The sequence below is a fragment of the Nicotiana tabacum genome, chromosome 21, assembly GCF_000715075.1.
Source record: "Nicotiana tabacum cultivar K326 chromosome 21, ASM71507v2, whole genome shotgun sequence".
In the NCBI taxonomy this organism is placed as follows: domain Eukaryota; kingdom Viridiplantae; phylum Streptophyta; class Magnoliopsida; order Solanales; family Solanaceae; genus Nicotiana; species Nicotiana tabacum.
Window position 1 is genome coordinate 40156592 of NC_134100.1, and position 144179 is coordinate 40300770.

Genomic DNA, 144179 nt, shown 5'->3' on the forward strand with positions numbered 1-144179 from the left:
GATTTGGAAAGAAAGGAAAGCTTAGCCCACGGTATTTTGGGCCTTATAGGATCATTCAGAAAGTGGGCCAAGTAGCTTATGAGTTAGAATTGCCCTCAGAATTGGAGTCTATCCATCCGGTTTTTCACATATCTATGTTACGGAAGTGCATTGGCGATCCTACCCGAGTGGTGCCCACGGATAATGTACAAATTACGGAGGACTTGTCATACGAGGAAATTCTGATTGCCATCCTAGACCGACAAATCTGCAAGCTACGAAATAAGGAGGTAGCCTCCGTGAAGGTCTTATGGAGAAGCAAGAATGTGGAAGAGATGACGTGGGAAGCAGAGGAAGAAATGAAGTCTAAATAGCCCCACCTATTTCAAACTGAAGATATGGCTCGAGGTGGGATACCTCAGCACAACTCTATTCAGGCCAGTAGGTCATTAGGTAAGCTCTTATTTTTGACTTTCAAAATTTATAATGGACAGCTGTGTGAGGCCAAGTGTTGCTATTTGTAGACACTGGCCATGTGTGGCATGTATAGTATGTTTTCTGGCTGCGTACGGAGGAGACTCTGGCAAAATTTTCCCAAAGTCTCTAAGAATAAACATTCGAGGACGAATGTTTCTAAGGGGGGAATGATGTTACATCTCGCGTTTTCATACGTTAAAGTTTTGTCGTAAGTTAATCGACGTAAGTATGGGAATGAGGTTATTTTGGGATTATAAGCATTATGTTATTCCAAACACGTGATGAGTAAATTCTTGAAGGAGAAAGGGTGAGCAAATAGAGGAAAATGAGTTTCGTCAAAGTTTGGAAATTTGGAATAAAATATGGTCCAAGCTATAATACTCCGTATTTATGGACTAGTGCCATACAAGGTACCATATGACCATGTTAGTATGATGTATAAGGTGTATTAAAATTTAGTAGTATTTGAAGTAGTTTGCGATAATTCTTAATTACATGGGTAATTGGTTAATTATTGGTTTAATGAGAAATTAACCATGTAATTAAGGATTTGTGGATAATTGTAGGTGGGGACAAAGCCCCCCTCCCCCCACGTGGCAGCAAGTGGAGGAAGTTAATAATGACTCTTTACTTAGGCAATTAAATTAGGAGGACACATGGATAATGTCCTTAGCCATTCCTTGCAAACAGAATATTCAAAACTCATAGATCTCCATAGTTGGACTTTGTCATTTATTTGCCTTTGTTTCTCATCAACTTCTTCATAATTTTCATTCATTTTCTTGTGTAAAATGTCTCGACAATCCAAAGAAGAAGGATTCATAAGTTCATTACAAATTAGTGGCATACTTCTCATAGAACTATGAATAAATTAGACTAGAAAGGGAATCTATATTAGTTATCCCTACACTTATCTTGAATTAATATCAAAATTCATTTGGTAAGGGAGTTATACAGAAAGGCAAAGCCAAGAACGAAGGTGAGAGAATTTGGAAATTCATACGTGACTCCATATTATAATAGCAACGGGATTTTGCGATTCTAAGGGAGTACAATGCAATCCTTCTCAAGAATATCATACGGATTTTTTCCTACTCTAGGTATGTTAAGGATAAGCCCTTCCTTTATTTTGGCATGATCTTGTAACTACATGAGTTTGATAACGAGGCATTAGAGGGATTGTCAAGAGAATCAACTCAGGTATGTTAAGGCTAAGCCCTTTCTTCATTTTGGCATGATCTCGTAACTATATGCATTTGATAACAAGGCATAAAGAGAAGTTCATACTCATGAATTTATATATATTATCCTAGTCTCATAAGTTACAGTATTTTCCCTTATCGGGACTTTATATTCAATTGAGTATTGTCTTCTTCAAGTCAAGAGAGTAGAGGGTATATATATATATATATATATATATATATATATATATATATATATATATATATATATATATATATATATATATATATATATATATATATATATATATATATATATATATATATATATATATATATATATATATATATATATATATATATATATATATATATATATATATGATCAGATGGTAAGTTATATATACCAAGCCTACTGTGGTCGAGCGCCTATGAGCGAGCCCAAAATGGCTGAGATACAGATCCTAGTATGGCCGAGCGCCTATAAGCGAGCCTACTACGGCGTAACAGTTACATGTTCCGAGCCTTATAGGGCTTGACATTTATTTTACTTACTATATTGAGAGAGTTGAGTCAGTATCAGCAGGTAAGTATATCTCCAGATCATCTCTGACTCCTAGTTATTTTATTGCCTTGCATACTCGATGCATTATTTCGTACTGACGTCCCTTTTTTTGGGGACGTTGCATTTCATACGTGCAGGTTCAGACAGACAGGCAAGTAGACCTCCTCAGTAGGTGTTGCCCGAGTTTAGCTTTATCGGTAAGCTCCACGTCCTTCGGAGTTGCCGGGTCTAAACATTTTGTGTACATCTTGTGTATATATGTATATAGGTTATGGGTAAGTCGGGGCTCTGTTCTGATCAAGGTACATCCATAAGTAGAGGCTTGTAGACATGACCTGTTAGTTAGTGCAGTATGTTGGGCTTGTAGTCCTTGTATGTATATTTTGTTGGTTTGTCAGCTGTAGTAGTTATGATGGCCTTGCCAGCCCAGCTTTATATTGATGTTTAGTCAGCGTTGGTTTCCATTCAGTTTTATATTTTGCTTCACAAATTGCCTTGCAATGTGGCCCATGGCCAAATTATTATATTATATGTCCAGATTCCCTTAGTCGCAAGTTGGTACGGAAGGATAGGTGAGGCACCGGGTTCCGGTCTCGCCCCCCAGGTTCGGGGCGTTACACACAGTTGGGAAGATCATGAGCAGCATTTGAGGATCGTGCTCCAGACCTTGAGAGAGAAGAAGTTGTATGAAAAATTCTCAAAGTGTGGATTCTGGCTTGATTTGGTGGCATTTTTGGGCCATGTGGTGTCGAGTGAGGGGATCAAGGTAGATCCGAAGAAGATTGAAGCAGTTCAGAGTTGGCCAGACCATCTTCAGCTACTAAGATTCAGAGTTTCCTTGGTTTGTCCGGGTATTCACATCCATTACTGCACCTATGACCAGATTTACCTAGAAAGGTGCTCCTCTCAGATGGTTCGAGGAGTGTGAGATGAGCTTTCAAAAGCTCAAGACTGCTTTGACTACATCCCTAGTGTTGGTCGACTTGCCAGAGTGTGGGCAGGGGTATGACACAACCAGCCAGTTCTGCAGCTACTACATCCGCATCACCTCCTCTAGCTTGAGGCACTCCAGCACCCGCAGTGCGTGGTGCAGTTAGAGGTGGTACACAAAGTTCGGGAGGATCCAGCCATTTCTATGCTATGAGGGGTCGCCAGAGTTCGGAGGCTTCTCCAGATGTCGTCACATGTATATTGGCTGTCTAATCCCATAATGTATATGCTCTTATTGATCCTGGTTCCACTTTGTCCTATGTCACTCCTTATGTTGCTATGGAATTTGGGATAGAACCGGAACAACTTCATGAGCCGTTCTCCGTATCTACTCCAGTTGGTGTGTCTATTGTGGCCGCGTGGGCTTATAGAGATTGTGTTATCACGGTGCGTGGTCGGGACACCATGGCCAATCTCATTGAATTGGGGATGGTTGATTTTGATGTAATAATGGGGACGAGCTGACTTTATTCATGTTTTAGCTAAGCTTGATTGCCGAACCAGAACCGTTAGATTTGAATTTCCAAATGAGCCAGTTATTGAATGGAAGGGGGATGATGTGGTGCCTAAGGGTAGGTTTATTTCTTACCTTAAGGCCACGAAGATGATCAACAAGGGGTGAATTTGCCATTTGGTACGGGTTAAGGACACCGATGCTGAGGCACCTACACTTAAGTCTGTACCAGTTGTGAATGAATTTTTGGAGGTCTTTCCCGATGAGCTCCCTATGATCCCACCAGACAGGGAGATTGATTTTGATATTGATGTGATGCCAGGTACGTAGCCTATATCTATTCCACCCTACAGAATGGCACCGATAGAATTGAAGGAACTAAAGGAACAATTGAAGGATTTGTTAGAGAAGGGTTTCATCCGGCCCAGTGTGTCGCCTTTGGGCGCACCAGTCCTATTTGTAAGGAAGAAAGAAGGGTCATTGAGAATGTGTATTGACTATCGGCAGCTCAACAAGGTCGCGGTCAAGAATAAGTACCCACTGCCAAGGATATATGACTCGTTTGACTAGTTGCAGGGTGCTAGGTACCTATTCAAAATTGATTTAAGATCCGGGTATTACCAATTGAAGATCAGGGAGCAGGATATTCTGAAAACAACTCTCAGGACTCGGTATGGGCACTTTGAATTTCTTGTGATGTCTTTTGGGCTAACAAATGCCCCAAAAGCTTTCATAGATCTTATGAATCGAGTCTTCAATACATTCCTCGACTCCTTTGTGATAGTGTTCATTGACGATATTCTTGTATTTTCACGAAGTCGAAAGGACCATGTTAATCATCTCAGGGCAGTTCTGCAGAAGTTGTATCAGCATAAGTTGTATGCAAAGTTTTCGAAGTGTGAATTTTGGCTTGAATCTCTTACCTTCTTGGGTCATGTCATCTCCAGAGAAGGAATTAAGGTTGATCCTCAGAATATTGCAGCTGTGAAGAATTGGCCTAGACCTACAACTCCAACAGAGATTCGCAGTTTCTTGGGCTTAGCCGGGTATTACCAGAAATTTGTAGAGGGGTTCTCTACTCTTGCCTCTCTGTTGACTAAATTGTCGCAGAAGGCAGTTAAGTTCCAATGATAATATACTTGTGTAAAGAGCTTTCAAGAGTTGAAATCAAGATTGACTATGACACCGATGTTGACCCTACCAGAGGGTACATATGGGTTTGTGGTATATCGTGATGCTTCAAGGATCGGACTTGGGTGTGTATTAATGCAACATGGCAAGGTGATAGCTTATGCTTTTAGTCAACTCAAGAATCATGAAAAGAACTATCCAACACATGACTTAGAGCTTGCAGCGGCGGTATTTGCATTGATGATTTGGCGTCATTATTTGTATGGGGTCCATGTGGATATATTCACAGACCATAAGAGCCTCCAATATATTTTCAAGCAGAAGGAATTGAATCTGAGGCAGAGAAGATGGCTTGAGTTACTCTAGGACTACGACATCAATATCCTATCCCATCCGAGGAAGGCTAATGTTGTGGCGAATGCTCTTAGCCAGAAATCTATGGGCAGTTTGGCTCACTTGAAGGCATATCAATGGCCGTTGGTCAAGAAGTTTCATCGGTTGGATAGTTTGGGAGTTCAGGACTCTAAAGAAGGAGGGGTAATTGTGCAAAATAGGGCTGAATCATCGCTTGTTTTGGAAATCAATGAGATGCAATATGACAATCCGTTATTGGCGAGGTTGAAGGAGGGGATTCATAAACATAAGACCACGACTTTTTCTCTTGGCATGGATGAACACTAAGGTACCAAGGGCGATTATGTGTTCCAAATGTAGATGATATCCGTGAAAGAATCATGATAGAGGCTCACACTTCTAGGTATTCCGTGCACCCAGACTCTGCAAAGATGTATCATGATCTTAAGGAAGTATACTAGTGGAATGATATGAAGAGGAATGTGGCGGACTTTGTGAAAGATGTCCAAATTATCAGCAAGTGAAGGCCGAACAAAAAAGGTCCGGTGGGTTGGCACAAAACATCGAGATTCCAATGTGGAAGTGGGAGATGATCAACATGGACTTTGTGGTTGGACTACACCACATGCCACGCAAATTTGACTCGATTTGGGTGATTGCGGATCGACTCACGAAATTAGCACACTTCTTACCTGTTAAGGCTACCGACATAGCGGAACAATATGCTAAATTGTATATCAAGGATATAGTCAGGTTGCATGGCACTTCGGTTTCTATAATCTCAGATCGAGGGGCACAATTCACTGCTAACTTTTGGAAGACATTTCAATAAGGTTTGGATACTCAGGTGAATCTTAGTATAGCCTTTCATCCACAGACCGACAGGCAGACAGAGCGAACCATTCCGACGCTCAAGGATATGTTGCAATCTTGTGTTCTTGACTTCAAGGGTAGCTGGGATGATCATTTGCCACTCATAGAATTTGCCTACAACAACAATTACCATGCTGGCATTCAGATGGTACCGTTTGAGACTTTATATGATAGGAGATATAGATCTCCCATTGGATGGTTCGAGATTGAGGAAGAAGATTTGTTAGGGCCAGACCTCATGTATCATGCTATGGAGAAGGTTAAGATCATTAAGGAATAGTTGAAAACTACTCAGAGTCGGCAGAAGTCCTATTCAGATGTGCGTCGCAGGGATTTGGATTTCAAAGAGAAGGATTGGGTATTCTTGAAGGTTGGTTTGGTAAGAAAGGGAAATTGAGTTCGAGTTATGTCAGACCTTATAGAATCATTCAGAGGATTGGTCAGGTGGCTTACAAGCTTGAGCTACCTCCAGAGATGTCCCTAGTGCACCCGGTGTTTTAAGTGTCTATGTTAAAGAAGGTAGTTGAAGACCCGACACTCATTGTTCTGGTTAAGACTATTGAGGTTAATGAGGAATTGACTTATGAAGAAATTCCAATTAACATTCTCGATAAGCAAGTCCGAAAGCTTAGCAATAACGAGATTGCCTCCGTGAAAGTGCTATGGCGAAACCAACAGGTTGAAGAGGCCACCTGGGAGGCCGAGGAAGAGATGAAGAAGAAGTACCCTCATTTGTTTTTGTTTGAATAACTATGCATTTAGGTAGTTAAGTTCTATGAAAATGTTAAAAGCTTACCTTCTATGGATTATGTATCACTTGTACAGTTGATGTTAAGGGGCCACCTGGTAATATATTGCTTATGAGGCCACGATTTGTGTTGTTATCATGTTATGCTGCATCGTTGGATTATGTATATGCAGTTAGGATTGGTTTCTGGGATCCTTTGACAGGTGGATAGGCCTAGTTATATGGTAAACTCTCGCAAAGGTTTTGGAAATTTAGGGAGTTAGTAAAAATTTGGAGCTGCTGGTGTTTGAAGTAATAGTTGAGTCGCATTGGATGATAATGGTGAACTTTGACCCTCATTCGAGGACGAATGATCTTAAGAAGGGGGGGATGTAAGGCCCCGTAAAATTTTAGTTAAACCCGGGGTTTCGTGGTGCCGAGGTAGGCTAATGTATTGATGATTGTAGAAAGTTAGTCGCGGTATGGACTTTTTGGGTTATACAGTGCGTCGGGAGTTGATGGAAAACATCGGAGGAAGATTTTGCGGCGCACTATGCGACCACATAACTGATCTGCGGATCGCAGATCTGTCGCAGACAGGACCAGACCAGCCCAGTTTTGGAGGACCATTTCGCAGTCCACTTTGCGGACCACAGACCTAATCTGCGATACACTCTATGACCGCTGAGTTGAATTCATAGGGTCCATTTTCTGATTTTATAACCCGATCCCAATTTTATAAAACAACCTTAGGGGTTATTTTAGAAGATTCAAACTGCTATTTTAGAGAGAGGAAAGTACTCTAGAGTGCGAGAAGGAATCCCTAAGAAATTTGTTCATCAATCCTTGCTCAAGTCTTGGAGAAATCACAAGGAAACCATGGTAGTTGTCTTCTAAAGAGGTAAGGTTCTAGCCCTAGCTTTCCATTTCGAATTTGGGGTAGAAGATGGGTAATGGGGAGTGTGATTCTTGCCAATGAGAGTGTTATTTATGCATGCATGTATCATCAAGGTTTGTGGGAAGGTTATTGAGCTCAAATGGGTAAATATTGGGTTGTGGGATGAAGGAATCCACCATAGGAGAACCTTGAAATCATAATGCACTCCTAGTGCTTGATAAAATGCTTAAGCGAGCTGAACCTATGAATATCTTCCTAATTATGGTTCAATTTTATTATGTCTCTAAATAGATCCAAGTTGCTAGGATTTACGAAACATTATAGTAATTTAAGGAAAGCTCAAAGCGAGGTATGTTGGCAAAACTCCTCTCGCAGAATTGAAGTCCATGATGTCCTCGTAAGTTGTAATTACGATTGGCTCAAGCTCTGATGTCTCATGTTCCGAATTCATCCTTATAAATTTGACTATTCCGAATAAATTTAGTGTCAAACATTATATGTTCAAAATGTGTTCCGAATGCTCATATAATACTGCATTATCCTTCGGGAGCGTATTCAAATGTGACCAATGTGTCAAAATCTTATGAATTCAATCATGTTTCAATTGCAAGTTATTATGCCAAATTGTGGAAGAAAACTCAACGTGCCTAAGACACTTATTTGCTCATATGTGTACTAAAAGTCGTGATTAGAAATGACTTGTTGTTGATAATCCATGATGATGTTAGAAAGTGAAAGGGGTGAGCATGAAATATGAAATACGGCAAACGTGCCAAGAATGATATTACATTTGTGGCCACTAGTGCCAATGCAATGAATAGATGTGTAAAAGATTGGTAAATGAGCTGAAAATCCTTCATATAATAAACATTTTTGGGAGTATCATTAGTCACCGAGGAAGTGTAGGTTGAAATAACCTAACCCCGAAACTACATGTGCCGGTGTAGGAGTGATTGAGGGGATCCCCGTACTAATTTGTTGAGGATATTCCCCTTAAATATGATGAGATTGATGCGTTGAGATTATTCCCCTTAGTTAGGATGAGATGATTGCTAGCGGAGGGTGATGTCGATTCACACGTCATTGTGGTGAGACGGCCTAGCCGATCGTGTCGAGCTCAGACGCTATGCCGCATACACAGTGGTGATTATGATTGTGATTGGATGTATTTAGATGAGACGGCCTAGCCGATCAGGCTGTGATCACACTCCGTGCTAAAGTCACGGTGGTATATCGGTACTAAAGATCTCCCAACTTAAAATACTGAAATTTACTTGAAAACTTATCATGCTCCTAACTTGATATTTTGGTATTGTTTGAGGATTCTATTGCTCCTATGATTGTTTCTCGTTGTATTGTTACTCGTTCTATTGATAGGGTTTTTAGTCTTGCATTCTAGTACTATTCCATATGTACTAACGTCCCTTTTTCTGGGGGCGCTGTATCTTTAATGGATGCAGGTGGTTCCACAACGGGCGACATTGATCAGTGATAGCAGTACATCCTCTTCCCAGCTAACTTGGTGAGCCCCACTTCATTTCGGGGTCGTGTATCCTTTGTTCCTTGTCTATTATGTTTTGAGGTATAACCGAGGCCTTGTTGCCGGCACTATCATAGTACTCTTTTGTATCCGTTAGAGGTTCCGTAGACATGGTGTGGGTTGTATATATAGGTGTTGGGAAAGTCAAACTAGATTGATGTATCTGTATCACATGTTCCACTTCTAAACTATGAATGTGTAATGTAATATTTTAGAGACTTATAAATGACGTAACTAATGGTATTGAATTGGTGTGCTCGCATGATATTCTCATGGTCTAATTGATAAATTATACCTTCTCTTTATTCATGGGTAAGTTCAGATAGAATGTATCTAACATGCTTACTTGACCGGGTTATCTAGGTTGAGCGCCGATCGCGCTCCCCGAGGTTGGGGCATGTCAAACTTGGTATCAGAGCCTAAGGTTTTAAAGTGTCCTAGGATGTCTCGGAGCCATGTCGAGTAGAGTCCTTCTTCTCGGTGTGTTGTCGGCCACATCTATAATTAGGAAGCTACTTCGGCATTTAGGAATAACACCCTTCTTTAATGTTTTAGGCTGTGCGATAGAGCTGATTGTAAGATTATTCCTCCCTTAACTCGTGCATTGCTCTAATTTTTAGTACATGGTGCCTAGGAGGAAAGCAAGAACTAGCCAATTCCACCCCAGGAGTGGTAGTTGATTCTATACCTGATGATGTGGGTGAGCACTCGAGGGGTGAGGATATTCCCCCAACTACTACACCTCCTGAGTCTGCTACTCCTGCTCAAACTGTACCAATCCCTACTCCTACCTAGGGTGCAACGATTCCTCCAGCTGATATTCCAGTTCCACCACCACCCTCAGCTTCTGGTCCCAGTGTTTCTGATGCGGACCTTGGCCTAGATAGTGGCTTTCCAGGCCCAGAGATTGAGTGTTGCACCTACTTCTTCCAGTCATCCAGGGGATTCCGCTAGTTCCAGGGTGAACAGGTTTATTCAGTTAGATCCTCCAGTGTTCACGAATACTAATCTCGAGGAGGACCCCCAAGACTTCATTGATGAGATGCACAAGACTCTCTGAGTTATGCGTGTTACCGAGATGAAAGTAGTGGATTTGGCTTCCTACTGCCTGAAAGAGGTGGCATATTCTTAGTTTGAGGTGTGAGAGGAGTCCCGTGAGGAGGGGAGCCCTCAGGCAAGGTAAAGTGATTTTGTTGATGTCTTCATTGATCATTTCTTGCCTGCCAAGACTAAGTCGTCCCGTGCTGTTGAATTTGAAAGCCTGAGGCAAGGTCACCTAAGTGTGTGGGAGTACCATATGAGATTCGTGCGCCTGTCCGATTCCGCCGCAGAGTGGAACAGAAAAATGGGCCAATTTTGGAGGTCATTTTGCGGTCAACTATGCGACCCCATAATCGTGTCGCGGGCCGCACATCCATCACAGAACCAGTATTAGAAAACTTCGGAGGAAGATTTTACTATATGATCGCATAACTGATAAGCGGACCGCAGATCTATCGTAGACTGGACCAAACTAGCCCAGTTTTGGAGGACCATTTCGCGGTCCACTTTGCGGACCGCAGTCCTGATCTGCGGTGCACTCTGCGACTGCAGAGTTGAGTTTAGAGGGTCCATTTTCTAATTTTATAAGCCGATCCCATTTTTATAAAACAACCTTAGGGGTTATTTTAGAAGGTTCAAACTGCTATTTTAGAGAGAAGAAAGTGCTCTAGAGTGAGAGAAGGAATCCCTAAGCTATTTGTTCATCAATCCTCGCTCAAGTCTTGGAGAATTCACAAGGTTGTTGAGTTCAAATGGGTAAATATTGGGTTGTGGGTTGAAAGAATACACCATATGAGAACCTTAAAATCATAATGCACACCTAGTGCTTGATAAAATGCTTAATGTCACACCCCAAAACCGAGGAGCGCGACCGGCACTCAATAGTTTAAATCCGGCCGAGGAAGCCTATTAGATTTTCTTCTACCCAAAATCATTCATGAATAGAGAGAATATATATGTTTTCGTTAATCAACAAATAATGTGATGATGTCTGCAATACCAATTTCTTACCATCAGTTACTTTATTTTAAAGTCTCAATTCCAAACACATTTTTCATAATCTGAAGTGGAAATAGTTATTCAAGCACAACACACGAGTTTGACTTCCCCAACACCATTATACAACCCACACTATGTATACGGAGCCTGTATAGATAAAGATGAGTACAATGATAATGCCGGCAAGAAGGCCCCGGCTATACCTCAAACAAAATACAGAAAGAACAAAAGATACATGACCCCGGAATGAAGTGGTTCTCACCAAGTCAGTTGGGAAGAAGGTGTGCTGCTATCACTGATCAATATCTCCTGCTGTGGAACCACCTGCATCCATTTAAAAGATGCAGCACCCCCGGCAAAGGGGACGTTAGTACCGTCGAATAGTACTAGTATGAAAACTAAACACTAATTTAAGAATTCAGAAATATAAGATGAATATGATGAACCAGTGCAGCAACATAATAATATAGATAACCGTTTAAACCATAGCAAGCTTATTAAAAGCTATCAATAACTTTTATAGGATTTAAGATGAGATCCTCTGTAACCATCTTCACACAAAGCGGCCCCACCGCCTCACCCGATGTATGCAGGTGGAAGTGTACGTACAATACCACAACTCTAATCAAGCAGCCCTGCCGCCTCACCCCAAAGTATGCAGGTAGATGTATAACCACAGTACGAAGAACATACACAAAGCTGCTATGCCGCCTCACCCTAATGTATGCGGGTGGAGGTGAATAAACAATACCAACACCAACACAAAGCGTCTATGCCGCTTCACCCCAATGTAAGCAGGTGGGGGTGAATCAACGATGCCAACACCAACACAAAGCAGCTATGCCGCCTCACCCCAATGTATGCGGGTGGTGGTGCCACAACAATACCAAAACTATACACAAAGCGGTTGTACCTCCTCACCCCAATGTAAGCGGGTAGAGGTGCAGTCCCATAATACCATAATCCCTACACAAAGCGGTCATGCCACCTCACCCCAATACATATGCGTGTGGAGGTGTATCACAATCACAATCTCTACATAACTTGGCATAATAACTTTCACATAAATCACGACTAAAATTATAACATGTGGATACATAATCCATAGTTTGGAACACATCCTCAATTTATAATGCAATATGATAAGAGCATTTGAAACACGAATTGAACATATATCTTCATCACAAAACTTATCGGAATACTCCATTTATAATCAACATCTAGGAACTTACAAGGATATTGGGAATTCCAATTCTTAAAGAAGAGTTTAGCCAACATAACTCACTTGAGCTTCCTTACACTTCAAATGTTCAGGAATTCTTAGCAACTTCAATCTATTTTAGAAATATAACAAATTAAACCAAAATTAGGAAGATGATCACGGTTCTAGCTCATTTGGGCATTTTATCAAACACAAGGTATGCATAAGGTTTCAAGGCCTTTTTATGGTGAATTTCATCATCCCACATACCAATATTTACCATACCTAGTTCAACAATCTTCCTACACCCCCTGATATCACATGCATGTAAATAAACAGCCCTCCTACCCCGAAATTATCTTGCTAATTATCCAACTCTACACAAAATTTGAAAGTGAGGGTTAGGGTGTAGAATCTTACCTCTAGGATGAAGACCTAGTGAGTTTCCCTTCTTAATCTTCCAAAACATGGGCAAGAATTGAAGAACAATTATTGAAGAACACCTTCTTACTCTAGGGCACTCTCTCTCACTCTAAAATATCAGATTATAGTTCAAAAATGGCCCAAAGAGTGTATTTAACGAAATAGGGTCGGGTTTTAAAAACCTAAAAATAGAGCTCCGGAACGGTTCTGCGGTCGCATATGCGACCGCATAATGGATATGCGGACCGCATATCGGCCGCATAATTGCTGACAAAAATGATCAAAAATTTGTCTGTGTATGCGGTCCACATAACTGTTATGCGGTCGCATAATGCACCGCATAACAGTTATGCAGTCGCATAGTCGACCGCATAGCTGCTTCCAGAATGGCCCTCTCCTGCTCACTTCTGCGGCCATTATGAGGCCCGTAGAGTGATTATGTGGTTGCATAATGGACCGCATAAACGCGCTTTTCCGCCAAAAAGTTTCCTTTAATTTTCGGGCTTTACACTTAAGTACTTCGAAATTATTTTCTTTGCGAATTTTACCGTCACTTAAGTACTTCAAAATTTTTCCGGGGTGTTACATTCTCCCCCGCTTAGGATCATTCGTCCTAGAATGAGGGTAAAAATCTGTCATTAGCATCTTATGCAACTTAGTTTGTTTTATACCACAAACTAGCAACCCCAAATTTGACTAACTCCCTAAATTTCCAAAACTTTCGCCAGAGTTTCCTTTGTAATTAGGCCTATCCACCTGTCAGAGAGCCCCAGAAACACATCCTAACAACATATACATATTCCAACGACATAACATAATACAAAACAACACCAACTATGGCCTCATAAGCAATATATTTCCAGTTTTGACTATGCGAGTCCCGGGTTGACTTTTGAGCAATTATGTAAAGATCGTAACTTTAATTATAGGGATTGATTTTTCTTACATTATTTGATGTTATTAAGTCAATTTTGGTTAGATTTGTGCCGAGCGGAGGTGAATTGTAAAGGAAAAGCTATTTTTGAGAATTGATTGAGGGATTTTGAGGTAAGCATCTTTCCTAACGTTGTGTGGGGGAACTACCCCGTAGGGGTTTGTTGGTTGTACTATTTGAACTATGTGAAAGATGTGTACATAAGGTGACGAGTGTGTACATGTCTTGTATGTGGAAATTTGACCGTTTTAGACCCTTAGGTTTCTCAAACACATTAAATTGAAGTTGTCTTATCATGTTGTATCCTCCATTGCTAAATTTACCCTTACGTATTTTATTTGAAATTGATTGATTCATGTTCTACCCTTGTTGCCAAACACACTTTTATATGCCTTAAATGAAGTTGTTGCCTCTTTTGTTGCCATGTCATCTCTCCCGTAATTGCTTAACCTTAATTGAAGTTATTATTATCCCTTCCATTGTTTACTTATACTTATTTGTAATCATTGTTACATGTTATCCCTTACACTGTGAACTTGTTCTCCCGTTTCTTCGTGTTTTGTAATTCTTGTGTTGATTTACTTGCTGTACTCTCGTGTTATTGTTGTTGTTATTGTTGTACTTATTGTTGTTTAGACGAGGGCTATGTTTGGTTGTTGTATTGGAATTTCTTTTAGGAAATGTGGTGGCATATGAGCACATGTGATGCAAGTCATTATATTGTGTTGTTATGTTTTTGGCACACGTGATATTGTTGAGAGGATTGTCGGGGTGTTCGTACATGAGTTGTCTGTGCTATTGTTATCATTGATATTTGCACATACGGCGTGACAAGGCGGGATATATATATATATATATATATATATATGGGTTTGCGCATGTGGAGAGACAAGGCAGGAATAATATTATGCGCGTGCGGCGAGACAAGGCGGGCATTTACTTTATTGTTTTGCACGTGGTGAGACAATGTGGGCTATGTCAGGGATGATTTGTGTAGTGGTGTGCCTACCTTGTGTGAGTTATGTATTTTAAGCTTTGTTGTGTTGTTTCCTATGTACCATTCGTTGTCTCTGCTCTTACCTGTTGACTTGAGTTGTGATAGAATACTTGCACAAGCATACATATAATTAATCACTCATATCTATTTAAGAATATGAATCCTGACGTTTATTGTCCCTTTATATGTATTCTCGTTTACCTGCCTTCCGTGTGAGAGTTGTACTATTGGCATGTTAGTCGTTCGTGCGGTCATGAGTAATTGTTATTGTTGGCACGTGAGTTGTCCGTGCAGTTATGATCCATTGTTATTGTTGGCACATGAGTCGTCCGTGCAGAGATGAGGTAGTAATGGTATGGGAACGTGAGTTGTCCGTACGGCTATGAGTCCGTACTATTGTGAATTGTAGTGTGGGCATAAGATGCCAAGTGATTAGGGTTTGTGAATTGGGACCCATGAATTGTGATTATAAGGTGTGGTACCTCGGGAAAACTCTTGAATAGTTATTGTGTGAAAGCAGTGGTTCTTATTGAGTTGTTACCTGATTTTCCTTACTTGGTCTCACCGGACCTTGACTGTATTCAGCTTGCTAATAGTGTTATTACCTGTTGTTCCTTGTCGTTAACTGTTGCTCCTAGTTTTCTATTGCAAGTGTTGTTGTCATTTTACCATGCTTACCTTTATATTAATGTTGTTCCCTATTAGTTTCACATTTATACTTGTGCATGTTATTATGTCTAGTAGGTGTCTTGACTGTTCCTCGTCAATACTCCACTGAGGTTAGTCTTGATACTTATTGGGTACCGTTGTGGTGTACTCATGCTACACTTTCTGCACATTTTTGTACAGATACAGGTACTTCGGAGTTTGGTGATCATTAGATAGCTTATCAGACATTGCTGCGGAGACTTCGAGGTATACCTGTATACCTATCGCGTTCGCAAGCCTCGGAGTCACTTTCTGTTGCTTATTTAGTATAATTTATTTCTATTCTAGAACAGTTGTTCTTAGAAATTCACTAGCAAACTCAATTGAACTTATGACTTGTACTACCAGTTTTGAGATATTGTATTGCACTGGGGATTAGTGGTTTATTATAGAAATTTCATTTACATGCTTAATAGTTATTTTTGGTTAAATTATGTCATTTAATTTAATAAGTGTTAGGCTTACCTAGTCTTAGTGACTAGGTGCCATCGCGATATCCTACGGAGAGAAATTGGGATCGTGACATAGTGGTAACAACAAACCATCAAAGAAGATTTGGAGCATTATCCATGCATGTATATGCTTGAATAGAAGGAATGAAATGCGAGACGCTTTAAAGGGAAGCACCTTAAATACAAATGTATATGGCTTTCGGCTTTTTGGCGTAATCTACAGGATGAAGATAGTACGTAGATTTCATAGAATCTTTACAAGAAGAAGACCTTTTTGCATGCATCCTTTTTTTCTTGTTTTTGTACAGAAGGATTACTGAGGATAAAATTTTAAGAGTAGCCTAAAAAAAGTCCATTTTTGCAAACGCCCAAATACTAGCTCTCACCAGCACGTATCTACCAAAACTTAGACTGATCGGAATAAATAAGTATACCATGTTATTTACTACTTGCTAAGAGTACATAGTTTCACTTAGTAGGACGTGATTTCTCTGTTAACCAATATCCCAAACAACACGAGTCTTACCAACTGCATCATGCAGCTATGCAGAATGAAGGACAAGAATCAAGAGCATGTTCTGCTAACTGATCAGAGGAGTCTAGAACAGAAGCTGATTCTCAGGAAAGAATGTGACTTTGAAGCTGGCAACGAATCCACAATCTCATTCAAAGAATATTAAACTCTAATATGAAGGGCTGATCATTCAAGTTCCTACCCTGCTTTAAGTTCAACAATGTATCATATCATTACAAGAAATATGCTTGAAATAAAGGTTCAAGTCAATTCTCTACCATATCAGTCATATTTGCATCTTAATCAATAAAGAGACCTATCATTACTCATTACAATACTTTTTAAACTAATTCAGTAGTTTAGACTAACTCAAAAAAGGAAAGAAAAAAGCTGCCCATATTGTAAGTCAATAATGAAATTAAAGGTCCAAGTCAATTCTCTGCCATTTCTGTCATTTTTGCATCTTGATCAATTAAGAGACCTATTACTTACTCATTAGTCTTTTCACATCAGCATTCACCTATTCAAGAAGCTACCAATTTTGCTACTCATCCTACGGAGTAGGAGTATCACGACCTAAAATCCAACTAGTCGTGATGTCACCTAACCCAACCCGCTAGGTAAGCCAATTTATCAATAAGCCAACTCAAGGTGATCTACTGAAAAAATAAATGATGAAATAACGGAACTTTTATACAAAAATCTCAAGGATTGGTAGTACAAATCATTAGCTTCTAAGATTTAGATTTTACAAAGTTGATATGAAATAATTACATCATCTTCTCGAAATATATATAAACAGATTTTTATAAATCTACAGCTACTATGAACAAGAGGCAGCTACAACTGGAACGTAGGTACATCTTCAATGCCAGCTTCTGCCATACACAATAATATCAACTCCAAAATCTTCACGCGAGGTACAAAAGTGTAATATGAGTACAGCCGACCACATGTAATCAATAAGTAACAAACCTAACCTTAGGTTGAAAGCGGTGATGAGCTTGGCTAACGGTCAGAGTCCAACACCAATAACCAAGAACAACTCGTACCAATATAATGAAATAGCACAAGTAATATTCAAAGATATGATGCTCAACTCACTCATAGTTATGGACAATATGCATTCTTTTCAGGTATAACAGTAAAACCCAAATCTTTAATCGAAATCACAAAAATGTGAGAATATTAGAAAACAGTGATTTTCCCCAAAACATTCAACAACGGATAGGATGTTTCATTATCAGATGGCATGAGGAAAGTGCATCTCTATGCCTACATGTCAATGTGCATGTGAAGTCATGAATGTCACAATACCGGACAACATGAGGAAATACATCTCTATGCATACGTGCCAAGTATGCATGTCAAGTGCAATGCACCACATTGATAAACTCATATGCTCATGCTCTCGAAGCAGTCAACCTCACTCAGCACGCTCAATCACTCAGTCCTCCTAGTCACTCAGTCCTCCCAGTCACTCAGTCCTCTCAGCTACTCAGTCCTCCCAATCACTCGGCACTTGCACTCAGTAGCTACCTGTGCTCACTGCTGGTATGTCAGACTCCGGAGGGACGGATCCTGCCCAAGAGCTAATATAAGCCAATCATGGCATGAATCAATAAATCTTGTTATGGCATGCATACCGATCCAAAAAATAACACTCACAATCAGGCCCTCGGCCTCACTCAGTCATCAACCTCTCCAGTCTCTCGGCCTCACGAATCGCATGCCAATCAGCCCAAACAATGATAATATTATGTGAGACAAATGATAACAGAGACTGAGATATGATATGCAATGAATGAGTATGACTGAGTATGTAGTTGAAATCTGATAGCATCCTAGGAAGCTCAAATCTATTCAAGGACAAAGATGATGCTTTGTAATCTCAAAGAGGGCCTTTAACAAGATGTCAAGCTAAAGAGTTGCAAAATAAGGTCATTAGACTTCAAGTGCAAATAAAGAAGTTGTTAACTAGGAGAAAGAGCTCAAGGATAAAGGATATGAATTGGCGAGGTATTACAATTGTTTTATGGACCAAATTTATGTCCAAGAAGAGGAGGATTGGATCCCAAGAGACATCCTTTGAAGAAGGTCCTAATTAGTCCACTTTTGGACCAATTTAGCACCTAAAATGTGTCCAAACTTGCAGTCCATGATGTCCTACATAAAGCTACATTTTTATAACATAAAAAGGATATACTTGATATCCAAGAAGGGTATATAGGCGTGCTAGATGTTGAGTGCAAGTTGGCGCCAAGTTGTTTGCAAATTGCCTTCAAGATTTTCAAGATTCTATCCAAGATTGGTTTGGGACTTATTTTCATATATTTTGGGACTATATTTATTGCATTCCTATTTAGTTAAGGTTATGTTTTCCTTTTCCTAAGATTGTTGGAATTACTTTCCAAGAATGACTTGGTTTTTGCTTCCTAGTATTTTTCTTTTCCTAAGGTAGTTGGACTTGTTGTCCAAAGTAGTTTAAGACTTTATTTCTTTGTTACTTTAGCCTTAATTTCGTGACCCCTACTACCTATATAAGGGATGTCTTCTTTGTTTTAGACATAGATTATTATAGACAATATCAATAAAAATTGAGATTTTTCTTGCACTCTTGTGTGTGGCTACTCTTGAATTTATTTTTCAACCTTCAAGACTCAACTTAAGGCTATAAGATTAAAACCTATTCGAAATGTTAGATAACTTCTACGTATTCAAGAAAGGTGAAAAGTTTAGACGCTTATTGTTGTTCTTGTTATTCTAAAAGGTCGGGTTTCACAATCTATCTCTTATTTTTAATTCTCCATCAAAGGCGATTAGTTCTTCGTTAGCTAATTATTGTTGTTAGGATTCAACTTCACGAATAGACTTCTTGAATTCAAAACACTCTTTCTTGAATTCAATCTATCTTTAATTTCTATCTTCTTTTTCATTTCTCTACTTTCTTTTAGATTTCTCACGTTTCTTGATTTTCTTATTTTTTTCTTTAGTAATTCTTGAACCTCTATCAAGTTGTTATCAAGTGGTATCAGAGCATAGGCTAATCAAGATTTCAATCTTGATAATCTTGAAAGGTTCTTGAGCAAAACAAAAAACCAAAAAAAAAAAAAATCAGCCCAAAAAGAAAAGTGTTATTCGTTATTATTATATCAAAATTCAAGTTTTAGTTTCCAAGTCAAGAAAGGACACAAGAAGAGGGGCTCCTAGTTCTTGAAGATTAAGGTAACTTCTTTCCTTATTCTTGTGGGTTTTGAGTTTTCTAAATTCTTTCCTTTTTTTTCCTACTAACCAATTCCTATTCTTCCTAGGTTTGGTCCTTCACTATCCTTTTCTTCTTTTAACTCCATATTTTTATCACTACGGTTATGACTAGTAAGGTTTATTAATAAATCTAAAAATTAATGACCAAGAGTTGCTTTAAGTGGAAAAGGGCAAGATAGGTGAGAACATTAGAGGAAAAAAGCCAATTATAAAAGATACACATTTCTTCAAATCTATGTCAAGATGTCTCAAACAGGTAGTTATAGTGAAAGGAGGCAAGTTATGACTCAAGAACTTGAAAAGTCGAACTTACAGTATACCGAATGGAAGGAAGACAATCGTAAAGTTATTTTTTAAACAAGTGCTAAAGTGATGTCTGCGATTTGTGCCCTTAGAATTGACAAAGAGTTGGCTATAACTCAATTAGCACTTATATGGTTGAGAAATTGAACTTACCTTCTGTTGAGCTTATTGAACCCTACATGTTTAGAGGAGTAAAGGTAGATAAAAAAGTATTATTACTATTCCTTATTGGAAGGTATGTGGATGCGATATGGTGTGATATGATTCTCACGAATAATTATCATATCTTGTTAGGAAAGCCATGGTATATCTATAGAAGAGCTTCATATAATATGGAAAAAAAATAGATACTCTTTTGAGGTTAACGGGAAAAAACTCATTCTTGAACCTTTGACTCCCTCACAAATTTATGAAGATGAAAAGTCTATTAAAAAGAATATGGAAAAATATGAGAGAAAAGAATGAGCGGAGTAAGGGAGTGCATGTCGACATACCAAGAAAGAAAAAATGAGAGGTTGTGTTGAGTGAATAGAATGGGATATCAAGTGAAAAAAAGAGTGAGCTTGAGGGAAAAAAAAAGAGAGAAGGCAATGATATAACAAAAGTCTGTGAGGTAGAGAGAGAAAATCAAGAGAGTTTGAGTGAAGAAAAAGAAAAAAACTTTAGGGAGAGAAAATAGGCTAAGGGTGAGGAGAAAGTTAGTCTTGTGATAAAAGCCAAAGAGAGAGTAAGCAAGAAAAAGTTTTCTTTACTTCCCAACCCATTAACTCTTTCTTGGATTAGTTCTTGTGATTTTGTGCAGCCAAGTATGGAAAGACCTTCTTAAAGGGGAGGTGAGACGCAAGAGATGGTGGAAAAGAATCCAATTGTATTCCAAGATGAATTTGGACAAATCAATTCTTATTAGATGGTGAAAGATAAAAGCTTGGTTAAATTCTTTGTTATTGAACCTTTTGACTATTTTGATCCTTATTTACAAGTTTATAACATGGAGTTGCCTAAAGGCATTACTAAGTTGGAGCCATTGCATAAAAGAATACAAGGTGATGATGTTTCATTGGTAAATAAGAACAAGTATGGTATCTATAATTGGTTTATTCGATTTCTTGGCCTTTCTAGAACACCTAAGGTATTTTTGGAGGTAATGAACTATACTCTTATTTCTTATGTTGTTGACTTTATAATTTTTTTTGGATGATGATATTTTGTTGTATATTAAGTCATTAACTGTAATATCTAAGTTCAAGTACAAGAGTAATTTGCTTCTTATTGAAATTGAGTATGACATAGATGATTATGAATTCCAACTTGGTAGAAAGAGGCATGCAATTTATGAGAAGAGGCTTGCGAATGATTTAAATATTTCTTCTTCTCTTATTCAAGTGTCTAGTGAGCTTTCATGTGATAAATTGCTAGAACATAATTTTTGTTGTGTGATGGGGAGTCATTCTTTAAGTCATGTTGATTGTGAGCTTGTAAAAGTGTTTGCCACTAGTAAAGAGGATATGTATGGTTATTGTGACGCTTGTGATCAAGTACGCTTTCATGAACCTATCTACGATTCCTTCTGTGACAGTTTGAGAAATTGTTTATAATCTATTAATGTTGCGAATATTATTGGGGAAAGTTATAATCATGAGCTTGAATGTATTAAAATTTTTATTTTGGAATTTATGGGTTCTTCTGACCTTTCTGAGAATTTATGTGCTTCTTTGAATAACTTACATGTAGAAAAATCAATGAGATTTATAATTGATACTTGGTTATATCATAAAAGTGTCTTATTTGATACATGTGAAAGAGATACTTGTGTTAAATGGATGTCTGGCGAATATTTTGTAATTTTTTTGGCATGCACATGTTTGGATTACCTTATTGACAACATCGCATTGCAAATTTCATTACATAGTGCATCTAAGAGAGATTTTTATTGGACAAATCTACGTAGGTATAAATTTTATTGGGATGATTATGTCCATATGCTTTATAAAAAAGTATTTACACCTATTATGCTTAATTGGGTTAAGTGGACACATGGTCACCATATTGTTTTATTCCTATCATTTTTTCAGGTTAGTGGATGCCATTTACTAGTGCATGTTTTATTTTTCTTGCAAGGTCAAAATTCGAGGACGAATTTCTTCAAGAAGAGGGTAATGATAGCATCCTAGGAAGCTCAAATCTATTCAAGGACAAGGATGAAGCTTTGGAATCTCAAAAAGTGCCTTTAACAAGATGTCAAACTAAAGAGTTGCAAAACAAGGTCATTAGACTTCAAGTGCAAATAAAGAAGATGTTAATTGGGAGGAAGAGCTCAAGGATAAAGGATATGAATTGGCGAGGTATTACAATTATTTATGGCCCAAATTTATAGCCAAGAAGAGGAGGATTGGATCCCAAGATACATTCTTTGAAGAAGTGTTAAACCCCATATTTTCGTACGTGAAAGTACGCCATAAATAAATTAATAAAATTTCGGAAATGAGATGTTACATCCCGCATTTTCGTACGTTGAAGTTTCATCGTAAGTTAATCGACGTAAGTTCGGGAATGAGATTTATTTTGGGACTATAAGTACTACGCTATTTCAAACAAGTGAAAAGTTAATTCGTGAAGGTGAGAGGGTAAGCGAATCGAAGAAAATGAATTTCGTCGAAGTTTGTCATTTTGAGGTAAAATACGGCCCGAGCTAAAATACCCGGTATTTATGGACTAGTACCATACAAGGTACCACATGGCCGTGATAGTAAGGTGTATAAAGTGCATTAAAAGTAAGTAGTATTTTAAGTAATTTGAGATAATTGGTTAATTATTAATTTAAATGGGTAAGTGTACGAATTGTCTTGTCCACGTGGGACCATGACAACTAAAGTAATCTATGACTAATATGTATGCTACGTTGGTGTCACAATTTGGGGACAAGAAGTCTTTGCTAAGCATTAAAGTATAAATGGACCTACCAACCAAGACTTTTAAAGAATGCATTTGAAACTCAAAGAATCATTTGGAAACTCAAGTCTTTGGACGTAAGCTTGCTAAGATAAGAGCGGATGAAGCTCACCATTTTGTAAAGACTTCTTTATCTTGGAATCTCTTTATCCTTACTTCATTAAGGAATTCACATGAGATTATCAAAGAGCTCATTATCTGCAAAGGAACGTATGGATTAATCAAAGAAACAATTCATGTGAGTTCTTGAATTCATGTGAATTCTTTACAAGGAGTAGATGGAAACGTGAATTCTTCAGAAAACATATGCAGAAGTATGTCCAAGACAAGCAACAAGAAGCCACGAAATTCATACAAGAGTAGACGATAGCAACTTGATTTGCTAGAACAAAATTTCATAAAATTTTTTTCCTACTCTGATCTTGCTGTCACGTGTTTTGTCGCAGTTAACGTGTGTTAGAGGGATTGTTAAGAGAATCGACTCAGGTATGTTAAGGCTATCCCTTCTTTCTTTTTGGCATGATCAATACGATACAAACAAAACAAGCAAATGCACAACTTTCATAAATGACTCTATTCATAAAAATACTAAGGGTGTCTATATTCTTGATTCCCCATGTGAATTATTATTATATCTTCTATTCACGGGTCTCAGAAAAATACGTATTTGATAAAGTTTATCCGGCAGGCATATTATTTTTATGACATTCCGAGAAATCTTATTAATGTATTTCTTATGCATTTCATGCATTTATACATATACATTGACCCATGACCATATGGTGTTATATACACATATATTATATGTATATGAGATATGAGAAAAGGTTATGGCATTATATACGCACCATCACCTGATCAGCTGGTATACATTGATGATTTTGCACACAGTGGCCGAGATGATATGATGGGATGCCCTCAGAGGCTTGATAATGTTATGAACACATATACCTATGCATGGTATGACATTTATATGCATATGCATGACATTATAAAAATGAAATGATTCACAGAGCTATACAAACATACATGTCGAGTCTTTTACTCCATGTTTCTCTCATGTCTATTATTTACTGATTTTCATTCCTTTCATACTCGGTACATTATTTGTACTAACGTCCCTTTTGCCTGGGGACGCTGCGTTTTATGCCCGTAGGTTCCGATAGACAGGTCGAGAGTCCTCCAAGTAGGCTATCAGCTCAGCGGAAGATGTTAGTACGCTCCATTTGCTTCAGAGTTGCTTGTTTGGTTAGTATGATTTAGACGTGTATTGTTTGGTATGACGGGACTCTGTCCCGACCTTTATGAAAATTATATATTCTTAGAGTCTTGTAGACAGATGTCATGTACGTAAAAGATTGTATGGCCTTATCGGCCTATGTTCAGTGTACGAGTGGTTATTTTGGTCTTATAGGCCCGTATGTCTTATGTATAAGTTGGTATTACATGTTGTATTCTACTTATCTCACGGCAGCCTTCCGGCTCAGTTATCTATGATAGTATGACATGAAAAGATATATTATGTTGGTACTCGGTTGAGTAAGGTACCGGCTGCCCGTTGTGGCCCATCGGTTTGGGTCGTGACAAGAAGGTCCTGGTCAATCCACTTTTTGACCAATTTGGCACCTAAAATATGTCCAAACTTGCAGCTCTTGAAGTCTTACATATAGCCACATTTTTATAACAAAACAAGGACTTGCTTGATGTCCAAGAAGGGTACATAGGCATGCTAGATGTGGAGTGCAAGTTGGTGCCAAGTTGCTTGCAAATTGCTTTCAAAATTTTCAAGATTCTATCCAAGATTTTTTTGGGACTTATTTCCATATATTTTGGGACTATATTTATTGCATCCCTAGTTAGTTAAAGTTATATTTTCCTTTTCCTAAGATTGTTGGAATTACTTTTCAAGAATGACTTGGTTTTTGCTTCCTAGTATTTTTCTTTTCCTAAGGTAGTTGGACTTGTTGTCCAAAGTAGTTTAGAACTTTATTTTCTTGTTATTTATACTTAATTTAGTGACCCCTCCTACCTATATAAGGGGTGTGTTCTTTGTTTTAGACATAGATTATTATGGACAATATCAATAAAAAATAAGATTTTTCTTGCACTCTTGTGTGTGGCTACTCTTGGATTTATTCTTCAACCTTCAAGACTCAACATAAGGTGATACGATTAAACCCTATTCTAAATCTTAGATCAGTTCTAGGTATTCAAGAAAGGTGATAAGTTTAGGCTTATTGTTATTCTTATTATTCTAAAGGGTCGGGTTTTACAATCTATCTCTTATTTTTAATTCTCTATCAAAGGTGATTAGTTCTTCGTTAGCTAATTATTGTTGTTAGGATTCAACTTCAAGAATAGACTTCTTGAATTCAAGAAACTCTTTCTTGAATTCAATCTATCTTTAATTTCTGTCTTCTTTTTCGTTTCTCTACTTTCTTTTAGGTTCCGCACGTTTCTTGATTTTCTTATTTTTTTTCTTTAGTAATTCTTGAACCCCTATCGAGTAGTTATCACAATTTAAGCAAATAACTCAACAGCAGAAATGAGCTCAGTGGTTCCCAAGAGGATAAGCATATAGCCTAAACATAGTTTCTAACATGGATCACAACTCAATTACTCTATCATGTAGAAATTTCTTTAATAGAAACAAGATTAGGTCACTATACAGTACGACAAAATCATTCGAGTCATAATTCACATGGTGCATGCCCACACTCCCATCACCTAGCATGTGCGTCACCTCAACAACAACACATAACACGTATATTCAGGGATTCATACCTTCAGCACCAAGTTTAGAATTGTTACTTGCCTAGAAACGCCATCCAGCGCGTACCGACCTCCGAGCGACTCAAAACTAGTCAAAGACAACTCAAGAACATCAAATAATGCCAAAGGAAACAAACTCAAGCGATAAAGGTGAAATCTTTAATCAAACCATACTAGTTTCACTCAAATTCGACACCAAATTGATGTTTAAAATTCAAAAATTTACTTTATGAAATTTTAGACAAAACCCTCCCAAATTGCACTTTGAAATCATCAATCAAATGCTAAAAATGAAGATGGATTCATGAAATATAACCAAAACCAAGTATATAACAATTACCCATATCCATGTTATGAAAATTGCCTCCAACATTGCCCAAATCCGAGGTCCCGAACTCAAAATACGACCAAATGAACAAACCCTCGATATTATATGCTTCTGTCCAGTTGTTTTGCCTCGTTTCTTATACCAAACAATTCAGAAACCCATTTTTGATATCTCCATTGGATTCCTCATGAAATTCCAGTCAAGATAGGCTTTGGAATCACTCCATTTCACCTTACAATGAAGGAGATATGTTACTTTCAATATATGAAAATAGTGCAGATTTTTAAAATACGAATTCAGTGGTAATTGCGTAATTAATCTGAAAAATATGGTAACCCAATATTTAGTAAAATGATCATAAATTCCTCATACGTTGTCGAAACTTGATGAATCCAATTGCTATGGTTCCAAAATTACGATAGAGATATAATGGTTTAGTCGAAATATGAGTCAAAGGCCGTTTACTCAATATAGTAAGGTGTATGCTCAAAATCGACGTCGAAATCGAAAACAATCACCATAAAACTTATCCAAAACTCATTGGAATTTATCCAAACTTTGTGGACATGCCCAAAATTATCATATAAACCTATTGGAATAATTAAAATCCGATTCTGAGTCCGTTTATCCAAAAGTCAAACCTTGGTCAACCCTTCCAACTTAAAGCTTCTAAAATGAGAATCATTCTTCCAAATGAATCCCGAACCGCTCGAAAACCGAAACCAACCATACACGCAAGTCATAGTACATAATATGAAGCTACTCAAAGTCGCAAACTACCGAATGGGACACTAAAGCTCAAAATGACTGGTCGGGTCGTTACAAAGCGTCTATTTGATTTTTCAAATTCACTTGCATTCTATTCATTGTAAATCTCATGTAATGACTTAGCTTTGAGAATAATCTTTAGTTCCTACTCTCCGTTTCCCAATTATTCTTGTTTTCTAAATTTGAGATCAATGGGTTCACTACAGTATAGAACAAGATAATCAATATGAACAGTAAGCCAATCACCTTTTCCCAAGTCAAGCTAAGTATTAATTCTAACATATTTGATAATGTTATTTCAACAGCAGGTCAAGAGCAGTATTAATCACAATTTCCATTGGATCTTGGAGCTGTAAAGTATCTTCTATGACATGGGCGCTCTGAGAAGTCTGTTGCATGGTCGCATTTTATTCTTTACCATGCCAATACTAAAATTTATAGTTTTTTGGAAAAGATTTAAGAATTAAGTGCTCTTCAACTGCATCTCTTCTTTGCCACCTTGTTATACCATATTTTGGATACGGGCACTTAATTACGCGCCCATCAACTAACCCGTTCTCAAAAGCAAAATCCAAATATTGTCTTAGACCATCTGCATATTCAGGTGTGTTTCGTGATTTGCTAATCCATGATATATCAATTGACATGACTAGAAATGAAGACATATGTAACGACCCGACCGGTCGTTTTGAGTATTTACGCTTCTTTCAACTATTTGAACACTTGAATAGTTTCATATGATGTATTATGACGTGTATGAATCATTGGTTTTGATTTTCAGGTGTTTCGAAATTAGTTCAGAAGAATTAATTTCATGTTTGAAGCTTTAAGTTGGAAGAGTTGACCAAGCTTGACTTTTTAGTATTCGACCTCAGATTAGAGTTTTTGATGATTTCGTGAGGTCTGGATGGTGATTTTGAACTTGGACATATTCCCGGAATTTCATTTGGATATTTCTAGAAGGTTTCGACACCAATTGGCGAAAGATGAAAAATGAAGGTATGGAATGTTCATAAGTTTGATCGGGAGTTGACTTTGATGATATCGGGTTTGGATCATGGTTCCAAAAATTTCAGTAGCTTTGTTATGTCATTTATGACTTGTGTGAATAATTTGAAGTCATTCCGGATTGATTTGATACGTTTCGGCACGAGCTTTGGTAGTTGGAAGATTCAAAGTTCATTAAGTTCGATTTGAGGTGCGATTCATGATTTTGATGTAGTTAGATATGATTTGAGTCCTCGAGTAGGTCCGTGTTATATTACGAGACTTGTTGGTATATTCGGATGGTGTCCCGAGCGACTCGGGTGTGTTTCGGGGTGAGTTTTGAACAAATTTAGGCATTTCAACACTTTGATGATGTCCTGGAGCAGTTGAAGTGCGGAGGGCACATTTTTGGAGTGTGGATGTGCGGCCGCAAACTCCCAAAGTACAGAGGCATTGGAAAATGTGCAGACCGCAGTTGAAAATGTGCGGACCGCAAAAATCCTCTTGCGGCAGGAGAAAGGAAAATCTGCACGTTTGATGATCTGACTTCGGAACCTTATATCTTTTAATCTATAAGGAATTTGGAGATGATCCAAAAATGAAAGTTGTATTCCTTTGAGTCTAGTTTGCAGAAAGGTAAACCATTCTTTATTTGGAAATATATTTTGAAAGTTATAGCCAATTTACTGAAATATGGTAGTGTAGTCACTACGAAAGTGAGACCGCATAATTTGGATTGGGACCGCGGAACATGGAATGTGTGGAACGCATAAAAAATGTGCGGTTAGCACAATGGGAGATCAGATTGTTGTACTTTATAAATGAGTGTTAGAGAATTATTTCATATTTGGACTTAGAGAGCTTGGTCTGTGGCGATTTTTAGTGTGATTCTCAAGAAATTCATCGGGGTAAGCGATTCTAACTTGGATTTGGTTAATATACATGAATATATCATTGTTTTCATCATTTAATTAGTATTTTGAGATGAAAATTTGGGAAAAACTATAAAATTTGATAAAATGAATTTTTGGATTTGAATGTCGATTTAGAGTCGGATTTGAGTGAAACTAACATGGTTGGATTCGTAATTGAATGGGTTATCGGATTTTGTGAGTTTCATCGGATTCCGAGACGTGGGCCGCACTGACAACTTTTTAATCAGAGTTAGAAATTTTTATAAATTGTTAAATTATAAGCATTGGAGTATATTTTGCTTAATTTGCATGTTGTTTGACTAGTTTCAAATCATTTGGCTTGGAATTGAGGAGATAGGAAGGCGTTCGGAGGTTGATACGCGCAGAATGAAATTTTTGGAGTATTATTGATCTTGCTTGCCATTGGATTCGGCTTGTTCAAGGTAAGTAACATTTCTAAACTTGGAGCTGAGAGTATAAACCCCGAAAATGCGTGTTATATGATTTGTTTGGGGGTGACGTACATGCTAGATGACATACGTGTGGGAGTGCACCTTAGAAACTGTGACGTAATTAATTCCGTGGAATTGTGTAGTCATCATGTTTAGCCTAACGTCGCATGTCTACGTATTTTAACTCTTACTTGGAATTTGTGCAACATGCTTAGTTGAATTACATGTTTCTTTGATTTCGTATTCAGTCTTTAACTATAGGATTCCTTGCTATAAATTCATTGTTCCATAGGTTCTGAGTTGTGTATTTAATTTTGGGGTTACGAGGTGGTACCTCGAGAGCTCCCCTGTGGCATATTTACTTTTAGGACTACGAGACGGTACCTCGGGATTTCTCCTATTGCATATTTACTTTTGGGACTAAGAGGTGTCACCTCGGGATCTCCCATGTTGCATATTTACTTTTGGGATCACAAGGCGTGTAACGACTCGGCCGGTCGTTTTGAGAGTTAGAACCCCGATCCCCTATTAACTGCTTCCCCCGTTTCTTTTTCTGCTATTGTAACTTGCCGGGAGGTTTCATTTTGGTTTTTGGGAGTATTTGGGACACTTAGTCCCTAAATGGAGGTTTAAGCCTTAGGATTGGCACTGTAGTTGGAACTGTGTGAAGACAACTTCGGAATGGAGTTTCGTCGATTCCGTTAGCTTTGTTAGGTAATTTTTGACTTATAGACATGTCCGGATTGTGTTTTGGAGGTCTGTAGCTCATTTAGGATTGAAATGGCGGAAGTCAAAGTTTTGAGAATTTGACCGGTAGTGGAATTTTTGATAACGTGGTCGGATTCCGATTTCAAAAGTTGGAGTAGGTCCCTAGTATTGAATATGACTTGTGTGCAAAATTTGAGGTCGATCGGGCATGATTTGGTTGGTTTTGGCAACATGGGTATTCTCACATCTGCATATGATCAGCATTTTGCCGTTGGTCTGCTACGAACCTGGTTCACTTGGAATTTGTATCTCTTATTTGTATGCCAACGTAGAAGCACATTAACATAGAACATGAAACCCGATTCTCTGCTATGGTTTGTTAATCATCAAAATATAATTACATGCTTAGCTCAAAAGTTTTGAATGTGACAAAGTTGGTATCAGAGCTTAGGCTTTAAGACATGGATCATGGAGCAGTATAAAGTAGCTCTTATTCATGGGTATGTAGGTTCCTATACTTATGGTCTTGAGGCTATTAAACATTTAGGATTTTCCCTTCTTTCACTCATTAATCATGCATTGAGATACTTGTGTTTGAATCATGCATCGATCAAATGCATCTACTAGACGCAATGCTGGATATAATACTACCCGCAGTGGTCAAAAAACTAGGGTTCACCAGACTAGCACTCAAATAAGGATACTAGGGCTTCGTATCTTGGAGTTGTGAATGGGGACAACCCTTAGATGCTATGCTAGAGCAAGTGGAGGAACAAGTGGTTCATGATGTTCCCCCACCAATGTTAGTTGACATTCCTATTGTTGCCTTACCTACAGACGCACTAGTGAGGTTGTTGAACGTGTTAGAGGCATTGGTGCCTACTCAGGGTGGACTCCTAGCTTCTCAAGCTACTTTACAAACACAAATACAAGTTCAACTGAATGTTGCAACTCTTCCGACACCTATGATGCCCACTCAGCAGGTTGTGGATCTTAAGCCACTAGAATTCGATACTACACTAGCTTCTATTGAGCCTCAAAAGTTCATTGAGCATTGTGTAAAGATACTGACTACATTAGGACTGAAAGAGACTCGTGGTGTGGAGTTTGCCACTTTTCTATTTTTAGAGAATGATGAGTCATGGTGGACTTTGATCCAAAGAGGACATGTACGGTTACCACCTATCACTTGGTGAGAGATTTTAGCCATGTTAATGGATAAGTTCATTCCACTGAGCAGACGAGATGGCATGAGACGTCAGTTTGAGCAAATAAGTCAAGGCACTGTGACAATTACAGAGTATGAGGATAATTTCATTGATTTAGCTAGGTATGCATACTTTCTAATTGTAGATATGAGGGAGAAGGTAAGACGGTTTATGGATGGGCTTGACTATTGTTACCGTGGTCTTGTAGTACGAGATGTGCGAGATGATACCTATTCAAAGGTAGTTGAAACTGTTCTCTGTTATAGTCATATTAAGAGAGGGACAGAGCTGAGTGAGAAAACAAAAAGGATCATAGAACGGGCAATTTCATGGTGTTCCGTCTAGGGGCAAGAGTAGTTATAATTGTGGGTAATCCAGGCCTACTCAATCAGAGCTAGTGTTGTAGTCTTCTGGGAGTATGCTTACAGAAAGACAAGGTCAGTAGCAAACATAGAGGAAGGATAATAGTTTGTATCAGTCCAGACAATATCCGAGATGTTTTACCTGTGATAGGAACCACGGTGATCGTTGCTTTGGTATTGTTGGTGCTTGTTTTACTTGTAGTAAAAAAGGAAACATTGCTAAATACTATCCTAAAGCCACATGGAATTGCTATAGTTACATAAAATCAGACTCAACCAGCTTTAGCTATTCCACGGGGTGCTCATGGACATGATAGATATGGTGCACAAGATATTCAAGGAGTGGATGAACTGCCGAGATTTTTTGCGATGGCTAGACAGGACACTGAGGCATCTAATACTCTAGTTACAGTTATTATTACTATCGATTCACATGATGCTTATAATCTTATTGACCCTAGTTCTACGTATTGATATATGTCCCCATATTTTACTTTATCTTTAAAATTGGGAGTCGAGTCTCTTAATGTACAATACATGGTTAAGATTCCAATGGGGGGAGACTGTCGTGCCCCAACCTCGGGTAATGCGACCGGCACTCAACTGAGATACCCCGATCAAGAAATCCTTTATGATAAATTCTACCCAACTTACCCAAGAATAAAGAGGAGAATACCTTTCATTTATTAGACAGTAAGAGGTCATAAGAATATCACCAATTCATTTTCATTAGTTACGTCATTAACAAGTCTCCAAAACAGTACATTGTACAATCATAGTTAAAGTGGAACAAATGATATGATTACAACATTTTTAGTTTAACCTTTCCAAAAACAGTTATAACCCACACTATGTCTACAGAGCCTCTAATAGAAACAAAAGAGTACTACGACAGTGCTGGCAACAAGACCCCGGCTATACCTCAAAACACTATCTACATGGAACAAGAGATACAGGACCCTGGAATAAAGTGTGGCACACCATGTCAGCTGAGGAGAAATGGTGCTGCTATCACTGATCAATACCACCTACATCTATTAAAGATGCAGCTCCCTCGGCAAAAAGGATGTTAGTACATGTCGAATAGTACTAGTACGTAAACCAAACGCCTATACAATGACATGAAAATACAACATGAATATGATGAATCATGGTAACAATAAAAGGCTTAGTTAGTCGTTAAAGCCATAGCAAATTTATTAAGATCTTTCAATAACATTTATAAATTCATAAGTCAGGGATCCTCTACAACTACCTTTACACAAAGCGGCCCTACCGCCTCACCGCAATGTATGCGGGATGAGGTGCAATCACAATACATGAAACTCTACACAAAGCGGCCCTGCCACCTCACCCCCAATGTATGAGGGTGGAGGTGCATTCACCATGCCATAACCTCTATACAAAGTGACCCTTCCGCCTCACCCCGATGTATGCGGGTGGAGGTGTATTCACAATACAATAACTCTACACAAAGCGGCCCCGCCGCCTCACGCTAATGTATACGGGTGGAGGTGTATTCACAATACCGCACTTCGGATTCCCAAAATGATAATAGTTTGTATAAGAGAGTTCCCTTTTAAATCAACCACTTGGCACCTTTGGCCTTAGTAAGTGTAAGTTCACAAGGTCTCATCATATGAGAAATAAGTGTTTAATCACATTGATTTCATACAAGATATTCTTCCTAAAAAGGGGTATAACATAATTAAGTCAAAAATAGAGAATCATTAACACACGAGGGTTCTAACACGTTATGCCAATCAGGAATTAATTTTCCTAGTTTGAATACTCCACATCAATAGCGTTTGAAGGATTCGGGAATTCCGATACTAGAAGAAGAGTTTAGCCTTCATACCTCGCTTTGAGCTTTCCCTACTTCACTACACAGTTGTGGAAATCATAGCAACCTCGATCTATTTAGAGACATAAAAAATTTGAACACAAATTAGGAAGATATTCATGGTTTTAGCTCATTTGAGCATTTAATCAAACACTAGGTGTGCGAATTCGATTACAAGGTTCTTCCACAAGATTTTCTTCACCCCACAACTAATTCAATACGAAGAGTTTACTCATACTAGTTCAATTACCTATCCACCATCCTCATAGCTACATGTATGCACAAACAACAACTCTCATACCCAAGAATCATACTCCCAATTACCCATCTTCTACCTAAACTCGAAATTGAAGACTAGGGTTAGAACCTTACCTCTTAGATGAAGACCTTGTGAGTTTTTCTTGTGAATTCTCCAAGTCTTGAGCAAGAATTGATGAAAATTTAGCCTAGGATTTCCTCCTCTGTCTCTCTAGAACACTCACCCTTCTCTCTAAAATATCAGATTTCTCTTTAGAAACGAGCCCCAAGGTTTTTTAATCAAAATAGGGTCAGGTAAAAAAAATAGAAAAATGAAGCCCCGACACAGATCTGTGGTCACATATACGACCATATAACACTCCTGTGGTCTGCGAAATTGGTCGCATAATGGCCCTCCAGAACTGGGCACCCCTGCCTCACTCTGCGACCAGTCTGTGGTCCGCAGAACTATATTGCGATTGCAAAATGCGCCGTAGAACTGCCCTCCAGAACTTTTTGTACTGGGTTTGCGATGGGTTATGCGGACCGCAAAGTGATTATGCGGCCGCATAATGGACCGCATAATGATCCAAAAAAAATTGCCCCGACTTCCTCCTCAATCTGCGGCAGATTTGCTGTCCGCATATCACTTCTACGACCATAGAATGGGCCGCAGAAAATGCCATGCACTTCAAAAAAAAAAATTTCTACTTCGGCACCACAAAATCCCAGGTTTTAGATAAAATTTTACGGGGCCTTACAGAGACTATATCTTTGTATAAAGACTGTTGATATCTGTTCGGGGCAAGGACATTATATTCACCTACTAGTGTTGTTGATGTCCTACGTTGATGTTATTATGTGCGTGGACTGGTTAGTATTATGTCACGCGATGCTCAATTGTTATGTAAAGAATGTTATATTCGATCCTTATGGGCTTAGAATAGCATGGAATGAAATTCATAATTTTCATGTTCGAGGAAGTTCCTTATACGAAGGTTCTAAATATGATAAATATAAACTATTCGACATATCTAACTATGCTTTAGACACTAGAGTAGAGACTCCAACTCCTGGGATCGTTTTAGTTGATAATAACCTTCTAGATGGGATACTTGATACTTTTATTAGGCTTGGTGTTTCACGCTAGGTACACTTAATAGTTCATTAAAGAGAAAGAAGCTTTTATACATATGTACGTTGGTTACATGTATATTCTTAGGGTGTTCCCATGAGGATTCTGATCTTATTGATACTGAATTTACGTATTCTTATGTGTATGTTGACTCATTTGAGTTATATTGGTAATTGTATTATTTATTTGTAATTGGTGCATGATGGTACAAGGCCACCTAATATCCTATCTGTATGTGATTGATGGTATGGATTCGCCTAGGACTCCCTAGTATATGATGGATTATATATTATGCTATTGGACATTGTTGTTAATTAATTTGAGAAAGGTATAAATTGGCATTATTTCTAGTTACAAAGGAGATGATGCTGAACTTAAGGAAATTTGAGAGATTTTTCAAGATGAGTACGGTCTTTATATGGGATAATGTCATGACCAAAAATCCCAACCAAGGGGTCGTGATGGCGCATAACACTGCTTGCTAGGCAAGCCAATGTTTAATAAAAATAAAGGAACAAAACTAGGCATAAAACAACATGATATCATGATTAAGGGTAAATCTCAGTAATACATAACGAGTCAAACCTAACATTCATCAAATAACCTCCCGGAACTGATGTCACCGAGCAAATGAGCTTCTATGGATTAGCAAAATACAATGTCTAAAATAATAACTAATACCGTGTGAGACAAATAAACAGTAGAAGACTAATAAAAGGTGACATCAAATCCTTCAAATGAGAGTGCAACACTACCTTGGGTCTCCTCAAATCACTAGTCAGTCCTCTGAGTACCACTAGGTCCGATGCCAAAATCTACAAAAGAAAAGTGTAGTATAAGTACAACCGACCCAATGTACTCAGTAAGTGTCGAGCTAGTCAGTCCTCTGAGTACCACTACGTCCGATGCCAGAATCTGCACAATGAAGAAGTATAGTATAAGTACAACCGACCCAATGTACTCAGTAAGTGTCGAGCCTAATTCAGACGAGGTAGTGACGAGGCTAAGCCAAGACACCAATTATATAAACCTGTGTAGTAAAATAACGAGAGATATAACAATTAAGATAACGAGAGAAAATAACAAGTAAGATAGCAGGATAGATAACAAATGAGATAACAAGACAATTAGCAAGCAGAAATAGTATGAGGAATAATGAAAGAAACAACTAAGACAAATAACGACTATACTTTCACAAATAACACCAAACAAGCCTTTCACAACAACTAAAGTCCAAGAAAATGATAAGGCAACCATGAAATGTGATGACCTGGCCGGTCGTTTTGTGTATTTGAGCCCCATTCCCTTATTGATGCTTCCTGTATATTTGTGTTTTATTTTATGACTTGCGGGAATGATTAGTTAGATTTCGAGAAGGTTTTGGAGTGAATTAGAACGTTCAATGGTTGGAAGCTTAAGTTATAAGAGTTGACCAAGGTTTAACTTTTGAGTAAACAAACTCAATTTTGGGTTTGGATTTGGAGGTTACTATGTTTATTTTGCTCTAATTGGTGAAAGTTAGAAATTTAAAGGTTTGGAAGGTTCATAGGTTTGACGGGTAGTTGACTTTCAGGCTATCGGGGTTGGGATTTATTTTCTGAGACTTGGAATAGGTTCATTATATTATCTGGGACTTGTGCGAAAAGTTTGAGTTCATTCCGGATTGTTTAGTCTTGAATTGGATGCTTGGTTTGAAGTTGGAAGTTTATGAACTTAAGAGATTGATCTTGAATGACGATTCATGGTTTTGATGTTAATTTTAGTTTTTTGATCCTTTGGATATATTTGGGGAAGGTATTAGGATTTGTTGGTGTTATTTGACAGGGTCCAAGGAACCTCGAGTGTTTTTCGGATGAGTTTCGGAATATTTTGAAGTTGGAAGGCAGTCTGGTTCTGTTATTTTTGCACCTGCGAGGTTTGGACCATAGGTGCGAGTTTACAGAAGCGTGTCAGAGGTCTCGAAAGCATGATTTGTGTTAGATTCTTTTATTTTAATGATGAAAAATAACATTATCTTTATTGTAGGTAATCAAAATTAAAGGATTCATCATAGGAGCGCAAGGCAGAAATGAAGAAACTGAAAGGAGCAATCAGATGAAGAAGGAAAAGAAAAGCAACAATTGAGTGAAGGGAGATGAATCTCATGCATATTTTACGGGAGAAGAGGATTTTCAGTCAGTAGTAAATTAGCAAGATCATCTCTAGAAGAACACACACACACACACACACACACACACACACACACACACACACACACACACACACACACACACACACACACACACATATATATATATATATATATATATATATATATATATATATATATATATATATATATTACTTCATTGATTGGAAAGCAATCAATCTTCACGTGTATCAAAGAAACTGTTGGTATCAAGCTCCATCCTTATTATTGGAAGGAATTATTCCAGATTCACTCCAAGGATCAATTCCTTTAGGTTGCCAATATCTCATCAATCAAGTCCATAAATCGAGTTACACTACCTCTATATAAAGTCGAAGATCTAGAAGAAGAAGACATACTTCCGTATGACCAACTTCAATCTCTTTGTTATACTCTAAACAAATAACGTAATTTCTATTCGATTTACTATGTATCTAGTAGAGAGAAGAAAGAGTGAAAAATATTGGTGAGGCATTGTATCAAAAGATTTGAGAGTTTACTTAGTTTAAGAAAAGCAGTTGGTGTGTTTTCAACGCATCAAGGCAAGTGTAAGAATAATTTTGAGGAGCTTTGAAGAGAGAACCCTCTTGCAACCCAAGGAGATTTGATTGGGATTCACATTTAATCCAAACAACTATAAAACTATCGGGTGTCATTTAGCTTTCTGCATTTTATAATCTTCTCCTACTATTTTCTTTTGTTTGATTGTTTATCAAACTAACTGATAAACTAGTCGACTATCTTACTGTAGCAAATAAGGGAATTAATTCACCCTTATCTTGTACTTCTAATTAGTATCAGAGCAGGTCTCACATTTTCATCTTGCTTAAGAACTCGTGAGAAAAGATCATGTCAAGTCAAGTAATTGTTGGAGCTCTATTCAAAGAAGAGACGTCACAGGAAAGGCCTCCATATTTCAATAGACGACACTTTTCACATTGGAAAGTTAGCATGGAAATTTAGGCAATATCCTGTGATGTCAAAGTATGGCATGTAGTCAAGAAAGAAGATTACTCATTCCCAACAACAAAGTTCGACAAGAAAATAGATGGACAGATATCTACCGATTCTGTAGATATAGATGATTATTCTGATGAGCAAATGGTAGTAATACAGGTAAATACCAAGGCAAGAAATCTTTTACATAATACTATAAGCGGAGAAGAATATGAAAAGATTTTCAGCTGTGATACGGCTAAAGAAATGTGGGATAAGTTAGAAGTCACTTATGAAGGAAGAAGAAAAGTCAAAGAAACTAGAATAAATATGTTGATCCATGACTACGAACTCTTTCAAATAAAAGAAGGTGAATCCATTGAAGAAATGTTTGCTCAGTTCAACAAAACTATTGGAGATCTAAAAGCCTTTGGAAGACCCTATTCAAGTGGCGAACAAGTTCAAACAATTCTAAGGAGTTTGCACACTGCATGCAAACAAAAGTTGTTGCACTTGAGTCTCAAGATCTGGAAAAATTATCTTATGATGAATTATGTGGAGATCTCATTGCATTCGAGAAAATCACTTCAAGAAAAAAGGACGTGAGGAAAAGAAGAAAACAGTGACACTTAAAGCCTCAATTGAATGATATGAAGACGTGAGGACAGTGAAGCAGAAGCTCTAGAAGAAGAAATTGCTATGGTATTCAAAACTATGAATGGACTGATGAGAAGTTACAGGACCACCAAAAGGGGAAGAATGTCCTCTCGGGGAAATAGAATATATAATGAGCAAGATAAGAACTATATAAAATACTTTGAATGTGGAAAATATGGACAAATACAAGTTGAATGTCCAGATCTAAAAAAAAGAAATTTCCAGATGATTTCACAAGAACAAGTCTTTTGGAAGTTGGAGTGATGAAGATAGCTCAGAACATGAAGAAATTATCAATCTTTGCTTCATGACTATTCTAGAAAATGATATAAATAAGTTATCAGCTTGTTGGACTGATGATGATAGAAAGGAAACAACCGACAATTGCTTCATGGCCCGCGGTGAATCTAGCAGGTAAGATCCTATGAATGTGAAAGATGCAATAAATTACAAGAAATTCTTGATCTAACCCTAAAAGAGTCTATTGGAGAACTTAAACTCGAGGTCTGTGAACATAAACGAGATGACTTTCAGGAAAAGGTTTAAGGATTGAAATTGTAACTTAATGGCATGCGCATATCCACCGGTCACAGTTCTACCAAGTCAAACCACTCGACTGACAAGTCAACTGGAAAGAGACATATTAGTATCAAATCTATGAATGATGACACCACTCGTAGCTCCAGTACAAATGAAGGATCACTCCCTCACGTCATTATTGTTGTAGAACTGGTCATAAGTATTCATCATGTAGATTCGTCATGCTAATGTTAAGGGACGGATCTGGAAATCAAAAAAATAGTCCAGATTTCATAGAACTAACCAAAAAGGACCCAAGCAAACTTGGGTACCTAAAAGAAGGTAATAATCTTGTTTTGTAGGAAAACCACAGGAAAAGTGAAAAACGAAAATGGTGCGTGTTCCAGTCACATGACAGGCAACAAGAGATTATTCAAAGAAGTCACAAAAATAAATGGAGGAAATGTAAAATTTTGTGATGATTCAAAAGGAAAAATTGTTGGTACCGAAATAGTTCCATTCAACAACAATTATGATATCACAAAAGTTTATGTTGTGGATGGACTCAACTACAACTTGCTTAGCATAAGTCAACTATGTGACTCTGGGTAGGAAGTGTAATTCAAGAAAACAGGTTGTGCTATCGAAGATGAGTCAGGTAAAATCATTCTTCCCCGGAAAAAGTATGACAACGTTTATATTCTAGACTGCATTAAAAACATAGATAACCACATCTGTCTAGCATATATTTCTAATGACCCTTATCTTTGGCATAAGAAACTTAGTCATTCTAGCATGCACTTGATTGAAAACTTGTCCAAACATGACCTATTTATTGGCCTTCCAAAACCCATTTTATAGAAATCATGTGTGTGATGTATGTCAACTTGGTAAGCAAACCAAAACCTCTTTTAAATCCAAATATATTATCTTCACATCCAAACCTTTACAATTATTGCATATCAATTTATTTGGACTTACGAGAACTGCTAGCAATGGAGAAAAATGATATACATTTGTTATTGTTGATAGTTTACTTACGCTTTACATGGGTAATATTTTTGGATAATAAATATGAAGCTCTAAAGAATTTTGAGATCTTCTGCAAAAGGGTTGAAAGAGAAAAAGGGTATCTCATTTCCACCATACAAAGTGATCATAGTGGAGAATTTGAAAGCAGATTATTTGAAGATTTCTGCAATGAATAAGGTTACACTCACAATATCGTAGCACCTAGATCACCTCAGTAGAACGGGGTAGTTGAACTTAAGAGTCGAACCTTGAAAGACATGGCCAGAACAATGATATTGGAATATTCTCCGCCAAATCATTTTTGGGTAGAAGCAGTTAGCACAACATGTCATGTTCTCAACAGATGCCTCATTCGACCTATCTTGAAGAACATTCCATATGAACTATTAAAAGCAGAAAGACCAAATATCAGATATTTCCATCCATTTGGGAGAAAACGCTTTGTTCACAACAATGGTAAGGACAATCTTGGCAATTTTGACCTAAGAAGCAATGAAGGTATATTTCTTGGTTATTCAAATAAAAGTAGATCATTTGGAGTTTATAACAAGCGTACCTTGTGTGTAGAAGAATCATTTCATGTAATTTTTTATGATATTAACCATGTGGCCGAGAAAGGAATTTGTTGCAGGTGATGAAGATGTTAATCAAGAATTACCCAATGCCTGTAAAACTCAAAAATCAAATGAGTCTACTGACAGCTGCAGTGAACCTCCAAAGTCGACTCATGATCCTCTTAGCAAAACTTTCGAAGCTCAAAATGAGTCAACTAATCAGCAAGCAGAACCAATTCCAAGTGAATGGAGAAGTGATCCTGAATATCCTCAAAAATTTATTATCGGAAATCCAAATGATGGAATGAGAACCATGGAAGATCTCAATAAAAAGGCAAACATTACATTATTATTTCATTAGAACCAAAGAAAGTGGATGAAGCTTTGAAAGACCCTAGCTGGATACAAGCTATGCAAGAAGAACTTGACCGATTTGAGAAAAATCAAATGTGGAAAGTAGTACCCAAGCCAGCAAATATTGCCGTCATTGGAACCGAATGGGTATTCAGAAACAAATTGAATGAAGATGGAAAAGTGATTAGAAATAAAGCAAGACAAGTTGCACAAAGTTACTTACAAGAGGAAGGAGTCGACTATGATGAAACCTTTGCACCGGTAGCTCGGTTAGAATCAATTCGTATATTGCTTGCATATGCTTCTTTTAAAGATTTTAAATTATTTTAAATGGATGTTAAAATTGCTTTTTAAGTGGTTTTATTGATGAGGAGGTATATGTAAAATAACCTTCTAGATTTTATTGTTAAGGATGTTTACGTTATTCATTCCTATAAAATATAATTCAAAGCATGTCTAAGTATGTTCCTAAGTCATTATTGAGGCAAATGATACAGATGTTAATGTTCATTTACCATCGAGCTACGGCTGGTCGGATAGTCATGCATTTACCACCGAGCTACGGCCTGTTGGGAAGTCTTGCATCTTTATTTACCACCAAGCTACGTCTGATCGGGCAGTCATGCATTTACCATCGAGCTACTGTGCTTGGGCAGTCATGCATCATCATTTAACACCGAGCTACGACCGTTCGGGCAGTCATGCATGTACCACTTAGCTATGGTCGGTTGGGCTATCATGCATGTACCACCTAGCTATGGCCGGTCGAGCTGTCATGCATCTTCATTTACCACCGAGCTATGGCCGGTCGGGTAGTCATGCATTTAGCACTAAGTTACGGCCGGTTGGGCAGTCATACATCTTTATTTACTATCTAGCTATGGCTGGTCAGGCAGTCATGCATCTTCATTTATCACTAAGCTACGGACGGTCGGGCAGTCATACATGTAGCACCGCACTACGGTCGGTCGGGTAGTTTCTACTGATCAGTTGGGTAGTCATGTTAGAAATGGATAATAGTCCCAAAGAGAGGCATTATATATATATATATAAGTATAATTAGTATGCATATACGGTGGCACCTCAGAGATTCAGGTTGATTCTTATATCTCTTTAGTTAATGTTGACTTATTATTATGTTTCAGTTTCGTCTTACATACTCGGTACATTATTCGTACTGACGTCCTTTTCATTGTGGATGTTGCATTCATGCCTGCATGTATAGGTAATTAGTTTGACGAGCCCTCATAGTAGATGAGGTTAGAATTTAGCAAAGGATCAGTAAGACTCCACTTCATTCGGAGTGCTACCGAGTCTATAAGTCATCGTGTTAGAGTTTTGCTACAGATTTATGGGTAGGTCGGAGCCTTGTCCCATTTGATGTTGAATACTCTTAGAGGCTTTGTAGATACAAGTTTATTTTATATAGTATGTCAGAGGTCTTGACGGCCCGTGTGTATTCATGTTTTAAGTGCGATGGATCACTATTATGGCATTTGCCCACTTACAGTTATGGATTACGAGTTGTGGCCATGTTGGCCCATGATTTTCACATAAATAAGTAGTTTAGCCAACTCGACCTATGTATGTTCTAGTTTTGGTCGAACGATCATGAGTTATAGAGTGGTTCGCTCGGGCCAGTACGACACTGGGTGCCAGCCTCGTCCCCCACGTTTGGGGCGTGACAAAGTGGTATCAGAACCAGGTTGTGTAATAGGGAGTCTACAAATCCGTGCCTAGTAGAGTCTCACTTATAGGTGTGTTGTGCGCCACACTTAAAATTGAGAGGGTATAGGGCATTTAGGAAATGTTACCCTTCTTTTGTTTCCATATCGTGCCATATAGCTGAGTCATCAGAAGTCAGTATGAAGCTTTCGCCGGATTTTGTATGCACCAAAGGTGTAGGTATCACAGTAGAGCTTTAAGGCATAATTTCCACCTATGTGGAAGGGAGGTTATGAAAGCAACATAAGATACGATGCGAGATTGAAAGGTAAGTAAGGTAGAGGTAAAGAAAATACGAGATACTCAAGTGCATAAGGTTGTGAATAGTCCAGACTTCATATAGAGGTTGAGTTTTAGTTTAGTTTATAGAGGAGACTCTGACAAAAGTGTTGTAAGTCTCTAAGAGTTAACATTCAAGGACAAATGTTTCTATAGGGGGGAAGGATGTTACATCCCATACTTTTGTACATTGGATTTGTCGTAAGATAATTGAGATAAGTTCAAGGACAAGATTATTTTAATGTTTTAAGTATTTATGCTATTTATAACAAGTGATAAGTAAAGTCGTGAAGGTTAGAGGGTAAATGAATCGAAGAAAATGAGTTTCGTCGAAACTTGATAATTTGGGATGAAATACAGCCCAAGCCATAATACCCCGTATTTATGGAAATGAATTATACTACATGTTAGTGATAATTAGTTTATGAAGTGTGTAAAAGATAATTATTATTTAAGTTAATTAGGATCAAGAAATTAATTATGTGTATAATTGGTTAAATGGGAAATTAAAGTGGAAGACAAATTAAATTGAATTATTGAATAAATGGTGTAGTGGATAACATTCCACTTGTCACATGGTGGTAGCAACATTAGTGACTAATCTACACCCATAAGTAGTGGTGCTACTATTAAACTCAATGTCTTAAGAGAGAAACTAAGGAGGACATGCGTAAATGGAAGAAGGTTACAATTATGTCTCTTGTTTCATTTGATTTGAGAATGAAATTGAAGAATAGATAGGTTCAACATAGTGTATCAGCAAGGAACGTTAATTTGAGATGAATTTCAGCAACATGAGCTAAGAATTTCATGAAAGCAAAGTATAATCTTTCTCAAGGACATTATATGGGTTTTGCGCACCGCCTCGATCTCGTTGTTCTGTTTTGGCATGTTGGTTAATCCGGACTTTTCTCGATGTGAAGTAAGGTGGAGTAAGAGTATTTCTTGGAAAATAAGGTAAGAATTTTTCTTTCCTTGGTATATTTAAATTCGTCTAGGTCATACCTAATTTGTGGGATGAGAATTATGTTGTTAATTGTGAGAAATCGTATTTTGACGTTGTGGTTGTTGTATCGACTATTCAGTAACTTTATAAGATATGTTGTGTATGGAAATTTTTGGAGTAACTTAAGTATATAGTTGGTGTAGTCATTGATATTTGTTTTGAAGGAAATAAAAGATTGGAGAAGTATGGATAATCGTAGCCAAGCTTTTCGCTTGTTATGTCGTTGTTTGGGTTGTAAAACTTGTTATAAAAGTTGCTGGTTGTGTTTTTGTATTAGCCTGCCTATGGTAGGCTTGAGGGAATGATTTGAGAATTAAGAGAATTGTTCGTAAGGTTATGCGATTAAGAGAATTGTTCGTACAGTTGACAATGGTATTATTCTTGTTATTGTATAGATCGTGAAGGGGATACGAGTTGAGCTCTTGAGCCAGTGGATTAAGACCAGCTATGTTAAGGATAATTCTTCCTTATTTTGGCATGATCCAAGTAACGAAACGTAAACGTAATGTTATTCCATGAATGGTTCTACTCTCAGTAGTTATGAATATTTACGTTATTCATTCCTGTAAAATGTAATTCAAAGCACGTCTAAGTATGTTCCTAAGTCGTTATTGAGGCAAATGATACACATGTTAATGTTCATAATATAGTGTTATATGCATCTTTATAATATAGTCACGCATTTACCACCAAACTACAATCGATTGGGGCAGTCATGCATCTTCATTTACCACCGAGCTACGGCCGGTGGGGCAGTCATGCATTTACCACTGAGCTGCGGCCGGTTGGGAAGTTACGCATTTACCACCGAGCTACGGCTAGTCGGGTAGTCATGCATTTACCACTTAGCTACGGTCGGTCGGGCAGTTACCACTGATCAGTTGGGTAGTCATGTTACGATATGGATAATAGTCCCAAAGAGAGGCATTATATATATATATATATATATATATATATATATATATATATATATATATATATATATATATAAGTATAATTAGTATGCATATACGGTGGCACCTTAGAGATTCAGGTTGATTCTTATATCTCTTTAGTTAATGTTGACTTATTGTTATGTTTCAGTTTTGCCTTACATACTCGGTACATTATTCGTACTGACCTCCTTTTTGTTGTGGATGCTGCATTCATGCTTGCATGTATAGGTAATTAGTTTGACGAGCCCTCATAGTAGATGAGGTTAGAATTTAGAAAAGGATCGGTAAGACTCCACTTCATTCGGAGTGCTACCGAGTCTATAAGTGATCGTGTTAGAGTTTTGCTACAGATTTATGGGTAGGCCGGGGCCTTGTCCCATTTGATGTCGAATACTCTTAGAGGCTTTGTAGACAAAAGTTTATTTTGTATAGTATGTCAGAGGTCTTGACGGCCCGTGTGTATTCATGTTTTACGTGTGATGGATCTCTGTTATGGCATTTGCCCAATTACAATTATGCATTACGAGTTGTGGCCATGTTTGCTCATGATTTTCATAGAAAGAAGGAGTTTAGCCAACTCGGCCTATGTATGTTCTAGTTTTGGTCGAATAATCATGAGTTTTAGAGTGGTTCGCTTGGGCCAGTACGACACTGGGTGCCAGCCACACCCCCCACGTTTGGGGCATGACAAAGTGGTATCAGAACCAGGTTGTGTCCTAAGGAGTCTACAAAGCCGTGCCTAGTAGAGTCTCACTTATGGGTGTGTTGCGCGCCACACTTAAAATTGAGAGGGTATAGGGCATTTAGGAAATGTTACCCTTTTTTGTTTCCAAATCGTGCCATATAGCTGAGTCGTCAGAAGTCAGTATGAAGCTTCTGCCGGATTTTGTATGCACTAAAGGTGTAGGTATCACAGTAGAGATTTAAGGTGTAATTTCCACTTATGTGGAATGGAGATTATGAAAGCAACAAAAGATACGATGCGAGATTGAAAGGTAAGTAAGGTAGAGTGAAGAAAATATGAGATACTCAAGTGCATAAGGTTGTGAATAGTTCAGACTTCATATAGAGGTTGGGTTTTAGTTTAGTTTATAGAGGAGACTCTAGCAAAATTTTTGTAAGTATCTAAGAGTTAACATTCAAGGACTCAGATGAGCTCTCTTCAGGTGGTCAGATGAGTGTGAGGAGAGCTTTCAGAAGCGCAAGACAGCTTTGACTACAACTCCAGTATTGGTTTTGCCTTCGTGATCGGGGTCATCTATGATTTATTATGATGCTTCGTGAGTTGGTATTGGGTGTGTGTTCATGCAGGACAATATGGTGATTGCCTACGCGTCGTGCCAGTTAAAGCCCCGTGAAAAGAACTACCCAGTGCCTGATTTGGAGTTAGTAGCTATTGTACAAGCGCTGAAGATTTATAGGCATTACTTATATGGCTTGTTTTTTGAGGTGTATGCGGATCATTGGAGTCTCCAATATCTGTTTAAACAGAAATTGAATTTGAGGAAGTAAAGATGGTTGGAGTTGTTTAAGGATTACAATATCACCATTCTTTATCCTTCCGTAAAGGCCATTGTGGTAGCACACACCTTGAGTAGAAAGGTGGAGAGTATGTGGAATTTAAAATTTATTTTAGCTGGGAAGAGGCCTTTGGCTATGGATGTTCAGGTTTTGGCCAAAAGATTTGTGAGATTGAATATTTCAGAGCCTAGTAGAGTCCTTTCTTATGTTCTATCTCAGTCATCCTTATTCGAGCGTATCAAGGCTTGTCAGTATGATGATCTCCCTTTGCTTGTACTTAAGGACATAGTGCAGCGAGGTAGTGCTAAGGAGGTGACTTTGGTGATGATGGTGTGTTGCGGCTTCAGGGTCGGATTTGTGTTCCTAATGTGGATGGGTTGAGAGAGTTGATCCTTGACGAGGCTCATAGTTTGAGGTATTCCATTCATCTAGGTGCTGCAAAGATGTACCGTGATTTGAAGCAGCATTATTGGTGGTGGAGGATGAAGAAATATATTGTTGGATATGTTGCTCGGCCTTTGAATTGTCAGCAGGTCAAATATGAGCATCAAAGACCTGGTGGTCTGCTTTACAAGATTGAGGTACCAGAGTGGAAGTCGGAGCGTATCACTATGGATTGAGGGATGCTGTTTGGGTCATTGTAGACAGGCTGACCAAGTCCACACATTTCATGTGAGCAGTAGCTATTATCTACATTCGGGAGATTGTTTACTTGCATGGTGTACCTGTTTCTAACATCTTTGATTGTGGCACTCAGTTTACATTGCATAGCTGGAGAGTAGTTCACTGCGAGTTGGGCTATAGGTTGAGTTGAGCACCATATTTCACCCTTAGATGGATTGGCAGTCCGAACGGACCATTCAGATTTTGGAGGATATTTTAAGAACTATGTCATAGATTTGTGGAGACCAGTGGGATCAGTTTTTCCCTTAACAGAGTTTGCCTATAATAACAGCTACTAGTCTAGCATCCAGATGGCTCCGTATGAGGCCTTATATGGGAGGCGATGTCATTCTTTGGTTGGTTAGTTTGAGCCGAGTGAGATTAGGCTATTGGGCACAGACTTGGTTCGTAATGCTTTGGAGAAGGTGAAACTGATTCAAGAGAGGCTTTGTACAACGTAGTCCATGCAAAAGAGTTATGCTGATAATAAGTCACGTGATGTGGCATTCATGTTGTGTGATAAGGTTCTACTCGTATTTTCGCCCATGAGGGGTGTGATGAGATTTGGGAAGAAGGGCAAGTTGATCCCTCGGTATATTGGTCCTTTTGAGGTACTAGAGAGAGTTGTTGAGGTGGTCTGTTGACTTCTTTGCCAAACAGTTTTATTGGAGTTCATTCGGTGTTTCATGCTTTCATGCTTCAGAAGTACTATGAGGATCCGTCACATGTGTTGGATTTCATCTCGGTGTAGTTAGACAAGGATTTAACTTCTGATGAGGAGCTAGTGGCCATTTTGGATAGGCAGGTTTGAAAGCTAAAGTCAAAGAGTATTGCATCAATGAAGGATCAATAGCGAGGTCAACCGCTGGAAGAGGCGACTAGGGAGAGTGAGCATGATATGCGGAGCAGATATCCTCACCTTTTTTAGCATCCCATGTGTGATTCTAAACTCGTTCGAGGACGAATGTTAGTTTAAGAGGGGAAAAATATAACGTCCCGGCTGGTCATTTTGTGAATTAGAGCCATGTTCCCTATTTGATGCTTCCAGTATGTTTGTGTATTATTTTGTGACTTGGAGGGATGGTTGGTTCGGTCTCGGGTAGGTTTTGGAGTGTATTGGAACACTTAGTTCCATGGTTGGTAGCTTAAATTATAAGAGTTGATCAAGATTTGACTTTTATGTAAACGACCTCAGATTTGTGATTTGATGGTTCCAATAGGTTTATATGGTTATTTTGGATGGAGGCGTATATCCGGGTTTGGTTTTGGAGGTTCTTAAGTTTACTTGGCTCTAATTGGAAAAAATTGAAAAATTGAAGGTTTGGAATGTTCATAGGTTTGACCGGGAGTTGACTTTGAGGCTATTGGGATCGGATTGTTGTTCTGGGCCTTGGAATAGGTTTGTTATATTATTTGGAACTTGTGTGCAAAGTTTGGGTTCATTCTGGATTGTTTAGGCTTGAACCAGACGCTTGGTTTGAAGTTGGAAGTTTATGAAACTAAGAGATTGATCTTGAGCGGAGATTCGTGGTTTTGATGTTACTTTTCAGTGTATTTATCCTTTGGATAGGTTTGGGGAAGGTATTAGGATTTGTTGGTGTGATTGGACGGGTCCTGGGTGCCTCGAGTGTGTTTCGAAAATTTTTGAAGTTGGAAGGAAGTCTTGTTCTAGTATTTTCATACCCGCGAGGTTTGGATTCGAGGTGCGAGTCCGCAGAAGCGGACGTGAGTTCGCATAAGCAGGATTGGCTAGGAAGCCAGAAGTCCGCATCTATGGAGGATGTAGCACAGAAATGAAGGTGCATCTATGAGGCATGTTGCGCAGAAGTGTCCCCATAGAAGGGATTTTTGCTGTAGAAGTAGCAAGTTGGTGCTTTATGTGGTTCCCGCATCTGCGAGAAATTTTCAAAAAATATAGAGTCGGAGAAGCCACATTTGGAACGCAGAAGCGGCAATTGCTGGGCAGAATATTATAATCAAGGGTTTGGCTTCATTTTATCATATTTTGACATTGGGGCAATTTTTAGGCAATTTTCACCCACTTGGATTGGGTAAGTACTTATAAATTGGATTCGATTATTATTCATGATGCTACTCTTGATTTTAGATTTTGGTTGATGAAATCTAAGGGAGAAAAATTGGGGTTTTGTGAGAAATTTTGGAGAATGATTTAAATGAAATTTGAACCCTGATTCGGAGTCGGATTTAGATGTGTCACGACCCAATTCCCACCATAGTCCCTGATGGATCTTAACGCTACCGTTAAGCAAGCTAACGATGAACCATCAACATAATCAATCATTCATAGCGCTTTTAAAATCAAGAATTTCAATAATAAAGAAGAGTTATGTCTAGAAACCATGGTAAAATACTTTCATTCTTACTAAGTCACGAAGTAATAACAAAACATAAAATAGAATGATATAAATATTAGGTACATCCATGAACATCAACTAAAATCTACTGAACCCAGTGTCACAAGTGCACGAGCATCTACTGGAATATACAATACTGAAACAACAACAACAACAACCATTTGGAATAGAAATATACAGAATATAGTAAATGAATAGGATGGGGGTTCTGTGTGCCGATGATCGTAACATGGAATATAGTTCACCACAAAGTCTCCTCAGTAGTTGCGCCTACGCGCCTAGATGACCACCAAATGTACATGTCTCAATATATGCACAATTTGTGCAGAAGTGTAGTATAAGTACGTAAATCATCGTGTACCGATTAAGTATCTAGTCTAACCTCGAAGAAGTAATGACGAGGGGTCGATATCGACACCTATGAGCTGTCCAATAACAATGTACATAAAAGGTAGATAGGTATGAAATACAACAAGTAGCAACAAATTAGATAAATATAAATAACATGATTCTCAACGTAAGAATAATTACGAAATCATCAAATACTATAAAATGTCGTTAAGGGAACAAAGATAACCAATATCAAATACAATGTCAAATCTCAAATCAGGAAAACCTCATATACAAGTTGACTCCCGATCGAATATAATGCACTACAACGACTTGATCGGTTATTTTGTGTAATTACGCCATGTTTCCCCTTTTCATGCTTCACACAAGTGTGTTTATGCTATTATGACCTGCAGGGTTGGTTGGATTCATTTCGGGAAGCTTTCAAGTTGATTGGGACCCTTGATTCTTAACTTAGAAGTTTAAATTTGAAAATGTTGACCAAATTTTGACTTTTGTGAAAATGACCCTGGAACTGTATTTTTATAACTCTGATTGCTTCGTATCATTATTTTGGACTTTGGCATATGCCCAGAATTGATTTTGGAAATCCGTAGGTTGTTTTATGATGATTTACCGAAATATGGCAATTTGAAGTTGAAATGTTTGACCGTAAGTTGACTTTTAGCTATCGAGCTGGGAATTATATTTTGGGACTTGAAATAGGTCCGTTATTATATTTAGAACTTGTCTACAAAATTTGGTGTCGTTTGGAGTTGATTTGATAAGATTCAGATGCTTAGTTGTAATTCTATAAGTTTTTGAAAATTTCCTTGAAATTCATGCGTTTTAGAGTTCAATTCATAGTTTTAGATGTTATTTTTGTACTTTGACCGCGCGAGCGAGTTCGTATGATATTTTTAGACTTGTGTGGGTGTTTGGTTTGGAGCCTCGAGAGCTCAGATGGGTTTCAGATATGTTCCAGAGTTCTTTGGACTAAAATTGCAAGAAATCTGGTGTGTAGTGCTCTGGTGTCGCAATTGCGAGCTTAACAGGGGACCTTAGGTGTTGCAATTGCGATGCCAGGCTCGCAATTGCAAAGTGGTCTGGAAATTGGGTAGTTCGCATTTGCGACAAAAATGTCTCTTTTGCGAAGGCAGTAGGGGTCGCAAATGCGATCCCATCTTCGCATTTGCGAAGAGCTTCCCAAGCCTTCAGTGCCGCATTTTTGAGGTTTTCTTCGCAATTGCAAACCTATATGGCAATTGCGATAACTGCAGCTGAACGTGAGGGCTGAAAGTCGGGATTGTATCTCTGATTCTCTCATTTTTGAATCATAGACTCGGTAGGAGGGGATTTGGAGAGGGGATTTTTACCTACACACCTTGGGTAAGTGATTCTAATCTATTTCTAATCATATTCCATCAACGTATCTTAGATTTTAACATCAAAATCATGTGAATCAAAGTGAAAATTATTGAAACTTTGTCAAGTTTTTGAAAAATAAGAAATTGAGTTTTGAGAGTCGATTTGGACTTGGATTTTGAAACTAATCACATATATGAACTCGTGGGGTCATGGGTAGACGAAATCTACCATTGGACCCAGGTTTTGATCGGGCGGGCCCCAGGTTGACTTTTATTGACTTATTGGGAAAAGTGTAAAGATCTTAACTTTATCTATTGGAATTCAATTCCCTAGTATGTTTTTGATGATATTGAGTCAATTTAGGTTAGATTTTAGACTTGTGGAGGCTGATTTTAAGGGAAAAACTATTTTCGAGTGTTGAATTGTCCTAGTTGAGGTAGGTGTCTTGCCTAACTTCGTGTGGAGGAACTACCCAATTAGAATTTGGTATTGTTTGATTCAATTGTGCTAAGTAAAATTCGTGTACGCAAGGTGACGAGTGGGTACACAGGTTGAACATGGTATTTGACCGGTTTAGGCTACTTAGACTATTTCCTTGCTTTAATTAAAATTCTATATCATGTTCTAAATTCTCATAGTCAATCTATCCTTATTTGTGCTAGTCTCTCTTTACATGCCTTAATTGACTTGTTTAGCACTTGTTCTACATCCTACTTGATAAATTGCTCTCATGCTTAGTTGAACTTGTTGACTCTTTTATTGTTGCATGCTATATCTTCATTGTTAATTATCACTATTTGAAGTTATTGATCGTGTTGTCTTTTTCCTTATTGATTATCATTACTTGAAGAAATTGTTAATATTATCCCTTTTCTTATTGATTTCCATTATTTGAAACTCATTGTTAAATGTTATCTCTATTATTGTGAGTTAGCCTTATCTAATATCGTGGTTATTCATTATTTCTCTCATTGTTGAGTTATTTGGTGTTGAAGTTGTGAAAGCCGTTAACACGTTGAGACGAAGTTGATTATTGTTGTGACATCTATCTTATTGAGCATTTTACATTCATTGTTGTTGTTGATATTCTTGTATACGTTGTGGTGGAGCCATGGGCTATCATTGTGGAAACATTGGTATTGTTGTTGCTACTGGCAAGCTGTGATATATGGGTACTTGTGGTGCGAATAGTTATTATGATATGATATTGACGCGCATTCGGCGGTATAAGGCTTGGGGTTAATATACATGCGGCGGTATAAGGTGGGACTTATGTGCGTGTTGCATATAGGGGAACTACGTGAAGCCACATAGCGTCATAAGGTGGGCTAAAGTGCGTGTATCTCTTTCAAAACCTATTTTAAATGTAAAGCTCACGCGGCGGTATAAGAAAAACTTGTGATTGAAATTGAGTAATGTGAATACGAGGCGATACCTCGGTTGTGATTCTTGATTTTATGAGGCGGTACCTCAATTTATTTCATTATACACGAGGCGGTACCTCGTTGTGATTCTTGTTGTTTATTTCATGTTGCAAGTATTTTTGTGGGAATATTTCTTGTTGTTTCATTCTTTATTATTCTAGCAGTTGTTGTCCGTACATGATCATTGTGGCCATCTTTAGTTGGTTCTTTTATTCTATTTCCATGTTTAACTTCCGGTATTTATTGTCTTGTATCATATCAGTTATTTCCTCACTTTCCATTACATGTCCGTACAACATTTTTATACTGTTGATTTATATCATAGTAGGTGTTTTGACCTGGCCTCGTTACTACTATACTGAGGTTAGGCTTGATACTTACTGGGTACCGTTGTGGTATACTCATATTACGCTTCTGCGCATTTTTGTGCAGATCCAGGTACGTCTGCTCGTGCCGGTTATTAGAGATTACCTGGTAGCTTCTTTTATCGGAGACTTCAAGGTATGCCTGCTCGGCGTCTACAAGCCTCGAAGTCACCTTACCTTATTCTAATTTACTGTTGTATTTTCAATCAAATAGTGATGTATTAGATATTTTAGTTTATTCGATAGAGCTTATGACTCTGTTCCACAGTTCTTGGGGATTGTATGGCTGAGATTTCGCTTTTCAGAAGTTATATGAGTTTATCAAACTAGGTTTAAGTATTTTGTTAATTACATCTCTTCAATTGTTATCAAATATTAGGCTTACCTAGTCGTAGAGAGTGGTGCCATCACGATATTCTGCGGAGAAAAATTGGGGTCGTGACATACACGAGTCTACTAAGGCGAATGGCCCAATCCTATAAGAATAGTATTACACAATACTACCTAGGTCGTACGACCCGATCCATAGAAGCATCACATAATACTGCCGACTCGAACGACGCGCTCCCATAGTGATGTTTCATAACACCGTCCAATGACCCGATCACAAAATAATATTTTCAAAACCTGCCAAGGCGAACAACCTGATCTCATTGGAATATTGAAACTTTCCCACGTGCAATGATACGTGCGGCAAATAAGACATAGAAATACCTATCACATAAACACAACATGAGAATAATAATGCAAGAGAAAATATAATTATTACCAACAATTAAATATCCCGCCAAAACTCAAAATAAAGAGGCTTGATCAATGCGTAAATTCTAGACTCAATCTCAATTATGAATTCAAGCAATCAAACATGCAAATTTTAATTTAAGTAGTACAGTTAAGGCATGATGTATGTCTAAGTCTACCTAGAAATAAACATAATTCTAGCTTAAGCATGGATGCTCTTCACCTCGTACGTACGTAGCACCCATAACACGTAGCACACAACAAATAAAATACCTACGGAAAAAATTCCCTCTTACAAGATTGGGCAAGAGAGTTACCTTACTTTCAAGTTTACTACTCGGCTCCCACCCCTCACTAACACCTCAATCGATGCCGAGCAACTCGAAACTAGTCAAAAGAACATACAAACTAATCAATATATTCTCAATAACTCATGATTTAACTATTAGGATCAATTCCTAACCTCACTCAGAAAGTCAACAAAAGTCAATTGCGGGCTCACGCGCACAAATTCTGGATATTTTGGAAGATAAATATTACACATAGCACCAAGAACTCAAATATATAATTTATATCCAATTTCGTGATCAAATGTCAAAAATACTATTTCTAGGCTTTATTTTCAAAATCTCACAATTTTCACTAATTTTCTTGCTTAAATCCATATATAATCCATGTATTTAGCTCACAATGAGTAGGAATCACTTACTTTGTGATTAGGGATGTCAAATGGGTTGGGAGGGGCAGGGACGGGACAAGGCAAGATTTGACCCGCTAAGATCTTGACCCGCCGTGCCGTGCCCCGTTTAGAATCTTCACAAATTTTTGCCCCGCCCTGCCAAACGCTACCCCGCTTTTTCCTGTTTTTTATTTTATTTTTTGTCTTTATTTTTTATTTGTCAGTATTTTCAACTTCTCTAACCTCTATTTATTTTTGCTTTCAATACCCGAAAATTACATAAAACAATGGTTTTATGAAAGTCAAAATTTGGAATTTTCTGTTTCAAATTTTTGGAATTCCTACTAGAGTTCTCTTAGAACATCTTTCACCTTGTTCTTGCTAATTTTCACATGATAGTTTGAAAACCAACCCCCCCCCCCCCAACCCACTAGTCAGTAATGAAAAATGCACAGTTATGAAAATAAGAATCTGCATTTGAATGTTTTAGTTTGACTTTCACGATTATTAAAAGAAAAGTTTCAAAATTTTACTTATTTAGTACAAAACTTAGAAAAACTAATTATGCTTCCCCTCCTAATAAAAATATTATTTTATTATTGTTATTATTAACATCATTTTCATTGTTATATTAAACTCTTTGCTTTTCTATTGTATCTCAGATTACTTCAAGAGTAAAATAATATTTTATCACTCAAAATGCAACAATTTTTCCATTTTTTCCCGATAAGCTTTCATCAATATTTCACATTTTTATTTATTTATTAAGTATTGGTTTCTACAGAGTTGGACACAAGTTAAGGGCATAAATGCTTGCTTAAAGTCAAAGTTAGTAGCTCCATCACAAACACGAATCTCATTTCGCTAAGCTACAACTAGCAATTCGGACTTCATCTCAACGACCCATCCCTGCCCTGCCCCGTTAACATTTAAAAAAAAATAGAATGAAGACCCTCTCTACCTCGCCCTGCCCTGCCCTGCCCCACAAAGCTTTCGCCCTGCCCTAGCCCTGCCCCACCTACTTGTGATAGATGAAGAAAACAACTCAAAAAATTGCCCCAAAATCGGCTTCAATAAGAGAAATGAGATAAAAATGAGCTAAGTCCCGATTATGCATCTTATACATTGCCCAATCATTACTCTTCATGATCGTGGAAGCATCCTCACGATCACGAAGGCCAAAATTGCAGTTGTCCAAAAATCCTCTTCGCGAACTCGAGATAGGGTCTGTGAACGCGATGCCTTGCCAGGCCTACCCTACGCGAACGCGGTCGGCCCTTTGCCGACGCGAAGTCCAACCTCCATTTCCAGCTTCTTCATTGGGAAAGTGACACCCCTGTTGTGAACGGGAAGTTCCACTTCCCCAAGCCTCCGTGAATGCGGCTCACCCAATGCGAACGCGAAGCACAAATGGCCTCCAACCCAAATTCGTTCATCGCGAACGTGTGCTTCCCACCGCGTTCAATAAGAACAACACTAGAACTAGAACCCAATATAGACAAAACACACCGACATGGTACAAAACACACTCGAGGCCCTCGAGACCCCGTCCAATCAGAGAACCCAGTCCCCATAACATATCCAAACTTATCCAAAGGCTCAAAATGCCATGAATAACATCAAAACAAAGAATCAACGAACAAAATCCTTATCTTAACATTCAAACCTTCAAACTTTGCCAAACATATCTGAATCATACTTAGACGTTCCGGATCACGATCAAACTTTGTATACAAGTTTCAATCTACTAAATGAACCTATCGAAGGTCCCAGAACATCTCATGGAGTCCGATAACACCAAATTCCTCTCAAAGTCAAACTTAGCTAATTCAAAAACCTTCAAAATGCAAACTTTCGATAATAAGCACCGAATAACTTCTGAACCACCCGATACTCAACCAGAACATACATCCAAGTTTGAAATCACCTTACAAATAAATAGTAACCTTCAAATCCATATTCAGAGGCCGTTTACTCAAAAGTCAAACCTTGATCAACTCTTCCAACATAAAGCTTCTAATAAAGAATTATTCTTCCAAATCAACTATGAACCTCTTGAATATCAAAACCAAATACACATCCAAGTCATAATACATTAATCAAAGCTACTCCAGGTCTCAAACTGCCAAATGACATGTTGGAGCTCAAAAAGACTACTTGGGTCATTACATTCTCCCCTACTTAAACATACGTTCGTCCTCGAACGTGCTAAGAGTCTCCCCCAAGATACCAAATCATTGTATAACTCATCATGCACATACTCGTGCCTCCTCAATCCATACAAGCACATTAGCACAACCCCAACTGAAGATCCTTCCTGCAACCTTAGCCCACAAGCCCTAGAACAAAATTCCAACATCCAGAATTTCCTATAAAGTTTGATTCTTGCATACATACACCGTTATCAACCTCAACAAGCCAAACCAAGCAAAATTATATGCCCAAGTTATAACCACACAATGTACCGCATAACTCATATGGCCATAGCAATATCTTTCAGCCCAATAGCTTCTCATTACCGAACTCGGTACCGGTAATATACCTCATGACACATAAAAATCTTGTTCCACACCTCACAATACTGCAAGAATAAGAGTGATGTGTAGAAAATCATAACCACCTATCAAATCAATAAATAATGAAGTTCTCTCACTCGACTAGAACCATTACCCAAAGTCAAAGCCGATTAGTGATGTTCATCCTCCAAACATACATTATACAAATTTGATTGCATCGATTCCAGGTCCAATAACCTTGTCTCACACAGTACAAGCGTCTTGACCATTTGGTCACATCAAATGCCATCTAAAATCTCATATAACGCAATATGTGCACCATCAAGCCACAACTCGAATATAAGGAGAGGAGCCCAAGTACCAGAATTACCCAACACGCATAACAAATATAACAACCAAACAAAATACTAGGAATCTAACCCACACCGGACAAGCAAAACACACCCAATAAGTACAAGGAATCGTATCCAACATCTCACTATTGCGGCGTACAATCCGATCCACACATAGTATCGTTACGACATGCAACCCAATACACACATAGTACCGTTGCGGCGTGCAACGCGATCCACACATAGCCGATCCTAATATCATACCCGTGGCGGCGTGCCACTTGATCCACATATAATAGTATGCATGGCAAAACCGACCGAGCCAAAGAAAAAGCTCACACTCAATAGGCACACATACCTCAACAACAAGAACGCTAAGTGCATAAACAGAACCCTGGGGAGACAGATAGCTTAATGCTCTACGAAAAGGCCAAGCACGACTAAGGCGCAATAAACAAATCAGCATCTCGAGAGCCACCCCACTCGTATATTGCCATAAAGCCTACACAGGACCACAACACGCGTGTAAATAATCAAGTCACCTCAAAACACGCATAGTATAAAAGATTAACACATTAAATAGATGATGGCATGAACAACATCCATTGTACCCGATAACTCCTCCATGGACAAATGCTGAGCTGAATAGACATATCCAATCGGGTGTAGATTATACATTCACATTAGGCCTACCAATGGGCTCCAAATTAATTCTGATTATCGCAAAATAGGTAAAAAGCCTTCCACATATCCACAATGACCCCATCCATGACACGTACAATCAACTGTCAAACCCTGAACAACTTCCACAGTCCGCAACTAGAGGATTGGTTTATTCCACAGAAATAAACTCTCCAATATACGATAGTACCAAAATCTCCATACTTGATTTCAATCTCTCCCACTTAAATGACAGGTATGTCACACCTACACCATAATCCTATAGGAAGTACTCCCACAACCTTCCGTGTCAAGTAACAAAATCTGAACATCAACGGCTACCAACCATGTTATTTCTGTAGTGCTATTCAAGCGTCCGCAAATCAATACACAATGCCTCTCCCACAACACACATCATTCTCAGGCGACACTGAAATAGTGCCAGCATACGATGAATATCTGAAATCTCCCCTGCTGCCTCGAACTCGTGACATCCCTGTCAAAACAGGACCACAACATTGACCCTTAAATCCCTATTCCAAACAACTCACCATATCGATCTTGCCATTATGTAGGAGTACCAGAATCCCATAATAAATCCTAAATCACCCCCATAATAAGCGCTTCATCGACTAGAAACCTTTCACTTAACTCATTTCAGGAGAAAAATCATAACATACAACCAATTTCCCGTAACCGTAGAAGACAAAAATCTCAAGTCGTGGTCGAAAGCATCATAAACTCTTTGAGACCCATCTGCACATAATCGAGCCATCAAAACTTAGTCTTCTAAATCAACTGAATTATGCAGAATGCCAAGCTGACAAGTTCTTGCCACAACACCGGTATAGCCTTAACATACCAGAGGAACTGATCGTTTCCCTTACCATGCTAGCCCAAGCTGCTACTAAACTGACCCAACTTCTTTAGATTTTCCTCTTCACTTACTTTCAGAATAACACCTCTCTTTCCCAGCACACAATGTGTCACGACCCAAACCGATGGGCCATGACGAGTGCTCGAGTCCTACCTGTCGAACACCCTTAAGCATGCATCTAACATATAAACATGAATAATAATAAACTGCTGAATCACATGAATAACATAAGTGAGGAAAAACATATACAAAAGACATATATACATATCCTAGACTGGAAGCCGACAAGGCCACATACTATCCAATTATACATAACTGTCTACAGACCTCTAATAGGGTGTACAACTGTACAAGGACGGGATTGGACCCCGTTATACCCATATCTACATACACAAATAGCGTACCAAAACTAATACCAGCTCCGGATCAAGTGGAGCACACCAACTTTCGCTGATCAAGGATCCTAAAGAGGGGTACCGTCAGCCTGTCTACCTGCACCTGCGGGCATGAAACACAAGCCCCGGGAAATAGGGGCGTTAGTATGAATAATGTACTGAGTATGTAAGGCATGAAAATCAGTACATAAAAGACGTAGATGAATCATAGATTAAAGAATTCAGCCTTTAAGTATAAATGATTTCGTAAATCTTGAAACATTTTATAATATCATGCACGTGTATATAAATTTCATATCATGCATAGGTATAGGTGTACATAACATCATCAAGCCTCAGAGGGCATCCCATTATATCATCTCGGCCACTGTGGGCAAAATTATCAACATATACCAGCTGATCAGGTGATGGTGCATATATAACGTCGTAACCTTTTCCCATATCCCATATACATATAATATACGCGTATATAATGCCATCTGGTCAAGGGTCAATGTACATGTATAAATGAATGAAATGCATAAGAAATATGTTAATAAGACTTCTCAGTATGTCATAAGATTAATATGCGTTCGGATAAATTTTATCAACTAGGTATTTTCTGAGACCCATGAACATAAGATATAATAATAATTCACATGGGGAATCAAGAACATAGGAACCCCTAGTACTTCTTTGAATAGATGCATTTATGAAAGCTGTGCGTTTGCGCGTTTCGTTTGTATCGTATGAATCATGCCAAAAAGAAAGAAGGGATAGCCTTAACATACCGGGATTCCTTAAGCAATTGAGACTTGAGACGCATGAACCCTGTTGAGAAGTTTCAGGATTTTATCATCTTGGACATGCTTGAGACGTTGTTAACTGGACATAAAACATACATCAAATATTCACTTTCTACAAGATGAAGTAAACACTCTTTCTCTTAGATTTTGGTGTTTCATGGAGACGTTAAACACAATCTTTTATATTAGTTGTGTGGGCCTATTTAGTGGATGACTTAGCGTTCTAAATGCCACCGTTTACATGAATGTAAGAGTCATAATTTCCTAAGGCAAAAGCTGCCACGTTGATGTTCAAGAGACTTATCCAAAGATCTTAAGTTAATTACCCACCAATTTCTTAATTGACTTGTTAATCTTTCACTAATCAATAATTAACCAATTACCCACATACTTAAGAATTATCTCAAATTACTTAAAATACTACTCACTTTTAATACACTTTATGTACCCTACTATCATGGTCATGTGGTACCTTGTATGGCACTTGTCCATAAATACCGGGTATTATAGCTCGTACCGTATTTTATCCCAAATTGACAAATTTCAACGAAACTCATTTATTTTACTTCGTTTACTCTTTTACCTTCACGACACTTACTTATCGCCTGTTATAAATAGCATAAATGCTTATAACCTCAAACATAATCTCATCCCGGAGTCTATGTCGATTAACTTACAATGAAACTTTAACACATGAAAACGCGAAATGTAACATCCTTCCCCCTTAGAAACATTCGTCCTCGAATGTTTAACTCCCCGGGATTTATATATGTTTTGGTAGAATCTCCTGTGTTACAGTACTACTATCAACCCTTCCTATAGAAAACTCAATAATTCTATGCCACATATTGCCACAGTCATCAATAACGACAATGGCCTCACACGACCAATGACAATAACTAACACAAGAATTCATACACGCACCTTAAGGCTGTGATATCTCAGTCGGATCCTTCTCTGGAAGAGGAAACAAGTGAGGATATCTAGACTTCATGTATTTTTCGGCTTTCCAAGTCATTTCTTCCACATTATTATTTCTCCAAAGTACTTTCACCGAAGCTACGTCTTTAATCCTCAATCTCCGAACATGTCTGTCTATTATAGAAATGGGAGTTTTCCCCATATGATAGCTGCTCTGTGACCTGAACATCGTCAACTAACACGACTATAGAAGAATCTCTGATACATTTATGAAGCATAGACACATGAAATATTGGATATACAGACTCCATGTCAGAAGGTAAGTCTAACTCATATGCTACCTGGCCTACCTTGCGTATGATCTTATATGGTCCAATGTATCGAGGGCTAAGTTTTCCTTTCATCCCGAACCCCATAACGCCTTTCATCGGTGATACCTTTAGGAATACCCAATCATCAACCTGAAACTCCAAGTCTCGTCGTCGATTATCCGCATAAGACTTCTGACGGCTTTGACCAGCTAATAGCCTTTAATCTTCTCAATTGCCTATTGTACCAACTCTGGTCCTACTAACTTAGTTTCCCCAACATCGAACCATCATGTAGGCGACCTACACTTCTGTCCGTAAAGAGCTTCGTATGGAGCCATCTGAATACTGGAATGATAGCTATTATTATATGTGAACTCAATAAGAGGCAGATGATCATCTCAGCTACCCTTGAAGTCTATCACACAAGCCTGTAACATATCCTCAAGTGTCTAAATAGTACGCTCAGCATGTTTGTCTGTCTGTGGATAAATGCGGTACTAAGACTTACCTGTGTCCCCAATCCTTTTTGGAAGGACCTCAAGAAATTAGTTGTAAACTGAGCACCTCTATCCGAGATAATAGATATAGGGACACCATGAAGTCGTACTATCTCCTTAATGTAAATCTTTGCATAATCCTCGCGGAATATGTAGTCCTAACGGGTCGAAAATGGGTTGATTTTGTAAGTCTATCAACAATCAACCATATAGACTCAAACTTACACTGGGTTTTAGGTAAACCTATGATTAAATCCATATTGATTACTTCCCATTTCCAAGTCGGAATCTCTATAGCCTGCAATAATCCATCGGGTTTTTGATGCTCCATCTTAACCTGCTGACAATTAGGGCACTGAGCAACAAACTTCGCTATATCCTTTTTCATTCCGTGCCACCAATATATTCCCCTGATATCATGATACATCGTTGTTGCTCCTGGATGGATAGAATAACGAGAATAGTGAGTTTCTCCCATATCCTGCCGACGCAGCCCTACAATATTAGGGACACATAATCGTCCTCGATATCTGAGGACCCCATCTTCTGTAATCTCAAACTTGTGAGGGGTTTTATCCCTATAGTGAGCTAACACATGATCCTCGTACTGTCATTCCTTCACTTCAGTTACTAAAGAAGATGTTGCCATGTCCTGAATAGTAATTCTAGTATCACCTGAGTCCAGTAAACGAACTCCAAGACTAGCTAGCTTATGAATGTCATGAGCTATCCCACTCTTCTCTGGTTGTAAATATGATATGCTACCCATAGATCTACGGCTGAGGGCATCAGCTACTACATTCGCCTTCCCTGGCTGGTATAAAATATAAATGTCATAGTCTTTCACTAGCTCCAACCATCTCTCTTGGCATAAATTAAATTCCTTTTGCTTGAAGATATACTGAAGGCTCTTATGATCCGTATAGATATCAACATGAATGCCATACAATTAGTGCCTCCACATCTTTAGTGCATAAATCACCGTGGCTAACTCTAAATCATGGGTCGGGTAATTCTTCTGGTGCTTTCATAGTTGTCTAGAAGCATAATCTACAACCTCACCATGCTGCATCAGTACACAACCCAACCCAATGTTCGAAGCATCACAATAGATAACATAACCATCGGTCCCTTATGGGAGCGTTAGAACCGGTGCTGAAGTTAATCTGTCCTTCAATGCCTGGAAACTCCGTTCGCAAGCATAAGTCCATTGAAACTTTTCTCCCTTCAAAATCAACTTTGTCAATGGTGCTGAAAGGGAAGAAAATCCCTCTACGAATCTCCTATAATAACCTGCCAAGTCGAGGAAGCTACGAACCTTCGTCGGTGTCGTGGGTCTAGGCCAAGTCTTTACTGCCTCAATCTTTTGTGTATCAACCCGGATACCTTCACCCGAAATAATATGCGCAAGGAAAGCTATAGAATGCAACTAGAATTCACATTTAGAGAATTTCGCAAACAACTTCCCTTTTTGTAGAACTTTGAGCACAATACGCAAATGATCTGCATGCTCAGTTTCGGAATGAGAATATAAAAATATATCATCAATAAATACAATCATGAATAGATCTATAAAGGGTCTGAACACACGGTTCATTAAATCCATGAATACTGCTGGGGCATTAGTCAAACCGAATGACATAATACAAAACTCAAAGTGCCCATATATAGTCCTGAATGCTGTCTTCGGAATATCTTTCTCTATAACCCTTACATGATGGTACCCGGACCTCAAGTCTATCTTCGAGAAAAACTTGGCACCTTGCAACTGATCAAATAAATCATCAATCCTCGGGAGCGAGTACTTATTCTTGATTGTCACCTTATTCAATTGTCTATAATCAATACACATCAATAGGGAGGAACCATCTTTCTTCCTCACAAATAACACAGCTGCTCCCCACGGTGATGTACTAGGTCTGATAAAGCCTTTTTCAAGAAAGTCCCTTAGTTGTTCCTTCAACTCTCTCAGCTTTGCAGGTGCCATTCTATATGGAGGAATAGATATTGGCTGAGTATCTGTTAATAGGTGAATAGCAAACTTAATTTCTCACTCTGGCGAAAGACCTGGAAGCTTATCGGGGAAAAACATCACGAAACTCATTAACCACAGGGATAGATTGAATGGTTGGTGACTCTACTTTCACATCTTGTACCCGAACTAAGTGATAAATATAACCCTTTATGATTATCTTCCTTGCCTTGAGATAGGAAATAAATCTACCTCTCGGCGATGCCGTATTATCTTTCCACCCCGAAAATAGGCTCTCCTGGTATTTGGAATCGAACTATCTTTGATCTACAATTAATGTTAGCATAACAAGAAGCCAACCAATCCATACCCAGTATAACATCAAACTCTACCCAACCGAGCGCCACGTACCTTATCCTTGTTTATTATCAAACTTATAACGGGCCATTACGGGCCACATCCATATATATAGGTAACAATATTAGTACTTAACTCGCATAACTATTTAGAAAAAGGTTTATATATATAGGGGTCACCAAGGCCGTAGACATGTCATACCCAAAACTATACACGTGATACTATCTGCAAAACCTCTAAGAAAACATAACCATGATATATATAAGCCGGGACAGGGCTCCCGACGTCCTCATAAAGCAATCTAACATATACATAACCCTAACTTGGTAATACTTCAGTAACAAGTGGAGCTCACTAACCAAAAGTTGATATCTGGAGGAAGCCTACGGTAGAGGGTCCTCGCCCCTTCCTATATGAGAGCCTCTATCAGACACACTTCAAAGCGGAATCTTCATATCCTTATCATCTATCTTCCTCCTCTTGGCCCGACTACTATCCTCTTCCCATGCATATCCCATAACATACACAGAAAAACCTTGATTGACGGACTCCCAATACTATGGACTATCTGGAACCTCAGAAGAGCTGGTGTCTATAAATATCTTGAAATAGTTTTGAGCCTGAGGGGAACCCGATTGTGCCAACCCGTGCACCACGCCCCTTATACCTTGATCAACAGGCCCTGATAATGAAACTAAGGGCCTTGGTGAGGTCGAAACCCCTCTCACCCCATCTACTGTCGGCGAAATTGAAACTACTCGAACAGAAGACTCATATGGATCCTCTGAAGGATGCTCCTCAATATAACCCATGATCTTCGATGGGTCTGACTCCATAGTGTAACTTATATCTCCTTCTAACATTTTTGTAGCTTTCTGACCCGTGCTAGCAGCTTGCGCCTGTCGTCTAGTAGTAATAGGCATCACTAAAAACATAAATAAGGTAAAGATTAGGAGTTAATACTTACGACTCAGTTCTATCGCACAATCTATATTAGAAAAACAAAGTAACCATCCTAAATATCATGTAGCCACCTGTCTATAAGTGTGGTGCACAACACACCCATAAACAAGAGTCTACTAGAAACAGTCTGTAGACAACCCTAGGACATAACTGCTCTGATACCACTTTTGTCACGACCCAAACCGAAGGCCCATGATGAGTGCCCGAGTCCTACCTGTCGAACAACCTTAAGCATGCATCTAAAATATAAACATGAATAACAATAAACTGTTGAATCATGTGAATAACATACGTGAGGAAAAACATGTCCAAAAGACATATATACATATCCAAAACTAGAAACCGACAAGGCCACATACTATCCAACTGTACATAACTATCTACAGACCTCTAATAGAAATGTACAACTGTACAAGGAAGGGACTTGGCCTCATCATACCCATATCTACATACAAAAATAGCATACCAAAACTAATACCAGCTTCGGATCAAGTGGAGCATACCAACTCTCGCCGATCAAGGATCCTAAAGAGGGGCACCGTTAGCCTGTCTACCTGCACCTGCGGGCATGAAACGTAGGCCCTGGGAAATAGGGGCGTCAGTACGAATAATGTAGTGAGTATGTAAGGCATGAAAATCAGTACATAAAAGATGTAGATGAATCATGGAGTAAAGAATTCTGCCTGTAATTCTAAATGACTTCGTAAATCCTGAAACATTTATAATGTCATGCACGTATGTATAAATGTCGTGTCATGCATAGGTATAGGTGTACATAACATCATCAAGCGTCTGAGGGCCTCCCATCATATCATCTCGGCCATTGTGGGCAAAATCATCAACATATGCTAGCTGATCAGGTGGTGGTACATATATAACGCCTTAAACCTTTCCCATATCCCATATACATATAATATATGCGTATATACGTCATCTATTCATGGGTCAATGTACTTGTATAAATGAAGGAAATGCATAAGAAATACGTTAATAAGACTTCTCGGTATGTGATAAGGCCAATATGCCTTCGGATATATTTTATCAACTATGTATTTTTCTGAGACCCATGAACAGAAGATATAATAATAATTCACATGGGAAATCAAGAACATAGGCACCCCTAGTACTTCTAGGAATAGATTCTTTTATGAAAGCTATGTGTTTGCTCATTTCGTTTGTATCGTATGAATCATGCCAAAAAGAAATAAGGAATAGCCTTAACATACCGGGATTCCTTAAGCAATTAAGATCTGAGACGCATGAACCCTCTTGAGAAGTTTCAGGATTTTATCATCTTGGACATGCTTGAGACGTTTTTAACTAAACATAAAACATACATCAAATATTCACTTTCTACAAGATGCAGTAAACACTTTATCTCTTAGATTTTGGTGTATCATGGAGACTTTAAACACAATCTTTTATATTAGTGGTGTGGGCCTACTTCGTAGATGACTTAGCCTTCTAAATGCCACCTTTTACATGAATGTAAGAGTCATAATTTCCTAAGGCAAAAGCTGCCACGTTGATGTTCAAGAGACTTATCCAAAGATCTTAAGTTAATTACCCACCAATTTCTTAATTGACTTGTTAATCTTCCACTAATCAATAATTAACCAATTACCCACATACTTAAGAATTATCTCAAATTACTTAAAATACTACTCACTTTTAATACACTTTATGTACCCTACTATCATGGTCATGTGGTACCTTGTATGACACAAGTCAATAAATACCGGGTATTATACCTCGGACTGTATTTTCTCCCAAATTGACAACTTTCAGCGAAACTCATTTTCTTTGCTTCGTTTACCCTTTAACCTTCACGGCACTTACTTATCGCCTGTTATAAATAGCATAAATTCTTATAACCTCAAAAATAATCGCATCCCCGAGTCTACGTCGATTAACTTACGATGAAACTTTAACGCACGAAAATGCGAAATGTAACACAATGGATCTCAATCAACACTCATCCAGAGTGACCCCCAAATCATAAGACCACGTCATCTCAATACCCATAAGCCATTTTATACCCTCTCATGCACTTAATAGCATATCCAACTGATACACCCTTTCCGAAATGACATTCTGCGAATCTGAAACTAATCTTTAATCTCCCTAACACCACATCACAGAACCAACAATGATGTAGAAATACCCCAATCCTCTCTCATACTCCGCTGCAAAACCCGATCCTTAGCCATGCAGCGAACCCGAAAATCCTTAGGCACCAAGCCTTGAATCTTGAACCCACTAGAACAATTATTGAGAGTCGCCCACTCTAAGCTAGTCCCGAGTAAATAACCAAACAAGCCAAACAACTAGTGCTCCGCTAGCACATGAATACTCCAAAAGAGGCAAGCGAATGACTCATTTTCCCTACACATCACTTCCACAAGGAGTATCAAATTTGGGTCACCCTACAAACTCTATAAATCAATAAGGCAAAATGTAAAACACATCCATCAAAGTCCTTGCTCCTGTTACACATGATACCCTCCTCCTCAAGTCATAACTAATCCATTACGCCCCTTAGATCTCAAAATTACCACCTCATAGGACCGCATGACCCAAACCTCGATGGTAGGCTCAACCACATGGCTTCAAGCCATAATCACATAACCCAAGAACCCATAATGATTTCTCCTCTTTCGTTACCCCGATCTAGCACAGTGACTCAGCTAAATTCTTATAAGCTCATATTGCACTAAGCATAACACATCCCGAGTTATCAGCCCCAAATGCACACTCGACCTCATGACAGTCGCACCATCTTCCTCAAGCGATCCAGACCCACATTATAGTACATGCATCCCATTGAATAGAAGGTAGAACTCATCATAGGAACTTCATCAGAAATAATGCAGTCCCTAACCTTCTCACAGGAGATAGCCCACCTATGTTAACCCATATCTACATCCTCCAACGATCCTCCAACGACATTGCCATGGTTATAACCACTATGAAATCAGTTAATCCTCTCGAGTCCACACTCGTCCACCAGTTGTACGAATCCGTTCATTCCATCAACATCAACTGAAGGTCCAACAATACGTTTAAAACTCGAAGCTATATTGCCTCCCATAACGATAATTAAGCATTCAGATTGCTCTGCATTCCAAGCAAACTCTTTTTGTCACATTCCAACTTCTAAAGTATAAAAGCCACCATCTTAAGTGAAATACACAGACTTAGTGATTATTCCACCATGACGTTAAATCACACTAAGCTTCCTCGAAGTATATGTCTACCCTGCTAAAACTTGACCTTCAAACAATTCAACCACCGCGAGACATATCCAACAATGTCCTTTTTCATCCTCCACCACCAATAACACCGCCCAAAATCACGACCCATCTCCATAGCACCCAGACAAATAGAATACCACCAACCCTGAGTCTTCTCGAGAAGCATCTCCCTCTAACCATCAATAATGGAAACACTGATTCGGTCCTGGAGTCGCAACACACCATCACCTCTAACAACTGCTTCTTAAGCACCACTTTGCAACACCGTGTCCCCAAAGACAAGAAAATTGAGACCATCATACTGACGAACCTTAATGCGCTCAACCAAGGACGACAACACAAACAAGAATTCTACCATATTCAAAAATACACAATCTCACAACCCATCGGCCAAATATTGAACATCCATAGCCCAAATGTCTCTCATGCTCTGGAATTAAATAGCGAACTTCCAATCCCGAACCTAACAATCCTCCTCATGAAGCATTCACCGCTGTAACACATAAGTAAACACCCTACCATTCTGTACCAATACCACGCGAAGATTTACATGTGAAGCATAACAATATACTATGTGTAGTCCCGAACCCATGGGCAACACCAACACTAGGCTAAAATGACTGGATACCCCCTCAAAAAGGTGACGATAGCAGTCTGCCCTCATAACGCAGGGGAAAAATCCTACACCACATCTGAAGCATCACCCTTACTCGTCGGTGCCCAATAGATACTGTTGTTTGACATCGCGTATGAATGAGTATGAAGGAACTGAAGACATAAGCTTCAACCAAAATAAAGTCGCATGACAAGGAATTAAGAAAGGGAAGTTGTACTAATAGTCTTGTAGCCTCTAGAAGATAAGTACAGATGTCTATGTACTGATCTGCATGATACCGATCCGCAAAAATCTACTAGACTTGCTCATGACTCCTGAGACTTGAGTGAAGTTAGTGCTCTGATACTAAGTTGTCACGACCCAATACCCACTATAGGCCATGATAGAGCCCAACGCTACTGTTAGGCAAGCCAACGATCAACATAATCAACTATTCATAATGCTTTTACAATTAAGAATTTCAACAATCAAGCATAGTTAAGTCTAGAAACCATGGTAAAATACTTTCATTCTTACTAAGTCAAGAAGTATGAAAAAAGGATAAAGCGAAATGGTATAAATATTAGGTACATACATGAACATCTACTAAAAATCCCCAGAACCTATTGTCATAAGTGCACAAGAATCTACTGGAATATACAATACTACTACAACAACTGTTTGGAATAGAAAAAGAAGATAGAATATAGTAAATGAATAGGATGGGCACTTTGTGTGTTGCGGATCGTAACATGGAATTCAACTCGCTACAAAGTCTTCTCAGCAGCTGCACCTACGCGCCTAGATGACGGCCAAATGTACATGTCTCAGTACCTGCACAATTAGTGCAAAAATATAGTATGAGTACATAAATCAGCGCATACCCAGTAAGTATCTAGTGTAATCTTGAAGAAGTAGTGACAAGGGATCGACATCGACACCTACTAGTTGTCCAATAACAATGTACATAAAAAGCAGGCATGTATGAAACACAACAAGTAGCAACGAAATGGATAAATATAAATAACATTATTCTCAACGTAAGAATACTTACAAAATCATCAATTACCATAAATTGCCGCGAAGGGAACAAAGATAACCAATATCAAATACAATGTCAAATCTCAAGTCAGGAAAAACTCATATATACGTTGACTCCCGATCGAATATAACGCACAAGTCTGCCGAGGCAAACAGCCCCATCCATAGGAATAGAATTACACAATACCGCCAATATTGTGTGGCCCGATCCATAAATGCATCTCATAATACTGCCGAGGTAAACGTCCCGCTCCCATAATGATGTTTCATATCACTTCCGAGGCTAACAGACCGAACCCATAATGATATTTCAGAACAATGCCGAGGTGAACGACCCGAACCAATAGGAATAGAGAAACTTTTCCACCCCATAAGATACATGCGGGCCAACAAGACATGGAGCTACCGATCACTAAAATACAACACGAGGATAAAAATGCAAGAGAAAATATAATTATTACCGACAATCAAATATCCCGCTAAATATCAAAGTAAAAAGGCTAGATCAATACATGAATTCTAGTCTCAAACTCAATTATAAATTCAAGTAATCAAATAGGCAAATGTTAATTCAAATAGTACAGTTAAGGCATGATGTAGGTCTAAGACCACCAGGTATAAACATAAATCTAGCTTACACATGGACGTTCGTCACCTCGTACATATGTAGCACCCATAACACATAGCACACAACAAATAAAATACCTAGGGGGATACTTTTTTCTTACATGGTTAGGCAACAGACTTACCTTGCTTCCAAGTCCACTACTCGGCTCCCACACATCACTAGCACCTCAAATCGACGCCAAGCAACTCGATACTAGTCAAAAGGACGTACAAACCAATCAATATATGCTCAAGAACTCATGATTTAACTAGTAGGATCAATTCCCAACCCCACTCAAAAAGTCAACAAAAGTCAAGCTCGGGCTCACGCGCGCGGATTCCGGATATTTTCGAAGATAAATATTACAAATAGCACCACGAACTCAAGTATATAATTTATATCCAATTCCATAACCAATTTTGTGGTCAAATCTCAAAAATATCATTTCTAGTTTTTCTTAAAAAATCCCACAATTTCCACTAATTTCCATATTTAAATTCATATATATTCCATGTATTTAGCTCACAATAAATAGAAATCACTTGCCTTGTAGTATTTTAAGAAAATGCCTCACCAAAATCGGCTCCGACTAGAGAAATGAGATAAAAATGAGCCAAGTCCTGATTATCCATCTTATACACTACCCAATCATTCCTCTTCGCGATCGCCGGAACATCCTCGCGACCGCGAAGGCCAAAACTGTAGCTGCCCAAAAGTCCTCTTCACGAACGTGAGATAGGGCCCGTGAACATGATGCCTTGCCAGGCCTGCCCTATGTGAACGCGACCGGCCCTTCACGAACGCGAAGGCCAACATCCAGTCCGAGCTTCTTCATCTTAAATGCGACATCCTTATTGCGAACGCGAAGCGCTGTTTCCCCAAGTCTCCAAGAACGCGGACATGAAACACAAATGGCCTCCTTCCCAAATTCCTTCATGGAGAACGTGTGCTTCCCACCATGTTCGCGAAGAACAACACCAACACCAGCAAGAACCATAGGCAAAACACACTAACATGGTCTGAAATCACCCTGAAACACACTCGAGACCCCATCCAATCATATAAACTAGTCCCCATACCTTATCCAAACTTATCCAAAGGCTTAAAATGTGACGAATAACATCAAAACAAAAACTTAATGATCAAAATCCTTCTCTTAACTTTCAAACCATCAAACATCGCCGAACGCGTCATAATCACTCTTAGACGTTTCGAATCACGACCAAACTTTACACACAAGTAACAATCAACGAAATGAACCTATCCAAGGTCCCAGGACTTTCTCCAAAGTTCGATAAAACAAAAATCAACTCCGAGTCAAATTTAGCGAATTCAAAAACCTTCAAAATGCAAACTTTCAATAATAAGAACGGAATCGCTTCTGGACCACCCGATACTCTATTTGAACATACACCCAAGTCCGAAATCACCTTACAAAACTAAAGGAACCTTCAAATCCCGATTCCAACGTCGTTTACTCAAAAGTCACACCTTGCTGAACTCTTCCAACTTAAAGCTTCCGAATTAAGAACCATTCTTCCAAATCAACTCTGAACTTCTCGAAAATCACCAACTGCACATGCAAGTCATAATACATAAAGCGAATCTACTCAAGGTCTAAAATTGCCGAACGACATACTGGAGCTCAAAATGATCAGTTGGGTCATTACAGGATAAGACTTACATATTTTGACTCCTATTCAAATGGATAGTCAGGATTTGTGACTTTGGTAGGGTTCACAAAAGTGGGCCCGAGTTCATGTTTTGGTTGACGTTGTGCAATTTGATAAAGATTGAAGCTTTAATGTTTGAAATTGATTTCTATAGTCGTGTTTGATGTTATTGAGTTTTTGTTTTACTAGATTCAAGTCGTTCGGAAATCGATTAGGTGGGAAGGACTTTTTGGAGTATTAATTTACGCGTTTTAAAGTAAGTAACTTGTCTAAACTTGGTTTTAGGATAATGTTTATGTTGGCTATAATATTTGAGATATGTTGGGGGTGACACACGTGCTATACGGGCTTATGTGCGTACACCATGGGTATTAATAATCCGAGTAGAGCTTAGGCTATTATGTTCCTTGTTTTGCAATTATGCCCCATTGTTTTCGTGTTTTCTCTACTTGTATGACTACTTGAGCTATTATTTATGCTAGAAATCATGTCTAGGCTATGTGTTTATGCGATTCAGACATGATAGGGCTATTCTTGCTATATTGAGCTTTTTTCCTTAACTTTAGCCATATTCTAAGTCATGATGTTACATGCACGTATTATATATCTATCTCTATGCACTCTTTACATGTTATCTCACTTCTTGTTGATGCTCTTATATGTGTGACACAGTTTGAGCTGAGTATTGTAAGACGTGAATATTTGACACTTGAGCGGTTAATGACTGATCTTGGGCCAGAGAGCCGATTTGATACTGATAATGAGGTGACCCACATTGGGCTGAGTGGTATTGATTATGAGGTGACGCGTGTGCCAATTCCAATATTGGGCTAAGTAATATTGATCGTTGACTTAGATCCGATCAACATTTAGGCAAGGACCTGCCCCTCCGGAGTTAGTTATTAACCGTAGGCGGCACAAGGTCTTATATATTCTTGGTGAGGGACTTGTGTTATGGACCCGTACAATGTTGAGTATTGTTATGTATGATGATTGAAGGGTAAATGTTCCATGCAATATATATGTGTTGGGATTTGATATACCTGATGTGTCTAACTTAGAATCACAGTTTAATGGATTAAACCATAATTAGATAACTTCTGTGAAATAAAGTACAACTGTTTGATACTAAATAAACAGTGAAACGGGATAAAGAAGGGGACTCCAGGGCTGCGGACGCTATGAAGCTATACCTCAAGTCTCCAAAAGCAGTTGAATATGAGCAGTATGGCTACACGCCACTAGGACCAATATCGGTATCTCCACAAAAAGTGCAGAAGTGTAGTATGAGTACAACCGACCCTATGTACCTTGTAAGTGCCGATCCTAACCTCGATGAAGTAGTGACGAGGCTATGGCAAAGCACTGACAAATAACCTATTCTAAATAACGATAACCGAAAAACAAGAATAGAAATAAAGCAATAAACTCATATAAATGGACCCGAAGGTCAACTCCTAAAGAGCCCGGAATAAAAAAGTCCCAAGCCTCATATCACAATACCGAGGATAACTCTACAATCTCAAACAATTACAACATATCAAATCTGGTGTTGCGCAACCTGATCCCACCATATCATCATATGTTCATATCATAATTCATCCTTATTCCTTCATAGCATTTCAATACGGTTCAATACAGTTGTGGCGTGCAACCTGATCCCCAAACAATTTCAATACATTAACATAAACTACTCAACAATAATATTTACAAAATATCAACACTAAGAAGGTGAAATGTACATAATAGTAAAGAACCGCAAAAATAACGAAGAGCATCCAACACCTCGAAATGTCAAACTTTACTAATTCTTCAGTACAGAATAGTTAAACGGCTCACGGGAGCGTAACAACATAATAAAGTGCATCAAATAATATAAAAACAATGAAAGCAGGTAAAACATGTGACAATTAAAATATACAATTAAGGCAACTAGAAATAGGTAGCAAATAAGCAGATATCGTGCGAGAAATGAACAAATTAAGGCAAGTAACAATTAAATGACAAGTAATAGTGTAGCATAGATGTCAAGTAAAAATATGTAACAGTTAAAATATATAACAGAAAATAACATGGAATAAATAAAGTCATGGAAATTAATATCCCAACCATGCATGCTAAATCCCATGACGGCGCATATACACTCGTCACCTCGCATATACGCCGCTTGCCCACATAATTCAAATAACAATTAATTCAACAAGTCCTAATTCCCTCAAGTCAAGGTTAGACACAAGATTTACCTCTTTTGCAAGCAAATCAACACTCAACCATAGCCTTTCCTTTAGAATTAGCCTCCAAACCAGTCAAATCAAGCCAAATATAGTTCAAATAATTCAAAATAGCAATAGAAACTACCCACGAGTGAAAAAGATTTGATTTTTGATAAAATTGGAAAACGTCAACAAAAGTCAACCCCGGGCCCGCTTGGTCAAAACCCAAGATTCGGACCAAAACCTGATTACCCAAACACCCTGAGCTGGATTATGTGATTTGTTTCAAAATCCGACCTTTATTTGAGGTCTAAATCCCAATTTGCAAAATCCCCAAATTCTACCCAAATCCTTAATCTCTACCATGAAAAATCCTAGATTAAAGGTTAAAATCAATAGATGTTTATTAAAATGTAACAAATAAAGTTAAAATTTACTAACCAATGAAATTTGTATGAAAAACCTCTTCAAAATCGCCTCTAGGCCGAGCTCAAACTTCAAAATGGTGAAAAATGACTCAAATCCCGACTTTTAGATATTTTAATACCTGGGCGTCAAGTGTTCTTCGCGTTCGCGAGGCACCTAACGTGTTTGAGAAGCACAGCGACCAGGAGGCCTTCACGTTCGCGAGGTACTCATGGCGTTCGCGAAGGCTTGACTCCCCACCTGCCTTCGCGTTCGCAAGCCAGGGCCAGCGTTCGCGAAGAGTACTTCCTAACCTTCCCCCAAATCCCATAACTCTTCGCATTCGCGAGAGGCCTGTCGCGTTCGAGAAGGGTGAGCCTCCCTATGCTTTGCATTCACGACCTACTGCTCTCGCGATGAAAAATCTGCCACAACCTCAAAATTTCCCTTCATGATTGTGCGAGAAGCTTCGAGATCGCAAAGCACAACTCACCAGACACCAGAAACTGGTGCCTAACATGTTCAAAAGGATCTGTAACCCATCCGAAACTAACCTGAGCCCCAAGCTCCAAACCAAACATGCACATAAGTGTAATAACATCATACAAACTTTCTCGTGTGATGAAATCACCAAGATAACATCTAGAACCACGCATCGGACATCAAAATTCATGAAACTCAATAGCAAACTCAAGAACTTCAAAAAACACAATCGAGCGTCTGAATCCAATCAAACCAATTCCAAAATCTGAATCAAGTCCCAAAACAGACCAATACCAAGTCCCAATCAAAATCTGAACTCGATAGACATGAAGTCAACCTACGGTCAAACCTTGGAAATTTTCAAACTTTCAAATTGCTAACTTTCGGCAAAATAAGACACATCAACCTAGGGACCTCCGATTTTAATTATGGGAATACGCTCAAGTCCAAAATCACAATATGGACTTACCGAAATCACTGGCACACTGATACGATATCATTTACACAAAATATTGACCGCAGTCAACTCAAGTTGTTTTTAAAACCAAAAATCATATTTTCTTCAATCTTTTACGTAAAAACTAATTAAAAAAAACATGGACCATGCACGCAAATCAAGAAATATCAAATAAAGCTAATGGAGGTCTCAGAACTCCGCATATTGGACTCGAACTCCCACGTAGCGGCCTCAATCGGATGACCTCTCCTTTGCACTTTCACAGAAGAAAAACTCTTAGACCTCAACTATCGAACCTGCCGGGCTAGAATAGCTATCGGCTCCTCCTCATACTCTAAATTCTCATCAAGCTGAACCGTGTTGAAGTCCAAAACATGCAAGTTGTCCTCATGGAACTTTCGAAGCATGGAAACGTTGAATAACATATGTACTCCGGATAGGCTAGGTGGTAATGTAAGCTTGTAGGACACCTTACCAACTCTTTCAAGGATCTCAAAAGGACCAATATACCTACGACTCATCCTGCCCTTCTTCCCGAACCTCATCACACCCTTCATCCCACCATATAAGCTAAATCTCGAACCTTATGGTCCGCATAAATCTTCTGCCTAAACTAAGCTGTGCGAAGCCGATCCTGGATAAACTTAACCTTCTCCATAGAATCACGGACCAAATCGGTGCCCAACAAGTTAGCCTCTCTGGGTTCAAACCAACCAATTGGCGAACGACATCGCCACCCATATAAGGACTCATACGATGCCATCTGAATACTCAGCTGGTAATTGTTGTTGTAGGTGAACTCTGCAAGAGGTAAGAACTGGTCCCATGAACCTCCAAAATCCATAACACATGCACGTAACATGTCCTCTAAGATCTGAATGGTGTGCTCGGACTGTCCGTCTATATGAGGATGAAACCATGTGCTCACCTTGACCCTCGTGCCCAACTCATGTTTCACGGCTCTCTAAAAGTGCGATATGAACTACGTGCCTCAATAAAAAAATGATGGAAATGGGCACGCCGTGCAGACGTATAATCTCCGAAATGTAAATCTTAGCCAACCGCTCTGAAGAATAGGAAGTCGCCACAGGAATGAAATATGCGTACTTAGTCAACCGGTCTATAATAGCCCAAAATGCGTCATACTTCTTCAATGTCCGTGGAAAGCCTACCACAAAATCCATAGTGACGTGCTCCCACTTCCACTCTAGTATCTCCAATCTTTGAGTTAGTCCACTTGGTTTTTGATATTCATACTTCACATGTTGACAATTCAAACATCGAGACACATAAGCAACGATGTCTTTCTTCATTCTCCACTACCAATAGTGGTGTTTCATGTTACGATACATCTTCGTGACACCTGGGTGAATAGAATAGTGCAAATTGTGTGCTTCATCAAGGATAAAATCTCTCAACCCATCAACATTTAGAACACAAATCCGGCCTTGGAGCCGCATAACACCATCATCACCAATCACAACATCCTCACAATGAACGTCGTACAGATAGTGCCTCCAAATCTTCAGCGCGTGAACAATGACTGCCAACTCTAAGTCATGAACAAAGTAATCCTTATCATGAACCTTCAACTACCAAGTCGCGTAGGCAATCGCCCTACTATCCTGCATCAACACCGCGCCAAGCCCAATATGCGACGCATCACAACACACGGTATATGATCCCGAACCTGTTGGCAATACCAACACTGGGGTTGTAGTCAATGTTGTCTTGAGCTTCTGAAAGCTCAAAGCACACTCGTCACACCATCTGAAAAGAGCACCCTTCTAGGTAAACTTGGTAAATGGGGCTGAGATAGATGAAAACCCCTCCACGAAATGGCGATAGTAACCCGCCAAACCCAAGAAACTCTGAATCTCTATAGATTATGTAGGTCTAGGCTAGTTCTGAACTTCCTTAATCTTCTTAGCATCCACTTTAATGCCCTCGGAAGATACAACATGGACCAAAAAGGCAACCGAATCCAACCAGAACTTGCACTTTGAAAACTTGGCATATAACTGACTATCTTTTAGAGTCTGAAGTACGATTCGAAGATGCTACCCATGATCCTCTCGATTGTGGGAGTAGACCAAAATATTATCAATGAAGATAATTACAAAATAATCCGAATAGGGCTTGAACGCATGGTTCATCAAATCCGCAAATGTTGCTGGGGCATTAGTCAAACTAAACAATATCACTAAGAACTCATAGTGATGACACTGAGTCCGAAACTGTCTTAGGGACATCCGATGCCCTAATCTTCAACTGATGGTAGCCAGATCTTAGATCAATTTTCAAAAACACCTTGTAACCCTGAAGCTGATCAAATAAGTCATCAATCTTTGGCAACTAATACTTGTTCTTGATTGTGACCTTGTTCGACTGTCGGTAATCTATACACATCCTCATCGAACCATCCTTCTTCACGAACAACACTGGTGCACCCCAAGGTGAGTCACTTGGTCTAATGAATCCCCAATCAAGTAAATCCTGTAATTGCTCCTCCAGTTCCTTCAACTCAGTTGGGGATATACGGTATGGTGGAATAGAAATGGGCTGAGTGCCCAAAGCTAAGTTAATACAGGAGTCGATATCTCTGTCAGGTGGCATCCTCGACAAATATGTAGGAAACACCTCTGGAATCTCACACACAACTGGTACTGAATTCATGGAAGTAACCTCTGCACTAGGATCACGGATATAGGCCAAATATTCTAGAGATCTCTTCTCGACCATAGCCTTCACATAAGAAATAACCGTGCTAGTAGAATGGCCAAGAGTCCCCCTCTACTATAATCGGGGCAACCCTGGCATGGCTAAGGTCACTGTCTTAGCATGGCAATCCAAAATAGCATGATAAGGTGACATCCAATAAATTCCCAAGATAATATCAAATTCCATCATATCAAGAAGTAGAAGATCTACACTAGTCTCAAGGCTCCTGATATAAATCACACTCGAGCGATAAACACGATCTACTACAACAGAATCTCCCACAGATGTGGACAAATAGATAGGAGCACTAAATAATCAAAAGGCATAACCAGATATGAAGCAAAATAGGATGACACATAGGAATAAGTAGAGCCTGGATCAAATAAAACTGAGGCATCTCTATAGCAAACCGGAACAATACCTGTGATGACAATGTCGGATAACTATGCCTCGGGTTTGGCTGGAAATGCATAAAAATGGAGCTGAACCCGAGCACTCTGACCTCCGCCCCTCGGGCGACCTCTAACTGGCTGGCATCCACCTCTAACGGCATAACCACCACTTCTAGCTGCTTGACCCTTGCCTCTAGCTGGCTGTGCGGACGGTGGAGCAACCGGTGCCGGCATAATATCACGAGAACCCTGCTGATGTGACCGATATCTCCACACTCAAAGCACTCTCTCGATTGTTGTGGCTACAGAAGCTGCGACTGGTCCTGACGGCCCGGATAAACGTTGTAGTAACTCTGTAATTGTGGTGCACTATTAGGAGCTGAAAGGTGTACTGAATGTTGGCTGCTCAAGATGAGACCCATATGGACCACGACTGCCCAAAGCATCGTAGGATGCCTGGAGTGTTGACTGAATCGTCCTGGGAGGATGGCCCCTACCAAAAGAACATATGCATCCAGATGTGGCACCACTAAAACACCAAAATGGCGAGGCCTCTTCTCACACACTGTCTCTCTACCCTAACTACGAATAATCTCGATCTGTCTAGCAATCTATACAGCCCTCTAGAAAGAAATATCATCTCCCGTACCCTTGGCCATCTCAAGCCTAATATTGAAAGTAAGACCTCCAATAAGTATGGGTGTCGAGGGGTCGGGCCGGTCCAGTCCAGGCTAGTGGAAAAGGAGACCGGCCGGTCTCCGTACCGATTTCAAAATATCGGTTTTACCAGTTGCGTGCCTCGCCAGTGAAAATTTGAACGGAACGGTTTCGGGCCTAAGGGGCCGGGCCGAGCTATTTGTTTTTGTGTATATTTTGTATAACTATCGTAATTTATATTAAGATAAAGTAAAAATATAAAACATAAAAATAATCTTATAAAAAGAGTGTTTGAATATATTTCAAAGGCTTTAAAAGCCTTATATTTGGAATTTTGAAAAAAAACTTCAAAGGCTTTAAAAGCCTTATATTTGAATATTTCACTAAGAAGTTAAGATAATACAATGAAGATGGAAAATAATTTAACTTATAATTTGCAAGTTCTTTTTTTAATTCAAACTTGCAAATTAAAGTTTACATTTTGCAATAACTAAATTAAAGAAAAAAGAGTAAATTCAAATTTGAATTATTAAATATAAATCAAGAACTTCAAAGGTTTTGCATTGCCTTAATAAGTTATTCATAATCAATATGAACTTCTTGGCCATCTTTTGGAGTGTTAAATTTAGATGGGTTACCATGTGTTAATATATCTCCAAGTTCCTCGTCTTCTGGTTTATCAACATCTTCACGCCCTTGATTTCTTCGTTCCCAGCTAATCCAATCTCTGAAACATACTAAAACTTCCAAAGCATTGCTTACCAATGAGTAACGGATGTTTCCTAATTGTTGTCATGCTTGACTAAATGCAGCCTCTGATGTAACTGTTGAAATTGGCACATTTAGTACGTCCCGAGCCATAGCGGAAAGAAAAAGAAATTGCTTTTCATTCTCATGCCACCATGCCAACGGTGAAAATTCCTTTGTGTGAGGCTCTGTTTGCTTTTGCAAGTAGAATTGAAGTTCATCAATGTTCCTTCTACTGGTTTGAGTGGAAGGAAATGTAGACCAAATATTAAAATCATCAAGGCCTTCATCTTTATCAATAATAGCAGATGTAGTAGAAGTAGTATAATAAATAGTGAGATTAATATTGCCTACATTAATAGTAGCATCATCATCAATTATATTTGCATAATAATTATATAATTGTTGTAAATAATCATTTAGCTTGTTCATACAATAATATATATCTGGGGTTTCAGTTGGTCCAATCTCCATATAAGTATACAAAGCATTGATTAACTGGTGACAATTAGATATCTTAATAGAAAGATTTAAAACATCACCAATTAAGTAAACAGGAGGAATTGGAAAGAAATATTTTTTGAATTTTGCTTGCATTTTTTCAACAGCATCCTTATGTTTTTCTTTCTTCTTAAATTCAGAGAGTAGAAAAGAAATTTCAGGTATATGTACTAAAGCCATAGTAACAGTAGGATAATATGCTCCAGAAAACTCAACAGTAGTTGTATAAAATTTATGTAAAAATTTAACAACATCATTAATGGTCTCCCAAGTATTAGTTGTTAATATATGATTTGGATCAGTACAATGCGCATTAGCAATTTCAGTTATCGGCAATCTATATTTGTAGCAACATTTTAAAAATAAGTATGTATAATTCCATCTAGTAACGCTTTCATTTGGCATGAATATGGGTTAAGGTTATGTTCGGTACACTTAGTCTTAAATTCGCTAATCCTAGATTGTCTATTATTTCCTTGAATAACACCAACTGCTCTTCTAACACGAGTAATCTCAGTCGAAAATAAATCAAGGCCATTTTTAATAATTAAATTATAAACATGACATGCACACCTAACATGAAAAATTTCATCAAGTGGTGGTTTCAAATGCAGTCTTAATATTAAAATAGCGGTATTATTGATAGAAGCATTATCAAAACACATACACAATACTTTTTTATTTAGATTGTAAAATGCAAGAACTTCGCAAATAGTAGTAAATATAAAAATAGCAGTATGACTTTGATCTTCATCATATTTAAAAGCGATAATACGTTTTTGCATACAATAATTATCATCTATCCAACGACATGTAATTGTCAAATAATCATTTTCATTAATAGCATGGCAAATATCAGAAGTTAGAGAAACTCTACAAGAAAGATGGTCATACAAAGAACGTATGTATGTCTGATATTGTCCATGAAGTCTAAAGATATGAGATCTACAAGTAGTTCTAGGGATACCTTTAAATAAAGGATTATAAATCCTCTGAATATACATAATAAGATATGATGAAGAAGCAAAAGAAAAAGGTAGACAACCCAAAGCAATCATTTTTGCTAACTCCTCACGATCCTTAATTTTATCATATTTCATAAGTCCTCCAGTACTAGGGTTTAGAGTTCCTTGATTTTCATCTAAATCAGAGCCTCATTCTATAGGATGAGTAATTCGCATATGTCTACCAAGTGTCCCAGTCCCCCCAAACTTCCTCCAGTCTTATGTTTAAAATCTTCTTTACAAATTTTGCATCTAACTCTATCAGTATTCTCTATTTCGTCAAAATATTTCCAAACTTTACTTATCCTTCTCCAATTACTAGTCGGGGTCACATGTGGTCTACTACTAGTGCCACGACCACCACCCCTGCTACCAACTCCAAGACTACTAGGTGTAAGTGGTGTCTCATCTTCAATTTCTAATTCATTATCTTCTATACTGTAATCTTTCTGTAATTGTTCATAATCTATATTATTATCAGGTGATGTTTCAGAAATATGTGTAAAGTCATTTAAATTACTACTAGAAGTTGAAGTACTACCTCTTTTTCTATTTGCCCATTTACCCCGATTAGCAACCTTATTACAAACTCGTTTTGCAGCATTAAACATATTGTGAAAATTTAACTACTAATAAAAATTAAATATGCAAATAAAATATTAAATAAGAGCTTTGGAATGAGTGCACCGAATTTCGCAATAAATTGAACACTTGATGATTTTTGAAGTCTTGAAATTGAATTTCGCAACTCCGATGTTACCATGAAGAAACGTCAATTGTTCAAAGTTCAAACATCAAATAATACCATAAATAAAATTCCAAAAAAAATGAGGTCCAAATAGTTGATTGCAATTTAGGTGAGGAATGAGAGAATGACAATTGAGAATTTGGATTTAAGAATTGAGAAATGAGTGAAGAAATGAAAAAGACGAGGGGGGGGGGTCTATTTATAGTTTTTCAAAGGGTTGAATTAGTAAATAATAAAAGTGTTATTTTTGAAAAGAAAATCCAAAAATGGCTATTCTTGCAAATTAGCCATTGTGCAATGGTCAAAATGGCAGCTGACTGTTGCCAATGGTCAACTTTATTAAAAAAAAACTAAACTAGCCGTTGAACCGGTCCGGGCCGATCCGGTTAACCGGTTCCAAATTGACTTGACAGTAACGGGTCGTACCAGTCCGGTTAACCGGTACCAAAATTCTACCCAGCATAGGCCAGTTCCCGTCCTAACCCAGCCCTACCCGACCCCCTTACTACCGGGTCAGTACGGTCCGGTCCGGTTTAAAACTGGCCAGGGCCAATCCGGAACTGGGCCAGCCTAACTCGTTTGACACCATTGTCAATAAATTTCCTCACCCTCTCCCTATTAGTGGGAATCAAGATAGCTGCATGACGGGCTAGGTCCACAATTCTTGTCTCATACTGGGTGACCGTCATGCCAACCTGTTGGAGGCGCTCGAACTGCCTGCGGTACTCCTTTCTCAGATTGAAAGGTATGAACATATCCATAAATAGCTACAAAAATTGATCCCAAGTAAGTGGAGGTGAACCGGCTGGTCTGCTTCGCTCAAAATTCTTCCACCACCTCTTGGCATAATAGGCCATCTGGAACAATCAAAGTCGACTGAATTGGACTCCACAGTACCCATGTTGCTCAACACCTCGTGGCAACAGTCCAAATAGTCTTGTGGGCCCTCAGAAGGGGTACCACCAAAGTGAATAGGAAAGAGCTTGGTGAACTTATCCAACATCACCAATCCCTTAGAAGACATCGCGGGCCTCTCCCCGGGTTGTGTAGGAACAACGGGCTAAACTACCCCAACTGCTGGAACTGCCGAAGTCTGATATATGGAGCAATCTGCTCCGAAGTGTGAGTGGTGGGAGTCTGTGCTCCTCCCCTAGCCTAAGAGACAGCTGGTGCCATAGGAAATACTCCAGCCTGAGCCACGCTCTCCCTGAGTTCAACTAAGAAGACTAGAGCGTCCTGAAGTATAGGAGTGGCAATAAATCCCTCCAGGACCTCAACGGGTCTGACTAGTGTGGTCGTAACTGGGATCTCCTCCTCATTATCAATCTGAAGCTCCACAATGGGTGCTGTTGCACGTGCTATAGGCTGAGCTCTACCTCTGCCTCGACCCCTATCTCGGCCCCTACACCTAGTAGTGGATGTAACAAGGGTTTCGATTCCTGCCCAGCTGTAGATGTTGTGCGAGTTCTCACCATATGCGAGAGAACAACAATAGAATGGCTCAAACATCAGTAATGGAATAAAGTCGCACCATAGAGAAAGAAAGAGGCGAAATTTTCCTAAAGGCTTATAGCCTCTAGAAGATAAGTACACACGTCTCCATACCAATCCTCCAGACTCTACTAAGCTTGCTCATGACTCGTGACATTAGGCAACCTAGTTCTTTGATATCAACATGTCACAACCCGTAATCCCACCCTCGGGATCGTGATGACGCCTAACATTTCATTTGCTAGGAAAGCGAACGTTAGCTAAATTAATTAACCAGTTCTAACAATTCAAAATAAAAACATTAACTAAATTTTAATCATTTTAAATAGACTAATAAAATACCAAATGACAAAATTTAAACATATCACAAAAAATATGGAGGCATGAATACATGAGCATCTACAATACTACAAATACGGTTTGAAATAAAGTACAATTTTCTGATACTAAATCAATAGTGTAACTAGATAAAGAAGGTGACTCCAGGGTTGCGGACATTGTGCAGCTATACCTCAAGTCTCCAAAAGCACATGAATCCAAGCAGTCTCACTATGCGCCGTTGGAACTAACATCGATATCTACACAAGAAGTGTAGAAGTGTAGTATGAGTACAACCGACCCCATGTACCCTGTAAGTACCGAGCCTAACCTCGATGAAGTAGTGACAAGGCTATGGCAAGTCACTCAAAAATAACTTGTACAAAATAATAATACCGAAAAACAAGAATAGAAATAAAGCAATAAACTCATATCAACGGACCCAAAAATCAACTACCAGAGATCCTCAAAATAATAAAATTTCAAGCCTCATATCATAATACCGAGGATAACTCTACAATTTCAAACAATTACAACATATCAAATCCCTTTCGGCGCGCAAACCGATTCCACCATATCATCATCTGTTCATATCTTAATCCGTCCTTATTCTTTTATATCATTTTAATACCATTCAATACTGTTGCGGGCAACCTGATCCCCAAAGAATTTCAAAACTTTAGCATAAATAACTCAACATAAATATTTACAAACTTTACTAATTAATCAGTACATAACAGTTAAACGGCTCACAGGATCGAAACAACATAATAAAGTGCATCAAATAATATAAAAATAATGAAAGCAAGTAAAATATGTGACAATTAAAATATACAATTGAGGCAAGTAGAAACACGTAGAAAATAAGCAGAAATTGTGTGAGAAATGAACAAATTAAGGCAAGTAGCAATTAAATGACCGGTAACAGTGTAGCATAGATGTCAAGTAAAAACATATAATAGTTAAAACATATAACAGGAAATAACATGGAATAAATAAATTCATGGAAATAAATATCCCAACCCCGCATGCTAAATCCCATGAAGGCGCATATACACTCGTCACTTCGCATTTACGCCACTTCCCCACATAATTCACACATCAATTAATTCAACAAGTCCTAATTACCTAAAGTCAAGATTAGATACAATACGTACCTCTTTCAGCAATCAAATCAATAATCAACCACGGCCTTTCTTTCAGAATTAGCCTCCAAACCAGTCAAATCTAGCCAATTATAGTGCACATAATTTAAAATAAGCTTTAGAAACTACCCACGAGTGAAAAAGATTCGATGTTTGATGAAATTTGAAAAAGTCAACAAAAGTCAACCATGGGGTTGCTTGGTCAAAACCCGAGATTCAGACCAAAACCTGATTACTCATACACCCCGAGCCCATTTATGTGATTTGTTTCGAAACCTGACCTCAATTTGATGTGTTAATCTCAATTTTACAAAATCCCCAAATTCTACCCAAATCCCTAATTTTTACCATGAAAAATACTAGATTAAAGGTTAAAATCAATGGGAGTTTATGAAAATATAACAAAATTAGTTACAATTTACTAACCAATGAAGTTAGGATGAAAAACCTCTTCAAAATCGCCTCTAGGCCGAGCTTAAACTTCAAAATGGTTTTAAATGACTCAAACCCCGACTTTTAGATATTTTAATATCTAGATCTCAGGTGTTCTTTGCGTTCATTAAGCACCTGACGGGCTCATGAAGAGCAGCGGCCAGAAGGCCTTCGCGTCCGCGAAGGCTTGATTCCCCACCTGCCTCTGCGTTCGCAAGCTAGGGCCCACATTCGCGAAGAGTACCGCCTGGCCTTTCCCCAGATTCCACAACTCTTCACGCTCGTGAGAGGTTTGTTACTTTCGCGAAGGGTGAGCCTCCCTCTGCTTCGCATTCGTGCTGAACAATCCGCCATAGCCCCAAACTTCCCCATCACGATGGAGAGAGAAGCTTCGATGTAACGACCCGACCGATCGTTTTAAGCTCAAATATGTCGTTCAGCGGTTGGAGGCCATGAGCAGCTTCATGTCAGGTATTATGACTTGTACGCTTGGTCGGGACTGAATTTAGGGAAGTTCAGAGTTGAATTGGAAAGAAAATTCTCATTTCGAAAACTTTAAGTTGGAATAATTGACTAAGATTGGATTTTAGAGTAAATGGCCTTGGAATCAGGATTTGAAGGTTACAGCAGGTTGGTATGATGATTTCAAACATGGGCGTATGTTCGGATCGGGTTTTGAATACCTCAGGAGTGTTTGGGCATCTATTGTGGAAGTTAGCATTTTTGGAAGAATTTCCATAAATTTGGGTTGAAATGCATTTCAATGTTATCAATGTCTGTTTGGAATTTCGAGTTTGAGAATAGCTCTGTATGGTGATTCCGGTAGTGGGAGGGCATCCGAAAATCGATTTGGAGGTCTGTAGGTCATTTTGGAGTCGTTTGGCGAAAGTTAGAAATTTGAAGGTTTTTGAGAAGTTTGACCGGAAGTGGACTTTTTCATATCGGGGTCGGATTCCGATTCCGGAAGTTGGAGTAGGTCCGTAAGGTCAAATATAACTTATGTGCAAAATGTTATTTCAATCGGACGTGATTTGATAGGTTTCGACGTCGAATATTTGTTCTAAATTTCAAAAGTTCACTAAGCTTGGTATGGGGTGCGATTCATGAATTCGACGTTGTTTCATGTGATATAAAGGCTCGACTAAGTTCGTAATGTGTTTTGGAACGTGTTGGTATAATTGGTTGAGGTCCCGAGGACCTCGGGTGGATTCCGGATGGTTAACAGATCGAGTTTGGACTTGGAAGAAAAGATGAGGTAGTTGATATCTAGTGTGATCGCACCTGCGCAATATGGGCCGTAGGTATGCATCTATTTGTGGGGGCTACATACGCACGAGGTGACGAGAGTCCGTACGTAGCTACTAGCTATGCCTACGTCCGGGTAGTTGTAGGCTCACTCATGCCTTGTTGATATTGTTATTAATTTATGTTTATTGTTTGCCTTGAGAGGGAGCGAGATTGAAATTAAATAGCTTAAGTTTTAAAAGAGTTTCATTTGAACATCGAAATTTCGAAAAGAATTGAGGAATATCATAAAAGCTCAAGAAATCTATATGTAACCGCATCGTATTTATGTTTCGCGAGCGGGGTAATTTCCTTAAAAAGTTTCATCTTGAATTTCCATTATTTTTAAAAAGAATCAAGAAAGAGATATGATTTAAATGTTAAACTTATATTTTGCCGCGTCGCAGGTATGATTCGCTAGCGGGGTATTTCCTTAAATTTATATTTGACCGCATCGCATGTATGATTCGCGAGCGGGGACCGCATCGCGTGTATGATTCGCGAGCGAGAAAATTTATAGATGCATCTATGGTTCGCGCCATTTGACCCTGTGGCAGTGGATAGTTTAAATATTATGTTGGATCGGGTCGTACGACCTCGGCATGATTTGTGCATGACTTAATTGATTGTTTTGGGAATTTTTGATAATTGATATGGCCTCATTGGCCGGAGATTTAAATTGTTGAAAGACGAGAATAAATTTTGAAACACCCTATTAACAAGAGAATTATTTATCTGCTTCATGTTATTGAGTTTACAGTTACCTTATAAAATCCATAATTTATCATATCATTGGTATATTAATTATAGCCCATAGTAAGTGTCCGAGTCGACCCCTCGTCACTACTTCTTCGAGGTTATGCGGGATACTTACTGGGTACGCGTTGATTTACGTACTCATGCTATACTTGCGGCACATTTTTATGCAGGTACACATATGTTTAGCGACCTTGTGGATGCAGAGGTGCGATTATGGCGGGGACTTAGGTGAGCTGCATTCTATATGACGTTCCGCAGCCAACAGAGTCTCCTTCAGAGTACTTACATTTTTCCTGTCCAATTGTATTCCAGACAGCTTTTGTATTTTATTTTACATTCTTAGTAAATGCTCATGCACTTGTGACACCGGGTTCTGGGATGATTACAGGATGTTCATTATTGAAATTGGAAAACATGGTTATTATTCTGTAAATTCATATTTTACTAGATAAATTGAAGTAAATTTACGAAAATATTAAAAATGAGAATTTAACTAACTATCCAGTGTTTGCTTGCCTGACAGTAGCGTCCGACCCCATCACGACCTTTAACGGATTTTGGGTCGTGAGAACATGGTATCAGAGCACCTCGTTTACTTAGGTCTCACGAGTAATGAGCGAGTCTAGTAGAGTCTTGCGGATCGGTACAGAGACGTCCGTACTTATATTCGAGAGGCTACAGGGTTGTTAGGAGTACTTCCCTTCTTGATTCCTCATCGTGCGATTTGATTCCTTTGAGGATTATGCCTTTATTTCTTTCCCATACAATCTTATGCGACGTGAAGCGCTGGTTATAAATCGGGAATTGAGGAATTGTAATGGTACTACAAATGTGGTGCGGGATGTTTCTCCCTACATAGTTGCTTGGACTATTGTCGTCGCCTTGTGGAAGGACATTTTGTCATTTCAGCTCAGTAATTGTACTTCTGAGAGCTTTGAGGCTATGCACAGGTTGCTACGATGCTCATGAGTTATTATCGCACAGTATTGATGTGATGGTAGGATGCTTGCCTATGTCTCAGGGCGGTGAATGACTTGAAATGAAGTTTACTCAGTACATGATTCAGAGATCCAGTATTTTATTTCCTGTAAAGGAAAGGCGTTCGGACTATGAATGTTCAGGTTTGGGTTGACGGAGTAACGAGACTTAGTATTTCGAGCATGGTGGAATTTTCATCTGTGATGTGGTGTCGTCACCCTGGATTGAATGTGTTAAGTTCATCGATGTTACGATCTTCATCAAATTGCCTTTGGGGCAGGATGGTGTGAAATAGTATAGGGGAAGCGGCTGTCTAAGGTTGCAGTGTGCAGTGGTTCAGGATCGAATTGGTACTTCTAGTATTGATGGCTCGAGAAAGAGGTTCTTCTAATAGGTTTAAAGTTAGTAGCGATCTGTTGGTTCAAGTGCTACAGAGATAGATTTTTGATTTAAGGCAACAACTGGGCAGCGAAGGATGAGGAAGGACATGTGGGGAGTGCCTTGCGATGGATAAACTTATAGAAGGCCAAGTGTGAGAAACAGGAGTCCGGTAGTTACTTAAAGGAGTGAGTTTGACCAAAGTGGGAGAGTGGCAATGTAGCATATGGGTTCGGTGGTAGGATGACTACACTCCTTGAGAAAAGTTTAAAGTGATTTGGGAATCATGGTGGCTAGTGACTAGGACTACGGGCTTAATTTGGAATATTGGCTGCTATATTGAGGAAGATTGGGTGTGACAGAAATGAGTCGCTTGATATGAAGAAGGATACAACATAACCTTGGATTGCAACATATTGTCGCACCTTGTCCATGAAGAGTGGACGGATTTGGCAGCTGGTGAATTAGCATGGGCTCAGGATGGGTTACTGATTTCACAGTAATTGTACCCAGTGCAGCGTCGTTGGATGATGTCGGCGTGAAGTTTCCACTGGTGGGTCATCTCCTGTGAGCGGGTTAGCGGTTGCGTGGTGTTGATGAAGCTCCTACGGAGAATTTCTACTGACTATCCAGGAAGAGGTTGAATATGTGCATATGGCTAGTGATTCAGAGTATTCATGAAGTGTTTAATATAAGGGATTCTGAGGAATTTAGCTGGTTGATTGTGCTAGATCATGTCGATGAAGGAAGAATCTTGGTGAGTTCCAGGTTTATGCAATAGTAGCTTCAAGCTAAGTGGGAGAGCCCCACCGCCTACAGTTGTATTGTCTGGTCGTCTATTTGTAAGATTTCTGGGTATCGGCATATTGATAGGTTGTTACGACTAAGGAAGGAGAACATCAGTGGTAATTTCAGCAAGCGATTTGAGGAATGTATGCTATAGTTGGCCTTATCGACTCATGCTCAGGTTTTGGGAAGATTCAGGATTTATGCTTCGTGTAAAGGTGATTTACAAGGAAAGTGATACAGTCGGGTGCTTCTTGAGAGGGCGTTCATGTGCTAGTAGAGCCGGGGAGTTTGATTATATTCGGGACCAAGTCAGAGTGGGTGACTCTCAATAACGGTCCTAGTGGATTCAAAATTTAATGTGTGGTGCCTAAGCATTCTGAGTCCATAGTATGGTCGAATATCGAGCTTTTGCAGCGGATTATAAAAGTGACTTAGAGTGTTCTATGTTATCTTCGATATGCGGTGTAGCAATGGAAGAATGGGAGAATATAACTTCAAAATCGTAAAGAAAATATCAGAATGAGTGTACCAGTTGAAGATGCGGATGTGTGCACAAGGAGGGTGTGAGATGGTTTATGGGTTTTGGGGACAATGTGGTCTCGTGAGATGGGGTCACTCAGGATGGGTGCGGATTGAGTTCGTTATATTGATAAAGGAGTTGTTCTTATTTCTAAAGAAGATCCTGAGAAAATTAGGAGAAGTCGCATTTGGTTAACAATGGTTGAATTGGCATGATGATAGCAATGATCAGCTCCTTCGGCGTGTTGAATTGTTCATGTGATTTGTGATGGTACGTGCGAGATTCGATGGTCGCCGTAACTGATCTTATTTGGAGGCTTTTGAGTATTATGGCATGTTATGTGTAGATGGATCCCGGAAGGGTTATGGTGGGTTAGACCACTACTTGAGGTTGGTATTTTCTTCAAATATAAGGATTCAGTCGCGTGTTGAGATGGTTCTCTTGGAATTAGTTAAGTAAAAGGGGTCTATATGGTGAAGTGTTTGCCCTATTAGTAGATCGGAGGTTAAGATGAAATTCTTGTACTCTTGCGCATTGGCATGATTAAGTGCAGTGATCGGCATAGGATTCGGAAGTTAAGGATCAAGGTTGTAGTTTGGTGTCGACAAGAATGTCAAGAGCTCGGATGAGAGGGAAAGGATTTAGATGGTTAGAGTAAGCTGGTATTGTCTCTGGCGTCACCTGAGATCGGCGTCTTGTGTAAAAGGCTTTGCATACTGATTTCAGATTCTCGATTTGATTCACAGCGTTAGTGTGGCCAGTGGTATGGGCGTGCAGACTTGTTACCCTGTACGGAATGTCATGGGAGCGTGTCCTACGGAAAGATTGTATAAATGTGACATGTAGTCACTTGACTGATTGATGATTTAAACCCAGTATGAAGAGGGTTGTAATATTGCTAATTTGAAAAATTTATGCTTGGAGGGCGCTCGGTTCATTTGGTTGTGGACGGTGGAAGTTTGTTCCAGTTATGATGGTTGTTCTCGTGTGTTATAGGAAAATGGTTTATTATCCTAGTACGGTGAGATCAGAATCGGCTCGAGGTCTGTGGATGGATTTAAATGTGAATATGGGCTCTATGTCAGGCCGGATGTGTTCATTCCAGCATAGCGCTCCTTATGGAGGGGTATTCGGACATTGGATGTTATTTCGTCGTCGGCTATTTCATGTAATACTATATTGTGTCGTGTGAGTTGTGAAACGGCTTGATAAATTTCCTATGTGTTGAGGTTTTGTGTAGCGATGGTGTTATGTGAGCGGGATGCCTCTCGAGATTCAGATCATATATCGCACCTTAGTTGTGCTTGCGTTTTGTAGCATATGGCGCTGTCTGTCCTCCCATAGAGGGTATTATGCACTTAGCGTGCTTGTGGCCTATTTCGGGTATTTTGTAGTAATGCGCATTCTAGCTCGGTAAGTATTTCCTTACAGATTTTATGTACGGATCAGGTGGCATGCCGCCACAGGTATGTTATTGGGATCTAGTTGCACGCCGCAACAGTGTGATGTTGAGTACAGTCCCCTATATTCTATTTTGTGTGTTTTGTGTCCCATTTTTCGAGGAAGGTTCGTAACACCTTTTCAGTTGTCTAGTTAGTTACGTGGGTTGAGTACTTCTTTCCAGAGTTCATTTTCCTCTTGCATCACATCGAGTTTGTAGCTTATTGGCACATTGTGGCATCACATGAGACTTTTTGGCAGCGTCCGAGGTGGCTTATTGCCTGAACAACTTATGCTGGGTGAGACGAGATTATTGGATTCGGGATCAGTGCGATCGGATTATATGAAATATAGTAAAGAGCAAATACCATTTTTTGGTTATAATGGGGTGATGATTTTAGTCAGGAGGAGAGACTCGATGATTTGTTGACTCGGCAGTTTGTTATGAATTTCTACACGTCTCTTCCGTCGTGGCAGAATTGCAATAACAAGAACCAGACTTATATATGTCATGAGGTGCATGGTGAGGATCAGATTCGGGGAATGTCGGCTATTATGAGCAGAGAATATTATTATGGTCATGTGAATGTTACAGTGCATGGTGTGAATTCAGCAAAGGTACGTAGTCATGTTCTGGAACATTGTGTGGTGATTGATATGGTGATCATATGTTGGAAACAGGCCTAGAAGAAGATTCCGGATGTTGGAATTTGGCTCTAAGGCTAGTTTGACTAAGCAAAAGGGGAATCTTCATATTTACTCGAGCCAGTGTGCTCAACTGAGTTGTGGTAGCACGGATAGGTGCACGAGGTGCAAAACATTGATTTCGGACAACTCCAGCGCAGGTCTTAACACGTTTGAGGACGAACGTATGTTTAAGTGGGAGAGAATGTAATGACCCGATCGGCCATTTGAGCTCTAGCGCATTGTTCGGCGGTTGGAGGCCATGAGCAGCTTCACTTCAGGTATTATGACTTGTACGCATGGTCGAGTTTGAATTTCAAGTTCGAAGTTCAATTGGAAAGAAGATTCTCATTTCAAAAACCTTAAGTTGGAAGAATTGACTAAGATTGGATTTTAGAGTAAACGGCCTCAAAATCGGGATTTGAAGGTTCCAGCAGGTTCGTATGATTATTTCAGACTTGGGCATATGTTCGGATCGGGTCTTGGATACCCCGGGAGTGTTTCGGCATCTATTGTGGAAGTTAGCATTTTTTGAAGAATTTCTATAAATTTGGGTTGAAGTGCATTTCAATGTTATCAATGTCCGTTTGGAATTCCAAGTCTGAGAATAGCTCTGTATGGTGATTACGGTATTGGGCGTGTGTCCGGAAATGGATTTGGTGCTCCGTAGGTCATTTTGGAGTCGTTTGGCGAAAGTTAGAAATTTGAAGGTTTTTGAGAAGTTTGACCAGAAGTGGACTTTTGATATCGAGATCGGATTCCGATTCCAGAAGTGGGAGTAGGTCCGTAAGGTCAAATGTGACTTGTGTGCTAAATTTGAGGTCAATCGGATGTGATTTGATAGGTTTCGGCATCGAATATAGAAGTTTGAAATTTTAAAGTTCACCAAGCTTGGAATGGGGTGCGATTCATGAATTCGACGCTGTTTGATGTGATTCAAAGGCTCGACTAAGTTCGTAATGTATTTTGGGATGTGTTGGTATAATTGGTTGAGGCCCCGAGGGCCTCGGGTGGATTCTGGATGGTTAACGGATCGAGTTTGAACTTGAGAGAAAAGATGAGGCAACTTATATCTGGTGTGATCGCACCTGTGCAATAAGGGCCGCAGGTGCGAGCCAGTGGTCGTAGGTGCGGTTTGAGCGAAGCTGGTTAGAGACCGCAGGTGCGAAGGGTTGTCCGCACCTTCTAGGTCGCAGATGCGGAGGTGCGTCGCATCTGCGAGAATGAGAAAAGAATCTGGGAGCACAAGTGCGAGGGTATGTCCGCACCTGCGAAGGAGCATATGCGGAAGGAAAGGCGCAGGTGCGGAGTCGAGCTAGGCAGAGGGAATGCACAGGTGCGAGATTTTGGCAGCACTTGCGAGACCGCAGAAGGGACGAAGAGGCCGCAGGTGCGAAAGTCGGGGCTGGGTAGTGTCTCCTTTAAAGCGAGGGTTTGGCTCTATTTCATTTCATTTTCGCCCATGGGAGCCGATTTTGGAGCACATTGGAGTGCCATATTCATCAATCATAATGGGGTAAGTTCTTTCTTCACAATTTTGAGTTAAATACATGATTTTATATGGATTTGAACATGGAAATTAGTATGAATTGTGGGGGTTTTGGTAGAAAATCTAGAATTTGGTAGTTTGGATTTTGACCACAAATTTGGGTATGGAATTGGGAATAAATCATATATTTGAGTTCATAAAGTTATGGGTAATGATTATCTTCGAAAATTTTTGGAATCCGGGCACGTGGGATTGAGGGTGATTTTTATCGACTTTTCGATTGGGGTTAGAAATTGCTATAAATTGGATTATAATGAGTATTCGAGTGTATATTAATGGGTTTGCATAATTATTAGCTAGGTTTGGAGCATTGAGCATCGGTTCGAGTTATTGGGAAGGCTTGGGAGCCGGAGAAGGAACTTCGGAGCGAGGTATGTCTCTTTTCTAACCTTGTAAGAGGGAATTAACCCCATAGGTGAACTAAATTATTCTGTGCATCTATTTGTGGGGGCTACATACGCACGAGGTGGCAAGAGTCCGTACGTAGCTACTAGCTATGCCTACGTCCGGGTAGTTGTAGGCTCACTCATGCCTTGTTGATATTGTTATTAATTTATGTTTATTGTTTGCCTTGAGGGGGAGCGATATTGAAATTAAAGAACTTAAGTTTTAAAAGGGTTTCATTTGAATATCGAAATTTCGAAAAGAATTGAGGAATATCATAAAAGCTAAAGAAATCTATGTGTAACCGCATCGCATGTATGTTTCGCGAGCGGGGTAATTTCCTTAAAAGGTTTCAAGTTGAATTTCCATTATTTTTAAAAAGAATCAAGAAAGAGATATGATTTAAATGTTAAACTTATATTTGGCCGCGTCGCAGGTATGATTCGCGAGCGGGGTATTTTCTTAAATTTTTATTTAACCGCATGGCATGTATGATTCGCGAGCGGGAAAATTTATAGATGCATTTATGATTCGTGCCATTCGACCCTCTAGCAGTGCACAGTTTAAATATTATGTTGGATCGGGCCGTACGACCTCGGCATGATTTGCGCATGACTTAATTGATTGTTTTGGGAATTTTTGATAATTGATATGGCCTCATTGGCCGGACATTTAAATTGTTGAAAGACGAGAATAAATTTGGAAACTCCCTATTAACAAGAGAATTATTTATCTGCTTCATGTTATTGAGTTTACAGTTGCCTTATAAAATCCATAATTTATCATATCATTGGTATATTGATTATTGCCCATAGTAAGTGTCCGAGTCGACTCCTCATCACTACTTCTTCGAGGTTAGGCAGGATACTTACTAGGTACGCGTTGATTTACGTACTCATGCTACACTTGTTGTACAATTTTGTGCAGGTAGACATATGTTTAGCGGTCTTGTAGGTGCAGAGGCGCGATTATGGCGGGAACTTAGGTGAGCTGCAATCTATACGACATTCCGCAGCCAACAAAGTCTCCTTCAGAGTACTTACATTTTTCCTATCCAATTGTATTCCGAATAGTTGTTGTATTTTATTTTACATTCTTAGTAAATGCTCATGCACTTGTGACACCGGCTTCTGGGCAGATTATGGGATGTTCAGTATTGAAATTGGAAAATATTGTTATTATTCTCTAAATTCATCATTTACTAGATAAATTGAAGTAAATTTACGATTTCAAAAATATTAAAAATGAGAATTTAACTAACTATCTAGTGTTGGCTTTCCTGACAGTGGTGTCCGGCGCCATCATGACCTTTAACAGATTTTGGGTCATGAGATTCGCGATCGCGAAGCACAACTCACTAAATAACAGAATTTACTACCTAACATGTTCAAAATGATCTGTAGCCTATCCGAAATTCACCCGAGCACCTCGGGCCCTATACCAAACATGCACACAAGTGTTAGAACATCATACGAACTCGCTCGCTCAATCAAATCACCAAGATAACATCTCGAACCATGAAATGGACATCAAATGCATGACACTCAATAGAAAACTCAAGAACTTCAAAAATCACAAGCGAGCGTCCGAATCCTATCAAACCAATTCGGAATTGCTCCAAATTTTGCATACAAGTTTCAAATAGTAAAGCACACCTATACCAAGTCTCAAAATCAAAATCCGTACCTCATATTCATGAAGTCAACCTACAGTCAAACCTATGAAATTTCCAAACTTTCAAATTTCTAACTTTCGGCAAAATAAGACAAATCAACCTAGGGACCTTCGATTGCAATTTTGGGCATACACCCAAGTCCAAAATTACAATACGGACTTACCGGAATTGTTGAACCACCGATCCGGGGTCATTTACACAAAATATTGATCGGAGTCAACTCAAGTTATTTTTAAAACCAAAAATCATATTTTCTACAATTTTTTACGTAAAAACTTTTCGAAAAAACACATGGATTACCACGTACGCAAATCAAGATATATCAAATGAAGTTAATGGAGGTCTCAGAACACGAAAATAAGAGCTAGTACTCAAAACGACCTATCGAGTCATTACAAGTACATTGGGTCTGTTGTACTCGTACTACATTCAACACTTTATCTGCCGATTCAGGTGTTGCCGAGAGAGTGATGGTAGGGGTGGCACCGGTACCAGTTCTTGGAGATTTTGAGGTAACTGTAGTTTTCTGTTCGCATGCCTTGAAGTCCATTTTCTCTCAGTTTATGTTATTATTTTTCTATATTTCACACTATTATGTATTTTGGGATCAGACTCTGTATATAAATTCTGTTGCCTCATGTACTCATTGACACAAAATCATGGGATATTTTTAGTGGTATTATTGGTATTGACTTCAATTATTTATGATTATTCCGCTGTTGAGACTATTTACTTACTATTAATTAAGTTTGTTCCTCCTTATAGAATGTTGGCTTTCCTCACAAGCAGTGTTAGGAGCCATCATGGCTTTGGTGGAATTTGGGGCCGTGACATGTACTCCCATCCTCACAAGCACGAAAATAGTCTTTGTGCATATTCACTCTTCGTCACAAGTACCAAAATACCCTTCGTGCAGTAGTAAAAATTTAAAGAAGCACAAAAACACCCTTTGTGCATAATCACTCTTCCTCACAAGCACGAAAACACCCTTCGTGAAATTACTCTTCCTTACCAAGCATAAACATGTAAAATATTATCAAGCAAGGTGGGAAGAACCACCCTTAGGAACCCCCAAAATCCGGTATCACAAGTGCATGAGCATCTAGTAGAATATACAAAACCACACTAATAACTAATCTCTGGAATGGAAATTGATAGAATAAAATAAATATAAGGGGAAGGAGACTCCGGGTGCTATGGGTCGAAGCATAGGAAGCAACTCACCACTAAGTCTCCGGCTGAATATACTACGCGCCTGAGTGACCACCTGATGTACCTGTCTCAGTACCTGCACAATTAGTGCAGCAATATAGTATGAGTACATAAATTAATGCATACCTAGTAAATATATAGTCTAACCTCGAAGAAACAGTGACGAGGGGTCAACATCGACACTTACTAGTGGTCCAATAACAACGTACATAAAAGTAGACAGGCATGACACACACAAGTAGGAACGAAACAAATAAATATAAATAACATGATTCTCAACATAAGAATAATTACGATAACATCAAATACAATAAATTGCTAATATCATATGCAATGTCAAATTCAAGTCATGAAAACTCATATGTACGCTGACTCCCTATCGAATATTACGCACGAGTCTGCCGAGGCGAATGGCCCGATTTCATAAGAATAGTATTACACAATACTGCTGAGGTCGTACGGCCTAATCCATAGATGCATCTCATAATACTGTCAAGGCGAACGACCCGGTTGGATAATGATGTTTCATAACACCGCCGAGGCGAATGGCACGATCTCATAAAGATATTTCATAACTGCCGAGGTGAACGGCTCGATACCGATGGAATAGAGAAACCTTCCCACCCGCAAAAATACATAGGAGTCAAGACGACATGCAACTACCGATCATATGAACACAACACGAGGATAAGAATGCAAGAGAAAACATAATTTTTACCGGCAATCAAATATCCCGCCAAAACTCAAAGTAAAGAGGCTCGGTCAATACGTAAATTCTAGTCTCAATCTCAGTTATGAATTCAAGTTAATGCATGATGTAGGTCTAAGTCTACCTGAACATAAACATAAATCTGGCTTAAGCGCGGACGCTCGTCACCTCGTACGTACATAGCACCCATAACACGTAGCACACAACAAATAAAATACCTACATGGATAATTCCCTCTTACAAGATTAGACAAGAGACTTACCTTGCTTCCAAGTCCACTACTTGGCCCCCACACCTCACTAACACCTCAAATCGACGCCGAGCAACTCGAAACTAGTAAAAAGGACGTACAAACCCAATCAATATATTCTCAAGAACTCATAAATTAACTATTAGGATCAATCCTAACCCTACTCGGAAAGTCAACCAAAGTTAACCCCTGGCCCACGCGTTCGGATATCAGAAATTTTTGAAGATAAATATTACCCATGGCATCACGAACTCAAATAAATATATATACCCAATTCCATAACAAATTTCATGTTCAAATCTAATTTTCATCAATTCTAGGTATTCTAACCAAAACCCCAAAATTCTACAAATTTCCATCTTAAAATCCTCAAATAATACATGTTTTTAACTCACAATGGGTAGACATCACTAACCTAAGGACACATGATGAATGTGGTCATTCAAAGAGCTCCTAAATCTCCCAAGCCAAGAGAAAATAGGGTGAAATGAGCTTAAGCCCGTATTAAAACATACAATCTATCTAGGCGTCCTTCATCGCGATCGCAGAAGAACCCTCGCAATCGCGAAGGCCAATGCTGCCCCCGCCCATGTTTGCTTCTTCGTGTTCGCGATCGCCCTGTTGCATTTGGAAAGAACTCCCTTTTCCAACCCTTCGCATTCACGGACCGATAGCCGCGTTGGCGAAGGCCAAATCCTGCCTGCCCATTCCTCACTCTTCCTTCTTTGCGTTCGCCTAGGTTCCTTTACATTCACGAATAGGAGCCAGGTCCTCCATCGCGTTTGCGGGGCCTTCTTCGCGTTCGCGAAGAGTAACCACTGACCCCTCTACATTCCTTCCTCGCGATCGCAAAGCACACCATCACTAGCAAAATCTGCCAACTTCAACATTGCTTCGGGTGGTCCGAAACTCAGCCGAGCCAGCCGGGACCCCATCCAATTATACCAACAAGTCCATAAACGTAATCCGGACCTACGCGAGGTCTCAAAGAACTTTAAATAACATCACAACAAAGAATATCACCCCAAACCAATTAATCCATCTTCCAAGCTTTTATCTTCTAACAACTAACTTTGAACGCGACGTATCGTACATAGACAACTCGGAATGACACAAAATTTCATACAATACTCCAATATGAAAAAACGAACATACTCACAGGCTCGGAATGCCAAACGGGGTCTGATAACACCAAAGTCAACCCCAAGGCAAACTTAGAAAATTCTAAAACCTTCAAAATGTTAATTTCCAACAATAAGTGTTGAAAACGCTGAAAAGCCCAGTAGGAACCTTCAAATAATAATCCCAAGGTTTTTTTACTCAAAATGTTGATTTAAGTCAAACTTGGCCACTATTATGGAACTATGTATTCTAAATTCAACCCGAACTCTTCCAAAACCAAACCAACCGCCCCCGCAAGTCATAAAATAGGAAAATCACATACGAGAAGTCTCAAATAGGGGAACGGGGTTCTAGAAAGTAAAATGAATGGTCGGGTCATTACAATCTATACCTCATAAACAAATGTTCTTCCTCGAATGGTTTAAAATAATACCTGAAGTGCCGAATAAGTGTGGATATCTCCTTTGCACATTTTCCTCAGTCTCCCACATCGTCTCCTCGACTGGCCGACCCCTCCACTGAACCTTCTCAATTGAAATCTCCTTAGACCTCAACTTGCAAACCTTCCTGTCAACAATGGCAATTGGTTCCTCCTCGTAACTCAAGCCCTCATCCATCTGAATTGTGCTATAATCCAACACGTGGGATGTGTCAGTATGGTACATCCACAGCATAGACACATGAAATACCGGATGAACTCCCGATAAGCTAGGAGGCAAAGCAAACCTATATGTACCCTCACCAACTCGCTCTAATACCTCGAACGGACCGATAAACCTCAGACTCAACTTGCCTCTCCTCCCGAATCTCATGATACCCTTAATTGGCAAGACTTCCAAAAGTACCTTCTTGCCCACCAAAAATGACAAATTAAGCGCTTTCTTGTCTGCGTAACTCTTTTGCTTGTACTGTGTTATGCAAAGCCACTCCTAAATCAACTTTACCTTATCCAAGGCATCCGCTACCTAATTAGTATCATATAACCTAGCCTCGTCAGGCTCAAACCCACCGATGGGGGAACGACATCGAAAACCGTACAAGGACTTAAAACAGAGCCATCTCGATGCTGGACTAATATGTGTTGTTATAAGCAAACTCAACTAACAGTAAGAATCGGTCCCATTGCCCTCCAAAATCAATTATATATGATCTGAGCATATCCTCCAGAATCTTAACTATCCGCTCCGACTGCTCGTTGGTCTACGAATGAACAATCATCCTGAGCTCTACCCAATTACAAACTCACTTTGTACTACTCTTCAGAAATGCAAAGAGAATTGAGTGTCTCAATCTGGAATAATGGAAATAGGCATGCCATGAAATCCGATGACCTCCTAGATATAAATCTGGGCCAACCTCTCCAAAGTATATGCAGTCATCACCTGAATAAAGTGTGCAGACTTGGTCAATTTATCAAAAATGACCCAAACATCATCAAATTTCCTCAACATCCATGGAAAACTAACAACGAAATCCATAGTGATGAGCTCTCATTTCCACTCAGGTATAACGATCTGCTGAAGTAAGCCACTTGGCCTATGGTGCTCGTACATAACCTGCTGGCAATTCAAATATCTCGACACATAATCAACTATTTCCTTCTTATTTCGCCACCACTAGTAATGCTGCCTCAGGTCACGATACATCTTCGTGGCACCTGGATGAATGGAATAATGCAAATTATGTGCCTCCTCTAGAATTTACTCCCTCAGGCCATCAGCATTAGGAACAAAGAAGAGACCGTAGAGTCGCTGAACACCATCATCTCTAATATTAACTTCCTTGGCATAACCTCGTAGTACCATATCTCTAAGAACTAGCAAGTGTGGAACATTATACTAACGAGCCTTAATCTACTCGAATAAAGATAACCGAGCCACAATACATGCAAGAACTCGACTAGGCTCTAAAATATCAAACATTACAAGTCGTTACCTAAGGACTGAATGTCCAAAGCCAAAGGCCTCTCCTCCGCTAGAATGAACGCCAAACTACCCATACTCTCGGCCTTTCTGCTCAAGGCATCCGCGACCACATTCGCCTTGCTCGAATGATAATGAAATGGTCATATTATAGTCCTTTAGTAACTTATGCTACCTACACTACCTCAGATTAAGGTCTTTCTACTTAAACAAATGCTACAAGCTATGATGATCAGTGTAAACCACACGACACTCCATAAAAATAATGCCTCCAGATCTTGAGAGCATGAGCTATCGCATCCAACTCTAAATCGTGCACAGTGTAATTCTTCTCGTGGGGCTTCAACTGACGAAAAGCATTCGCAATAAATCGCCCATCCTACATCAATACAGAACCCAACCCAACGTGTGAAGCGTTGCAATACATAGTATACATCCCCCAACCGGAAGGCAAAACCAACACTGGTGTTGTAGTCAATGCGGTCTTGAGCTTCTCAAAGCTTGCCACGCAATCATCGAACCACCTAAATTGAACACCCATCTGGGTCAATCTAATCGATGGAGCCGTAATAGACGAGAAGCCCTCAAAAACCTGACAATAATAACTTGCTACGCCCAAGAAACACCTGCTCTCGGTCATCGTGGTAGCACAAGGCCAACTCTAAACTGCCTCATTTTTCTTGGGATCCACCTTAATACCCTCTCCTGATACAATAAGCCCCAAGAAAGCCACAGTATCTAACCAGCACTCGCACTTGGAGAACATAGCATGTAGCTTTTTTTCCCTCAAAGACTAAAGCACTATCCTCAAGTACTGCTCGTGCTCCTCCATGCTACGCGAGTAAATCTATATGTCATCAATGAAGATAATGACAAATGAGTCAAGATATGACCTGAACACCCGATTAATCAAATTTATAAATGTTGCCGGATCGTTAATCAAGCTGAAGGACATCACTAGAAACTCATAATACCCATATCTAGTCCGAAAATCTATCTTCGGAACCTCCAAAGCGCGAATCCTCAACTGATGATACACAGATCTCATGACGATCTTTGAGAACATCCTAACACCCTGAAGCTGATCAAATATATTATCAATGCATGGAAACGGATACTTATTTTTGATGGTAACCTTATTCAGTAGGCGGTTATCAATGCACATTTGCATGCTCCTATACTTCTTCTTCACAAATAATACTGGTCCGCCCCAAGGAGACACACTTAGCCTGATGAATCCCTTATGAAGAAACTCCTGAAGCTGCTCCTTCAGCACTCTCAACTCCACTGGAGCCATACAATAAGGCAGAATATAGGTAGGATAGGTGCCTGGTGCCGAATCAATGCTGAAATAAATATCACAACCTGGTCAGATGCCTGGTAAGTCGGCAGGAAATACGTTAGAAAACTCCTGCACCATAAGCATTGAATCTATCATGGGAGTCTCCATAACAGTATGTCGAAGAAAGGCTAGATAGGCGAAACAGCCTTTCTCAACCATATGTCGTGACTTTAAGAAAAAATAAACCTGACTGGATGTACTAGTAGTTGAACCTCTCCACTCCAGCCTAGGAATCTTTGACATCCCGAAGGTAACAATATTGGCATAGAAATTGAGAATAGAGTGGAAAGGAGATAACCAATACATGCACAGGATAACCTTGTAGTCAATCATATCGAGCAATAATCAATCCGCTCTAGTCTCATGCCCATATAAAGTCACAACACATGACCTGTAAACCCTATCCACAACAAACAGAATCACCTACCGGCGTGGACACATTTAAAGGAACACCCAAGGACTCATGAGATACATCCAGATAAGGAGCAAAGAGAGAAGAGACATAGGGATATGTAGACCCTGGATCAAATAGTATAGAAGCATTCCTACGGCAGACAAAAATAATACCTGTGATCACGGCGTCGGAGGCTACTACCTCTAGTCTAGTTGTAAAGGCATAGAATCTAGCCAGAGAACCACCTAACTGGCCTCCACCTCTAGGGATACCTTTACCCACCTGCTCTCTACCTCTAGCCGATCGGATGGGCGATGTGGCAGCTGGTGCGGTAATCATGGGCTGATAGTCCTCTGTTGCACTACCTTGCCCCGAAGTACGAGATAAAACCTCTATGCGTGACCAAACTTCCCGCACCCGAAACAACCTCTCGTAGTGGGAAACTACTGACTCTAGATCTAGCAATGATAACCTGAGTAACCACTGGAGGAACCATGAATAGTTGGTGGATAGTAAGTGCTCTTTGGAATGGCGCCGAAGAAAGGTCGCACTGGAGCACCCCAAATAGGTTGTGGTGCTGAATAAATGGGCCTGCTAGGATGGGCCCTCATGAATAGACCTCTCTCCCCAGATCGGGCGCAACTAAACCTATCAGAATGCTGAAGTCGTTCAGCCCTCTTTGTGAACTCTCTACCATGGTTGCGGATACGCTCAATACTCTGAGCTATCTCCACAACCTGGGGATAAGAAGTCCCCATCTCTACCTCTCGGGCCATAGAAACCTGAATCCCATAGTGCAAACCGGCAATAAACCTATGCACTCTCTCTGCATTTGTTGGAAGTATGATAGCTGCATGACGAGACAATTCAATTAATCGACCCTAATAGTCAGTCACAGACATTTGACCCTGCTGGAGCCGCTCGAACTTACCCTATAACTCCTCCCTCCATGAATACTTCTTCAGGAAGGTGTACATGAACTGATCCCAAGTCAAGGGAAATGAACCTGCTAGCCTACTCTGGAGATAAGACTGCCACCATTGTAGCTGAAATATGGTGAAGTCTACACCGTTGGACTCCACTAGTCTAAAATTATGCAGCCTCTCCCTACAATGATCAATGAAATCTTGTGGTTTCTCTGACTGCTCACCGCTAAAGCGGGGAGGATGAAGCCTAGTAAAGTTGTCCATCTGCTTCTGCTCCTCAATGGTCACGACCAATCTGGTCTTTTTCCTAGTCGCTGCAACCAACTAAACTCCGCCCGCAGGTAGTACACCTAGGTTCTGATAAATAGTAGTGGTGTGCCCTGTCATATGAGCAGTAGGGGTCTATGCTCCCCCTCTCACTTGACATATGGCTAGGTTCGCTAGAAATAGTCTGGCTTGAGTCAAAGAGTCGATAAACTGCAGCATACAGCCCATGACCTCCTGAAAGCCCACTGCGATCATGAAATCTATTATGGCCTTCTCATCCACAGGAACCTCATCCTATTCCTCAAAAACAGGATCCTCTACCGGGTCTACTGGCAGTACAACTGGGGTAACTATGGGATGCCCTTATCCTCTAATTGGAGCTCTAGCCCTCCCTCGGCCTCTGCCTCTACCTTTGACGACCGGGGGAGCGTCCCCTCTACTATTAAGTGATGTTGTAGCGCATCTTCTCACCATATATGAAAGAATAGGAGAAAGATTTTGACTTAGAACAACATCGATAACACGATAGTAAATGAATAAAGAGATGTTTCCTAACACCCTATAGCCTCTCGAAGATAAGTACAGACGTCTCCACACTGATCTGTAAGACTCTACTAGTTTGGATCATGACTCGTGAAACCTATGTGAACCTAGTGCTATGATACCAAGCTGTCACGACCTAATTCTCACCATAGGCCATGATGGCGGCCCACGCTGTTGTTAGGCAAGCCAACGACAAACCATCAACATAATCAACCATTCATAACACTTTCAAAATAAAGAATCTCAATAATAAAGCGGAGTTAAGTCTAGAAACCATGGTAAAATACATTCATTCTTACTAAGTCACGAAGTATGAACAAAACATAAAGCAGAATGATATAAATATTAGGTACAACCATGAACATATACTAAAAATCCCCAAAGCCCGGTGTCACAAGTGCATGAGTATCTAGTAGTATATAAAAATCCACTATAACTACTGTCAGTAATAAAAATAGACAGAACAAAATAAACAGAGGTGGAAGGAGACTCTAGGTGTTGCGGGTCAAAGCATAGGAAGTAGCTCACCAATAATTCTCCAGCTGAGACGACTACGCGCTTGAGTGACCACCTGATGTACCTGTCACAGTACCTGCACAATTAGTGCAGAAGTGTAATAGGAGTATGTAAATCAACGCATACTGAGTAAGTATATAGTCTAACCTCAAAGATGTAGTGACGAGGGGTTGACATCGATACTTACTAGTGGTCCAATAACGAAGTAAATAAAAGTAGATAGGTATGAAACACACAAGTAGCAACGAAATAGATAAATATAAATAACATGATTCTCTACGTAAGAATAATTACTAAATCATCAAATACCGTAAACTACCTCGAAGGAAACAAAGATAACCAATATCAAATCCAATGTCAAATCTCAAGTTAGGTAAAATAATATGAGCATTCACTAACTATTGAATACTACGTACGAGTCTGCCAAGGTGAACGCCTCGATCCTATAAGAATAGTATTACATAATACCGCCGAGGTCGTACGGCCCAATCCATACATGTGTCTAATAATACTGCTGAGGCGAACGACCTGCTCCCATAATGATATTTCATAACACTGTTGAGGCGAACGGCCCAATCCTATAATGATACTTCATAACACTGCCGAGGCAAACGGCCTGATCCCGTAGGAATAGAGAAATATTCCCACCCCCGAAGATACGTGCGAGTCAAGAAGACATGAAACTACCGATCACATAAACACACCACGAGGATAGGAATGCAACAGAAAACATAATTGTTACCGACAATCAAATATCCCGCCAAAACCCAAAGTAAAGAGGCTTGGTCAATACGTAAATTTTAGTCTCAATCTCAGTTATGAATTCAAGTTGTCAAACAAGCAAGTATAATTCAAGTAGTACAGTTAAGGCATAATGTAGGTCTATGTCTACCCGGACATAAACATAAATCTAGATTATGCACAAAAGCTCATCACCCCGTACATACGTTGCACCCATAACACTTATCACACAACAAATAAAACATCTACGGGGATAATTCCCTATTACAAGATTAGGCAATAGAATTACCTTGCTTCCAACTCCACTACTCAGCTCCCACAACTCACTAACATCTCAAATCAATGTCGAGCAACTCGAATCTAATCAGAAGGACATACAAATCAATCAATATATGCTCTAGAACTCATAATTTATCTATTAGGATCAATTCCCAACCCCACTCGAAAAGTCAACAAAGTTAACCCCGACCCTACGCGCCCAGATTTCGGAATTGTTTGAATGTAATATTACCCATGGCATCATGAGCTCAAATATATAATTTATATCCAATTTCATTACTAATTTTATGGTCAAGTCTCATTTTTATTTATTCTAGGTTTTCTAATCAAAACCCCAAAATTCTACTGATTTTCATGTTAAAATCCACACATAATACATGTATGTAACTCACAATAGGTAGAAATCACTTACTTAATGACACATGATGAAAATGGTCCTTCAAAGAGCTCCCAAATCACCTAAGCCAAGAGAAAATAGGGTGAAATGAGCCTAAGGTTTCCTTTATCGTGATCGCGATTGTGTAGGCTAATGTTGCCCCCACCCAGTTTTCCTTCATCGTGTTCGTGATCGCCCTATCGCATTCGTGAAGAACTCCCTCCGCCAATCCTTCACATTCGTGGACCCACAGCTGCGTTCGCGAAGGCCAAAGCCTATCTACCTTCCCATTCCTCCCTATTCCTTATTTGCGTTCGCGTAGGCTCCTCTACGTTCGCAAAGAAGAGTCAGGTCCTCCATCATGTTCACAGGTTCTTTTCTTTATGTTCGCGAAGAGAAACCACTGCTTGCCTCTAAATTTCTTCTTCTCGATCGCGGGACCACCTTCCCAATCGCGAAGCACACTATCACCGGCAAACATCTGCCAACTTCAACATGCTCTGATGGTCCGAAACTTACCTGAGCCACCCGGGACCCCATCCAATTTTACCAACAAGTCTATAAATATACTTTACACCTATTAGAGGTCTCAAACACTTAAAATAACATCACACCAAGAATTGCACCCCAAACCAATTAAATTCATCTTTCAAGCTTCTATCTTCTAACAGCTAACTCCGAACGCGATGAATCATACATAGGAAACTCAGAATGACACCAAATTTTACACATAAGTCCAATATGACAAATGAACATACTCCCAGCTCAAAATGCCAAACGTGGTCCGATAACACCAAAGCCCACCCCAAGTCAAACTTAGAAAACTCTAACATCTTCAAAATGCCAATTTCCAACAATAAGCGCCAAAACGCTCCTGGTCCACCGAAAACCAATCCAAATATACGTCCAAGTCCAAAATCACCATACGAATCTATTAAAACCTTCAAATCCCGATTCTGAGGTCGTTTACTCAAAGTATTAACTTAAGTCAAACTTGGCCACCTTAGGCCACTATTATGGAACTAAGTATTTTGAATTAACCTGAACCCTGGCAAAATCAAACCATCTGCCCTTGCAAGTCATAAAACAGGAAAATCAAATATGACAAGTCTCAAATAGGGGAACGATATTCTAGAAAGCAAAATGATTGGTCGGGTCGTGTAACGACCGGATGGGTTGTTTTGAGTAATAGCTTCCTTTTCTGTGTTCTCAGACCTCTCAGAGCTTTATTTGATGATGTATGACTTGCATGCGTAGTCTGTGTCAATTTATGGAATGTTTATGTGTGAAATTTCGAAGGAAATGTGATTTTTTACTTTAAATGTGGCTAGAGTTAACCACGGTCAATATTATTGGTAAATGACCTCGAATAGGTGTTTTGACGATTCAGGAAGGTTCGTATGACATTTTTGGACTTGTACGCATGTTTGGTTTGGGGTCTCAGGTGACCTGAGGCTGTTTTGGCGCATTATGTGAAAAAATGAGTTTTAAACTTGAAAATCTTGAGTTTTAATGATTAATTCTTGATGTTTGATGTTATTTGATGATTTGAGCAGACGAGCGAGTTTGTATGGTATCATTACACTTGTGTGGATTTCTGGATTGGATCCCGAGGGGCTAGGGTGAGTTTTGATGCCTTGCGGATTAATTTTTAGCTTAATAGAAAATCTGATGTTGGGAACCTGTAGGACTCGCATATGCGAAGACCTGTTCGCAAATGCGATCCTCGCATTTGCGATGTTAGGATTTCATTTATGAAAATAGGCTTGGCTGGGATTCTTCACAATTGCAAAGTCAATGTCGCTTTTACGAGCCAAGGGGTCGCACTTGTGTTGGCAGTGTCGCAATTGTGACACAGAACAAGGGCAAGGCAGCTTCACAAATGCGAAACTTGGTCCGCATTTGCGATGAAGGGGTCCTTTGCAAATGTGAAGAAGGAGTCGCATTTGCGACATTTGAGGCACTGAAATACTGATTGCATTTGCGATCAGAGGTTCGCATTTTCTAACATCGCAATTGTGAACTAGTGTTTGCAATTGCAATAGCTGCAGCTCGGTAAAATATGGGGTTTTCGGGACATAGCTCATTTTACACCATTGTTTAACCCTAGACTCCATAGAGGCAATTTTTGGAGAGCAATTTCTTGCCAAATACATATATTAGTAACTTTAACTTGTTTTCAATCAATTCAATTACTTTTTCATGAATTTCTCATCAAATCTATGAATTTCAAAGAAGAAATTGGGAGTTTCCGGTATAATTTAGGAATTTTATAAAATTGAGATTTATAGCTCTAATAGAGGTCGGATTTCATTACGAATCACATATTCGGGTACGGGGATTAATGGATAATTGAGTTTTGGTCCTAATATCGAATTTCAACCATGTGGGTCCTAGTAGACTTTTTGTTGACTTTTTAAATTTAGTTAAAGATTGAACCTTTTTCATTCATGGATAGTTTCTAAAGTTTGTTTTGAATTGTTTGAACAATATTTGACTGGATTCGATTGATTTGGAGGCTTGTTCAAAGGAAAAGTTATTTTAGATTGTTAATTGTGTGCCAAAAAGAGGTAAGTGTCTTGATTAACCTATATTTGAGAGAAATAAGGTAGAATTGAGTCAATTTGCTATGTGAACTATGTGTTGGGGGCGGCGTAAATACAAGGTGATGAGTGTATATACGTTGTCTATGGGATAAGCATGTGGGTAGAATTAGCCTTACTTGTACCATGTTATATTGTGTATTATGTCTTCCATGCTTTAGATAGATTGTTTTTTCTTTGATTACTCATTTGCATGATATTTCTTATATTGAGATTATTGTGATATTGGGTGTTGAGATCGTGGAAATTATTGATTGGTGGTTAGCACTAATTGTTGGGAGATTCACATATGACGACTTGTGTTGAAATACTATTGATGATGTTGAATTTGCTTCCCACCTTACTTGGTATTCCGTTGCTGTGATGGCTTGGTGAATAAGAGTGAAATGAACGAAAGGTATTGCCCTGCCTTATTTGCGTATTAATATTATTGCTTGAGAGAATGCGAGGATAAAGCACGAAGGGTGATGACGTACAATTGATTTTATATTATTATGTGAGGATGAAACTAAAAGCACGAAGGGTGATGCCACACAGTTACTTTTATATTATTACGTTAGGATGAGAGTAAAAGTAGGAAGGGTGAAGTCGTGCACTTATTTTATTATTATTATGTGAGGATGAGAGTAAAAGCACAAAGGGTGATACCGTGCACATGCTTTTATATTATTATGTAAGGATGAGAGTAACATCACGAAGGGTGATGCCGTGCAATTTAGTTGATTTCATTTCTCTTTACTTTGATATTTGAAATGTGGAACTTACTTGTGTCTTCATTATTTACTTTGGAAGGAGCATTAGTTAGTGATACTTTACTTTATGTTTCTGATTGTTGTCCCTTTCATATGTCCCGATCCCGTTGTTATATTTGATTCTTTATTTGTTATTTTGTTACTTTTGATATGTAACTGTACATGTTTATTGTAGGTGTATTGTCTTAGCATTGTCACTACCTCGTCGAGGTTAGGCTCGACACTTACTGAGTACATTGGGTTGGTTGTACTCATACTACACTTCTGCACTTCTTGTGCATATCCAAATTTTGGTACCAGCGAAATCCTGAGAGTTGCTTAACCGAACTGTGCAGGTGATTTGAGGCAGAACTGCACCCCCTTCGCGGGTCTTAAGTCATCTTCTTATTTCCATTGTACTATTTCCATTTTGTTTCGGATAGTGTTGTATTTGATTCAAAAGAGTGTATACGCTAGATGTTGGATTTAGTCTTATTAAGTTTATCTCATAATTGCCTTCACAATATGTTATTGTTCTATTATCACTATTTTATAGCAGTTCCTCCTATTTATCTGTTGTGTTTTGGCTTTCCCAACAACCGGTGTTAGGCACTATTATGACCCCAATTGGTTGGGATTTTGGATCGTGACAAGTTAATATCAGAGCCCTAGGTTGCCTATGTATTGTGAGTTATGAGCAATCTTAGTAGAAACTTGAGGATTGGTACAGAGACGTCTATACTTATATTCTAGAGGCTATAATGCTTTAGGAAACTTCAGCTTGTTTCTTTCTCTATCGTGCGACTTTTTTCTATCACTGAGTTTAAATCATTCTTCTATTCTCTCATAGATGGTAAGGATGCGTATGTCATCCGCAACTGATCAGGAGTCGGATCCCCAGGTTGCAGCCAGTACTAGGGGTAGAGGTCGGAGCCGAGGTAGAGTGAGAGGTGGGGGCAGAGCTCAACCAAGAGAACACGCTGTTGCACCCATTGTCGAGCCTCAAATAGTATAGGATGATGAGATTCCTATTTTAACCAAGCCAGTAGGACCATCTCAGGTCCTAGAGGGGTTTCTTTCTACCCTAGTGCTTTAGGATGCCTTAGTCCACATGGTTGGCTAGATGGAGAGTATGGCTTAGGCCGGTGTGTTTCCTATGGCACCAACCATTTTTCAGGCCGGAGGAGGAGCCTAGACTCCTGCTATTCACACTCAAGAGCAAATGGCTCACGGGTATCAAACAACAGTACTACCAAGGTGGGCGGTGTAGCCTATTGTTGCTGCACGGCCCAGGGAGAGTTCCCTGATGTCAGCTGATGAGCTGAAGAGGTTGGACAAGTTCACCAAGTTGTATCCCCCTCACATTAGTGGTACACCTTCTATGGACACCCAGAATTTCTTGGATCATTGCCATGAGATTTATGTGCAGCATGCATAACGTGGAGTCCAATTGAGTTGATTTCCCAATGTTTCAGACGCATGGTTCTGCCAAGAGGTGGTGGCATGTGTATGAGCAGGGTAGGCCAGCGCGATCACCTCTTCTCACATGGGCTCAGTTCTCATAGTTGTTCTTGGAGAAGTTCATTTCCTTCAATTAGAGAGAGGAGTTTCGCGGTCAGAATGAGCACCTTCAGCAGGGTATCATGATCGTAACTCGGTATTAGACTAGATTTGTGGATTTGTCATGCCATGCAGCTATGTCGATCCCTACTTAGAGGGAGAAGGTGCAGAGCTTTATAGATGGTCTTACCTACGGCATCAGACTTCAAATGGCCAAAGAGATCGAGGATGAGATTTTGTTTACTCAGTTTGTTGAGATTGCTAGGAGGATCGATCGCATCAGAGGCTAGGCTAAGGAGACGACCTTTGACAAAAGGCCCCATTACATTAGAGGATTCAATGGTGCCTCGTCTGGAGGCATGGGTTCCGTTGGTAGAGGCCATCCTACCAGGCTGGTTCAATCAGCTTTAGAGGTTACCTATGGTACTTCACGTAGCCATAATACTTATGGATCTCGTCCCGAGCAGCTAGCATATACTGCACCTCCATCTCCGATTAGTGCACCTCTGCTACAGAGTACCACTGTGGTTATTTAGGTCAACATCTTTTGTTCCAGGGTTAGAAATCATGTCAGTCGATGGCTTGTTACACATGTGGGGATTTGAGACATGTCGTGAAGTTTTTTCCCATGTCACAGAGTAGTATGCCACAGTAGGGTACTCGTGCCATGATTCCAGCACCGGTGGCTCCACCACCCGCACAGCCAGCTAGAGGCAGGGGTCAGGCAGCTCGAGGTAGTGTCCAATCAGTTAGAGATGGAGGCCAGCCAATGAGAGGTCATCCAAAAGGTGGAGGACAGGTTGGTGGGGCTTAGCCCTGTTGTGATGCATTTCCTGCTAGACCTGAAGCGAAGTCTATCATAGATGTAGTTATTACTGGTATTATCTCAGTCAATCATAGAGATGCTTCCGTGTTGTTTGATCCAGGTTCCATATATTCTTATGTGTCTTCATATTTTGATTCGCATTTGAGTATGCTTCGTGATTGTTTTGATATTCCTATTTCTGTGTTTAAACTAGTTGAAGATTCTACAGTGGTTGATCGGGTGTACATGTGTTGTTACTATTAAGGGTTTTGATACATTAGTTGATCTTTTGTTGTTGAATGTGGTGGATTTTGAGGTCATTATTTGTATGGATTGGTTGTCCTCGTCTCACGCTATCTTGGATTGTCATGCTAAGATTATTACTTTACCCATGCTAGGGTTGCTTAGACTAGAGTGGATAGGGACCCACGGTCACTCCACTAGCAGGGTGGTTTCATATTTGAAGGCTTGGGGTATGGTCGAGAAGAGGTGTTTGGCGTATTTGTCTTATATCCATAATTCTAGTTCAGAGGTTCCTTCTATGAATTTGGTACCGGTTGTTAGTAAATATCTATCACCCCGAACCTGGGGGGCGAGACCGACACCTGGTGCTTCACTTAACCTAGCATACCAACTTGCGACTGAGGGACTCTGAACATACAATGTCATAATTTGGCCATGGTGCCACATTGCAAGACAATTTGCAAAATAAAATATAAAAATGAACGAAAACTAGCTCTGACTAGACATCAATATAATGCTGGGCCGACAAGGCCGTCATAACTACTACAGCTGGCAAACCAACAAAATATACATAAAAGGCCTACAAGCCCAAAATACTGCACTAACTGACAGGATATGTCTACAAGCCTCTACTGATGGATGTACTGTGATCGGAACAGGGCCCCGACCTATCCATAACATATATATACATATATACACAAGATGTACGTAAAATATATATATACACACACACACACAATATGTACTTAAAACCCTAGACCCGGCAACTCCGAAGGACCGTGGAGCTTACCGATCAAGCTGATCACGGACATCACCTACGGATGAGGTCTATCAGGCTGTCTATCCCAACCTGCATGCGTGAAATGCTGCGTCCCTAGGAACGCGATGTCAGTACGAAATAATGTACCGATTATGTAAGGCAATAGAATAACTGAAAGTTGAAACTAAACTGATAATGTAATAACTGAAATTAACTGGGAGTCAAAGATAATCTGGAGATATACTTAGTTGCTGAAACTGACTCAACTCTCTCAATATAGTAAGTAAAATAGTTGTCCAGCCCTATAAGGCTCAGAACGTAACTGCTCTACCGTAGTAGGCTCGCTCATAGGCACTCTGCCATACTAGGTTCTGTATCCCGGCTAACTGGGCTCGCTCATAGGCGCTCGGCCACAGTAGGCTCGGTATATAACTTACCATCTGATCACAGGTTGCCCAATAGGGGCCTGCCCATCGATTATAGCTCGATGGTGGTGAAAATACTGTAATACTGTATATATATAGACTCTCTACTCTCTTGGCTGAAAGAAGACAAAACTAAACTGAATATGAAGTCTCGATAAGAAAACAATACTTAACTAAATATAAAGTCCCAGTAAGGGAGAATACTGTACTTATGAGACTAGGATAATGTACATAAGTTCAGGAATACGAACTTCTCTTTATGTCTCATTATCAAACTCATGTAGTTACGGGATCATGAAAAAATGAAGGAAAGGTTTAGCCTTAACATACCTTATCACAATCTTTCCAACCACCAATTTGAACTCGCCTCTTCGTACCTTAATCTACAACAACGATAATAATACTATCATTAAGTTACGAAAGGTACAACTATCGCACAATGAACTACAAGTTTTTTTTGTATTAAAACGGGTAGCATCTCCCCTATAATCCTTACTCTCTCCAAATTCAAGATAACACCAACAATACAAGAACACAACAATAACAACATATATACATTATTTTACAACCTTATATACACCACAAATTACTACAAAACAGCCCAAAATACCCCCAATATCTTCATACACAAAATGGCCACCGTAGTAGTGTCAAACATCCCAAAAATATTACGACGAACGACCAGCCCACCACCCTGAATTTATGTGGTGTTTCTCCACATCCTTTCTCCTCCAAAACTCCATAAAACAGTAGCAAAACACGCAGTCTAACAGCAACATGAAACAGTCCACAAAACAGTCCGCTACAAGTGAATAACTCAAACTCATGGCTTCCGATCACCGTCCCATGAGTTCTTACAATTATAGAATGACTTTCCATACATCTACAGCAGAAAATTGGATGCAATAGAGCAGTAAACTTACCTTATTTGTTGAATAACTCAGCTCCTGTCTTGGTTCTTCAAACTCTAGGTTTTACGTCCAACTAGAACTTGAAAAGGAGAGAAAATCAATTAGGGTTTGTGTGCAATTTTTGGGAGGATTTTTGCAGGATCTTATGTCTGTTTATTATGCCCTATTATCAGTGTAATATATGAAGAAAATAGGCCTTTAAAATGTCTCTTTGGATGACCTAAACTGGCCCATTTTCGGACATATATAATCCTCTTATTTAAGCAAGTAGGTGACACACCTACTTGTCACCTAGCAGTCTGCGCAGTCTCACAAAAATGTATATATCTCTCTACTTCGATGTCGTACTGTCAAACAGTTTAATGAGTTAGAAAATACACTCATAGATATTCAATTTGATTGATGGAACACCCCTTGACTCAAAGTATATTGGGAGAAAATTGCAGTTACATTTGACCCCAAATTTCAGTAAAACTTATGAACGTAACTTGTGATGACTTCCATCGACTTTTGTCCTACAACTCGCTTGACCTCAAAACATAACACACGACTATCATACAACTAACATAACTCATAACATAACCTTCTTATCATGTTAATAACCCTAGTCTCACCCAAAAGGTACGGGTTATAACATTCCTAACTGGTCGACTTTCGACGAAACATTATTTTCTTCAATTTCTTAGCTTCTGAAACTTCCAACCCTCTTTATACTTGTTGTTCATGATCTTTAATATTTGTAACCTCCGAGGTAAAATTATAACTTACTTTATATACTTCCAAAGATGATCTCATTTTATGACTTACATTAGTTTGCTTACGACGCACTTTTACATGCAAAAATATGGGGTGTAACAGTTTCTTGAAAAGTTTTCTATAAATTTGCCGGGTATGCCACCCAAAAGAGATATCGACTTTTGCATTGATTTGGTTCCGGAAACTCATCCTACTTCTATTCCACCGTACCGTATGGATCTAACTGAGTCAAAAGAATTGGAGGAACAATTGCAAAATTTGCTCGACAAAGGATTCATTAGACCTAGTGTTTCACCTTGAGGTGCACCGGTGTTGTTTGTTAAGAAAAAGGATGGGTCGATGAGGATGTGCATAGATTATTGACAGTTGAACAAAGTCAGTATCAAGAATAAGTATTTGTTGCCTAGGATTGATGATTCATTTGACAAGCGTCAAGGTGCCAAGGTGTTTCCCAAGATTTATTTGAGATCTGGCTACCATCGGGTGAAGATTAGGGCATCAGATGTCCCTAAGACAACTTTTAGGACTCGATATGGTCATTATGAGTTCTTGGTGATGTCATTTGTCTTGACTAATGCTCCAGCAACCTTTACGAATTTGATGAACTAAGTGATCAAGCTTTACTTGGATTCCTTAGTGATTGTCTTCATTGATGATATTTTTGTATACTCTCGCAGTCAAGAGGAGTATGAGCGGCACCTATGGATTGTGCTTCAAACTTTGAAGGATCGTCATCTATATGCCAAGTTTTAGAAGTGTGAGTTCTAGTTAGACGTAGTTGACTTTTTAGGTCATGTTGTGTCATCCAAGGGTAATAAGGTGGATCCTAAGATGATAGAGGCAGTTTAGAATAGGCCTAGATATATTTCAACTACAGAAATTCAGTGCTTCTTGAGTTTGGCGGGCTACGATCGCCGCTTCATGGAGGGGTTTTCATCTATCTCAGCCCCGTTGACCCAGAAGGGTGCCTTTTTCAGATGGTCCGGTGAGTGTGAGGAGAGCTTTAAGAAGCTCAAGGCTACCTTGACTATAGCCCCAGTGTTGGTGTTATCCATAGGTGATTTTACACTATGTAGTATGATGCATTGCATATTGGACTTGGCATGATACTGATGTAGGATGGTAGGGTAATTGCCTACACGTCTCGTTAGTTAAAGGTTCATGACAAGAATTACCCTGTGCATGATTTGGAGTTGGCAACCATTGTTCACGCGCTCAAGCTTTGGAGGCATCTCTGTATACGACGTTCTATATGATGTCTATACCAACCATCGGAGTCTCCAGCACCTATTTAAGTAGAAGGATCTTAACTTGAGGCAGTATAGATAGTTAGAGATACTGAATCACTATGATATCACCATATTATATAATTCGAGGAAGGCTAATGTAGTGGCTGATGCCTTGAGAAAGAAGGCAGAGAGCATGGGAAGTTTGGCATTTTTACCGGCAATGGAAAGGCCATTAGCCAGGGATGTTCAGGATTTGGCCAATCGGTTTTTGAGGTTGGAGGGAGCCTAGACGGGTTCTTGCTTGTGTTGTGGAAATTCTTTTTGTTGGAGCATACCAAGGCTCACCAGTTTGTCGATCCTCACTTGTTGGTATTGATGGACACTGTTCAGCGGGGTGGTTCCAAGAAGGTTGTGATTGGGTATGATGGTGTTATGCAGCTTCCGGTTCAGATTTGTGTTTCCAATGTTGATGGGCTGAGAGAGTTGATCCTTGAGAAGGCTCGTAGTTCACGGTATTCTATTTACCCAGGTGTCACGAAGATGTATCGTAACTTGAAGCAGCACTATTGGTGGTGGAAGATGAAGAAAGACATTGTTGGACATGTCTCTCGGTACTTGAATTGTCAACAAGTGAAGTCTGAACATTAGGAACCAGGTGGGTCGACTTACAGATTGGTGATACTGTAGTAGAAGTGGGAGCGCATTACTATGGACTTTGTGGTAGGCTTACCATGGACCTTGAGGAAATATGATGATGTTTGGGTTATTATGGACCGGTTGACTAAGTTTGCACACTTTATTCCACTGATGACATCCTATTCTTCAGAGCGGTTGGCCCAAATTTACATCCGGGAGATTATTCGCCTGCACGACGTTCTCATTTATATCATTTCAAATCGGGGCACGCAATTCACTTCACACTTTTGGATAGTTGGGCTTTCAGGTCGAGCAAAGTACCTGTTTCATCCTCGGACGGACGGTCAGATTTCATCAAGCTTTTATATTACAGATTGAGTGTGCTATTCAGATTCTGGAGGACATGTTGCGGGTATGCTCTATGGATTTCGGGGGCCAATGAGACCAATTCTTACCTCTAAAAGAGTTCGCCTACAACAACAGCTATCAGTTGAGCATCCATATGGCTCCATATGAGGACTTATATGAGAGGCGATGTCGTTCTTCGGTCACTTGGTTTGAGCCTGGTGATGTTAGATTGTTGGGCACCGATTTGGTTCGTGATGCTTTGGAGAATGTGAAAGTGATTCAGGAGCGGCTTCGTACAGATCAGTCCAGGGAAAAGAGTTATACGAACCGGAAGGATTGAGATATGGCTTACATGGAAGGTTAAAAGGTTTTTCTCCGAGTGTCACCTATGAAGGGCGTGATGCAGTTTGGGAATAAGGGCAAGTTGAGCCCTGGGTTTATTAGCCTGTTTGAGATCTTGGAGAGAGTTGGGAGGTTGGTTATAGGCATGAATTGCCTCCTAGCCTAGCAGGGGTACATCCAATAATTCATGTCTCCATGCTTCGGAAGTATCATGAAGATAAGTCACATGTTTTAGACTTCAGCACGATGCATCTTAATGAGAATTTGACCAACGAGGAATAGCAGGTGGCTATTCTGGACCGGTTGGTTCAGAAATTGAGATCTAAGACTTTTTCTTCTGTGAAAGTGCATTGGAGAGGTCAGCCGATTGAGGAGGTTACTTTGGAGTCCGAGTACGATATGAGGAGTAAAAACCCGCACCTTTTTACCAGTCCAAGTACATTTCTATGTTTGTTCGAGGATGAATGTTTCTTTTAAAAGTGGAGAATATAACGACCTGATAGGTCATTTTGAGTACTAGCTTCGTTTTTGTGTTCTGGGACCTCTCACAGCTTTATTTGATAATTTATGACTTGCGTGCATAGTCCGTGTCGATTTCAGGAAAGTTTATTTGTGAAAGTTTGAAGAAAATGTGTTTATTGACTTTAAATGTGGCTAGAGTTGACCATAGTCAATGTTTTGGATAAACGACCTCGGATCAGTGTTTTGATAATTTTGTTTGGTTCGTATGATGGTTTTGGACTTGTATGCATGTTTGGTTGGTGTCCCGGGGTGACCCGATGATGTTTTGGAGCATTATGTCAAATGTTGAAAAAAATGAGTTTTAAACTTGAAAATCTTGAGTTTTAATGATCGATTCTTTATATTTGATGTTATTTTGATAATTTGAGCCAAAATAGGATTGTATGATGTTATAACACTTGTGTGGATGTACGAATTGGCGCTGTAGGGGCTCGGGTGAGTTTCGGATGCCTTGCGGACTGATTTTTGGCTTAACAGAAAATCTGTGTTGTGAACCTGCAAGTTTCGCATTTGCGAAGACTTGTTCGCAAATACGATCCTCACATTTGCGATGTCAGGATCGCATTTGCGATATTGGGCTTGGCTGGGAGACTTTGCAATTGTGAAGTCAATGTCGCATTTGCGATGGCAGTGCGCTATAGCGACACTGAACAAGGGCATGGAAGCTTTGCAAATGTGAAGCTTGGTCCGCATTTGCGATGAAGGGTCCATTCACAAATGCGAGGACGGAATCGCATTTGCAATATCTGAGGCACTGAGACACTTGTCGCATTTGCGAACAAGTGTTTGCAATTGCGATATCTGCAACTAGGTAAAATATGGAGATTTCGGGACTTAGTTCATTTTATATTATTTTTTAACCCTAGACTCCATAGATACGACTTTCAGAGAGCGGTTTCTTCTCATATTCATAGGTTAGTAACTTTAACTTGTTTTCAATCAATTTCAATTACCCTTTCGTGAATTTTTTCATTAAATCTATGAAAATTTAAAGTAGAGATAGGGGGTTTTGGGTAGCATTTAGGAATTTTGTAAAATTGAGATTTAGATCTCGAATTGAGGTCAGATTTCGAAACAAATCACATATCCAGGCTTGGGAGTGAATGGATAATCGGGATTTGGTCCTAATCTCGAATGTCAACCCAGTAGACTCGGGTTGACTTATTGTTGACTTTTTAAATTTAGTTAAAGATTGAACCTTTTTCATTCGTGGGTAGTTTTAAAACTTTTTTTGAATTCTTTGAATGATATTTGACTTTATTCGATTGGTTTGTAGGTTTGTTCTATAGGAAAAGCTGTGTTGGATTATTTATTGTGTTCTGGAGAGAGGTAAGTGTCTCGGTTAACATATAATTTGGAGAAATAAGGTAGAATCGAGTCTATTTTCTATTGAACTATGTCGTGGGCTATGTGTTGGCCATGGGATAAGCATGCAGGTAGAATTAGCTATACTTGTACCATGTTATTTTGTGTATTATGTCTTCCATGATTTACATAGATTGTTTAATTCTTTGATTACCCGTTTTCATCATATTTCTTATATTGTAATTATTGTGATATTGGGCGTTGAGATCGTTAAAATTATCGATTGGTTGTTAGCACTAATTATTGGGAGTTTTACATATGACGAGTTGTGTTCAAATACTATTGTCAATGTTGAATTTTCTTCCCACCTTGCTTGGTATTGCGTTTTTGTGATTGTTGGTGAGGAAGAGTGAAATGCACGAATGGTGTTGTCGTGCCTGCCTTATTTATATATTTATATTATTTCTTGAGTGAACGTGAGGATAAAGCACGAAGGGTGATGCCATGCAATTACTTTTATATTATTATGTGAGGATGAGAGTAAAAGCACGAAGGGTAATGTCGTGCAATTGCTTTCTTCTTATTATATGAGGGGAAGAGTAAAAGCACGAAGGGTGATGTCATGCACTTACTTTTATATAATTATGTGAGGATGAGAGTAAAAGCACGAAGGGTGATGCCGTAAAATTTGATTGATTTTATTTCTCTTTACTTTGATATTTGAAATGTGAACCTGACTTATGTATTCATTATTTACTTTGAAAAGAGGTTTACTTAGTGATAATTTACTTTAAGTTTCTGATTGTTGTCCCTTTCATATGTCTTTATCCCGTTGTTATATTTGATTCTTTACTCTTTATTTTGTGAATTTTGATATTACTGTGCAGGTTATTCGAGGTAGAGCTACACCCCATTCGTAGGCCTTGAGTCATATTCTTATTTTCATTGTGTTGTTTCCATTTTGTTTGGGACAGTGTTGTATTTCTTTCAGAATAGTATATGTAGAAAACTCTTGTGAGTCCACATCTTAGGATGGTTTACGCTAGATGTTGGATTTAGTCTTATTATGTTTATCTCAGAATTGCCTTTACGATATGTTATTGTTCTATTGTTATTATTTTGTAGCAGTTATTCCTATTTATTTGTTGAATGTTTTCTTGCCAAGAAAGCGATGTTACGCACCATCACGATCTTGATTGGTTGGAATTTTGGATCGTGACACGTCGTTACAGTTTATTTATGGCTTTACAGGTTTCTACCCTAAAGCACTAAATAGATGATCAAAGGAATAAAATATCAAGTTTGATTGGAGGTAAGAAGCATGCTCTATCACACAAATAGTACTGGCAATTCTATAGCAGTTGGTGTCTCAAGATCAATTCTCTCACACTCTGATTAAGAAAGAAGCACTAGAGAATGATTCATAACCTGCATCTAGATAGCATTAGGGTTCAAATCTAAAGTCAAGCCAAGAAGCACGTCAAGAATCAACATAAGTCTTCAAAAGACCCATCGATAAAATTTTTGTAAGTCATAAGTGATAGACATACATAGTTCTTTTGTTTTTTTTATTTTGATGTAATAAGCAAATTAACAATAGCCATCAACAACAATAGCAACAACATCAACTCACAACTTCCCGGTAGTATCCAACTATCAAAATGTTAAAAACTACACGGGCATGATTCCTTCATAACCAAGGATATGTAGGCAACTCCGAAAGAAAGGTTTGGTTACTTTTTTTCAAAAAATGCTTTTAATGGAGTACTAAACGGTTAAAAATTAATTACAATACTCATTTCTTTTCCCGAAAACTCTTCGTGTTCTCGAGAAAAGAGGAACAACAGTGAGCATTTAACTTTTTGACAATTCTTTAAAATTCTCCTAAAGAAATTAGTTCTTATTATTTTTTGATGAATTTTAGGTATTTTTTTTTATTTGTTCTTGATTAGTATTACCTCTTAATTGCATCAACATTACATAATAATCACAAAAAAAAAAAAAAAATCTTTTTAGAAGCATCTTAGAATAAGAGTAGTTGTATAATTAATTAATTAATTGGTCAATTAGTGAATAGGTAGTTAGTTGGTTGATAATTTAGTCAAGTGGTCATTATTGCGATTAGGTTTAATTGGGAAAATTCAGTCAAAATTGGCTATTTGTTAAAAAGGGGAGAAAGTGATTTGGGGTTGATTATGCAAAATTGGATTAGGCCTAGTTTGAAATCGGCATCCCAGGCACAAGAAAAAATAGCCCAGATTAAATTATAATGTGCTCCGATAAACACTCAACGCAGAGGTTGAAATGGCGTAGTTTCCATCTGAAATTATATCATTTCATCTTTAAATCTTTTTAAGTAGAACAAGGATCTATAGATTCGATTTTTAATCAAAAAACATAAAATCCTCTATTCCCTCTCCCCTCTGAGATGGACAAAAATTGTTTTTGCTGTCCTCCACCGCTTTTTCCGCTGTCTACCACCCTAGATCTATAGCCCAAAAATTGCCTCCGCGGGTTCGTGATCTCCAAATTCAACCATCTTCACACCACCTCTTCTTCTTCACCTCTTATTTCTAAAGCACCAAAGAACCTCCTTCAATACCATATCAATTCTTCCAAAATCGACTTTACAATATTAAACCTAGTGTGGTCGTTCCATTGGAAATCGAACCTAACCAAAGCATGTTCGACCCAGAAACATACATCAATCAATAGATTTCTTCGAGATCTTTCGATTAATGCTGGTTTAAACTCATTCCCCAATGATTGAATTCCAATCAACTCATCGTTGCCGATCAAGGTCACCGACCTTCACCATGCAGCCTTTTATTTATCTCTTTCAGTTATCAAAGACCTTTTTAGGTCTTCCGCTAGTTCTGTAACTAAATTAAACTAGGGAAGACCTGAAGAAGGCATTTGGTTGGCCGAAATTTGCCTATTATCCCTTCTGACCCTTTTATTTAATTTTTCGGCTATCAATAGCCTATATCTCATGTACCACTGGATGGACAGCCAAATCCAAGACAATGCATAGATCCTCGGTGGTCGAACATGCCATGTCCGTCTCCGTCGAGGCTTTTCGATCCAATTTCGCCACAAGTTTGGTAACCTCTTACCTATTTCTCTTTCATTCTTTCTTTCTTTTTGTTATTTAGGTCTAGTTAATTCTTAATTCTTATGTTTGAGAATTAATTGTATGCATGACTTTCTGATTAAGCATATTTAGTCATTTAGATTATATTAACTGTTAATGTTTTGTTAGTAATTAGTCATTTTATTTAAGTTATTGATTGTTTAGTTTAGGTGTTATAACGTTTGGGTTATAATGGATATAGATCGGGTATTTGGGTCAAGTTTATTTTGGAATATGAGCCTATCTTTAAATTCAGATAGGACCTAAAAAGCTGTAATCTTGATTACTAGGCTAAGCCCAAGCCCTTACTCTCTCTTTGCTTACACGAGGCCACTTCTGTGGATAAAGGTGAGCTGGATATGGATAAAATTCAAGGGTTTTAAGGGTAGAAAGGGGAAAGAACAAAGGGAGTTTAAGGGGACTACTTTTAGCTCATTGGCTAAGGCACTTAGGATCCTTTTAGGATGGAAGAAAAAAAGGGAAAACCCAATTTCACTTATATAGTCTGCTCTTCTTTCATTTGAAAGGCTGGCTTGAACATTTCAGAAGGGGAACTCAGAAACGTAGAGCAGAGTAATATTGTTTTCACAAAATTCTTTAAAAAAGCTAAGACAAAACCTTAGTTTTAGTGAGAAACTCCCTTGGAATCTAGAAATGTTTAAAGAAATTAAATAAGCCAATTATTTTTTTCTTTTACTGATTTTGGCATGTTCTTTCTGGTATTTTGGGTGTCAAACTTCTGATTATCCTTTGATTTGAAGTTCTGGGCAAATTCTGTTGTTGTTTAAGAGTTTATTTAAGCTTCATCCACCAATTTTAAGCTGTTTTTCTGCAAGCTAGGTAAATGTTTAAAGACTTTGTACTATAGATCTAGTAAATAAAGAAAGTAGGCATTTTTCGCATGCTTTGATAGATTTTTGTTTGTTATTTGTGGTTTGATTTATATGTAAATGTTTGGATCCACATATATGTTTACCCTTAAAATGATACAGTTGAATTCATACGTGGTTTCTATACAAGTGAACTAATTTGATCCTGAAATAATGTAATAATCAAAGAAATACATAGTACTTAGCCTTGCAATGTAGATGAAATAGCAAAGATAGTGATTCCGTGAACACGGTTTCCGAACACAGTAATGATTGGGTCAAAAAGCAAGAGAGTGAAATTGTATAAAGCTTTATATAGAATATAGTATATGTTCTTGCTAGAATTTTCGTGTCCTTTAGAATGGTAAATGAGCTTGCTATTTATAGTTATGCCTAGTAAAAAAGGTCCTAGGATAATGCCCTCCTTTAATGCCAATTATGAGGGTCATTGATGAAGATGTAACGTTTAGTGTAAATGCCAAATTCTTTGTAACAGACCGTCGCTCTAAATATTGTCGAATATTCCTTAGTAAATGCTACCGGGTACAGAGTATTTAATACACTTTTATGAACGTTATCCGTTCCGGTGACAAGCACAGTGGCTGCGTCCGGTCCTCAACCATTCCATCTTGGATTCCACGTGTCCTCCTTTTAGTCAGCCACGTGTCATATTATATTTTACCCTATACAGATAGTCCCCCTGCTTTCCGGTGACATAACTTTATGTTAACGGGAAGTTGGTAGAAACATCTTTTTGGCAGGAATTACTATAATTCCCTCTGAAGGTCTCTGACAGTTGATTAGACACACATCTCTCCGCATTTAATGCCCCGAACATGCGTCATCCCATGATTCAGCACAACGTTTGCCGATTATCGAGGTAATCATGGCCATGAATTTAGCCGCCAAAATTTTACTTATACGCAACTTTCTTTTCCTTTGCGTTTCACACTTACTTGATCTTCTGATTTGCATCCCTGTTTCCCATCATTTTTCTAATTTTCTTCAAACACAAACTGTAACAGCCCGGAAAATTTTGAAGTACTTAAGTGGTAAGCCCGGTAAAATTTGTAAAGAAAATAATGTTTCATGGTGTCAGACCACATAATGGCCGCAGAATCACTCCGCGGACCGCATAATGGCCGTAGAGTGAGGCAGTTAATAGGGCCAATTGGAAGCAATGGTCATATGCTTGTGAAAAGAGTTTTCAGGAATTGAAAGCAAGACTGACTACGACAACGGTGTTGACTCTACCAGAGGGTATGGATGGATTTGTGGTATATTGTGATGCTTCAAGAATCGGGCTTGGGTGTGTATTAATGCAACATGGGAAGGTGATAGCTTATGCTTCGAGGCAACTAAAGAATCATGAAAAGAACTATCCAACACATGATTTAGAACTTGCGGCAGTGGTATTTGAATTAAACATTTGGCGTCATTATTTATATGGGGTCCATGTTGATATATTCACGGACCGTAAGAGCCTTCAATACATTTTCAAGCAGAAGGAATTGAATCTGAGGCAGAGAAGATGGCTTGAGTTACTGAATGACTACGACATCGATATTCTATATCATCCGGGAAAGGCCAATGTTATGGTTGATGCTCTTAGCCGGAAATCTATGGGTAGTTTGGCTCACTTAGAGGCATATCAGAGGCCATTAGCCAAGGAATTTCACCGATGGGCTAGTTTGGGAGTTCATCTTACGGAGTCTAGTGAAGGAGGGGTAGTTGTACAAAATAGGGCTGAATCATCGCTTGTTGTGGAAGTTAAGGAGAAGCAATACAGCGATCCATTATTGGTGCAATTAAAAGAGGGGATTCATAAACATAAGACCATGGCCTTTTCTCTTGGCATGGATGATGGTACACTAAGGTACCAGGGCGACTATGTGTTCCAAATGTGGATGGTCTCCGTGAAAGAATTTTGACTGAAGCTCACACTTCTAGGTATTTTGTGCACCCAGGTTCTACAAAAATGTATCATGATCTAAAGGAAGTCTATTGGTGGAATGATATGAAGAGGAATGTGGCGGACTTTGTAGCAAGATGTCCGAACTGTGAGCAAGTGAAGGTCGAACACCAAAGGCCCGGTAGGTTGGCACAGAACATAGAAATTCCAATGTGGAAATGGGAAATGATTAATATGGACTTTGTGGTAGGATTACCGCGCACTCCGCGCAAGTTTGACTCAATTTGGGTGATTATGGATCGACTCACGAAAACATCACATTTTTTTCGGTTAAGTCTACCGACACTGTGGAGCAATATGCTCAGTTGTATATCAAAGAAATAGTCAGGTTGCATGGCACCCTAGTTTCCATCATTTATGATCGGGGGGCACAATTCAGTGAAAGAAATTTCAGCAAGGTTTGGGTACTCAAGTGAATCTTAGTAAAGCCTTTAACTCGCAGACTGACGGGCAGGTAGAGCAGACTATTCAGACGCTTGAGGATATGTTGTGCGCTTGTGTTATAGACTTCAAAGGAAACTGGGATGATCATTTACCACTCATAGAATTTGCATATAACAATAGCTATCATGCTAGCATTCAAATGGCATCGTTCGAGGCTTTATATCGTGGGAGATGTAGATCTCCTATTGGGTGGTTCAAAATTGGGGAAGCAGAGTTGATAGGGCCAGACCTCGTGCATCAGGCTATGAAAAAAGTTAAAATCATTAAGGAGCCGTTGAAGACTGCTCAGAGTCATCATAAATCCTATTCGGACATTCGTCGTAGAGATTTGGAATTCAAAGAAGATGATTGGGTATTTTTGAAAGTTCCCCCCATGAAGGGTGTAATGCGATTTGGTAAGAAAGGGAAATTGAGTCCGACATATGTCGGACCGTACAAAATCATTCAGAGGATCGGTGAGGTAGCATACAAGCTTGAGCTACCACCTGAGATGTCATTAGTACACCCGGTGTTTCATGTGTCTATGTTAAAGAAAGTAGTTGGAGACCCGACAGTCATTGTTCTAGTTGAGACTATTGAGGTAAATGAAGAATTCACTTATGAAGAGATTCCAATTTCTATTATTGATCGGCAAGTCCGAAAGTTGAGAAACAAAGAAATTGCATCCGTGAAAGTGCTATGGCGAAACCAACAGGTTGAAGAGGCTACTTGGGAGGCCGAAGAAGAAATGAAGAAAAAGTATCCTTATTTATTTAAATAACCATGTAATTATGAGTTGTGCCTTATGAAAATGCTAAGGGATATTCCTATGAAATATGTATGACTTGTACATTTGGTGTTAAAGGTGTTCCATTCTGGTAATATAATTGCTTGTGAGCCCACAGTTGGTGTTGTTTTGTATTATATTACGTTGTTGGATTATGTATATGCTGTTAGGATGTGTTTCTGGGGCTCTCTGACAGGTGGATAAGCCTAATTACAAGGGAAACTCTAGAGAAATTTTTGGAAATTTAGGGAGTTAGTCAAACTTGGGGCTGCTAGTTAGTGGTATAAAACAAACTAAGTTGCATAAGATGCTAATGACGGATTTTTACCCTCATTCGAGGACGAATGATCCTAAGCGGGGGAGAATGTAACACCCCGGAAAATTTTGAAGTACTTAAGGTAAGCCCGATACATTTTGCAAAGAAAATAATGTTTCATGGTGTCGGACAAGGCTTACGTGTTTGAGGATTGTAGAAATTCTTTGCAGCGAGCTTGCGAGCCGCGACTTGGACTTTGTGGTTTGAACAATGCACCGGAAAGTAAAGAAATATTTTTGACGAAAAAGTGCATTTCTACGGTCTATTATGCGATCGCAGAATCACTCTGCGGATCGCATAATGGCCGCAGAGTGAGGCGGTTAGTTGGGCTAATTGGAAGTAATTATGCGATCAACTATGCCACTGCATAACTGTAATGCGGTGCATTATGCGACCGCATAACGATTATGCGGACTGCATAGTGACCGCATACACAGATAGTTCTTTTGGCTATTTTGTAACCAACTATGCGACCAATATGCGGTCCGTATATCGGATATGCGATCGCATACCTTATTCCGGAGCTCCATTTTTGGGTTTTTAAAACCCGACCCTCTTTCGTTAAATACACTATTTGGGTCATTTTTGAGCTATTATCTGACATTTTAGAGTGAGAGTGGGTGCCCTAGAGTGAGAAGGTGTTCTCCAATATTTGTCCTTCAATTCTTGCCCAAGTTTTGGAAGATTAAGAAGTAAAACTCACTAGGTTTTCATCCTAGAGGTAAGATTCTACACCCTAACCCTCAATTTCGAATTTTGTGTAGAAATGGATAATAAGCAAGATAATTTCTGGGCAAGAGGATTGGTTATCTTACATGCATGTGTTATCAAAGGATGTAGGAAGATTGTTGAGCTAAAAATGGTAAAGATTGGGTTGTGGGATGATGGAATCCTCCATAAAAAGGGCCTTGAAACCTTAATGCACACCTAGTGTTTGATAAAATGCTCAAATGAGCTAGAACCATAATCATCTTCCTAATTGTGGTCCAATTTGTTATATTTCTAAAATAGATTGAAGTTGCTAAGAATTCCGGAACGTTTTAGATTTTAAGGAAGCTTAATTGAGGTATGTTGGCTAAACTCTTCTTTAAGAAATGGAATTCTGATTATCTTTGTAAGTTCCGAGATGTTGATTGTAAATCGAGTATTCCGATAAGTTTTGTGATGAAGATATATGTTCAAATCGTATTTCAAATGCTCTTATCATATTGCATTATTAATTGAGGATGTGTCCCAAACTATGGATTACGCATCCACATGTTATAACTTCTAGTCGTGATTTATGTGAAAGTTATTATGCCAAGTTGTATAGAGATTAAGATTGTGATACACCTCCACCCGCATACATTGGGGTGAGGTAGCATGACCGCTTTGTGTGGGGTTTATGGTATAGAGATTATGATTGTGACATACCTCTACCCACATATATATTGGGGTGAGGTGGCATGACCGCTTTGTGTAGGGATTATGATATTGTGGGACTGCACCTCCACCCGCTTACATTGGGGGTGAGGGGGTACGACCGCTTTGTGTATGGTTTTGGTATTGTTGTGGCACCACCACCCGCATACATTGGGGTGAGGCGGCATAACCGCTTTGTGTTGGTTTTGGTATCGTTGATGCATTTCCACCCGCATACATTGGGGTGAGGATGCATAGCCGCTTTGTGTAGGTTCTTGGTATTGTGGTTATACATCCACCCACATACATTGAGGTGAGGCGGCAGGGCCACTTGATTTGAGTTGTGGTACTGAACGTACACCTCCACCCGCATACATCGAATGAGGCGGCGGGGCCGCTTTGTGTGAAGATGGTTATAGAGGATCTCATCTTATATCCTATAAATGCTGTTGATAGCTTTTAATACTCTTTCTATGGTTGAGACGATTATCTATATTATTCTATTGCCGCACTGGTTCATCATAATTATCTTGTATTTCTAAATTCCTAAATTGGTATTTAGTTTTGATACTAGTACTATTCGACGGTACTAACGTCCCTTTTGCTAGGGACGCTGCATATTTGAATGGATGCAGGTGGTTCCACAGCAGGAGACATTGATCAGTGATAGCAATACCTCTTCTTCCCAGCTGACTTGGTGAGCCCCACTTCATCCCGGGGTCATGTATCTTTTGTTCTTTATGTATTATGGTTGAGGTATAGCCGGGGCCTTATTGCCGGCATTATCATTGTACTCTTCTTTATCTATAGAGGCTCCGTAGACATAGTGTGGGTTGTGTATTGGTGCTGGGAAAGACAAACTATGCTATGTTGTGGTTGTATTACTTGTCCATTTGAGACTTTAAAAATGGTGAAACTTATGGTAAGAAATTGGTAATTGCATACATGACCACTTTATTATTTAATTAAGGAAAACATATATTCTCTTTATTCATGAATGACTTTGAGTAGAAGGAATCTAACAGGCTTGCTCGGTCGGGTTCACTCAGTTGAGCACCGGTCGCGCTCCTCGGTTTTGCGGTGTGACACAAACTCTTTACCTTCTTATTTTCCAATGTCTTCTTCCTCCAAACGTGGTGGTTCTACAAAGAATAAAAACAAAATCGAGGATTCTGTTCCTCCAATAGTGGATTCCATCATTCCAAGAAGGCTTAGTGCTTCGAAGGATTTTTAAGAGAAATTTCCTACTGCTAACCCTCGTACATGGGCTGTTAGTAGGTACCCTTCATCCATTCGTCCTTCCAGTATTCCTGCTGTGAAGGAGGATTGCCGCTACAATGAGTTGGAAATTATCGCTCCTGATCTATCGGAGCGAGTGACCCTTCCCCAGGAAGGTTTAACATACTTTTTCACGTATCCCTTTACTTTGTGTGTGTTTTCTTTGAGCGGGGAGCTTGATTCCATGATTGCGGAGTTTTTCCTTCGCTACCAGGTATGCTTGGCACAAGTAAGCCCTTCAGTGTGGAGGACGATAGCATGCCTCCAACGCTTGTGCCTAGAAACTGGGGAGGAGCTAACCTTAGCTCATGTGATGAATCTCTATTCCCCCAAAATCTTCCGCTGGGGAATGATAAACCTTTGCAAGCATAGACACCATGCTTTGTTGTCTAGTATGGATGATGACAATGACTGTGGGTGGATGGAAAGGTTCATTGCACTTACCACCAACGACATCATTCCGACAACGACTTCATCCTTTCCGGTTGCTTGGAACCGCACTCATAAGTTTTTTGTATAATATTCATATTACTAGATATTCTTCTATGGTCGTATCATCTCTTCACCCTTCGCTTGTTTCATCAACTTGATGGCTCCCACCGGTGGTGGAAGGTTTGAACCGGTGGGTTCAGATGATTTTGGATGTCATAATGCCCAAAACTCATTTGTGGAAAGAACTGGCCCTTAAATACGGGTGGAAGGCCAAAAATCATGGTAACTCTAATTTACCTTACTTCTATTTTTGTATCTGAAGAACTTGGTTGAACCCTTCTACCTTTTTCCATGGAATTAGGTCTACCTGCGGGCTCTGTTGTTGTCCCATAGGAGGACGTTTTGGCTGATTCTGCTGATGCAGCGAGGCTGCTTCAGGAAGCACTTACTCGAACAGGTATCTCCGGGCCTATTTCGGTTGCACATATTTCTTTACGGAGTCCCCGGCCGGAGGATAAACAAACAAAGAGAAGACGCTCCTCCGCGGCTGGGGAAAAGAATAAAAGGGCAAAGGTTGATGCCCCCAAATAATCTCTGGTGGTGATGATGACTGGTCCTCCTTCTGGGCCGGTCGTAGACACCGTGATGATTGATGATGATGAAGAAGCTATTAATGAGGGAGCTTCTTTACACAGAAGGCGATGATCCTCATCATCTCAACATGATGCTCGACCTGTTGAGATAGTTACACCAACTGAAGACGATGTCTCGGCACTTTGGGGAGAATCTGATTTGGTAGAATATGCCAACTCCCATTTTTGGGACCCAATTGCTGCAACCGGTTCTGCGGGGCTGAGTATCAGGTCCTTACCATCTTTGGTTGGCGAGCATCAACCAACCAGCACTACATTTGATGCAGTTGCTTCTCACTCTTCAACTCCATCAGCTTCATCTCCACCTTCGCCAACACTAGCAACTGCTACATCATTTCCATCTTTGTCTACCCTTCCACCAGCGGTTGCTATACCATCTCCATCGGCCAAAACTGACCATGAAGAAGGTGTTCCTCTTCCACAGTCCCAAGTTCATGGGAACTTGGGTCACAATTATGCTGCTCTTTCTGAAGATCCACAAAGGAGGAGGAACATCAATCTTTCAGACTATACTGGGTGCAACCTGCGATCGCGGCCGGTGGAGCTTGCTAATTACCTTATGCCTTTGGCTTCAGAAAAAACTGGAAAAGATTCAGACACTCTCGAGAGAGTGTTTGTTGAACAATGTTATGCATAATGCCACAGTGGTACGTTCCTTCCTTCTTCTGTTATTTCTTCTACTTTGAACGAATGTATTCTAAATTTTACCTCTTCTTATTTTATAGGCCAACTTTCTTGCTTCTGACGGCCTTCAAAGGTTGATTCATGAGAAGGAAGAACTACTTTTGAACACCGCTTTTGCTGCAACCGACCATGAGGCGGCCTCCGCTGAAAGAGTGATTAACTTGGAGGCAGCCTTGAACTCCAAAAGTGAAGAGCTTGCTACCGTGGAGGTGAGACATGCCCAGCTAGAAGAGAAGTACAGGAAAACTATTGAGCATAATAGGCTCTTTAATTCAACTGTCCGCGAGCTCGACGTCAACCTCAAATCTGTTAGATCCGCCCGGGAAAACCTTTCCGTCGAGGTTACTCAACTCAAAGAAGAACGTAAGCGCCGAGCGGCTTCCCTCATTGTTGAAAAAAATTATTCCATGTATAGCATGAGGAGAAAAAGCTTGGAAGAGGCCAAAGCTGGTATCATTGATGTTAATGCCAAAATTTCTAAGGTCCGAGAGCTTGAGTTTGCTGCAAAAAAGGACTCCCGGCTCAGTCTGATGCTCCAAGTTCTTCTGATTTTGGTTCCGGATTTTCGAAAACTGAAGAGGGATCAGAAGGCGATGAGGCCAAAGACCAAACTGGGTAAAGTGTTGAGCCATCGGCGAAACCACCTACTCTTCCCGGCAATGCGGATACTTCTCTTCCTCCTGGTCCTGGAGGCGCTGCAGTTTAGCTTTTCCTTTCTTTTCTTATTTTGTACTTGTAACGTTTTGGCCCGTTCTTGTGAATAAAGACATACGTTTTGTTCAAATATCAAAGGAGGTTGCCCCAAAAGCTGAAGGATCCTGGGAGCTTCACCATCCCTGTTTGAATTGGTGAGGTAGATGTAGGACGAGCACTTTGTTATTTGGGGGCTAGCATAAATTTGATGCCCCTCTCAATTTTCAGTCAATTGAGGTTGGGGGCACCAAGGCCAACCACTGTCATGTAGCAGCTTGCTGAAAGAACTGTTGTCTATCCTAAGGGAGTAATAGAAGATGTGTTACTACAGATTGGGCAATTTATTCTTCCGGCAAATTTCATTATATTGGATTATGAAGTTGATGAACACGTTCCCATCATCTTAGGACGACCTCTCTTAGCCATCGCTGATGCTGTGATAAAAGTTCGTGAAGAAAAAATGATTCTCCGGGTTGATAATATGGAAGAAATCTTTAATGTGTACAAGGCAATTCAGCTTCGAAGTCACTATGAGGATCTAGCTATGATCTCTGTGGTTGAAAAAGAAGAAGAAAAACTGACGTGGGTACATATTTGTATGACTCTTTAGAGAAAGCACTTATGTTGTTCCACATCATTTACTTGGATGATGAGGTTAAGGAGAAGGTGCATCATCCATATGCATGAGCTTACATCAAAGGAATAATCAATTTCGAGCCTCTAGATAGACCGACTAGGCCACCACCCAAGCTGTCCATCGAAGAAGCTCCCAAATTGGAGATCAAGCCCTTATCCTCTCACCTTCATTATGCTTATTCGGGTGCTATTTAAACTTTACAAATAGTATCAATTATCAAAAGTTAAGGAACTCATTTCTAGGTAAGTGCTGTCCACCAACTTATACAAATAGAGATAAGGTGTGACTTTGTCATTCAAGAGCCCCTCTCTAAGAAACATTACGGCCAGCCCCTTTATATAAGTTAATCATATTGCAAATCCTCATTTTTTGGGATGTTTTACCAAGCTTAGGAAGAATTCACTCTAGCTCATCTTCTTCTCCTTATTCAAAGAACTAAGGTAAGAATTAAATAAACCTTTCTAGTTTAGTTGTCTTCAACTTGGAAGATTTCACCTTGAGTTCTTCTTGATGTAGAAGTGAAGTTTCTTGTGGTGTGAGAAAGCTAAGGATCTAATTCTTCATTTATTAAGGTAAGATTTTCGTCCTAGCTTTGTCTAATATTTCGAATGAGTGATTCTAGTATTTATTAGACAAAAGACTCACGGGATGATGATTGGAAGCCATGAGTCTAAGTTATTGTTGTTGTTACAAATTGTCGGAGTATTTGGGTTGTTGTAGTGTATTAGAGGATGTTCTTGTTCTATTGAAGGGCTGAAAATATGGTGTTAAGCATGTAGGTGTGTAATTGTTATTGTTGTTGTTGTAAGATTTAGAAAGAAGAAGGGCGGTGGAGAAACTTCATTTAGTTAGTTGTAAAGCGAGCTTGCTGCTCAACATAGTATTACACTTGCTTCATTAGTTTGACCTTAGAATTATTGTTATTATTGTAGATTAAGGTTTGAGTGGACTGAGTTCTTCATTGTCATTGAGTGAAACGATAAAGTATGTTAATGCTATCCCTTCTTTCCTTTTGGCATGATCCATATGATACAAACGAAACAAGCAAACACGCAACTTTCATAAATGCCTCTATTCATAGAAGTACTAGGGGTGCCTATGTTCTTGATTCCCCATGTGTCTTATTATTATATCGTCTGTTCATGTGTCTCAGAAAAATATGTAAGTTGATAAAGTTTATTCGAAGGCATATTGATCTTATGACATTCCGAGAGATCTTATTGACTTACTTCATTATGTATTGCATTCATTTATACATTTACACTGACCCATGACCAGATGGCATTATATACGCATATATCATATGTACATGGGCTATGGGGAAAGGTTACAACGTTATATACGCACCACCACCTGATCAACTGGTATACGTTAATGATTTGCCCACAGTGGCTGAGATGATATGATGGGATGCCCTCAGAGGCTTGATGATTTTATGTACGCATACACCCATGCATGATATGACATTTATACGCAGCATGACATTATAAATGTTTCATAATTCACAGAGCTATTCAGACTTACAGGTTGAGTCATTTACTCTATGTTTCATTCATGTCTTTTATATACTGCCTTTCATACTCAGTACTTTATTTGTACTGATATCCCTTTTGCCTGGGGATGCTGCGTTTCATGCCCGCAGGTCCCGATAGACAAGTTGATAGTCCTCCTAGTAGGCTATTAGCTCAGCGGAAGGTGCACTCCACTTTCTCCGGAGTTGCCTATTTGGTCAGTATGACTTGGACATGTATTGACTGGTATAGAGGGGCCCTGTCCCGACCTTTATGATGTTTATGTACTCTTAGAGGCTTGTACACAGATGTCATGTATATGGATATTTGTATGGTCTTTTCAGCCTATGTTTTGAGTGTACAAATGATCATGTCGCCCTTATAGGCCCGTATGTTATATGTATAAGTTTCTATATCATGTTGGGTCGTCCTATGTCTAGTATTCCCTTATGTATTATTCTGGTTATCAAATGACGGCCCTAGGCACCGGATTCCCATTGCGGCCCTCCGATTTGGGTCATGACAAAAGTAGTATCAGAGCAGTTTTGTCCTAGTGAGTTTGCAATCCGTGTCTAGTAGAGTATTGTTTATGGGTGTGTTGTGCACCACACTTATAAGCATGAGGCTACAGGCCACTTAGGACTGTCACTCTTTCTTCTTACTTTAGATCGTGTGGTAGAGCTCAGTTGTAAGAATTCAAACTCCTCAATTCTATCTTGTTCATAATACAATGATACCTACATCTAGAAAGACCGTTGGTAAGAGATTGAATGTGGATGTGGAAGAGTTGAGCCAGTGGAACTCGATTTTGCATCATGCTTATGATGAGTAAATGTAAGGTCTTCAGCATATTATGTGTGTACTAAGATGTGTAAGCTTCTCTAAAAGGATCCCTAAGGCATGAATATCTATCCACCCATGTGGTAAAAAGCAACGAGAGAATCGAAAGGTAGATACAAGTTTCAACAAGTAAAAGAAGCAAGGTGAAGAAGGGTATAAGGTACCCAGTTAATGAAGATTATCAGTATTTATAATTCAGGTAGAGAAATATAAGCATTTTGAGTTACCTTCAACAGTAATAGAGGTATGTACAATTGGCCACACCCATCTCAGTTATGCCCTATGGGAGCTAACAAGTATTGTTTAAGAGAAGGATAGGATATCAGGATCAAGCTGGGCGATAGTTGATCGACTTACAAAATTTACCCATTTTCTGCCAGTTAAGACAACTTACACGGCTGAAGATTATATGAGGTTGTATATCAAGGATATTGTTAGGCTTTATAGTGTGCCAGTATCTATTATATCTGACCGAGGAGCTCAATTTACGGTTAACTTTTGGAGGTCTTTTCATAAGGGTTTAGGCACACAAGTGAATCTCAGCACTGTATTCCATCCGCAAACTGACAGACAAGCTGAACGTATCATTCAGACACTCAAAGATATGCTACGAGCATATGTTCTAGATTTCAAAGGGAATTGGGATGACCATATTCCACTCATAGAATTCGCCTACAATAATAGCTACCATTCCAGTATTAAAATGGCCCCGTACGAGGCACTGTACGAGAGGAGATGTAGATCACCAGTTGGATGGTTTGAAGTCGGTGAAACCGAATTATATGGGCCAGATTTCATTCACCAAGCTATTGAGAAGGTTAAAGTGATACAAGAACGACTGAGAACAGTGCAAAGTAGGCAAAAGTCTTATCCTGATGTCTGACATCATGATCTGATGTTTGAGGTTGGTGATTGAGTTTTCCTGAGGATCTCACCGATGAAGGGTGTTATGCATTTTGGGAAGAAGGGTAAACTGAGTCCGCGGTATATCGAGTCATGCAAGATTCTTTGACAAATTGGACAGGTTGCTTATGAGTTAGAATTGCCATCCGAATTGGAATTTGTCCACCCGATATTCCATGTATCTATGTTGAGGAAATGTATTGGAGACCCTTCTCGGTCATCCCTATCAAAGATGTACAAGTTACAGAGGATCTATCATATGAAGAAGTGCCAGTGGCTATATTAGATCGAAAAGTCCGCAAGCTGAGAACAAAGGATGTAGCTTCCGTCAAAGTATTATGGAGAAACAAGTATACAAAAGAAATGACATGGGAAGCAGAAGAGGAGATCAGTCTAAATACCCTTACCTATTCCAGATTAAAGATAACAAGGATGCTAGGGGAACGCAGGACGCAATGGAAACTAAAACGGCTCTATGAGGTAAGCAATAATTTGAGAATACTCTTCCTTAATACAAAATAGTGATATGCAGTTAATGTACATATCCATAATGTATAGCCTTGTGAGGCCGTAGGCTTGGTTTAACTGCTTGCAAGTTTGGCTAATATCCATTTTATAGGGGAAACTCTGCCGGAAATTTCCATCGGAATCCATGATGAGTTAGACTCCCCATAAACCCTTACATTCGAGGATGAATTTTCCTAAGGGGGAGGATGTTACAACCCATATTTGCGTATGTTAGATCGTGCCGTAAGTTAGTCGACGTAAATCTGAGAAGCGATTATCTTTGAGATGATAAGAAGTTAATCCTATAGGTCTTAAATGATACAAGGGTTTATAAGAGTGGTTAACAAGTATTAGAAGTAAGACGAATCAAGGATGTTGTAACCCGTATTTTCGGGTAAAACTAGAGGTGCTTAATATTCTCAGGAGGTTGTATTTTAAGGTATTTGAATCATATAATATATGTATCATAAGTCTTGGAATCAAACGAGTTATGAAACAAAAGATGACACAAATTAAGTGGTTTAAGTTCTGTAAAATACTCTCTCAAGTTTTTAATATCAACCCTAGGTGATATCAAGTCTTCCAAAGTGATTTTAGTGCCGAAAAACCCGAATTGATTGGTAGTTTCGCTTCCTTGTTCTTGTGGCAGCACTGGAAGGATATTTCGTGGTAAAGTAGGGTCAAATTGGAGTTGTTCTATCTATTTAAAGGTAAGGAACCTCTTACTCTACATGTATTTAAGATTATCCAAGTTACGATTGAGCCGTTGAAGCTAGAACTTGCGAAATATCTATCGAAAGGCTTGTTAGTAATGTTGTTGGTTGGTGGACTGTTTTGGGAGACTTAATATGATTATTATTGATGTTGTTTTAGCTGTTTGGTGATTGTTTTTAACTTGTGAGAAGTCATATAAAAAGGGAAGGTGTTGTTCGTTTTATCGTAAAATAGGTTGCGATCGATATATAATAGTTACGACGCTTAAATGATAACGATAGTATCATTTCTCTTATTGTAGACTAAGGAGTCATGAAATTTGCATAGCTTGAGGTTGGGCAGTATATACAAGGTATGTGAGGCTATCCCTTTCCTTCTTTTGCACGATGTACATAATGTAACGAGCTTCCAACGATACTTCACTCTTAGAAGCTAGCAGTACTTACATTGTTTCCCTTCTTATGGAACGATTAATGTTGATGTTACTTCTCTTATTCTTATGTTATCAATGTTGTTGGTACTTCCTGATTCTTATAAGATCTATGATGAAGTGTTAGTCCTAATAACGTGTATGGAGGTTACCAATCATACGTCACTCCGAAAGGTTTAGAATGTGATTCCAATGAGTCCAATATGCATTACATATATGTACCTATTTTACTCTACCGAGCCGTGCTATAGTTGGCCGGGTAAGGCACCAATTGTGCAACCACTTATCAGTTGGTTTTTACCGAGCTCGACGTGGTCGGGTACAATTCTACCGAGCATTATAATGGTCGGGTACATTTTAACCGAGCCTATTATGGCCGGGTATGATATGATGATGATGTGCCCACAGAGGAGTATGTTTTTAAAAGTGTATATATATATATATATATATATATATATATATATATATATATATCATGCATTTCATGTCAGTCGCCCTCAGAGGCACTCAGATGTTACAGGTTGTATATTCTCTATCCCTGTTTACATTACTGTTCTTATTTATGCTTTCCTGCCTTACATACTCAGTACCTTATTCGTACTGACATCCTTTTTATTTATGGATGCTGCATTTCGTGCTGCAAGTCCTTATAGACAGATAGACGCAGCTCCCCCACCATAATAGGCTGCCCAGTTCTACAGTTATTGGCGAGATCCCTTCTCCAGACTTGCCATGGTCTTGGTATGAACTTTTGTTATAGACATCATAGGTATGTCGGAGCCCTGTTCTGTCAATTTTGCAATACTTATGTTCCTTTAGAGGCTCATAGACAGGTGTCGACTAATTTATAGTTTGGATTGCCTTGTCGGCTGATTTTTGTTGTATAGTCTCTCATGGCAGCTTGTCCGCTCGTACTTATAAATCGCTTCATGAAAACCTTGCATGCCCATGTTATGTATGTTCATGCCATTATCTGTCATTGTTTGTAGTTCATGATTCATGTCTACCATTTATGTTGATCTGGTCGGCCCTTATAGGTAATAGGAAAGGTTAGATAAAATGTACGTTGGTGCTCGGCAGATATGGCTCGCGTACCAATCATGGCCCTCCAGTTTGGGTCGTGACACTTCGACCAGAAAATAACATTGAACAGCCCAGTCAGCCACTCCAAGCCTGAACTACTAATACTCCTCCAAAATTCTACCAAAATTTTGTTTGGTCCAGTCGCTCTACCCCCTACTCATCTTATGCATAGCCCCCATGACCTCCTCAACCCTAATTCATCTACAGCACCTAATGTCTTGGTGACTCTCAGAATTCCCCAATTCACCTAGCACAATATCCATGTCCACATCTTCATTCAGAAGTTTATGAAAGTAAGTCTGCCATCTCTGCTTAATTTGTGCCTCTCCCATCAATACTCTATCGTCCTCATCTCTGATGTACCTCACTTGGTCTAGATCCCGATCCTTTCTCTCTCTTTCCTTAACCAGCCTGAATAAATTCTTATCCCCGCCTTTGTCCCCCAATTCCTCGTACAGACGACCAAACGCAGAAGTCTTAGCCTTTGTGACTGCCAACTTCGCCTCCCTCCTAGCTACCTTATACCTCTCTCTGTTATCTCTCCTCTCCTCCTAGCATGTGCTCCCTACTAACCTCAGGTACGCCGCCTTCTTCTCTTCCACTTTACCTTGGACCACTTCATTCCACCACCAGTCACCTTTGTGCCTTCCAGGATAACCCTTCGAGACCCCTAAAACATTTTCGCCACCTCCCTTATACATTTTGTCGTCGTCGTCCACATAGCGCTCACATCCCCACTACTCCTCCAGGCTCCCAAAGTCGATAATCTCCCCTCTAACTCCTGAGCTTTATCCTTAATCAAGGCTTCCCATGTGATCCTCCGTTGTCCTCGAGCAGCCTCTTCTTCCTCTTTATCATGATACCAAAATCCATCACCAAGAGCCTATTCTACGTCGTGAGGGTCTCCCCCGGGATAACCTTGTTGTCTTTACATAACCCTCTATCACCCCTCCTGAGGAGGAGGTAATCAATCTAAGTCCTCGCCACCAAACTTTGGAAAGTAACCAAATGCTCATCCCTCTTCGGAAAACTCGAGTTCGCAATTACTAGCTCAAATGCCTCAGCAAAATCCAACAGCGAAGTACCTCCTCTGTTCCTAACACCGAACCTGAAGCTGCCATGCACCTCTCCATAGCCATCAACAGTCGACCCAATATGACCATTGAAATCCCCTCCTATAAATAACCTCTCAACAGGCGGAATACTACGCACAATCTCATCCAACTCTTCACAGAAGCGCCTCTTAACCTCCTCATCTAAGCCCCCCTGCGGCGCGTAAGCGCTAATGACCTTTAGAGTGCACTCCATAACCACTAGCTTAATAGTCATTAATCTATCACTCACCCACCTGACCTCTACCAGACTCTCTAAGATCCCTGTCCACCAAAATACCCACTCCATTCTTACCCTTCATGAGTTCATAGTACCACAACTTATACCCGTCCGCATCTTTCGCCCTTGATCTTACCCACCTAGTCTCCTTGACACATGCTATATTAACCTTCCTTATCTGGAAAATCTTTGCCAACTCTATAGACTTACCCGTCAGTGTTCCTATATTCCATGACCCAATTCTCAACCTAGAGGATCCATTCCTACTCCCTCACTCCCCTTGCCTCCCGTCCCACCCCCTGAACCTTGCCCCACCCGAGGACATAAACTTACTCTACCATCCTAGACCTTAGCCACTATACCTAGGAGAGAATAAGGAAAATTGCTAGCCCAAAATAGGCAACGGACCAAACTAGAAGAAAACAATTTGTAACTACAAGCACACAAATATTATGACTACACCAATGCGAACTAAAATGACAATAAAACTAATACAAAGAAAAGAGTTCGAAAAGCGGGAGGTACCAACTCCAGAGAATATAACCTGGATATTCAACTTGGAGCAGCCTTTGCTGCCACTTCTTCAATGACAATCACCGAAAAAGGTCACCTAAAATTTTGTCGAAGTAACTAATACTCGTCGGAACCAGCTGGAAGGTTGTGGGATAGGGAGCTTCTAAAGAGACGACTGCCACCAAGGTATCTTCTGGCAGAATATTTTCCTGAACAATGACACACTCACCGGTGCATGATTGGACCTGGCTGGTAATCCTAGAAGTGTCGGCACTGCGCGCACACACACAAAAGAGAGAGAGGTAGAGAGGGGAATAGATTAGAGGAGAGGGCAGTCACCGGCTCTGTTTAAGCCATCGGCGTAAGAGGAGAAACAGGGTGGAGATAGGGATAGAGTAGAGAGAGGAGAGGAAGGAGGAAAGGGGCAATGAGAGAGAGAAAGGGGGGAGAGATAACGAGAACTTAACTGGTGGTGATGTCCGTAGCCAGTGCGGAGCCTGGCTTGTCACCGATGGTGGCAGAGAGCCATTAGACAAAGGAGGGTGCGAAAGAGAGAAAGTTCAAATAGAGAGAGAGAGTTCGAAGAGAGCAGCGTGTGAATATGAAATTTTATTCATTAATGAGCAAATAGAAAGTCCAAAAATTTATAGAATTTGCATAGATTACTAGAAATTAAATAATGCTACTAGAAAGGATCACTTCCTCCTCCCCTTCATTGATCAGATGTTAGATAGGTTTGTCGGACAAGACTACTACGTTTTTCCTAATAGATATTCCGGCTATAATCAATTATTAATTGCATTAGAGGACCAAGAAAAGACCACCTTCACTTGTCCGAATGGCACTTAGGCTTCTAAGAGAATGCCATTTGAGTTGTGTAATGCACTTGCGACTTTTCAAAGGTGGATGATGGCAATCTGCACTGATATGGTAGAAAATTTTGTTGAAGTGATTATGGATTATTTTTGTCACAATCACAATTTCCCACCTTAGGATGCCGTGATGGTATCTAGTCTCTAAGATTCGGTAAGCCTAACATGCGTTAAGAAATAGAAGAAATAATACTAAAACTTCAAATAAAACTATGTAAACTATCATAATAAAACTCAACAGTCTGGCTGACAACAACTCCCCAAAACCTGGTGGAACAGAGTGATAAGCTCTACAAGAATGTACTAATAATTTCGTAATACAATACTATTTTGAAACAAGAAATAAATAATAGAATGTCTAAAAATAGAAACTGACTCCGAGGAATGCGGACGTCGTGCAGGTGTGACGCCCCAAACTCGGGGAGCGCGACCGACGCTCAACCGAGAGAACCCGGATGAGCAAGCCTGTTAGATTTCCTTCTACCCAAACTCATCCATGAATAAAGAGGAGATGTACTCCATTAATCAATCACTGAAAAGATTTTATTAACAACTTCCTTTTCATTCCCATTAGCAGCTTCATTCATAATTTTCAAAATATTACGAGTTTATAGAATTAATGAAAAATATGATTTCCAAGTACCTACATTTCTAGCTCAATTCCCAACATCAACCATAACCCACAACCTGTCTACGGAGCCTCTAAGTACAATAGAAGAGTAATATGAAAATGTCGGCAACAAGGCCCCGGCTATACCTCAAAGCACAGTACATGAGAAACAAAAGATACATGATCCCGAAATGAAGTGGGGCTCACCAAATTAGCTGAAAAGAGTGTACTGCTATCACTGATCAATGTCGCCTGCTGAAGAACCACCTACATCCATTAAAGACGCAGTGCTCCCGGCAAAAGGGATGTTAGTACTGTCGAATAGCACTAGTATGTATAGCTAAAAATCCTCTTTCAAAATAGAATGCCCATATAAGAAAAGGAAACACATAGAAACAGCAAGTCACAATCAAAAATATCCAAATGTCCAGTTAAAACATAATAATTTTAAAAATACGAACTTCATATATAATTTTGGTTGGGATATCATTAGCACCGATATACCACCGTCTTTGTTAGTACGGAGTCCGATTACGCTCGATCGGCTAGGCCATCTCCTCACGGACAATGTGGTTTGACAGGTGATGCGAAAGAAAGTTGTTACCAAGAGTAGTACCACCATGTGCGCAACATGGCATCTGATCTCCACCCGATCAGCTAGGCTGCCTTCCTACATATGCCGTGTGGGTTGACTTTTCCAATCCACAAAGTTTCCTGTTTCATCCCAATTAAGGGGAATAATATCACAATTTTCCAAAGGTTCTAATTTCATCTCAAATAAGGGGAATAATCACAATCCACCCCTACACCGGCACGTGTAGTTTCAGCTGTGGGCCTTATGACCCACCCTTCCTCGGTTTTGCTAATGATGCTCCCAAAAATATTTTTGATTTGATTTGCATATAGAAATATCATAAATATAATTGTACTCACCTCAACATCTTTCATATTGTATAAATTCTCATTAGTATTTTCAGTCATTCACAACGACAATATTTTCTTGGCTCATTAGGCCATTCACAAGATTCTTTATTCCTGCCACGATGGTCGTATTTCATATTTCACACTTTCACCTCTTTCAATTTCAAAGATCACCATCAAATATCAACATATAGAATATTTCAGAAATCATATACTTCAAATCCATTTGAAATGGGAACTTCAAACACGAATGGTTTCTTCCCAAAGAATGAGGCATACCAACCAATAATAGAAACATACATGAAAAATCATAAACAGTCAATACACCATTTACTCTTGCAATACTCTTCCCCATAAATGATAATGTACAATTTCAACACATGAGTATATAGAACTCGAATCACACTAGATATATTTATAAAGCAAAGCATTAGTTAAAGCAACCACTAATGGGCATGAATTGAGTACAAAAGCTTTTAGGCAATTCTATCTTCGAAGTCATTTGTTTAAACAATTGAGTCGAGGCTTATTTCATATTCTTTATCGCATCTTCTCAAATCATTTGCACTACTAGCCACAATCATAACTTAAATTCTTGGCACGTTGGCCACACTCTATATCCCCAATTAACTTATTTCACTTCCATCCATCTTTATAGATT

The 144179-nt window shown here is 39.3% G+C and overlaps 1 protein-coding gene across 1 annotated transcript; it reads left to right on the forward strand.

Annotated features, from left to right (window-relative positions):
- The first annotated feature begins 40257 nt into the window (after positions 1–40257).
- LOC142175212 (uncharacterized) lies at positions 40258–41238 on the forward strand. The gene is made up of 3 exons (XM_075241792.1): positions 40258–40498; positions 40632–40808; positions 40916–41238. Exons 1-3 carry the CDS (start codon positions 40258–40260, stop codon positions 41236–41238), a joined length of 741 nt encoding a protein of 246 aa, XP_075097893.1.
- The last annotated feature ends 102941 nt before the right edge of the window (positions 41239–144179 follow it).

What these genes read in the sequence shown, in the direction of transcription:
- LOC142175212 (XM_075241792.1), top strand. Translation starts at nt 40,258, where the DNA reads ATGGCCAGAACAATGATATTGGAATATTCTCCGCCAAATCATTTTTGG. An exon ending in TGACCTAAGAAGCAATGAAG is followed by an intron (nt 40,499 to 40,631) that starts GTATATTTCTTG and finishes AATTTGTTGCAG; the next exon opens with GTGATGAAGATGTTAATCAA. An exon ending in AATTCCAAGTGAATGGAGAA is followed by an intron (nt 40,809 to 40,915) that starts GTGATCCTGAAT and finishes TTATTTCATTAG; the next exon opens with AACCAAAGAAAGTGGATGAA.